This window comes from Pelophylax lessonae, assembly GCF_965119305.1.
Source record: "Pelophylax lessonae genome assembly, chromosome: 7".
NCBI classification, from domain to species: Eukaryota; Metazoa; Chordata; class Amphibia; order Anura; family Ranidae; genus Pelophylax; species Pelophylax lessonae.
Genome location: NC_138774.1, coordinates 288,212,665 through 288,356,843, shown reverse-complemented (window position 1 = coordinate 288,356,843; position 144,179 = coordinate 288,212,665). Strand labels below are relative to the sequence as shown.

General features: G+C 47.4%; 1 protein-coding gene and 1 long non-coding RNA gene across 2 annotated transcripts; one reads left to right on the top strand and one right to left on the bottom strand.

Annotated features, from left to right (window-relative positions):
* The first annotated feature begins 33,027 nt into the window (after nt 1-33,027).
* On the top strand, nt 33,028-33,516 carry LOC309560258. The gene is made up of 3 exons (XR_014225502.1): nt 33,028-33,084; nt 33,143-33,370; nt 33,474-33,516. It is a non-coding gene; the product is annotated as an uncharacterized lncRNA (long non-coding RNA).
* A 766-nt stretch (nt 33,517-34,282) lies between these two features.
* On the bottom strand, nt 34,283-140,893 carry GTF3C3 (general transcription factor IIIC subunit 3). The gene is made up of 18 exons (XM_082263797.1): nt 140,761-140,893; nt 138,012-138,126; nt 131,372-131,553; nt 128,381-128,504; nt 125,002-125,193; nt 93,643-93,808; nt 86,137-86,284; nt 79,067-79,133; nt 77,145-77,242; nt 75,036-75,207; nt 70,501-70,703; nt 59,196-59,297; nt 55,235-55,370; nt 52,667-52,904; nt 48,191-48,381; nt 46,405-46,529; nt 42,864-43,016; nt 34,283-34,472 (listed from the first exon to the last, which is right to left on the bottom strand). The coding sequence occupies exons 1-18, from the start codon at nt 140,860-140,862 to the stop codon at nt 34,350-34,352; spliced, it is 2,637 nt and encodes an 878-aa protein (XP_082119923.1). The 5' UTR covers nt 140,863-140,893; the 3' UTR covers nt 34,283-34,349.
* Between the last annotated feature and the right edge of the window lie 3,286 nt (nt 140,894-144,179).

The following is a 144,179-nucleotide window of genomic DNA, read 5'->3' as shown; positions in this document are numbered from 1 at the left end:
ATGTATATAAATAATAACAAAAGTAATCCAATGTATATAATAAAATATATAATATTATAATTATGTATAAAATTAACATATAAAAATTATCAAATTGGTCATCAAGAACGTAATCCCCAAATTATTATTTTATTGATAACCTATATGAAATATGAATAATAAGCAATATAAATGTAGGGGCATTAACCATCTATAGCTGTCATGAATAGTGAAATAGGATCAATAATAACAAAAATAATGTATATAATGATGATTAAAATGAACATATAGAAAAATGATAAAATTAGTCATCGAGAATGTGATCCTCAAATTTGATTGATAACCTGTATTAAAAATTGATCATAAAATGGTAAAAAAATAAATAAAAATTATATCACATGATCAATTTTTTATACAGGTTATCAATCAAATTTGAGGATCACATTCTTGAGGACAAATTTTATAATTTTTCTATATGTTCATTTTAATCATTAATATTATATACATTATTTTTGTTATAATTGATCATATTTCACTATTCATGACAACTATAGATGGCTAAAAACACCTAAATTTATATTGCTTATTATTCATATTTCATATAGGTTATCAATAAAATAATAATTTGGGGATTACGTTCTTGATGACCAATTTGATCATTTTTATATGTTAATTTTATACATTATTATAATATTATATATTTTATTATATACATTGGCGTACTTTTGTTATTATTGAAAATGTTTCACTATTCATGACAACTTAAAATGGTAAAAAAAAAATGATATCACTTAAGTTGTCATGAATAGTGAAATATTTTCAATAATAACAAAAGTAATTCAATGTATATAATAAAATATATAATATTATAATAATGTATAAAATTAACATATAAAAATGATCAAATTGGTCATCAAGAATGTAATCCCCAAATTATTATTTTATTGATAACCTGTATGAAATATGAATAATAAGCAATATAAATTTAGGGGTTTTTAGCCATCTATAGTTGTCATGAATAGTGAAATATGATCAATAATAACAAAAATAATGTATATCAATAATAACAAAAGTAATCCAATGTATATAATAAAATATATAATATTATAATAATGTATAAAATTAACATCTAAAAATGATCAAATTGGTCATCAAGAACGTAATCCCCAAATTATTATTTTATTGATAACCTATATGAAATATGAATAATAAGCAATATAAATTTAGGTGTTTTCAGCCATCTATAGTCATGAATAGTGAAATATTTTCAATAATAACGGTAATCCAATGTATATAATAAAATATATAATATAATAACCTATACAATAAAAGTATTAAAAAAAATGATAAAACTGGGTCATCAAGACTGTAATCACCAATTTATAATTTATTGATAACCTGTATGAAATATGGATCATAATCAACCTAAATTTAAGGGTTTTTACCAATTATAGTTGTCATGAATAGTGAAAAATTATTAATAATAGTAATATTATGTATATTATAAAATATACTGTATATAATAGTATAACGTAAAAAAATGAACATATAATGTATATAATAGTATAATAATGTAAAAAAATTAACATATAAAAATGATAAATGAGCTGCCTCAATAGAATCAACTTTAGGTTGACATGAGGGTTCATTTTTTATTAATAAAGATAATAAAAAAAAAAATTAGCAAAGCTCGTAAAACTTAAGCAGGTTCTCAGGAACAGCGTCCCACCCCAAGCCATTTTGGAGGAGAGCTACTTATCTAGAATCTCTAACTGAAAAAGTTTTGATAAAATTGACTTAAGCTTATCAGCGATGAAAAGATATCCAAGTTCTTTTTAATTGATTGTAATTCTTAGAGTGCCTCTAACATACACATTGCATATCCTGCAAATACATTTAGCTACTTTTCTATCTTTTTTAAATTTTTTTTTTTAATTTTCAATTGGGATAAACTGGAACGAGCGAAATGCATCATATTAAGGACTCGGTAGTTGGTGCGGATTATAATGCTGCCTTGCTTTGGCATCCTGTTCGCACTCCTTAAAAAATATCTTTAATCTTGTATTTATTTTTTATTGGAGTTGCTTGGAAACCTCGTCTACGTCAGAATATTTTGGATGTCATTAAAAACATCCAATTTCGTACTGCTGCCAATTCTTTTAATGCTTTTGTTTTATTTAAGGTTCCAATTGCAGTTCCCAAAGAAGGTGTTGGCTTCTGTTTAAATTAGAGTAAAACAAGTTTTTAGTGCACTACAGCCATTGGGTTTTATTTTTTTTAAATTTAAGTTCTGTTTTAGGCAACAAAATTGCAGGATTTAAAGGAAATTAAAGTTTACATATGCCTTAATTTGTTTACATTTTTATGTTTTTTTAGCACAGCAAAGCCTTCTTGGAATAGAAGGTATCCACATGTCTCATTTCATCACATATCCCAAAAATAAGGATTATTCCTCATTTCAGGACAGTGGGTGGAGCCACACAAATTGTTTCTTTATCATGATTATTATTTCTTTCTTTTTTTATTATTTATTTTCTTTCCTCATCAGCCCAATGGACATCTAGAACGGCTGGCGTCTAATGGCACTTTTCCACTGCAAGTACCGGCTCGTACCGGCTCGGCTCTACTCGGCCCTGCTTGGCCCGGTTTGCTTTTCCACTGCTGGTACCGCATATAGTGTCGGAACGGTTCGGTACGGTATAGGTTTGCTTTTCCACTAAAGTAGTACTAAAGTTAAGTGGGTGGGATAACAACGGGGTGGGTGTGATTCTCTGACCAATCAGTGGCTAGTAGTGACTGCATGCAAAGGATTGTGGGATATGGTACCAGTTTGGTACCTGTTGGAACCACAATCGAGTAGGTACTGTTTTTTCAGAGCCGTACCGTACCGTTCGGTTCCATGCAGTGGAAAAGCAAACCTATACCGTAACATACCGAACCGTTCCGACCCTATACCATGCGGTACCAGCAGTGGAAAAGCACAAAAGCGTGCCGAGCCGGTACGGTTCTATGCAGTGGAAAAGCGCCATAATATTATAGAACCAAATATTGCAAAGTGCTTCAGGTTTTTGTAGCCAACATCAGTGCAGAGTATCCACTTGCTGACCAGGCCTTTTCTGGAACTTTTTGTTTAAAAGTTTATATTAGAATTTTTTGCTAGAAAATTACTTAGAACCCCCAAACATTATATACATACAACCGCACAATTGTCAGTTAAAGTAACGCAGTGCCGAATTCGCAAAAAAATGGCCCGGTCATTAAGGGGGAAAATCTTCTGGTCCAGAAGTAGTTGAAGTTCTGGTTATCTTATTCTTCCAGTGCCGGTATGTTCCAACAGGTGCCGTTGTGCTCCCCTCCTTGTGCGCCCTTTACTCACCGACTAGTGATAGGTTAAATGCCTGTGTTTCAAAAATAATCCTCCCGTGGCAAAAACTGTTTTTTTTCTTTCTTTTGTGACTCCGGCAGGTAGGTCCAAGAACCTCACATGAGTTTAGAGAGATAGAATCAGGATAAATCTGTTGTGTAATTCAGTTTTTATTGTTAAAAAAATAAAAAATAAAATATAAAAGCCAATTGCGCACTTACAAAACTCTCCTCTTGCATGTGAGCATGTAATGACGCCGGTCTGGAATTCAAAAGTCGCGGATTGGGTTCCAAAGAGCGGATGTGACATAACCAGAAGTATCCACCTGCTTAACCACTTACCGACCGCTCACATGGAGCGTACTGTGGCAAAGTGGCTCGATTCCGTCCAGCGACGTAAACCTACGTCGCTGGACTCCTCCCCTTGTGGGCGGCCACGCGCGCCGCTGGAGGCTCGCACCCGCTGTATTCAGAAACAGCGGGAGTCGGGCCAGGGGAGGAGAGGCGGTGATCACCACCGCTCTTCCCCGATCGTCGGGGATCGAGTGAGGAAATCCGCCCGCTTTGTTTACACAAGCGGGCGGATTTCCTCACCCAATCCCCGACGATCTGGGAAGAGCGGCGGTGATCACCGCCTCTTCTCCCCTGGCCGACTCCCGCTGATCTCCTATGTGACAGACAGTCACAGATTACAGGATTCAGCATAGCTGAACCTGCGATCTGTCCCTGTGTCACACAGTCCCCTCCCCCCACACACGTCAGTAAGCACCAGGCATACAATTAACCCCTTGATCACCAATAAAGTTAACCCCTTCCCTGCCAGTGTCATTATTACAGTAACAGTGCATATTTATAGCACTGATTACTGTAGTAATGTCACTGGTACCCCCAAAATTGTCAAAAATGTTAGTCAAGGGTCCGATCTGTCCGCCACAATGTCGCAGTCCCGCAAAACAAAATCGCAGATCGCTGCCATTACTCGTTAAAAAAAAAAAAAAACAATAAAAATGACATACATTTCCTGTAGATAGTAGCTGCGATAACTTTTGCGCAAACCAATCAAAATACACTTATTGTGATTTTTTTTTACCAAACATATGTAGCAGAAAACAAATTGGCCTAAATTGTTAAAAAATTTAGATTTTTACATTTTTTGGGGGGAATTTCATATAAAAAAATTTGAAAAATAATGTTATTTTTTCAAAATTGTCGCTCTTTTTTTGTTTATAGTGCAAAAAGTAAAAATCGCACAGGTGATCAAATACCACCAAAAGAAAGCTCTGTTTGTGGGGAAAAAAGGACGTAAATTTTGTTTGGGTATGACGTTGCATGGCTGCGCAATTGTCAGTTAAATTCGCACAGTACTGAATCACAAAAAGTGGCCTGGACGTAAGACAGCAAAATCCTCCGGTGGTAAAGTGGTTAAGTTTTGAAAAACAAAGATCAGGCGAGAAAAACTGTCGTAGGACGGCTGGCACCAAGATGAGAAAGCTCTATTTGTGGGGAAAAAAAGGACATAAATTGAATTCGGGTACAGCGTTGCACGACCGCGCAATTGTCAGTTAAAGTAACGATTGCCCGAATCGCAAAATATGGCCTGGTCAGGAATGGGGTAAAATCTTCCGGTCTTAAAGCAGTTAAAAATACGCTGATTGAGAATTTTTTTTGGTCAAAGACATGTAGCTAAATACATTTTGGCCTAAATATATGACAAAAATTGAATATATTGGATATTTTTTAACTGTCAAAGTAGAAAAATATTATTATTTTTTCAAAATTGTCGCATTTTTTTATTAATATCGCAAAAAATGAAAAGCGCAGAGGTGATCAAATACCACCAAAAGATAGCTCTGTTTGTGGGGAAAAAAAAGGACGTAAATTTCATTTGGGTACGGAGTTGCATGACCGCGCAATTGTCAGTTAAAGTCGCACAGTGCCAAGTTGCAAAAAGTGGCCTGGACGTAAAGCAGGAAAATCCTCCGGTCCTAAAGTGGTTAATGTATTTCGCTCCACCCAGGAAGCATCTTCAGAAGCTGGGAGGTTCTCTCTCTCGGACCAGGCTGTCTGTGCTGGGGGAGTTCTGGGCACTCAGTCCAGGGGGGAGAGAGGAGAACTTAGGGTCATAGTCAGCATTTTTCTTCCTCCAAACACGGCGAGTTGAGTTAATGCCAAAGGGCTCAATTTTGGTCTCATCTGACCACAGCACTTTCTCCCAATCCTTCTCTGAATCATTTAGGACAGAGGTCTTCAAACTATGGCCCTCCAGTTGTTCAGGATCTGCAATTCCCACCATGCCTAGTCATGTCTGTGAATGTCAGATTTTTACAATGTCTCATGGGACATGTAGTTCCGCAACAGCTGGAGGGCCATAGTTTGGAGATCCCTGATTTAGATGTTCACTGGCAAACTTCAGACGGGCCTGTACATCTGCCTTCCTGAGGAGGGGGACCTTGTGGGCGCTGCAGGATTTCAATCCATGGCGGCGTATTGTGTTACCAATGGTTTGTTTGGTGACTGTGGTCCCAACTGCCTTGAGACCACTCAAGCTCCTCCCGTGTAGTTCTGGGCTGATCCCTCACTTTTCTCATGATCATCCTTACCCCATGAGGTGAAATCATACATGGAGCTCCAGACCGAGGGCAGTTGAGGTTTATTTTGTATTTCTTCCACTTGCGAATAATCGCTCCAACAGTTGTCTCCTTCTCACCAAGCTTCTTGCTGATGGTCTTGTAGCCCATTCCAGCCTTGTGCAGATCTACAATCTTCTCCCTGACGTCCTTTGACAGCTCTTTGGTCTTGCCCATGATGGTGAGGTTTGAATAGAAGACAGAGATTCTGTGGACATTTTTATTTTATACACATAACGAGTTGTCGTTAGGAGCACCTTCTTACATGGACAGGACTAATCTGTGTACCACATGAGCCCCTACTGTAGCCAGTCTGTGGGAGTCAGAATTATTGTAGGTTGGTAGGGGATCCAGTACTTATTTTACCCACTGAACTGAAACTCAATTTATAACATTTGAATCGTGTTTTTTGTGGATTTTTGGTTGATATTCTGTCTCTATCTTTTAAAATTCACCTAAGATAAAAAACTATAGACCCTTCATGTCTATGGAAAATTTATGGAGGGAGCATAAACATAAAGTTGTCAAGCGACAGCCAAGAAACCTTCAGGAGTTAGAGAAGATCTGTAAAGAAGAGTGGACCAAAATCCCTCCTGAGATGTGTGAAAGCCATGTATTGTAAAATCTTGGATGAGAACCTTCTTCCCTCAGCCAGAACACTGAAGATGGGTCATGGATGGGTCTTCCAGTATGACAATAACCCAAAACATACCGCCAAGGCAACAAAGGAGGTGGCTCAAGAAGAAGCATGTTAAGGTCATGGAGTGGCCTAATAAGTCTCCAGACCTTAATCCTATAGAAAAGTTTTGGAGGGAGCAGAAACTTCGGGTTGCCAAGCAACAGCCAAGAAACCTTAAGGAGTTAGAGAAGATCTGTAAAGAAGAGTTGACCAAAATCCCTCCTGAGATGTGTGCAAACCTGGTCACCAACTACAAGAAACGTCTTACCTCTGATTGCCAACAAGGGTTTCTCCACCAACTACCAAGTCATTTTTATGTTTGGTGATCAGATACTTATTTTACTCACTGAACTGCAACTCAATTTAGAACATTTGTATCATGTGTTTGTTTTTCCTGGATTTTTGGTTGATATTCTGTCTCTATCATTTAAAATTATATTATTAATATAATTTAATAAATATAATATTAAATATTATAATATAATATTAATTTATATTAATTACATAATTATATAAATTATAGACCCTTCATTTCTTTGTAAGTGGGAAACTTACAAAATCTGCAGGGGATCAAATAATTATTATCCCCACTATATATATTTATATATATATATATATATATATATATATATATATATATATATATATATATATATATATATAATATTTTTTTATTAATATAAATTATTTACGAAATTCAACTTAATTTATAATATTTGTATCGTGTTTTTTTCCAGATTTTTGGTTGATATTCTGTCTCTATCATTTAAAATTATATTATTAATATAATTTAATAAATATAATATTAAATATTATAATATAATATTAATATATATTATTTACATAATTATATAAATTATAGACCCTTCATTTCTTTGTAAGTGGGAAACTTACAAAATCTGCAGGGGATCAAATAATTATTATCCCCACTATATATATTTATATATATATATATATATATATATATATATATATATATATATATATATATATATATATATATATCTATATATATATATAATATTTTTTTATTAATATAAATTATTTATGAACTTCAACTTAATTTATAATATTTGTATCGCGTTTTTTTCTGGATTTTTGGTTGATATTCAGTCTTTATCATTTAAAACTATATTATTAATATAATTTAATAAATATAATATTAATATAATATATATTAATTACATAATTATATAAATTATAGACCCTTCATTTCTTTGTAAGTGGGAAACGTACAAAATCTGCATGGGATCAAATAATTATTATCCCCACTATATATAAATATTTTTTTATTAATATAAATTATTTATGAACTTCAACTTAATTTATAATATTTGTATCGCGTTTTTTTCTGGATTTTTGGTTGATATTCGGTCTCTATCATTTAAAACTATATTATTAATATAATTTAATAAATATAATATTAAATATTATAATATTATAATATAATATTAATATAATATATATTAATTACATAATTATATAAATTATAGACCCTTCATTTCTTTGTAAGTGGGAAACTTGCAAAAATCTGCAGGGGATCAAATAATTATTATCCCCACTATATATATATATATATATATATATATATATATATATATATATATAAATATTTTTTTATTAATATAAATTATTTATGAAATTCAACTTAATTTATAATATTTGTATCGTGTTTTTTTCTGGATTTTTGGTTGATATTCTGTCTCTATCATTTAAAATTATATTATTAATATAATTTAATAAATATAATATTAAATATTATAATATTATAATATAATATAATATATATTAATTACATAATTATATAAATTATAGACCCTTCATTTCTTTGTAAGTGGGAAACTTGCAAAATCTGCAGGGGATCAAATAATTATTATCCCCACTATATATATATATAAATATATATATATATATATAAATATATTTTTATATATATAATATTTTTTTATTAATATAAATTATTTATGAACTGCAACTTAATTTGTATCATGTGTTTTTTTCTGGATTTTTGGTTGATATTCAGTCTCTATCATTTAAAATTATATTATTAATATAATTTAATAAATATAATGTTAAATATTATAATATAATATTGATATAATATATATTAATTACATAATTATATAAATTATAGTCCCTTCATGTCTTTGTAATTGGGAAACATACAAAATCTACAGGGGATCAAATAATTATTATCCCCACTATATATATATATATATATATATATATATACATATACATTTATATATATAATATTTTTTTATTAATATAAATTATTTATGAACTGCAACTTAATTTATAACATTTGTATCATGTGTTTTTTTCTGGATTTTTGGTTGATATTCTGTCTCTATCATTTAAAATTATATTATTAATATAATTGAATAAATATAATATTAAATATTATAATATAATATGAATATAATATATATTAATTACATAATTATATAAATTATAGACCCTTCATTTCTTTGTAAGTGAGAAACTTACAAAATCTGCAGGGGATCAAATAATTATTATCCCCACTATATATATTTATATATATAATATATTTTTATTAATATAAATTATTTATGAACTTCAACTTAATTTATAATATTTGTATCGTGTTTTTTTCTGGATTTTTGGTTGATATCCGGTCTCTATCATTTAAAATACACCTATGATAAAAATTATAGACCCTTCATTTCTTTGTAAGCGGGAAAACCTAGAAAATCTGCAGGGGATCATTATTTTCCCCCCACTGTATCATCACGACTACTTTGTGCATCCAGGTGGATCATACCTTGTTTTTCAGGATAAATTGGGCTTACATTTGGTGGTAAATGGTAATGGATATCTCCTGATTATTTTTTATCATCAAAGGAAAACTGGACAAAAAAAAAATAAAAATAAAAAATAAATATATATTGTTTTAAATTAGCTGTATATTTCTTACTACCATAACCTTCCACCAAAGAATCCGAAATAAATTCTCTTGCTCCTGATGGTGTTAAGAGCCCATTCAGACTAGCGCGACTTGTCAGCCTGACAAGTCGCGGTCGGTTGCGCTCCATTGAGTAATACAGGAGCCGTTCTAATAGGAGCGATATGAGTCGCTCCGACTTAGAAAAAGGGTCCTTTTGGGGCGACCTGGGAGCGACTTGCATAGACTTCCATTATGTGAAGTCCCTGCAAGTCGCGCCGAAGTCGCGGTGCACAGCGGCGCACGCGACTTCATAGGTCGCCCCCCAAAGTAGTGTCGCGCTAGTCTGAATGGGCTCTAAAACGTTCGGCTTTTTAATAAAAACTAAAAAAAAAAAAAAAAAAACAAACAAACATGTTATACTTACCTTGATAGAAGAGAGCCGGAGGATGGAGAAATATTCCAAAAAACGAGGAAGTCACGTGTTGCGTGACTAAACGCATGGGGGCAAGACTTTGGTGACGTCACGGAACACGGAAGTGTGGTAATTGAGTGATTTCTCAAGATATTTGCACAGAGTTACTAAGCCTAACTAATAACGCTGGATATACGAACACTGCTGGATATATTTGGTGCGATTGAGCAGTCTAACATGTTTCGAGGATCAACCCTCTTCTTCAGAGCCAATTTGGCTCTGAAGAAGAGGGTTGACCCTAGAAACGCATTAGTCATTTTTTGATCCCGGATGGGGTCTATTTGGCTTTGGAATGCTCTGGGTCAATCCTACTACAGTGCTGTTTACTTTCACGGTCTGTGAGTAAATGTTATATAGTTTAATAATAAAGTATCGGTGGGATAATGCGCTTGGCCGGTGCGCCCTCTTTTTTTTTTCCTCTTAGAGTTGCCACCAGAACAGTGGAAGTAGGGAAATCTTCCAATAGAGACACTTGTTCTGGAGACAACAGTCTTAGAAGAGATTTCCCTCACAGTAAGCTGGCAGGGGACAAGTAAGCTAGAGCTTACCAATTAACAGGGAGGCAGATGGCAGAGCTCTAGTTCTGACTCAGCAGGGGGCAAGTTGGACTGCTGTAGAGAGACTACTGCTTCCACACACACACACACACACACACACAAAGGAAGGGTCCTTCTCTGCAGCTTGTTGGCACGGGACTCAAGTTTGGACTTCCCAGTGGGAAGCAGTGGTCTCTCTGCAGAGGTATGACAGCCCCCCAGCTAAATAACTGCTAGAGCTTACCAATCAGCAGGGAGATCGAGTTTTGATGATTATAGAGCTAAAGGTCTGACACGGTACTGGGAGTGTTGGACCTCTGTAGAGAGGCAGCTGCTTCCACAAAGAGCAAGAGGCCTTCTTTACAGCAAGCCAGCGAGGGACTGGCTTTTCTATTCATGTTGTGGCTACCTTAACCACTTAAGCCCCGGAAGATTTTACCCCCTTCCTGACCAGGCCCTAATTTGCGATTCGGCATTGCGTGACTTTAAAGGACAATTGCACGGTCGTGCGACACTGTACCCAAAAGAAGTTGACGTCCTTTTTTCCCCACAAACAGAGCTTTCTTTTGGTGGTATATGTTCACCTGTGCGATTTTTACTTTTTGCGCTATAAACAAAAAAGGAGCGACAATTTTGAAAAAATAATATTTTTCACATTTTTTTATATGAAATTCCCAAAAAAATGTAAAAATCAAAATTTTTTTACATTTTTGGCCAATTTGTTTTCTGCTATATACGTTTGGTAAAAAAAAAAATCACAATAAGCGTATTTTGATTGGTTTGCGCAAAAGTTATTGCGTTTACTAACTAAGAGAAAGATTTCTGTCATTTTTGGTGTTTTTTTTTTAACGAGTAATGGAGGCGATCTGCGATTTTTTTTGCAGGACTGCGACATTGCGGCGGACAGATCGGACCCTTGACTGACATTTTTGACACTTTTGGGGTTACCAGTGACATTACTGCAGTAATCAGTGCTGTAAATGTGTCCCTAGGGGCGTGTTGCTAACTGTAAAGGGGCGTGGCTTTTCGTGTAACCACAGAGATATACGATCCTACATAGCAGGACCGTATGATCTCTGCAGTTACACAAGGGAGAATGACAGGCGGCTTTGTTTACATTAGCTGCCTGCCTTTCTCCCTCTGCACCGGACGAAAGCGAGTGACCGGCGGACATCGGGTCCGCTGGTCAAACTCGCGGACTTGTTAGGGAACGAGCGGGGGCGGGAGCGCACCTACGGCGGCGCGCGCTCACCCCCTAGAGGCTCACAGGCAAGCGATGTAGCTCTATGTCACTTTGCCTGTACGGGGCTGACCGCCGCAGTAAATAGTCGTGCGGCGGTCGGCAACCGGTGAATTAAAAACAAAAAAAAAAAAGAAGACCTAGCTCATCATTTTTCCTGCACCTACGATGTGTTGACAACATTTTGGCTCTAAAGGTTTAACAAAGGAAATCCAGTCTGTTCTCTCAAATATTTTCTCAGCATCGACTAACAGAAACATAAGCTCCTTGCTGAGGATATTGGCCAACGGAATTAAAATATTTGCTAAGAGAGCGTTTTCCTAATCTTCCCCCGTCTCTCACAAAACTGGATTATTTTGGACCAATTAAAGGGGAACTTTCTCAATCGACATGAACTATTTGTAATCCTTAAGCCGCTACCGTTAGTAAATACAAGTTCATCTCATAAAATTAGAATCTCATTTAACCACTTGCCGACCGCGGCAAGTACATATACTGCGGCGGTCAGCCCCTCACAGGCAAAGTGACGTATATATATATACACGTCACTAGCCTGTGAGGCTCTGGGGAGCGAGCGCGCGCCGCCGGAGGCGCGTTCCCGCGCGGTCACGGACCCCCCCGCGCGTGTAGCAAAAGACAAGCGGAGCGCCTCTAAGTGCAATACGTTTGTTGGATTAAAGCATACAGTAAATGGTAACTCACTAGAGATAAGATGAATGTAGGCTCAAATGCGAAGTCATGAGGTCAAACTGTCCGTGATGCCGCTGCCGAGAGGAAGGATGTGATGGTAATCCTATCCGGTAGATGAATAGCGGGGAGATGTCGGCTCTCTCTTCCGAGACCGAACTCTCGAGGCAGGCTGGGACTCAGCGTCGACCGCGTGACGTAGGCAGGGTCAAAGTGCACACGATGCGTTTCAGAGCGTGCGCCAAGCTCATGGGAAGCATGCGCGCTCTTTTGTCAAGTGTAAACTCGGCGATCGTCGGTGCAGAGGGAGACAGGCAGGCGGCTGATGTAAACAAGCCGGCTGTCATTCTCCCCTGTGTAGAAACAGTGATCATACGGTTCTACTATGTAGGACCGTTGATCATTGTTCCTACACCTCAAGCCACAGCCAATCACAGTTAGAATCACGCCCCTAGGGACACACATAACCCCTCCCTCTCAAAAAAAGTTAACCCCTTCACTGCCAGTGTAATTTTACAGTAACAGTGCATATGTATAGCACTGATTACTGTAGAAATGTCACTGGTAACCCCAAAAGTGTCAAAAATGTCAGTCAAGGGTCCAATCTGTCCGCCGCAATGTCGCAGTACCGCAAAAAAAATTGCAGATCGCAGCCATTACGCGTTAAAAAAAAAAAACAACAAAAATGACAAAAATCTTTCCCTTTGTTAGTAAACGCGATAACTTTTGCGCAAACCAATCAAAATACACTTTTTGCGATTTTGTTTACCAAACATATGTAGCATAAAACAAATTGGCCGAAAATGTTAAAAAAATTAGATTTTTACATTTTTTTGGGGGGGGGAATTTCATATAAAAAAATGTGAAAAATATTGTTATTTTTGCAAAATTGACGCTCTTTTTTTTGTTTATAGCGCATGATCAAAAAAAATCGCACAGGTGATCAAATACCACCAAAAGAAAGCTCTGTTTGTGGGGAAAAAAAGGACGTCAAATTGGTTTAGGTACAGCGTCGCACAACCGCGCAATTGTCCGTTAAAGTCACGCAGTGCCGAATCGCAAAATAGGCCCTGGTCAGGAAGCGGGGTAAAATCTTCCGGGGCTTAAGTGGTTAAAAGTTAATTTATTTTCGAAAATTTGTTTAGAAAAATGGTATTGGAAATAACTAGAGGGAAATCTTTTCTATTTTTAGTCATTTATTAAAAAAAAAAAAATATCATCGAACATACAATCAAATGATGGGTAAAATTGCCCAAAATTTTGGTAACATTTTAGCTGATATTTAATAAGGGTTTAGACATTTGGGAAAGCAAGTTTTTTTTTTTTTTTTTTAATCAGGGTAAAGCAGGGTTTAAAGAGAAGCACTTTGTTTTGTAGGTTAGGAAGGTGAACTCTTCAATAAAAAAAAAAAAATGAATTCAAATCGGGAAACCCTTCTAGGTGGGTGCTAGATAAAAGCATTGTTTGCTCCACCTGCTTATCAGGGGAGCCTGATCAGTAGTTTTGCCTGTTACATTTGTCCATGTGTGATTCACTTGGTCTGAGGGAGTGTCCCCACTGTATCCAATAGGGGAGCCTGTTGGACAGTGGAGGAAACCCAGCCAGTGACACACAGGCTTTTGTGGCTGTCCCAGTGGGAGGACACAACAGTGGTGTATCCTGGGATAGCTCGTAAAACCCGAGGGCACATGTGACAAGATGTCTTTGGGCGGGAAGCCAGGTCCCAGGATGAGGGTGACGGTTGTCTCTCCTCCTGTCAGCAAGGAAGGTGGTCACAGGCGGTCGGCCTAGTGGACCAAGTGTGTGATGCTGAGCCAGGAGGTCCAGGATACTGACGAGTGGAGCTGAAGGCAGAGCAACCCAGGGAAAAAACTGTGTCCGTGAGTACCAGGAAGCTTGCCAGGGGTCTGCCCAGGAAGGGAACCACTCCAGTGCAGAGTCAGTGGACAAGGACTCGCATGCAAGGAAAGTGAGAAAGTGGGTGCCAGATTAGGACCCTGAAGAGGAATTCATTCAGGAACATATCTTTTACTTCACTTCAGTGGCAAGGTGAACCAGCGGCCTTGCCGCACACACTACAGTCAGTAGTCCTCAGAAATTGTGCATAGTTCAAGTTGGAGTATCCCACTCATCCCTAAGAGCCCATTCAGACTAGCGCGACACGACTTTGGGGGGGCGACCTGTGAAGTTGCGGTGCACCGCGACTTCGGCGCGACTTGCAGAGACTTCACATAATGGAAGTCTATGCAAGTTGCCTCCAGGTCGCCCCAAAGTAGTACAGGACCCTTTTTCTAAGTCAGAGCGACTTGTGTCGCTCCTATTAGAGCGGGTCCAGTGCTAATCAATGGACCGCGACGCGATGTGAACGGGCTCTTATCCCACCCAAGTTCTAAAATAAAACACAAAAACCAAATCCCCTGGACTGTTCATGGTCTGAGCCAAGTCTTAAAGTGATAAGTTTTACAGACTGTTGCTATGGGTAACACAGGGGAATCCACACTCAGCAGCTCCCTAGGGGGCAGTGCTACACAAAAAAAATCAGGTGGACAATTAAAAAATGATCCAATGTGTTTCGGAGGTCCATGGGCTACGAACTAGAAGTAAACTGGACCTTTAATGTTAATGATTCCAGTGTCATTGCAAGCACAGGCCTTGATAAAGGGGGGGGCGCTCTTGGACCCCAAAAACTCGTTGGCTGGGTTTTGGATTGTCCCCCTGACTTGTATTGGAATAAAGTTCTATCTAATCCTCTTCACAGTGTGTGGTGCTTCAATTTCGGCTACATTCAACTAATTTTTGGCGTGTGTTCTTACTCGTCGAGTGCAATGCACAGCAGCCTATGTCTGCTCATCATCTTCTTTACTTTTCTTTTTGGACACATTAATTAAACTACCCGCCATCTTGTCAGATTGACATTCCAAGATCCCAAGTAGTATGGCCTGGCACTCACCAGGGTGCTCTCATCCACTTTAGATCATGCTTCTTTAGCCTCGTACACACGCGTCGAAAATTGGCAGGGAATTTTCGCCCGAGGACCGATCTGCCGATTTTCGGCTTGTTAGTATGATGCTTCCGACAACCGACTCCGACTTTTCGGCCGAAAAAAATCTGGTGTGCAGGCTATAAAATTTTTGTCCGCCGTCAAAACACGGCCGATTTTCGTGCAGTCAGTACAGATTTCGACAGGGAAAAATCTGATGAGCAAGACTGGGCATGGTCAGAGAAGAAAGAACACAAAGAAAGCAACCCAACACATGACATCACTTCTGAAGTAGAATTTTGTCAGGCGAGAAAATTCGTGTGCAGTCTAGGCACATTCCAACCAACAAAACACCACTCTGGACAAAAGACGGACGATCGGTCGGCCGATAATCATTGCGTATGTACTAGGCTTACGTAATGGGGGCTTTCAGAACGTGCGGCTCATGCACTAGAACATACTCATATACAGAGGCGGGGACACAGAGGATAGCACAATAGTGTAATATGCTTTAAAAAAATGCTGCTTACATGAATAAAAATAATACAAGCATATCAGGGTTACCGTTCTTCCTGGTATGACGTCATTTCTGGTCCATGCACCTACAGGCTCGGCCCTACACGTTACGTCACTCACCACGTGATTTCGTTTAATTTAGTGAAATACAATCTAGTGGTTTTCTAGGGTTCCCTGTGCTCAAATATCTTAAAATAATTTGTGTTTGTGTTGTGGTGGTCCTCATGGGTCAAATGTGGTAAAACTGAGGGAGCAGCTCCTATTCCTGTGTGGTCTTGAAACGTCATGGTGTTTGTCAAGAGGCTAGCCTTGGATGGTCGTACCTCAAATTTGTTGGTTCCAGTCTTTGGCTTGTGCCGTAAAAACCAGGTTAGTGTTTATTTTTATAGGTTATATTGGCTTCTCCCTGGTAGACCGTGGACTTTTCATGGCGATTTAGGATATTTGTTTTACTTTTCTTAGCGATGTACTATTTATTGCCTCATTTGTTAGTCTAGCCTTCAGTGTCCCATCCCGTGTTTTATGAAGATGGGTTAACATTTCACAGATAATAAATTGTTAGTCTTGCACAGAACCAACACATCACGGAAAGATAGCAGGTTTGTGGTTTCTGTTTAAATTGTACATGTTATTCTGTCTTTTTTGTATATATTTGTCTTGATGTATTAGAGTCGTTCAAAGATATCAACACCAAATCACTTAAACTGCAGGCAGCAACCCAGACGCACTACTACGAGCTCCAGTGACTAATAAACAAGGTCCTGTGTTGGGTCTTCTCCTGATGTTCTGCAGATGGTTCCAATATCTGTGGTTAATGTCTGGCTCTGAGTTATTTGCTATGTTTTGTTGTGGCTAAGCAACATCCATTTAAAAAAGTTTTATTACCATATATTACCCTTACTTTTCCTGAATACGGTTTTTCTTTTTTAAGTCAGTTGCTCTCTCTAAGTTTTGAATGGAAATCATCTTAAAAACGGTCAATAGAAGAACATTTCCACTATTCACAGCTCTTAGTGCAATATAAAACAAAATAGCGCTACCAAGAATATACATATTTTCATTTAATAAGAAGTGTATCACCATTAATATATTATATTTTCAAAAGTATTGGGACGCCTACCTTTACACACATGGACTTTAATGACATCCCAGTCTTAGTCCGTAGGGTTCAATATTGAGTTGGCTCCACCCTTTGCAGCTATAACAGCTTCAACTCTTCTGGGAAGGCTGTCCACAAGGTTTAGGAGTGTGTGACCATTCTTCCAGAAGCACATTTGTGAGGTCAGGCACTGATGTTGGACGAAAAGGCAGTCTACGCTCCAATTCGATCCCAATGGTGTTCTATCGAGTTGAGGTCCGGACTATATTCCCAAAGTTTTTGGGACGCCTGCCTTTACATGCATCCCAGCCTTAGTCTGTAGGGTTCAATTTTGAGTTGACCCACCCTTTGCAGCTATAACAGCTTCAACTCTTCTGGGAAGGCTGTCCACAAGGTTTAGGAGTGTGTCTATGGGAATGTTTAACCATTCTTCCAGAAGCGCATTTGTTAGGTCAGGCACTGATGTTGGACGAAAAGACAGTCTCCACACCAATTCATCCCAAAGGTGTATTATCTGGTTGAGGTCAGGACCCTGTGCAGGCCAGTCAAGTTCCTCCACCCCAAACTCGCTCATCCATGTTTTTATGGACCTTGCTTTGTGCACTGGTGCGCAGTCATGTTGGAACAGGAAGAGGCCATCCCCAAACTGTTCCCACAAAGTTGGGAGCATGAAATTGTCCAAAATGTCTTTGTATGCTGATGCCTTAAGAATTACCTTCACTGGAACTAAGGGGCCAAGCCCAACCCCTGTAAAAAACAATCCCACACCATAATCCCCCTCCACCAAATGACTTGGACCAGTGCACAAAGCAAGGTCCATAAAGACATGGATGAGCGAATTTGGGGTGTTGGAACTTGACTGGCCAGCACAGAGTCCTGACCTCAACCCAACAGAACACTTTTGGGATGAATTAGCAGAGACTATGAGCCAGGCCTTCACGTCCAAGATCAGTGCCTGACCTCACAAATGTGCTTCTGGAATAATGGTCAAACATTCCCATAGACACAGTCCTAAACCTTGTGGGCAGCCTTCCCAGAAGAGTTGAAGCTGTTATAGCTGCAAAGGTGGGCCAACTCAATATTGAACCCTACGGACTAAGACTGGGATGCCATTAAAGTTCATGTGTGTAAAGAGGGTGGTCCCAATACTTTTGAGAATACAGTGAGAGTACCAAAAATGGTATTCAAACAATGATAAATAGTCCAATAATAAAACAATGTAACTACAGTTCATAAATGTGAAATATATGTGACTTCCACTTAAAAACATCTTCAAGCCTCTTCCCAATCACCACAGTGCTCTCACCTTAATGGTGTAGTATACACGCATGTATAGTAATATCCAGCAAGCTTCTTCTCTCTCGTCAGATTGGCATTCCAAGATCCCAAGTAGTATGGCATGGCACTCACCAGGGCGCTCTCGTCCACTTTAGATCATGCTTCTTAGTAATGGGGGCTTTAGGAACGTGCGGCTCATGCACTAGAACATACTCATATACAGAGGCAGGGACAGAGAGGATAGTACAATAGTGTAATATGCTTTAAAAAAATGCTGCTTACATGAATAAAAATTATACAAGCATATCAGGGTTACCGTTCTTCCTGGTATGACGTCACTTCTGGTCCACGCTCCTACAGGCTCGGCCCTACGCGTTACGTCACACGCCACGTGATTTCATCAGGGGAAAATTTGTGTGCAATACAATCTAGTGGTTTTCTAAGGTCCCCTGTGCTCAAACATCTTAAAAAAAGTTTTTGTGTGGTGGTGGTCATCAGGGGTCAAATGGGGTATAACTGAGGGAGAAAGTTAGGGAACCAAGGAATGACCTGGGGTGCATGAAAAATAGGAGGAGAGGCAGGAGAGTCTTTATGGTGTAGACTTGGAGAAAAGAATATTATCATTAAAAACATAACAAGGTAAAAGCATATGTAGTCTTAACATGTGTCTTGTCTTGTTCTTAATTCCATAGCGGTATCACGGTATCAACTCCCAGCATGTATCGCCTTTTGCCCGTTTCAGAACAACAAGACACATGTTAAGACTACATATGCGATTATCTTGATAGTTTAACATTTTTGATTAATAAATTATGAATTTTGAATGAAATTCACAGAAATGGAAGGACCCATGGTTTCCCAGCAGAACATTGTCCAAAGCATCACACTGCCTCCGCCAGCTTGCCTTATTACCTTACTGCATTGTGGGGCCATCTCTTCTACAGGTAACTTACTCCCACACCCGACCAACCCCATGATGCAAAAGAAAACAGGATTCATCAGACCAGGCTACCTTCTACCAATGCTCCAGTTCTGATGTTCACCTGCCCACTGTAGGCACTTTTTGCTGTGGACACGGGTCAGCATGAGCATTATGACCAGTCTGTGACTTTACAGCCCCATACACAAGAAACTGTGATGCTCTGTGTGTTCTGACACCTTTCTAGCGGAACCAGTATTCACTTTTTTTTTTACAACTTGAGCTACAGTAGCTTTTCTATTGGATTGGACTACACAGGCCAGCCTTTGCTCTTCATGTGCATCAATGGAAGAGAAAATTGGCCCGTGGGACTTTATGTGAGGTGGGTACATGTGACTGGAAATAACAAAAAAATATATGAGTAATTGAAAAAATATATATTGATCTTTAAATCGAACAAAGGTGTCTGAGGATATTGAATGGTCAATAAAATATATTCAAACACTAGCAGCGCTATAAAACGAACTTTGGTGAATTAACACAAGTCCTTCATCATACAGATGGGTATTCCGGTCCTAGAGCAAGTGGGTTATACACAGTCCTTTAGGTGAGGTAAGGGTGTGAGAGATCCTGACTGCAACACCAGATTACCACCACCGCTTTGTGCTCCCCCCCCCTATACTCAAAACTCACCAGACCACGGTGAATAAAGATCCTTCAAAAATCTCCACCACTCGGCTGTCAAGCTGGACACTGGACCCTCTTTCCTCTTATATTCCCAAATTTTCTCCGTTCAGAAGCGCCTAGCTGATCCTTATCCTTGTGTTAAATCTTTTGGAATGGATCTGCATGTCTTCAGAGGAAGGTCACAAATACACTGGTTTCTTGGAGGGATCTATGTTGGCTGGCTTGGTGGATGCCTGTGCCCCAGGAGCTGCGATGTAGAAAGAGGGAGGAGCCTCCTCCCTTGCTGCACCCGCCCTTCTTTTCAGTCGGACGGGTCCACCCCTACATCGGCGTCATGCCGCACACCCGACGTCACGCCGGCGCCCATGCGCGCCGTCATTACGTCCACGTGCTATACATCTACGGGTTATAGATGGGGGAGGTCCGCATCGTTGCGTCCTCTCCCCCACGAGGCTGCAGATGCTTGTCTCTGCTCCACCCGGTGTATGACGTTAGGGCCCCACAGACGACATCGGCAGACTATGCCCATGGATAGGATGACTTTTGGTACTCTTTCCTTTCTTATCCCACACACGTCACTTGTTTTTCATTTACTCCACTTGGTAAGTACTTTCCTCATAATCGCACTATTCTCTCTCATCCCCTATCTTGTGGGTCTCCGGCACTCTTCACATACTATCCCACATCCTCACTTTATATAATCACTGTAGTTGCTCCATTGCTGGATGTCAGCTCTGCCTTTTCTTTTGGTATTTCCCTTTGCACCACCCCCATCTCTCACACTTTCTTTCACTCATTGTCACTTTCTTTTCTCTACACCCTATTCACTCACCTCTTTCACAGCTTTCACTCACTGACACATTCCTCATCACTTCACTGTACCAATCATACTAGTCCTTCCTGCACTGTGCATAATATCTGATTATTTCTTTACGCAGTTTTCGTTCTACATACATGATATACTATATACTATATACATTATTTATACCCGTAATTTTTAGGACAGACATGGAAGGCCTATGGTTTACTCCACACATTTGTCACTTACCTCCCATGGGCCACTCCGTTGCATTGTCGTCTGCTGGGACCCTTCAGCTCCCGGGCCAGACCTACACCACTGCTACCACACGGAAATCCATTCCTTGATTCCAGCTTACTGAAGTGTGAGTATTGGGTACTCCCATTGAGTTTCCCATCACTTACAAAAATTTTTTCCAAACAATACGTGTTTGAGTCATATTACAATTATTTTTTTTTTCGTTTTTTCAGATTTATCATTTTTTTCAATGCATTCTCTCTTGAAGAAGCGAGCAGTGACTCGCGAAACACGTCAGAATAGATGCATGATACTTATACGCTACGTTAACATTATACAATATGTTTTTTATCTCTGCAATCAAGATGTTCTGTACTCCCATGAATATTTATATGTATTATATGTGATACATGTATTTCAAGATTCCTAATGAAGTGTATTATCTTATGATTGTCCCTGGCATTTTTTGCAATAAAGATCAATATATATTTTTTCAATTACTCATATATTTTTTTGTTATTTCCAATCACATGTACCCACCTAATATAAAGTCCCACGGGCCAATTTTCTCTTCCCTTGTTGTTTCGGGATGGAGGTGGTGTACAGATGGCTCCAGACCAATTCCTCCTTTTTTCATGTGCATCAATGAGCCTTCCCTCCCCACCTCCGTCAATGAGCCTTGGCTGCCCATGACCCTTTCGCCAATTTGCCTTCCTGGGACAACTTTTGGTTGGTCCTGACCACTGCAGACTGGGAACATCCCACAAGAGCTGCAGTTTTGGAGTTGCTATGACCCAGTCATCTAGACATTATAATTTGGCCTTTGTCCCTCAAATCCTTACGTTAAAGGAATAAAAAATGGCAAGCGTATCAACTACAGGGAAATAGAGTTGATAGAGTTAGTCGCTGCTAATGCCTTGGAGGTCACGGTCCTCAAAGGAGCCATCATGGGGATAATATGCTTGTTATTTGAGAACCTGTAAAAACCCATTGATGGTTGGATGGGCTGCCGATGACGTCAAGACAATCGCAGTAAGTCATGACTGGGAGCCCCTCTTACAGGCCTTGGGTTTAATGGCCCATTTAAAGCACCATCTCTCATAGAGAAAGGGGATAGGTGAATATATTTTGATGGATATTACTGGTGAAAGTTTCTTGAACCACATTCACATTTATTGAATAATTTCCTTTCATCGTTTTGGCTGCTCCGTGTTCAGTTTCCCAAAATGAATACAATTTTCTTTCATTCACAAAAAGTTCTGAATTTTTGTCTTCTACAGATAAAATAAGTCAATTGCGTTCGGGAAACCTAAAATAAGCTTCTCTGGGACAATGATTGAAAACGCTTTATCAGCCCAAACAATGTGTGTTTTCTGCCCTTACAGGAAGCTTTGGAAAGCGGTGATAAAGTCAGTAGACTTCAGACATCCCGTTTGACGCGCCCTTATGAACTACTGAAAAGAAATATTGGATACATGCTTTGTGAGACAATAGTCTTTGTTTTATAGTTTAAAAGGTGAAAGATATAAAAGGTGAAAAAATCATAGGTGATTCATGTGCGAATATACTTCATTTAGATATCCTGTGGGCCCCTTTAAATCCACATCGTTGAAATTCGGTTACAAATTTCTAGTTAGATGGTACTACAAGGCCCCCAAAGAGGCTGTCAAAAGACTATCCCTCGGTTTCAGCTGACTGTTGGAGAGGTTGTGGACAGAGGGGCACTTTTTTGCACCGATAGTGGTGTCCAGGGCCGGCCTTAGGTGTTCAGGCGCCCTGTGTGAGCTAATCCTGTGGCTCCCCCCCCCACCGCGCGCGAGCGAGACCACCCCCCCGCACATTTTCTTGCACTTTGACTTTTCTTTTTTATGTTCACTAATAACGTAGCCCCCCTTACATCAGAGACCCCCCAGAGAGCCCCCTTACATCAGAGACCCTCACAGAGGCCCACCTTTTTTATGATCACTAATAACTTAGCCCCCCTTACATCAGAGACCCCACCAGAGAGCCCCCTTACATCAGAGACCCTCACAGAGGCCCCCCTTACATCAGAGACCCTCACAGAGCTCCCCTTACATCAGAGCCCCCCTTACATCAGATACCCCCCTTACATCAGAGACCCTCGCAGAGGCTTCCCTTACATCAGAGGCCCCCCTTACATCAGAGACCCCTCACAGAGGCCCACCTTACATCAGAGACCCCTCACAGAGGCCCACCTTACATCAGAGACCCTCACAGAGCCCCCCCCTTACATCAGAGATACACAGCTCAGCCCTGCAGCTAGGAGACCGAGGCACAGCCGCACATCGGGAAGTAAGCGGCAGCCGCGACCTGTGTTAACCTTCTCCAGGCCGCGGTCGCCGCTTACCTCCCGCTGTGCGGCCTGATCATCTGCGAGCTGTGATGGCTGCACAGCGCCCCTGTTGCCCATGGCGCCCGGTGCGGACGCACAGCTCGCACACCCCACAAAGGCCGGCCCTGGTAGTGTCCATATATAAAACCATTCTAGACTGATATCCGATGCGCAGATTATACAACACTATTTCATGGAATAGGAGAAAGGTCCCCTTTGTGATGAACTTGAACCCATTGTGGTGGACCTAACTGGGTATCTCCACCAAAAAGCTGCTCCCCAAGCTCTGGAACACGAGGCAAGTGACTATAGTTTGCAGCTACCTTAAAGAACTAAACAACACCAGTTTTTGGAGTAAACAAGAAGAACTCCTTTACTAGATGAACACACTTAATTTATACAGAAAACCATCAGATAAGCGCAGATCACATTATCACAGACAATGCCCACCTCACACAGTGTGGCGCGTACATAGGAATACATTATATATAGGAAGCCATATGTTACAATGATAGTTCTTTTTGGGGTGATCCCAAGGAAGTGGTGGCAATCCAGGGATACCATTTGATAGCCCTGGACCCCCAAATGATATGATCCAAAAAGCGACATGTTCTGTGGACGGGGCTGGAGTGACAGTTGGTTAAAGTTACACAGATGCCAACAGTTCCATATCTGCGTTTACCAAACCACGGTGAGATGTTCCCTCTCGGTAACCCCCCAGCCCATGTCCCACCAAAAGGAGAACATAGTCCCAAAAGGGTATGAATGGGGGGTGACCAGCGCTATGGAGTGATGGAGACAAATGTATATAGGTGTAGAAGCTGCCACCAACCAGCCCCTAAAAAATTAGTAGCCAACAATGTTTGGGAAAAAAAGGAGAGGTTGGAAACGGCGCTACCTGGTATTATAGATGTGCCAAGATGCTACAAAGTGATCTTATTATAAAACATATAAATGGTGAGACATTATATAATAATAACGTGCAGAGTGCAAAAACGCAGAAACAAAATCGCAGAGACAAAAAATGGGCTAAATGTGGTACGCCCCAGAAATGCTTGAAGTGCTGTGAGAAAATAAAGCTAATATCACTAAGTGCAAAAAAATATACATTTTTTTTTGGGAAGTGTAACAGAATGTATCAAAACAAGGATGTGCACCAGAATCTTGAATGATAAAAAATGAAAAAAAGTGCCAATAAATGGTATAGTGAGGAAAAAGGGGGAGAGAGGGGCCCCCTATACAAAAAATATAAAAAAAATATTTGTGCTGGACTAATGTCCTTGATAAAGTGTGGAGGTGAGTATCAAGGAACATAGGTGCCTGTTACTAAGGTGTCCACTAGATGTAGCACTCACCCTTAATTTCCACCCTAAATGGCAGTAAATGATACGAGAGTGGATGTAATTCCACACAGGGGTGGATGGGGTCCAAGCCGTGATTACTGAGCCGGGGTTCCTGGAATCCTCGCGGATCGACAAGTCCCATCTAGGTGCTCAAACACAGAGAGAAGATCCCCATAGTGTAGTAAGTACAATCAAACAAGTAGGCAAGTAGTAAAAACTCACGGTTCAGGTTGATTGATTCAGCAGTATGTTGCAGGGCCTTCCGCACTCCAATGGAATGGCAGAATGCAGACCAGAAGTGACACGTAGAGTACCGCCCTACGTACGTTTCGTCATTGGACTTCTACTGGAGCAGTCCCAAAAGAGCAACGTGGCAAGAAAATGGGCCCTCAAAGCTATTCCTAGTAAAGTCAGTAGGTATTCCTACTGGAAAATCATATAAAATTATTACGCTAATGTCGTGTAAAGACAGCTGCTAGCACTACAATTTAACAGAACATTGTATAGAGATCAAAGGATAAAAACGTGCAGCGCTAAATGTGAAATAAATTGCAATGACATAAGTAAATACTGTAGATTTATAAAATGAAAATATCAGAAATCAAATAAAGTGCAATGTGCAAGAAAGTACAATCTGTGCAAGAAGTCCAAAAATAGAAAAATCCATGAATGGGGAACGGTAAAAATGAAACAATAACTGTGTGGTAAAACAGTCCAGACATAGCAAGTTAGGAACAGGATCTGTTCCAGCAGTGGTCATCGAAGACAACCAGTGTCCACTTAAGGAGTCCCCATGACACGTGCATCCACCAGCCAGGAGAGAGAGCGTGAACACGCTTACTGGAATATATGGACTTAAATGCCAGCAGCAATGAGTCAAACACTCAAAAATACAGAAATTCCAGAATGATGGTCAAAAGGAGAAATCTCTAAGGAACAGACACCATAACTCCACAACGACCAGCCTTTCTGGTTTGATCATGGACTCCAATACAGGCATATCAATAGGACATTCTTCCTCCAAACACGACAAGTTAAGTTAATGCCAAAGAGCAAAATTTTGGTCTCAACTGACCACAGCACTTTCTCCTAATCCTTCTCTGAATCATTTAGATGTTCATTGACATGACTCTACATGTGCCTTCTTGAGGAGGGTGACTCGCCGTGTTTAGAGGAAGAAAAATGCTGACTATGACCCTAAGAGCACCATCCCTACAGTCTAGCATGGAGCTGTAAACAATATGCTTTAGGGTTTCTCTGATAAAGGTACAGACCAACTCTGCCATATTGAGGGACCAATGGACAGGGCCATGTATTGTAAAATCTTGGATGAGAACCTTCTTCCCTCAACCAGAACACTGAAGATGGGTTGTGGATGGGTCTTCCAGCATGACAATAACCCAAAACATACCACCAAGGCAACAAAGGAGTGGGCTCAAGAAGACGCAATTTAGGGTCTCCAGACCATAATCCTATAGAAAATTTATGGAGGGAGCTGAAACTTCAAGTTGCCAAGCGACAGCCAAGAAACCTTAAGGATTTAGAGAAGATCTGTAAAGAAGAGTGGACCAAAATCCCTCCTGAGATGTGTGCAAACCTGGTCACCAACTACAAGAAACGTCTGACCTCTGTGCTTTCCAACAAGGGTTTCTCCACCAACTACTAAGTCATGGTTTGCTTGGGCATCAAATACATGCAACTCAATTTATAACATATGTATCGTGTTTTTTCAGGATTTTTGGTTGATATTCTGACTTTATCATTTAACCACTTTACCGCTGCTCACTAGAGCTCTACTGCGGCAAAGTGGCTCTTGTAGGTCTGACGATGTAGACCTACGTCGGCAGACACTCTCCCTTCTCGGTGGCCCGCGCGTGCCGCCGGAGGCTCGCTCCCGCTGTATTCAGTCACAGCGGGAGTCGGGCCAGGGGAAGAGCAGCGGCGATCGCCGCTGCTCTTCCCCGATCGTCGGGGAATCGAGTCTGGAGATCCGCCCGCTTGTGTAAACAAAGCGGGCGGATCTCCTAAGTGACAGGCAGTGTCAGATTGCAGGGTTCAGCATAGCTGAACCTGCGATCTGTCCTTGTGTCACTCAGTCACCTCCCCCCACACATGTCAGTAAGCACCAGGCATACATTAACCCCTCCCTCTCCAATAAAATTAACCCCTTCCCTGCCAGTGTAATTTTTACAGTAACAGTGCATATTTATAGCACTGATTACTGTAGTAATGTCACTGGTACCCCCAAAAGTGTCAAAAATGTCAGTCAAGGGTCCGATCTGTCCACCGCAATGTCGCAGTCCTGCAAAAAAAAAAAAATCGCAGATCGCCGCCATTACTCGTTAAAAAAAAAAACACCAAAAACGACAGAAATCTTTCCCTTAGTTAGTAAACGCAATAACTTTTGCGCAAACCAATCAAAATACGTTTATTGCGATTTTTTTTTACCAAAAATATGTAGCAGAAAACAAATTGGCCTAAAATGATAAAAAATTTTGATTTTTACATTTTTTTGGGGGGGAATTTCATATAACAAAATGTGAAAAATATTGTTATTTTTTCAAAATTGTCGCTATTTTTTTGTTTATAGCGCAAAAGTAAAAATCGCACAGGTGATCAAATACCACCAAAAGAAAGCTCTATTTGTGGGAAAAAAAGGACGTAAATTTAGTTTGGGTAAGGCGTTGCATGACAGCGCAATTGTCAGTTAAAGTTGCACAGTGCCGAATCGCAAAAAGTGGCCCAGACGTAAGACAGCAAAATCCTCCGGTGGTAAAGTGGTTAAAATACACCAATGATAAAAATGATAGACCCTTCATTTCTTTTGTAAGTGGGCAAACCTACAAAATCTGCAGGGTATTAAATATTTAATTTTCCCCACTGTATATACATATTGCTGTAAATTGCCTAAATGTGAAATGGAAACGAGAAATTTTAGTTGGTAAAGTTTGTTAACCTATAGGAGCCAACCAAAACATTTCTTCCATTGACCGGCTTGGCTGCCATGATTTATGGCACTTTGCATGCAAGCATGGCTCTGTCTACTGCTTTATTAATGAAATAAAATAGTGGTTTTCATCATTTACAATGAAGGATGACAATGATGAGAAATCCCCAACCGTATCTCGGAAACTTGAACTAGTAACAGAAGATGCATCCTGTCATTAGCTGATAGACTGTGCATGTGCTGATAATGACGTTATCGTTCTTTACGATGTTTTTTTGGATTGACTGCTGCTATATCTCGATAGCCCACACTCCCGGCTGTTCTTTGTTTCTCGTCGTTTGATACACAAAACTAGTTAAAAAAGAAGACAGTTACTTTGGAACATATTTATTGTTCCCAAAACAAGACACTTCATATTTAGAAAGGGTTTCACACAATTGGCGCTTGCAAAGAGCTTGCAGAGGGTCATCTTAAAGTGTCACTAAAACCACATCATAAAAAACATTTAATAAATGGTGTATTCCATGCTGTTCATACTAACCTAGTCACTGAGATTCATTTTCTGCAAACAAAAACCTGGTTGATCCTGCTGCTCTCTATTTCCCCCTTCTGTCCCATGTCCCCACTGCAGCTGGGGATTTTGCAGAGCAGTGTTGGCAGCTACTGCACATGCTCAGTTTTCAGAGAGTTTCTATGCTGAGAATTTCCTCCCTATCACATCTGAGCAGCCCATGTGAATATAGAGTTAAGGGAAAAAAGTATTTGATCCCCTGCTGATTTTGTACGTTTGCCTACTGACAAAGCAATGACCAGTCAAGAATTTTAATGGTGTTTATTTTACCAGTGAAAGACAAAACTGTCCAGAAAAAAACGCATTTCAAAAAAGTTGACGTCAGGGCATGCTCCTAATGAGATCACCTGTCATGGGGTATTTCCTCAAAGATCTGGACTAGGGCATCACTGAGCGCCTGAACAGACTGAGGTGCAACCTGGTGGTGTCGGATGGACCGAAACCATGTCTCAGAGGTGTTCTATTTGATTTAGGTCAGGCGAGCATGGGGGCCATTCAATGGTATCAATTCCTTCATCCTCCAGGAACTGGCTGCATACTCTCACCACATGAGGCCGGGCATTGTCATGCACCAGGAGGAACCCAGGACCCACTGCACCAGCGTAGGGTCTGACAATGGGTCCAAGGATTTCATCCCGATACGTAATGGCAGTCAGGGTGCCATTGTCTATCCTGTAGAGGTCTGTGTGTCCCTCCATGGATATGCCTCTGCAGACCACCATTGACCCACCGACAAATCGGTCATGCTGAATGATGTTACAGGCAGCATAACATTCTCTATATCTTATCCAGATCCTTTAACGTCTGCCACATGTGCTCAGGGTGAACCTGCTCTCATCTGTGAAAAGCACAGGGTGCCAGTGGCAGACCTGCCAATTCTGGTGTTTAATGGCAAATGCCAATCGACCTCCACAGTGCTGGGCAGTGAGAACAAGGCACACTAGAGGACGTCGGGCCCTCAGGCCACCCTCGTGAAGTCGGTTTCTGATTGTTTGGTCAGAGACATTCACACTATTGGCCTGCTGGAGGTCATTTTGTAGGGCTCTGGCAGTGCTCACCCTGTTCCTCCTTGCACAAAGGAGCAGATACCGGTCCTGCTGATGGGTTAAGGACCTTCTATGGCCCTGTCCAGCTCTCCTGGAGTTACTGCCTGTCTCCTGGAATCTCCTCTGTGCTCTTGAGACCTTCTGGCAATGGCACATTTTGATGTGCCATCCTGGAGGAGTTGGACTGACTGTGCAACCTCTATAGTGTCCAGGTATGGCCTCATACTACCAGTAGTGACACTGACCCCATCCAAATGCAAAACTATTTTAAAACCGTCAGAAAAGATGAGTAGGGAAGAAAAGGTCAGTGGCCTTCTCCTGTAAAACCATTCCTGTTTTGAAGGTCATCTCATTGTTTCCCATCTAGTGCACCTGTTGTTAATTTAATTAACACCAAAGCAGCAGAAAATTATTAACAACCCCCTCTGCTACTTAACAGACCAGATTAATATCCCAGGAATTTAACTGACTTGATGCTATACCGTGATTAAATGTGTTCCTTTAATTTTTTGGCGCAGTGTATTAATTAATGTATTGTTGGGAACTGAACTGGACAGGTTAGTCACCCAGTAGCCAGAAAAGCGCCCAGAAGTTTTTCGGCTCCCCAAAGTACCTAACCCAATGGTACTGCATATAGCATGAGGATGTAAAAAACATGCATGCATTATTTTGTGCAAGTAACCATAGTGTATAATACTTATGTAGAACATTGTAAGGAAATGACAGTTTTGCCTTTTGGCATAGAGCCCAGAGCACATAGCTTTACTGTCCTCTTGTGCGGCACAGAGGAAGAGCTATCAAATGACAAGGCAGATATGGTCCAGGCTCATAGGCCTTCTCTGTAGTTGAATTCTGAGTACTTTGAGCTGATAAGCCTCTTGCAAAAAAGGACAAAGTAAACTGGCATAAGGGACAATTGCACAGTGAAGCAAATCCCTCTGGCACTTTGAGAACTGGGGCAACTGTTGATTTTATGGTCTATTTTCCAGTAGCATTTGTGAGCTCCCTCTCACTGGACACCTAGCGATGTATAAAAACCAATGACCAGATCTTTTATTGGCCCTATGTACGTAAAGATGCTTCCAACTACATCCGCTCTTGTATCATCTGTCTGCTGTAGGTAAAACAGTGGATAATATCAAAGCCCCATTGGTTCTACTACATGTTCCTTTAAGAGGGCTATTGTAGATAGGAATCCTAGCTATGATTAGGAATTTGGGCAAAAAGTATATCTTCTTTATAGTATATAATATCCCCAGGAGGTGATGAGTTGTCTATGCATGCAAGCTGTGCCGGGACAAAATAATCTAGAGCCCAGGGAGAAAATGCCAAATGGCGCCCTCCTCAGTCCCAAAATGTATGAGAATTGTGTGTCTGCAAACCCACCCCCCCCCCCCCAAAAAAAGAAACTAACAAAACGGAGCACTAATCTTCACACTTACCCCCTAAGCTAAATTCCCTTTTCAAGCCAAAATTCTACCCAAGGAAAAATTCCCCCTCTTCCAGTACATATCCCCCTCCCAGCTCAAGTCCTCGGTTTCTCCAAATCCCTCCTCCTAACACAAATCCTCTACCTCCAAAATTTTCCCTCTGAGCATGAATCCTCTACCCTCAAAATCCCCTCTCCTAGCACTAATCCTCCCTCCAAAATTTCCCCTCCTAGCACATATTACCCTAATCATCCCTACTATCACAAATCCCCTTCCCTTACCCCTTACTAACACAAGCCCACCCTCCTAGTTCAAATCCCCCCCTTCAAAGCACTCCTTCCAGCGCAAATCCCCACTGCACCCAGGGCAGCCACCCCTCCTGCCCACAAGACTAGCGATACTTCTATCTACGGCCTGGGTGTGACCAAAAAGGCAGGAATTTCTTGATTTTATTTGATCAGAAAACCATTGCCCAGAGAAGTTGCCTACACATCCATACAAAAAAGAGTGACTCCTGATTGTGTGGGACTTGCTCTCTGATATCTGCAGATTGAGCCCAATAGCAAGGAACAACAGGAATGTGCTGGGATGGGGGTCTAGTGGTCCAACAATACAATCTCACCATACAAAATAGCAAGGAAAGTACACATGGCAATGCAGATGGTTTGTCTCCTCAAGGTGAGCCAGCAGAAAAGTGGAGAGACCCCAAGACCAAAATTGTTTCCATGATGTCAACCCACTGTCTAAGCTTCCTCCACTAGTCAACACAACTTAGAAAGGTAAATATTCTCCAGCCGGAAGGATGCAAGGCTGGATGGGTAAGTTGGGGGGTTGGGCTATGTGCAAACGATGTCAATTTGGCCTTAAAGGGTAAATGGACAGGGTCTCTTTAAATTCCAGGAAGAGAGGTTGTGTACCTGGTTAGAGGCTGAAGTGAAAAAAGGGCTTCCCTTGTGGCTCTGTGGATCATAAAAACTCTGGATATGGTGACAGGGCATGGAAGGCACAAAGAGGCATGGGTGCCTAAGGTCCAGATTGCTGATGGCTGCTCCTGGAGGTAGTCAGTAGGGTTGGAACCTGGCTGGCACATCGGAGTCTCAGAAAAGTCACACAGAGGCACAGCAGCTAGAAAACTGTTAATACCTGAAGTAGTACAATGCAGGATAGGACCGGTAGGGAAGGTCTAGAAGCTAGCGGTGTTGAGGTCAAAAGCCAAGCAGAGGCCATACACAGGTGAGCAATAGGATGCAAATAAGAGAGACATTGTCTTGAGCCAAGGGGAGGTCATGCACGGGTGAGCAATAGGATGTGGACAAGGGAGAAATTGTCTGGAGCCAAGGCAAGGCCATACACAGGTGAGCAATAGGATGCAGATAAGAGAGACGACGTCTGGAGCCAAGTCTAGGTCATGCACACTAAGCAATCGGATGTGGATAAGAGAGAGACGTTGTCTAGAGCTGCAAATAAGAGAGATGTTGTCTTGAGCCAAGGGGAGGTCATGAACAGGTGAGCAATAGGATGTGGACAAGGGAGAAATTGTCTGGAGCCAAGGAAAGGCCATACACAGGATGCAGATAAGAGAGACGTTGTCTGGAGCCAAGTCTAGGTCATGCACACTAAGCAATAGGATGTGGATAAGAGAGAGACATTGTCTAGAGCTGCAAATAAGAGCGATGTTGTCTTGAGCCAAGGGGAGGTCATGCACAGGTGAGCAATAGGATGTGGACAAGGGAGAAATTGTCTGGAGCCAAGGCAAGGCCATATAAAGGATGCAGATAAGAGAGACGTTGTCTGGAGCCAAGTCTAGGTCATGCACACTAAGCAATAGGATGTGAATAAGAGAGACGCTGTCTGGAGCAAAGCCGAGGTTATCCACAGGTAAGCAATAGGATATCGATAAGAAAGAGGTTGTATGGAGCCAAGGCAAGGCCATACACAGGTGAGCAATAGGATGCGGATAAGAGAGATGTTGTCTGGAGCCAAGCTGAGGTCATGCACAGGAAGCAATAGGATGCGGATAAGAGAGACATTGTCTGGAGCAAAGCTGGGGTCATGCACAGGTGAGCAACAGGATGTGGATAAGAGAGACGTTGTCTGGAGCCAAACCAAGGTCAAATAAAGGTAAGCAACTAGACGCGGATAAGAGAGACGTTGTCTGGAGCCAAGCCAAGGTCATGCACAGGTGATCAATAGGATACAAATAAGAGACATTGTCTGGAGCCAAGGCCAGGTTATGCACAGGTAAGCAATAGGATATGGATTAGAAGGAGGTTGTCTGGAGCCATGCTGAGGTCATGCACATGTCAGCAATAGGATGCGAATAAGAGACACTGTCTGGAGCCAAGGCAAGGCCATACAAAGGTGAGCAATAGGATTCAGATAAGAGACGTTGTCTGGAGCCAAGCTGAGGTCATGCACAGGAAGCAATAGGATGCGGATAAGAGAGACATTGTCTGGAGCCAAGCTGGGGTCATGCACAGGTGAGCAATAGGATGCGGATAAGAGAGACATTATCTGGAGCCAAGCCGAGGTCATGCACAGGTGAGCAATAGGATGCGGATAAGAGAGACGTTATCTGGAGCCAAGCCGAGGTCATGCACAGGTGATCAATAGGATACGAATAAGAGAGACATTGTCTGGAGCCAAGCCGAGGTCATGCACAGGTGAGCAATAGGTTGTGGATAAGAGAGAGGTCTGCAGCCAAACCGAGGAACAGGATGTGCATAAGAGAGACGTTGTCTGGAGCCAAGCTGGGGTCATGCACAGGTGAGCAATAGGATGCTGATAAGAGAGACGTTGTCTGGAGCCAAGCCGAGGTCATGCACAGGTGATCAATAGGATACGAATAAGAGAGACATTGTCTGGAGCCAAGGCCAGGTCATGCACAGATAAGCAATAGGATGCGGATAAGTAAGACGTTGTCTGGAGCCAAGGCAAGGTCATGCACAGGTGGCCAGTATAGTTGGAGATGATGGAGAAGTCAGAAGCCAAGCCAGAGCCATAAATGGTGGAAACAAGGGCCTTCAACAAGCGGAAGTCACAACCAGGAGTCAAGCAAAGGGAAGTCCAGGGGCAAGCCAAGTAGGTAAGTCAGAGTAAATGCAGGATCAGGATACACGGGAACAAGGATCATGGTCTAGCTTAAGATCATCCTTCAACTACCCAATACTACTCCTTCCTTGGGTGTCTGGCTACCTGCCTGGAGTTTGCATGTTCTCCCCAGGCCTGCGTTGGTTTCTTCTGGTTACTCCGGCTTTCTCCCACACTCCAAAGACATGCTGGTAGGTTAATTGTCCTCTGTCCAAATTGACCCTAGTATGTGTAGGTATAAATGTGTGTTAGGGACCTGAGATTGTAAGCTCCTTGAGGGCAGCAGGGACTGATGTGAATGTATAATAAAAATATGTAAAGCGCTCTGTAAAGTGACAGCACTATAGAAGTACCTCTAATAAATAAATCAAATTATATTGCGGTTCTTCATCAGTCGCAATTTAGGACTAGTTAGTGTCTAATTGACCCTAATGTAGAAGCAAGCTTGCTAGCGACTTTAGCATATCTATCACTCAACAAACACACATGCACACAATTTACATTTTTATATACAAAAAGATTTATTTCCATACCATAAATAAAAAAATAAAAAAAAAGACACACTATATGGTACAATGAGTATACAAAAGCCTTCGAGCCATTTCTGTGTTGCCACTGCTCTGGTAAATGAGAGAAAGATTAAAGGCAATATCTCTCCTGAGGTCCACTTGATCATCATTAATCCCCTAAAAAAGGTAGAATATAAAATATAATAATATATAATTGACTGGGATAATTTTAGACAACAATGCATAGTTCTGCCTCAATGGCTGCCACTTACACAGGAAGGAAACATCTGGCTGAGCTCCAAGCTGTAGGAACATCTGGCCTCATTGGCTAAGAGCTAGCTGGAAAGCCGAAGCTTGGAATAGACTTCCAGCAGAGGTAGAGGAGTCAATCAATAGTAAGTGGATTCACACATGCTTGGGACAAACATTGACTTGTACTCTTTGACTTTGTTTAAAAATATAAAGAATATAAAAAAAAAAAGGTAGACTTGATGGACCACTTGGAATTTTTTTTTACCGTCCCCCCTTCTATGCTCATCCACATAAGTGTTAGTTTTCATTAACAGAAAAGAAAAAAAAGAAAACAAAAAATCTTACCGTAAAATTCCTTTCTCGGAGCCTCCGACAGTCGCCGCCAACTCATACAGTCTTCACTAATGGGGTATTGACTTCATCTCCACAGGAGTAACTAGGCACAAGACTTGTTAAAAAACAAAGCATTTACATAGACACACCTATGGGGGCTGTCCCACTGGTCCAATACCCCCCATGCATCAGCAATCCCAACTCAGTGTGGTAGCAAGCAGTTAAGTCTATAAGAACCCCAATAGAGGGGCTGGGGCGGCGACTGTCGGAGGACTCAGAGAAAGGAATTTTATGGTAAGATTTTACAAAAATTCCGTTTTCTCTTACGTCCTCCAACAGTCGCCGCCCACTCATACAGTCTTCACTAATGGGGACATCCCAAAGCAGTGTAGACATGAGGGGTGGGAGCGCAACCGTCAGAAAGGCAACGCAGTACCCACATCAGAGAAAGGAACCTTACATGACTAGAAAGGTAACCCTCTGGGTAACAAAAAAAAGGCTCAACAAGAGCAACAACCCAGGAAAGCAAATAACCAAGGGGATAAACAACCCCAACAGCCAGGGACCCGCAAGAAAACCAGGGTCCCCTCACGGTACTACTGCACAGAGAACTTTGCGGCCAAAGGAGGCATCAGCTGATGCCAGAACATCAATTTTGTAGAATTTGGAAAAGGTGTGCACAGACGACCAAGTTGCAGCCTTGCACACCTGAGCCACCGAAGCCTGATGCCGGAGGGCCCAGGACGTACTCACCGCTCTGGTAGAGTGCGCCCTGACAGGGAAGGGCGGAACCCGTTCCTTTAATAAATAGGCCTGTGCAATTGTCTGTCTGATCCATTTCAAAATGGTCGCCGCAGGAGCAGCCATACACTTCTGAGGTCCCTCAGGAAGGACAAAAAGAGAATCCGATTTCCGAAAGGATTCAGTTGACGACAGGTAAACCCTGATCGCCCTGACAACATCCAAGGTATGCAAAGTAACCTCCTTAGGATGCTTAGGATTCGCACAGTGCGAAGGCAAAACAATGTCCTCATTAATGTGAAAATCAGAGACCACCTTTGGAAGAAAGGACTGGCTAGGTCACAAAACCACCTTATCCCTATGAACCACCAGGTAAGGGGAGCGGCAAGACAAAGCCGCCAATTCCGACACTCTGCGAGCAGAAGTGATCGCCACAATAAAGGCAACCTTTTTAGACAGCAACGAGGCAACGAGATTTTCCTGATGTTTTCAAATGGGGAACGTTGTAACACGGACAGAACCAAGTTCAAGTCCCATGGAGGTAAGGGCACCCTTCGAGGAGGGGCCAAATGACGCACACCTTGAATGAAGGTGCGAATCAAAGAATTAGACGCCAAGGGGCGCTGGAAAAGGACAGCCAGAGCAGATACCTGGCCCTTAATCGTGGTCATCGCAAGGTGCTGGTCCACGCCAGACTGAAGGAAAGCCAACACCCTCGCCAACGAGTATGAACGAGGAGAGAAGCCCCTGGACTCACACCAGGCAAAATAAGCTTTCCATGTTCGGTAATAAATCTTACCAGATGAGGCTTTTCTAGCCTTGAGTAAGGTAGGAATGACCTCTGAGGAAAGACTCCTGTCTCTCAGGACCTGGCTTTCAACAGCCATGCCGTTAAAGCCAGCGACTGTAAAGCAGGATGGAAAATCGGCCCATGGAGGTTCGACGGCCAGGTGAACGATGTCCGCGTACCAGGACCGGCGTGGCCAGTCCGGCGCCACCAGAATCACCAATGTTGGTTCCGAGGCCAACCTGCGAAGGAACCTGGACAACAACTGAATCGGAGGAAAGGCGTATATCAGATGATACTGATGCCAAGGCACCACCAGCGCATCCGAGGCGTCTGCCCGAGGATCGCGCGTTCTTGCCACGAACCTTTCCACCTTGTTGTTTAGCCGAGACACGAACAGATCCACATCCGGGGATCCCCATTTCGCACACAGCATTCAAAATACCTCCGGGTGCAGGGACCATTTCCCCTGGTCCAAGGTCTGGCGGCTCAGATAATCGGCCTGCCAATTCTCCACACCCGGGATGTGAACTGCCGATATTGCCGGGACATGAATCTCGGCCCCAGACAGAATTCTGGTCACTTCCTGGGCCGCCCGGGCACTCCTGGACCCCCTTGGTGATTGATGTAAGCCACCGCAGTGGCATTGTCTGTCTGCACCTGAATAGGACGGCCCTGGAGACGATCCGACCAATGGAGAAGGCACAGCCTGATCGCTCTCAATTCCAATATGTTTATGGGGAGTGAGGATTCCTCAACCGACCAAGTGCCCTGGGCAGACAGGTTGCCCATTATTCCACCCCAGCCCAACAGGCTGGCATCCGTGGTAAGCACTGTCCACAACAACGGCCGGAAGGATTTCCCTTCCGCCACGGCCGGAGACTGGAGCCACCACAAAAGATCCAATCTGGTCTGTTGACTCAGAGACACCCTCAGGTCCAAGGACTGAGGAAGCCTGTCCCATCTGGCCAATATCTCCGCTTGGAGAGACCGCGTGTGAAACTGTGCAAATGGTATCGCCTCGAAGGCTGACACCATCAACCCCAGGGACCACATACAGGTCCTAAACGACGAGGACTCGTTGTCCCTGAGGGCCCTGACCTCATCCACGAGGGTGCGTCTTAGCACCTTAGTCCAATCCGCCACAGCCTGAGTTGCCATGACAGAGGCGAAAATAGGCTTTAGCAGGGAACCCGCCACCATGTAGGCATGGCGGGCAAGGGATTCCATCCTACTATCCGTAGGATCCCTAAACACTGGAGAATCTTCGGTGGGTACCAGAGTGGCCTTGTTTAATCTGGCCACAGTGTGATCCACAGTAGGAGCCACACACCAGCGCGAATCCGTAGGAGACGCAAAGGGATAAAGGAGTTGAAACTTCTTAGGCACCACGAAGGTGCGTTTCAAATGACGCCATTGCTCATTCCCAGTAGTTTGAAACTCCGCGGGGCAAGGGAACACCTGCACCGCCTTGCGGGTCCTGTGTGTACCAAAAGAGGACACAATTCCCGAAGGATTGGGCTCATCCTCCAAATGTAGTGTTTCCTTAATGGCAAGAATCAGCGCATCCATAGCTACGCGGTCCTCGGCCGTCCCAGGGGGGGAATCATCCACCCCTGAAACCTCCGCCTCCCCTTCAAGGGACACGCCACCTACGGCAACCATGTCAGATTCAGAATCAGAAGACAAGGAAAAACTAGGCCTTTTTCTGTCAGCACGTTCAGTCATCAGAATATCCACTTTGGACACCAAAGTCGCCACTGCAGCAGACAATGCAGTCAGAGCCGAGGATTCAGAGGAACCCGAATCCCCCACTAAGGCTGAGGGAAATTTGCTGTCCTGAGATTCCATGGTAAAAAATATTTCTCTTTATTGTTTTTTTTTTTTTTATTTAAAAAGGTACTGGCCCTTTAAATGCGCCGCGGACCCCCGCAGCCCACCGCTACAAGACTGTGACAAACAGACCCCTGAGCAGGATAAACTGATAGCCAGAAGGATTTCTACACACAAAAAGGACAGCAGACAGACCCCCACAAAGTGTTACCACCGCAGCCGATCTCCTCTGAGCAGAAGGAGGAAGTGATGTCACCGCAAGAGACTGAAACTGAGACTGCAGGCCAAGGAAAAATAGTTGCCCATAGAAAGTAATGGGAGGCTTCGGTAAAATGGCCGCCGACATGTGCTCGGAACTAACGTTTTGCCAGACACAAGATGGCGCCGCAAGGCGCCAAAAACACACTACATTCATGCTGATAAGCGCCCACAGTGAAGCCAGACATGCTGCCCACACCTAAAATGGCGGACCGGCGGTGTTTAACCCCGCAGTGGTCGCCACACGTGTCTGTTCCTCCAAACAGCACCCTAAAGTGATACAGGAGAGGGAACCCCACAGACCCACACAGCGCACTTGCTGTGAGAAAAAAACCCCCGCAGGGACCGGGATCAAGGAGCCCAAAAATGCACAGACATGAGGGGATAGCACAGACACACAGGACTGCGAGCCCCAGACAGAGGCCCGACACAGAATGTACTTACCTGTACTCAATGGCGTGGGGTGCCTCTCATGGACGGGAAACCGCCCACCCTCAGATGGCGCGGGTGCCGTCAGCCACAAACGCAGGACGCTAACAGTGCGCGGAGAACCGTGGGTGAGACGTCCAGGCGAGGTAGCCACATCCCTGAGGACAGGGATGGGTCGTTTGCGAGGCCAGGGCGAACACATAGCCTGCTAAACGCTCGATGGCGGGCTGGGATTACATCAGGCCCTCTGTCCTGGAAAACCAGGATGACCAGTCCGACTCCGAGCTCCGCAAAACGCTGTCTTCATCCGAAGATCCGACTAACTAACGCTGACAAAATAAACAGCTAGTAGTGCAAAGAAAACATACATTTGCAGCAAATAAAATCATAAAAAAGGCTGAGACTGAAGCCCCAGCACAGGGAAGCCTATCTTACTCCTTAACTAGGCAGAAGACAAACTGAGTTGGGATGGCTGATGCAGGGGGTATTGGACCAGTGGGACAGCCCCCATGGGTGTGTCTATGTAAATGATTTGTTTTTAACAAGTCTTGTGCCTAGTTACTCCTGTGGAGATGAAGTCAATACCCCATTGGTGAAGACTGTATGAGTGGGCGGCGACTGTCGGAGGACGCAAGAGAAAAAAGTTTTTATTTATTGTTACACGTTTGCATTTGCTTATAGCGTACAGATATCATAAATATATACACTCATCGGCCACTTTTTTAGGTACACCTGCTCAATTGTTTGGTAACCCAAATTGCTTATCAGCCAATCACACGGCAGCAGCTCAATGCATTTGGGCATCTAGGCGTGGTGAAGACGACTTGCTGAAGGTCGAACCGAGCATCAGAATGGGGAAGAAAGAGGATTTAAGTGACTTTGAATGCGGCATGGTTGTTGGTGCCAGACGGGCTGGTCTGAGTATTTCTGGGATTTTCAGGCACAACCATCTCTCGGGTTTACAGAGAATGAGGCGCAATTGTGTGGAGGAAAATGCCTTGATGTCAGAGAAGAATGGGCAGACTGGTTCCAGATGATAGAAAGGCAACAGTAACTCAAAAACCAATCATAACATCCACGGTATGCAGAATACCATCTCTGATCGCACAACACATCCAACCTTGAAGCAGATAGCCTACAGCAGCAGAAGACCACACCGGGAGCCACTCCTGTCAGCTAAGAACAGGAAACCGAGGCTACAATTGCCACAGGCTCCCCAAAATTGGACAAGAGAAGATTGGAAAAACATTGCCTGGTCTGGTGAGTCTCGATTTCAGCTGCGACATTCAGATGGTAGGGTCAGAATTTGGTGTAAACATGACAGCATGGATCCATTCTGCCTTCTATCAATGGTTCAGGCTAGTGGTGTAACATTTAAATAATGTTTAAGGGGAGTGCTTCTCTGTAGGATTCCATAGAGAAGGGTTACCAGGCAAGGTAATGGTGCCGAGGAAATTTTCTTGACACACTTTGGGCCCCTTAATACCAGTTGTATCGTTTAAACGCCACGGCCTACCTGAGTATTGTTGCTGACCATGTCCATCTCTTTAGGACTACAGTGTCCCCATCTTCTGATGGCTTCTTCCAGCAGGATAATGCACCATGTCACAAAGCTCCAATTATCTCACCACTGTTTTCTTCAACATGACAATGAGGTCACTGTACTCCAATGGCCTCTACACTCACCAGATCCGGTCACTGTACTCCAATGGCCTCCACACTCACCAGATCCGGTCACTGTACTCCAATGGCCTCCACACTCACCAGATCAGGTCACTGTACTCCACTGGCCTCCACACTCACCAGATCAGGTCACTGTACTCCAATGGCCTCCACACTCACCAGATCCGGTCACTGTACTCCAATGGCCTCCACACTCACCAGATCAGGTCACTGTACTTCAATGGCCTCCACACTCACCAGATCCGGTCACTGTACTCCAATGTCCTCCACACTTAACAGATCCGGTCACTGTACTCCAATAGTCTCCACACTCACCAGATCAGGTCACTGTACTCCACTGGCCTCCACACTCACCAGATCAGGTCACTGTACTCCAATGGCCTCTACACTCACCAGATCCGGTCACTGTACTCCAATGGCCTCCACACTCACCAGATCCGGTCACTGTACTCCAATGGCCTCCACACTCACCAGATCAGGTCACTGTACTCCAATGTCCTCCACGCTCACCAGATCAGGTCACTGTACTCCACTGGCCTCCACACTCACCAGATCAGGTCACTGTACTCCAATGGCCTCCACACTCACCAGATCAGGTCACTGTACTTCAATGGCCTCCACACTCACCAGATCCGGTCACTGTACTCCAATGGCCTCCACACTCACCAGATCCAGTCACTGTACTCCAATGGCCTCCACACTTACCACATCTCATCTAATAGAACATCATTGGGATGTGGTAGATTGGCATTAGGGATGTGCAGTCGATAAATCTGCAGCAACTGCATGATGCCATCATGTCAATATGGACCAAACTTTCTGAGGAATGTTTCTAACACCTTGGTAAATCTATGCCACAAAGAATGAAGGCAGTTCTGAAGGCAAAAGGAGATCCAACCCGGTACTAGAAAGGTGTACCTAATAAAGTGTCCGGTGAGTGTATATCTTATAACAGGTGGAGCTTATTTATTCCCAAACTCTAAGAAACTTTTTGGAGAACCCTCAGTGCTGTCATGTTTCTTGCTAACTCTGGACAATGCCGACTACCCATTTAGGCATGTTACCCAAAAGTATAGTTGTTGCATTAAAGAGTAAAGCTCTGGAAGCCGAAACCCGTTACGTGTTAGATTGAAGAGAGCTATGAGTAAAGCTCTGGAAGCCGAAACCCGTTACGTGTTCGATTGAAGAGAGCTACGAGTAAAGCTCTGGAAGCCGAAACCCGTTACGTGTTAGATTGAAGAGAGCTATGAGTAAAGCTCTGGAAGCCGAAACCCGTTACGTGTTCGATTGAAGAGAGCTATGAGTAAAGCTCTGGAAGCCGAAACCCGTTACGTGTTCGAATGAAGAGAGCTATGAGTAAAGCTCTGGAAGCCGAAACCCAGTACGTGTTAGATTGAAGAGAGCTATGAGTAAAGCTCTGGAAGCCGAAACCCATTACGTGTTAGATTGAAGAGAGCTATGAGTAAAGCTCTGGAAGCTTTTAAAGCCTAAACCCATTACGTTTTAGATTGAAGAGAGCTATGAGTAAAGCTCTGGAAGCTTTGGAAGCCGAACCAAATTACGTGTTAGATTGAAGAGAGCTATGAGTAAAGCTCTGGAAGCTCTGGAAGCCGAAACCCGTTACGTGTTAGATTGAAGAGAGCTATGAGTAAAGCTCTGGAAGCTCTGGAAGCCGAAACCCATTACGTGTTAGATTGAAGAGAGCTATGAGTAAAGCTCTGGAAGCCGAAACCTGTTACGTGTTAGATTGAAGAGAGCTATGAGTAAAGCTCTGGAAGCCGAAACCCATTACGTTTTAGACTGAAGAGAGCTATGAGTAAAGCTCTGGAAGCCGAAACCCGTTACGTGTTAGATTGAAGAGAGCTAAGAGTAAAGCTCTGGAAGCTTTGGAAGCCGAAACCCATTACGTGTTAGATTGAAGAGAGCTATGAGTAAAGCTCTGGAAGCCGAAACCCGTTATGTGTTAGATTGAAGAGAGCTACGAGTAAAGCTCTGGAAGCTTTGGAAGCCGAAACCCGTTACGTGTTCGCTTTGGAAGCCAAAATACCTGTTTGCTGTGTACTGTCCCAATTTATTTTTTTAAAAACTGTGGATTAGGTATGACCTCCAAGGGTTGACTTTTTCGAGCACTGAGAAATCATCTAAAATATAGTGGTGGCACTCAATGGTCCACTGTGGTATTGTACGGGCAAAGGCCAATACATGATGATAATATGTTTATGGGATTACACCGCATACATTTATTATTGTACCTCTAGCTGAAGTGGTGGAAGCTCCAGTGCTTGCTGGTAGTAATGAATAGCAAGGTACGTCAGGCCCATCTGGTGCAGGGCACGGCCAATATTATAATAGGTTTCCTGGCAAGGGCCACGCAAGTCCAGATAATGATTCAGAAAGGAGAATCCCTAAAAAGCCAGATAAACCAAGAAAACAATATCATTTTTCAAGTTCAAAAACTAATTTTCACACTATCATTGACCTCATTTTATGACAATAGTTATTATTCTATAATAGGGGTCTCAAAACCATGGCCCCACTACTGAATTTTTTTCGGCTTGCAGCTAGGGTCATTGGCATGTCCTAATGTACACAGAGTAAGGAATTGGGGGGGGGGGGGGTCGGGGGGGACCCTCTGATGGAGTCACTAAGGTAAGGGCAGGCTCTGATGGGGACACTTATATAAGCAAGGACTCAGATGGGAACCCTGATGTAAGGGGGAGGAGTGCTCAGATTCTCTCTAAAAAAAGACTGTAATGTAAGGAGGAACTCTGAGGGAGCCCCTGATGTAAGGAGGGAATCTAAGATAAGGGGGACTCTGAAGGGAATCCTGATGTAAAATAGGACTTTGATAGGGACCCTGATGTAAGGGGGGGCCCCAATGTAAGGAGGAAATCTGATGGGCACCCTGATGTAAAAGAGGACTTTCATGGGGATCCTGATGTAAGGGGGGACTCGGAGGGAGATCCTGATGTAAGGAGGGACAATGATGAAGGGGGGACCTTTATGTAAGAATGTAAGAAGGGAGTCTGATGTAAGAGGAACTCAGATGGGCACCCTGATGTAGGGAGGACCCCGATGTAAGAAGGAAATCTGATGGGCACCCTTATGTAAAAGAGGACTCTAATGAGGATCCTGATGTAAGGGGGAACTCTGATGAATATCCTGATGTAAGGGGGAACTCTGATGGGCACCCTTATGTAAAAGAGGACTCTAATGAGGATCCTGATGTAAGGGGGAACTCTGATGAAGATCCTGATGTAAGGGGGAACTCTGATGGGCACCCTTATGTAAAAGAGGACTCTAATGAGGATCCTGATGTAAGGGGGAACTCTGACAGAGAACCTGATGTAAGGGGGAACTCTGACAGAGATCCTGATGTAAGGGGGAACTCTGATGGAGATCCTGATGTAAGGGGGAACTCTGACGGAGATCCTGATGTAAGGGGGAACTCTGACGGAGATCCTGATGTAAGGGGGAACTCTGACGGAGATCCTGATGCAAGGGGGAACTCTGACGGAGATCCTGATGCAAGGGGGAACTCTGATGGAGATCCTGATGTAAGGAGGAATTCTGATGGAGATCCTGATGTAAGAGAGAACTCTGATGAAGATCCTAAAGTAAGGGGGAACTCTGATGGAGATCCTGATGTAAGGAGGCAGGGCCGGTGCTACCACTAGGCAAACTAGGCGGCCGCCTAGGGCGCACTGCCACCTGGGGTGCAGCCATGGAGGTGACACATTCTTCTCCTGTCACCTCCTCATCCCCAGTGGATGTCACCTCTAGAGAGAGGGGCACTTTGTATATGAAGGGGTGTGCAGGGTTAAAGGGGGGACAGTGTGTATATGAAGGGGGTTTAGGGTTAAAGGGGGGACAGTGTGTATATGAAGGGGGTTTAGGGTTAAAGGGGGGCAGTGTGTATAGGAATGGGGGTGTAGGGTTAAAGAGGGGCAGTGTGTGCAGGAAGGGGGTGTAGCATTAAAGAAGGGCAGTGTGTGCAGGAAGGGTGGGAGGGGCAGTGTACAAGAAGGGGTGTGTAGGGTTAAAGGGGGGCACCTTGTTTATGAAGGGATGTGTAGGGTTAAAGGGGGGGTAGGGTGCATATGAAGGGGAGTGTAGGGTTAACCACTTACAGTCCGCCCACTGGCTTTTTACTGCGGCAGAGTGGTTCAGCTGCGTCCAGTCATGTAGTACTATGTGACTGGAGTGCATGTGGTGTCGGTGGCACGCTCCCGCCCCCTCTAGGCAGCAGGGACTCCAATGCACGGAGCAGGCGGCTCCGATTGCCGTCTGACACCCGCGATCGCTCCCCGCTAAGGGAGAAGAATGGTCGGCTGTTGTAATCACATCTGACCGTTCTTCTCCCTGGAATGGTCACAGAGCGCCTGTGATCCTTCTATATAGGAACACAGGTCTCTATGGTCATTTCACAAGTCAATCCCCCATGCAGTTAGAAAACACCCTCTAGGCTCACATTTAACCCTTTGATCACCCCTAGGTTAACCCCTTCCCTGCCAGTGTCGTTAGTACAGTGACAGAGCATATTTTTAGCACTGATTACTGTAGTAATGTCACTGGTCCCCCAAAAGTGTCAAAAATGTCAGTTAGGGGTCCGATCTGTCCGCCGCAATGTCGCAGTCCCGCTTAAAATCGCAGATCGCCGCCATTACTAGTAAAAAAAAATTAAATAAAAATGACATAAATCTTTCCCGTAGTTTGTAGACACGATAACTTTTACGCAAAACAATCAAAATACGCTTAATGCCATTTTTTTATTTACCAAAAATATGTAGCAGAAAACAAATTGGCCTAAAATGTTAAAAAATTTTGATTTTTACATATTTTTTTTTGGGAATGTTATATAGCAGAATGTGAAAAATTATTTTATTTTTTTTTCAGAATCGTCACTATTTTTTTGTTTATAGCGCAAAAAATAAAAATTGCATCAAATACCACCAAAAGGAAGCTCTATTTGTGGGGAAAAAAGGACATCAATTTTATTTGGGTACAGCGTCGCGCGACCGCGCAATTGTCAGTTAAAATAACGCAGTGCCGAGTCGCAAAAAATGGCCTGGTCATTAAGGGGGGGGGGGGAATCCTTCCGGTCCAGAACTGGTTATGTTTGGTTATCCCAATGTCAGCCAACAAATGTGTTAGTACACAAAATAATGCACTAGGAGGCGCTGCTTTGGTTTTGGTCACCCTGTATAAACTTTGTCATAGACTTTTTTCTTTATGGGCGTGTAGATTCCTCCTAAATGTTCATTTATGGGAGGTTGCCAAGAAGGAAACCATTGTTGACCCTTTCACGCCGTGGGGCCCCATATTTTCTTACCTCCCTTTGTGCTGGGAACCTAATGGGTCGTTCCCAGCATAGAGACTGGGGGTCTCACCGAGAGCCCCCGGGCCCCGTTCTAATGATCGGGACCCGGGAATGGCTGGTTAACAATAGTTAAAAATAAATAAAATAAAAATAAAATAAATAAAAATAAAATACAATAGTTAAAAATAAATAAAATAAAATAAATAAAATAAATAAAAAAATCATATGTATGTAAAAGAGTACAATTCAACATTTACACTGGCCTGGACCTCTCCTAGGAGACTTCACAGCACAGAGAAAGAAAAGGCAAAGTTAAAAAAAAAAAAAAAAAAGATCTGCAGAGTCGTTCAGTATCCCAGAAGATGAGTTAAAAAAAAAAAAAAAATGATGTGTTTTTGAAATTACAGTTTCTCCTAAGATTCCATGCCTGCTTCTGCCAAGTGTTTTATTGGAAAAAAGAAAAGAAAAAATACCTGAACAAGGAGGGCGTGTCTTTTCAACACAAACTTTTGCGATGCCATATGTACAAAAGTTAACCCGATACAGAGACTGTGCATTGGATCGTCTGATTTCATTCGGAAGGCTTGAACGTACTGAGCTGCATCAGGGATAAAAAATAAAATTATAAAATTAAAAAATAAACAACTGCATGCTGAATGTTTTATTTAAAACCATTTCCTTGAAATAAATAAATAAATAAATAAATAAAATAAAAAATTATAAAATGATGAATCCTACCTCTGATAGGGACCCTGACATAAGGTAGGAATCTGATGAGGACTTTGTTGGGGGGGGTCTCTGACAGGGGGGCTTGATGTAAGCGGGGGGAACTATGATGGGGACCCTGATGTAAGCTAGGAATCTGATGAGGACTGAGGACTTTGATGTTGGGGGAGTCTCTGACAAGGGGGCTTGCTGTAAAGAGGGGAGGGGGGGACTCTGATGGGGACCCTGATGTAAGGTAGGAATCTGATGAGGACTTTGCTGTTAGGGGGGGTCTCTGATGGGGGGGCTTGATGTAAGCGGGAGTTGGGGGGCCAGTGGTTTATTTTGGTTTTGTGCTGCCCTAGGCAAAACTAATATTGGGCACCCCCCTCCCCCTCCTATATAAATTTGCCCCACTCCTTTTCTAACGGATGTGGCTCCCTCCAAAATTGAAGGACTACAAGTCCCAGCATTAACTCCTGAGATCTCACAAGGGGGGGGGGTGAGTGAGGGAGAGAGAGAGGGGGGGATGAGCGAGGGGGGTGAGTGAGAGAGGGGGGGGGGGGTGAGAGAGCGAGATGGGGGGATGAGAGAGCGAGGGGGGATGAGAGAGTGAGAGGGGGGATGAGAGAGCAAGATGGGGGGATGAGAGAGCGAGGGGGGATGAGAGAGCGAGAGGGGGGATGAGAGAGAGAGGGGGTGAGAGAGAGAGAGAGAGAGAAGAGGGGTGAGAGAGAGAGAGAGGGGGGTGAGAAATAGGGGGGATGAGGGCGAAAGAGAGGGGGGTGAGAGAGAGGGGGCAATGAGAGAGGCGGCTCTAGCAACCAGTGGCCAGAGAGAGAGAGGGGGTGAGAAAGAGAGGAGGATGAAAGAGAGAGAGGAGGGGTGAGAGAGTGAGGGGGGTTTGAGAGAGAGGGGGGATGAGAGTGAGGGGGGTTTGAGAGAGAGGGGGGATGAGAGTGAGCGAGAGGGGAGGTGAGAGAGAGGGGGGAATGAGAGAGGCGGCTCTAGCAACCAGTGGCCAATAGAGTCTCAGGTGGAAGGGGGGCAGCATTTTTGCTGCGCTACTGCAAAGTGCCGCCCTAGGCCTGGGCCTTGTTGGCCTAGGCCAAAATACAGCACTGGGGGGGGGGGGGGGCTATGATGAGGACCCTGATGTAAGGTAGGAATCTGATGAGGACTGAGGACTTCGATGTTAGGGGTGGTCTGATGTAAGCGCGGGGGGGGGGGGACTATGATGGGAACCCTTATGTAAGGTAGGACTCTGACGGGGACCTTGATGTAAGGAGGGGGGGGGGGACTCATGGGGACCCTAATGTTAGGTAGGACTCTGATGGGGACTTTGATGTAGTGGGGGAGGGAGAACTATGATGGAGACCCTGATGTAAGGTAGGACTCCGACAATGACCTTGATGTGGGGGGGGGGGGAACTATGATGTAATATAAAGCCCTCCTACTGAAAAGTTTGGAGACCCCCAACTTGGAAATCCGTCTCCTTCCATGAACGGCGCTATACACCCACAATCCATAGAGATATAAAAGGTATACGCGTACCGAGCGCATGTTTGAAGCTTCCAGACACGAACGCGTTGTGTCCGCTCAGGACGCACAGCGCCAGGTTTTCGGGATTTTTAAGCATGAGCCTAAGGCAGAAGCGATGGTGCCGCACGTCCTGGGAATGCATGGTCACCTGATTGAAGACGTTCCACAGCTGAGGTCTGTTCACATTCTCCATCAACATCAGCCTGGAAAAGAAGACGTTAAAATAGAGGGGGGGGGGGAGCCCAAAAGAAGAAAATGAATGAAGCAATGTGTAAACAAAAAAATCCTGATCACTTCCCCAGTAGTATAATATAACTATGGTAACATTGTATTGCTCTGGTCACAGTGTGTTAAAGAAAATAAAATAAAATAAAATAAAATAAAATAAATAATTTTAAAAAATAAATAAATAAAAATAAAATAAATCATTAAAAAAAAGAAAGGTCCAGAAGAAGAAAACTAATGCAGCAATGTGTACACAAAAAATCCTGATCACTTTCCCAGAGTAGTACAATATAACTATGGTAACACTGTATTGCTCTGGTCACAGTGTGTTAAAAAAAATAAATAAATAAAAATAAAAGAAATCATTTAAAAACATAAATAAATACAAATAAAAGAAATCATTTAAAAAAAAGCCCAAAAGAAGAAACTAATGCAGCAATGTGTAAACAAAAAAATCCTGATCACTTCCCCAGAGTAGTATAATATAACTATGGTAACACTGCATTGCTCTGGTCACAGTGTGTTAAAGAAAAGAAAATAAAAATAAAATAAATCATTTTAAAAAAAGCCCAAAAGAAGAAAACGAAAGCAGCAATGTGTAACCAAAAAAAATCCCGATCACTTCCCCAGAGTAGTATAATATAACTATGGTAACACTGTATTACTCTGGTCACAGTGTGTTAAAGAAAAGAAAATAAATAAATAAATAATTAAAAAAAAATAAATAAAAGAAATCATTTAAAAAAAAGAAAAGCCCAAAATAAGAAAACGAATGCAGCAATGTGTACACAAAAAAATTCCGATCACTTCCCCAGAGTAGTACAATATAATTATGGTAAAACTGTATTGCTCTGGTCACAGTGTGTTAAAACAAATAAATAAATAAATAAATCATTTATAAAAAAAAAAAAAGCCGAAAAGAAGAAAACTAATGCAGCAATGTATAAACAAACAAATCCTGATCACTTCCCCAGAGTAGTATAATATAACTATGGTAACACTGCATTGCTCTGGTCTCAGTGTGTTAAAGAAAAGAAAAGAAAAAAAAGAAAAGAAATCATTTTAAAAAAAGCCCAAAAGAAAAAAATGAAAGAAGCAATGTGTAAACAAAAAAATCCCGATCACTTCCCCAGAGTAGTATAATATAACTATGGTAACACTGTATTGCTCTGGTCACAGTGTGTTAAAGAAAATAAAATAAAATAAATAATTTTTAAAAAATAAATAAAAGAAATCATTTAAAAAAAAGAAAAGCCCAAAATAAGAAAACTAATGCAGCAATGTGTACACAAAAAAATTCTGATCACTTTCCCAGAGTAGTACAATATAATTATGGTAAAACTGTATTGCTCTGGTCACAGTGTGTTAAAACAAATAAATAAATAAATAAATAAAATCATTTATAAAAAAAAAATAAAAAGCCGAAAAGAAGAAAACGAATGCAGCAATGTATAAACAAACAAATCCTGATCACTTCCCCAGAGTAGTATAATATAACTATGGTAACACTGCATTGCTCTGGTCTCAGTGTGTTAAAGAAAAGAAAAGAAAAAAAAGAAAAGAAATCATTTTAAAAAAAGCCCAAAAGAAGAAAATGAAAGAAGCAATGTGTAAACAAAAAAATCCCGATCACTTCCCCAGAGTAGTATAATATAACTATGGTAACACTGCATTGCTCTGGTCACAGTGTGTTAAAGAAAAGAAAATAAAAATAAAAGAAATCATTTTAAAAAAAGCCCAAAAGAAGAAAACGAAAGCAGCAATGTGTAACCAAAAAAATCCCGATCACTTCCCCAGAGTAGTATAATATAACTATGGTAACACTGTATTGCTCTGGTCACAGTGTGTTAAAGAAAATAAAATAAATAAATAAATCATTTAAAAAAAAGAAAAGCCCCAAATAAGAAAACGAATGCAGCAATGTGTACACAAAAAAATTCCGATCACTTCCCCGGAGTAGTACAATATAATTATGGTAAAACTGTATTGCTCTGGTCACAGTGTGTTAAAACAAATAAATAAATAAATAAATAAATCATTTATAAAAAAAAAAAAGCCAAAAAGAAGAAAACGAATGCAGCAATGTATAAACAAACAAATCCTGATCACTTCCCCAGAGTAGTATAATATAACTATGGTAACACTGCATTGCTCTGGTCTCAGTGTGTTAAAGAAAAGAAAAGAAAAAAAATAAAAGAAATCATTTTAAAAAAAGCCCAAAAGAAGAAAATGAAAGAAGCAATGTGTAAACAAAAAAATCCCGATCACTTCCCCAGAGTAGTATAATATAACTATGGTAACACTGTATTGCTCTGGTCACAGTGTGTTAAAGAAAATAAAATAAAAGAAATAATTTTTAAAAAATAAATAAAAGAAATCATTTAAAAAAAAAGAAAAGCCCAAAATAAGAAAACTAATGCAGCAATGTGTACACAAAAAAATTCCGATCACTTTCCCAGAGTAGTACAATATAATTATGGTAAAACTGTATTGCTCTGGTCACAGTGTGTTAAAACAAATAAATAAATCATCAAAAAAAAAAAAAAAAAAAAAGCCGAAAAGAAGAAAATGAATACAGCAATGTGTAACCAAAAAAATCCCGATCACTTCCCCAGAGTAGTATAATATAACTATGGTAACACTGTATTGCTCTGGTCACAGTGTGTTAAAGAAAATAAATAAATAAATAATTTTAAAAAAATAAATAAAAGAAATCATTTAAAAAAAAAGAAAAGCCCAAAATAAGAAAACAAATGCAGCAATGTGTACACAAAAAAATTCCGATCACTTCCCCAGAGTAGTACAATATAATTATGGTAAAACTGTATTGCTCTGGTCACAGTGTGTTAAAACAAATAAATAAATCATTTATAAAAAAAAGCCGAAAAGAAGAAAACGAATGCAGCAATGTATAAACAAACAAATCCTGATCACTTCCCCAGAGTAGTATAATATAACTATGGTAACACTGTATTGCTCTGGTCACAGTGTGTTAAAAAAATAAATAAAAAATAAAAGAAATTATTTAAAAAATAAAAAAAGCTCAAAAGAAGAAAACGAATGCAGCAATGCATAAAACAAAAAAATTCTGATCACTTCCCCAGAGTAGTATAAAATAAATATGGTAACACTGTATTGCTCTGGTCACAGTGTATTAAAGAAAATAAAAGAAAAGAAAAGAAATAATTAAAAAAATTAATAAAAATAAAAGAAATCATTTAAAAAAAAAAGAAAAGCCCAAAAGAAGAAAACAAATGCAGCAGTGTACAAACAAAAAAATCCTGATCTCTTTCCCAGAGTAGTACAATAAAACTATGGTAACACGGTAGATTGGTTTGCGCGAAAATTATCACGTGTACTAACTACGGGAAAGATTTATGTCATTTTTATTGTTTTTTATTTTACTAGTAATGGCGGCGATCTGCGATTTTTATTTATTTATATATATATATATATATATAAAAAATTAAAAAAACAAAATAAATAAATAAATAATATATATATATATAAAATTAAAAAGAAAAAAAAAAATATATATATATATATATACACACACACACACACACACACACACACACACACACACACACACACATATTAAAATATATATATATATTTTTCACATTCTGCTATATAACATTCCCAATTTGCTTTCTGCTACATATTTTTGGTAAAAAAAAAAATCGCAATAAGCGATTGTGCAAAAATGATCGCGTCTACTAACTACGGGAAAGATTTACGTCTTACACACACACACACTAAAAAAAAAACATTATATACATAAGTATACATCTATATAAATATATATATATATACACACACACATTTTTTTTAATTATTTTTTTTTTCTACACGCTTTTTTTTTTGTTGCAAGGACAGAGAAAGGTACAATGTATCTCTGTATCTCTCTCCTCCATTCACAGAGAGAGAAAAAATGGGGGCAGGCTTCACATTCACTGATCACTGTAATAGCCAATCAGAGGCTATCACAGTGGTCAGGTGACCAGGAATCGGACATTCTGGGTCCCGATTGTTAGGGCTCTCGGTGAGACCTCGTGTGGTGCTCTCCCAGCACAAAGGGAGATACATAAATATGCGGCCCCATGGAAAAAAAAAGCCAAATCCAGAGGGGCCGCATATTTGGGTTACGTCGGCGCCAAGGGGTGGTTTACGCTTAAATCGAGGCTAATTATAGATTGTACTAACATTTATCATTTTAATAAGAACAGATTTATTACTAATATAATCGGATTTATTAAGTACCTTATATAGTTGTACGCCTTTCGAAAATTCCTGTCAAGAATAGCGGTGGAGAGGCCAAAATATTCCAGCTCTTTCCTTTTCGGTCGGTCATCATAAAAGGAATAATATTCCAGGGAGGAATCGACAAGCAGTTCCCCTTCTTTATACCGGCTGAGGTCACAGAGGGCGTAAATGGCTTTTAGAAGGAGATTCCACCAGTCTTCCTTGTTGAGCACAGTGGTCAGTACGGTGAAGATCGCTATGGGGAAACGGCAGACAGAAGACGTTATTTTGGGATTCCTCCATGTGCAACTGCCACTTAGAAACATTTTTTATAAGGCAAAGAAGTAAATACTTACCTCTCCTGCTACCCAAGTGGCTGAAAGCTGCTCTATTGAAAAGAGGTCACCTCCTCCACCCCACATCGTGTCAAAGTGTTTGATCTCCTGGTCCTCCTCTGCACTCAATGGTTCCTCCTGCTAACCTTCATTTCACCACAGGACACAACAGATACATAAGGGTCGGTGGGAGGAACCTTTGATCTGCATATGATACTGGGAGGAACCACTGAGGGAGCTTTGATCTGCATATCATGGTGGGAGGAACTACTGAGGGACCTTTTATCTGCATATAATGCTTGGAAGAACCACTGAGGGACCTTTGATCTACATATGATGGTGGGAGGAACCGCTGAGGGACCTTTTATCTACATATGATGCTTGGAAGAACCACTGAGGAACCTTTGATCTGCATCTGATAGTGGGAAGAACCACTGAGGGACCTTTGATCTGCATATGATGGTGGAAGGAACCAATGAAGGACCTTTGATCTGCATATAACGGTGGGAGGAACCGCTGAGGAACCTTTGATCTGCATCGGATGGTGAGAGGAAGCGCAGAGGGACCTTCTGCATATGATAGTGGGAGGAACCTTTGAGGGACCTTTGATCTGCATCTGATGGTGGCAGGAACTGCTGAGGAACCTTTGATTTGCATATAATGCTTGGAATAACCACTGAGGGACCTTTGATCTGCATATGATGCTTGGAAGAACCACTGAAGGACCTTTGATCTTCATATGGTGATGGGAGGAACCGCTGAGGAACCTTCGATCTGCATCTGATGGTGGGAGGAACCGCTGAGGGACCTTTGATCTGCATCTGATGGTGGGAGGAACCGCTGAGGGACCTTTGCTCTGCATCTGATGGTGGAAGGAACCAATGAAGGACCTTTGATCTGCATATAATGGTGGGAGGAACCGCTGAGGAACCTTTGATCTGCATCTGATGGTGGGAGGAAACGCTGAGGGACCTTCTGCATCTGATGGTGGGAGGAATCGCCAAGGGACCTTTGATCTGCATCTGATGGTGGCAGGAACTGCTGAGGGACCTTTGATTTGCATGTGATGCTTGGAAGAACCACTGAGGGACCTTTAATCTGCATCTGATGGTGGCAGGAACCGCTTAGGGACCTTCGATCTGCATTTGATGGTGGGAGGAACCACTGAGGGACCTTTGATCTGCATCTGATGGTGGCAGGAATCACTGAGGGACCTTTGATCTGCATCTGATGGTGGCAGGAACCATTAAGTTACCTTTGATCTGCATCCGATGGTGGAAGGAACCACTGAGGGACCTTTGATCTGCATGTGATGCTTGGAAGAACCACTGAGAGACCTTTGATATGCATCTGATGGTGGGAGGAACCACTGAGGGACCTTTGATCTGCATCTGATGGTGGCAGCAGGAACCACTGAGCGACCTTTGATCTGTATCTGATGGTGGGAGGAACCACTGAGGGACCTTTTATCTGCATATGATGCTTGGAAGAACCACTGAGAGACCTTTGATCTGCTTATGATGGTGGGAGGAACCACTGAGGGACCTTTGATTTGCATCGGATGATGGGAGGAGCCACTGAGGGACCTTTGATCTGGATCTAAAGATGGGAGGAACCACTGAGGGAACTTTTATCTCCATATGATGCTTGGAAGAACCACTGAGGGAACTTTGATCTGCTTATGATGGTGAGAGGAACAACTGAGGGACCTTTGATCTGCATATGGAGCTCGGAGGAACCACTGAGGGACCTTTAATCTGCTTATGAGGATGGGAGGAACCACTACTGAGAGACATTTGATCTGCATTTGATGGCAATCAAAGCTTACAATGTGCATTAGAATCTGCAGCAAGCCATATACAGGTCACCTATTTTCCTGGCTGGAGGACATCCAGCATCATTTAGCTGTTTCCTCCCAAGTCTGACTGTCCCCAGTCCAGACTTATCAATTATTTGATTTCAGTTCTTTCAATTATGGAGGCTCAACGTCACATGTGGGTGTTACCGAAGGCGGTTAGACAGAGGTGGGCTCTATCTGACTTGCTACAGACTCTGATGCCCATTACGAGAAGCTCACAGTGTGCGGTGAAATCCGAGGAAGCCATTCCAGTCCAGGAGAGGAGCCACTACAACAAGGCTTAGATTCTGCTCCAATCAATAGGCTCATTGCGGAAATATAAAAATTGCTTCGGTCCATGAGCAACATGAGAGATGAAATAGTCAAACACCAAAATTAGGACAACCTCCTTACCTTTTGTTTCAGAATTTGCTGTCTCCTGTTCATCACTTGCAGAAATTTTATCCCTTGACACTTTTATCAGATACAAATGTCTTTCTCCGGACTTTGAACTTGAAATCAGACATACCTGGGCTCGGTTCATTGCCATCTGAAAAAAAAAAAATTATCATTAGAGGACGTTAAGATGCAAATTTTACCCTATTTTATACTCCAGTTTGCAGCAAATCTGTTGGAAATCCAGCTTGCATTCAAACTGATACCAGATGTTGGAGAGAACCAAGGATGCTCACCACAAGTACTACACAACGTGGGCCCCCTGGGTACACTTTACAACACTTCCTGACTTTCTTGCTCTTACCGCTATATCCTAAATGCTGTATAAGGCTGACCGGACTCTGAGTGTTTCTGATATCTTCCCCCTTACACCAGATATTGAGATTTCATCCGAGTACCTCACACCAACACAGTAGACCTCAAACCCCCTTTTGGCGCTTCCCCACCCCCTTCCTTCTCCGCCTTTTTCTCTTCTGTTTGTTTCTCATCCCTAGCCTCCTCCCTCCTGTTTTTCCCCTCAACTTCCCCCCCCCCTTCTCCCCTTCACCCTCCCCTTCCCATCCCGACGTTCCTCCGATCATTCCCTGGATACGGACCCGACCCCCCCCCCACGGGCTTACACGATTGCCTCCATTGCTTCCCTCCTGTGGGTTTCCTTGGAATTCCACACCCCGAGACGGATCACACACATTTGGTGGTGGCCCCCTGTGTCCGGATACAGTGAGTTCCCCCTTGGGGGTGTCCGACCATGGGAGGCACCATCTATGCCCCTAATTGTGCCTTTTCCGTAACACATCCCGCGCCTCTGGAGGTCCACACGGCCTCTGACTGTATGTTCTCCCTGTGGCCCCACATCAGAGTATGGGAAGCAGGACTGTTCCCGCACTACTTAAGGTATATACTACATGCTCAGTTTCAGTCTTGCACTCCCATGTGCTCCAATGTACGATTGTGTCGTGGTTTGTTCCTCCACCCTTATATTGTATTTTGGATGTTACTGTTGATATTTCTGTAACGCTTTGTACCATTCAAACTGCTGTTCAATGGTTATTTCATTCTACTGTATTTTATTTCAATAAAATGTTTTGGGAAAAAAAAAAAAATAAAACAGATGTTGGAGAGAAAAGTGGGCAGTTTGGGGTGGGTGAGCTGGACGGGTTGCGGTAGGTGGGCTGAGTGGGTTTAATGGGTGGTGGTAGGTGGGCTGGATGGGTTGTGGTAGGTGGCTTGGATGGGTTGTGGAAGGGGAGTTGAACAAGTTGCATTGTGTAGGTTAGACGGGTTGCGATAGGTGGGTTGGATGGGTTGTGGTAGGTGGATGGGACGGGTTGCGATGGGTGGGTTGGATCGGTTGCGATAGGTGGGTTGGATGGGTTGCGGTAGGTGGGTTGAACAAGTTGCATTGTGTAGGTTAGACGGGTTGCGATAGGTGGGTTGGATGGGATGGGTTGCAGTGGGTGGGTTGGATGGGTTGCGATAGGTGGGTGGGATGGGTTGCGATAGGTGGGTGGGATGGATTGCGGTAGGTGGGTGGGATGGGTTGCGGTAGGTGGGTGGGACGGGTTGCAGTGGGTGGGTTGGACGGGTTGTGGTAGGTGGGTTGGGTGGGTCGTTGTTTGTTGGTTTGGATGGGTTGTGATCCATGGTTTTGACAGGTTGTGGTACGTGGGTTGGACAGGTTGTGGTACGTGGGTTGGACAGGTTGTGGTATGTGGGTTTGATGGGTTGCAAAAGGTGGGTGGGATGGGTTGTGGAAGGTGGGACAGGTTGTTTGTTGGTTTGGATGGATTGTGGTATGTTGGTTTGGATGGGTTGTGGTATGTGGGTTGGAAGGGTTGAGTTAGGTGGGTTGGACAGGTTGTGGTAGGTGGGTTGGATGGGTTGCGGTAGGTGGGTTGAATGGGTTGCAGTGTGTGGGTTAAAGGGGTTATGGTAGGTGGATTGAACGGGTTGTGGTGGGTGGATTGGCCATCCCACCCATCTACCACAACCCATCAAAACCACCCACCATAGCCTGTCCAACCCACCTACCATAACCCGCGGGACGGGTTGCAGTGGGTGGGTTGGACGGGTTGTGGTAGGTGGGTTGGGCGGGTTGTGGTTTGTTAGTTTGGATGGGTTGTGATCCGTGGGTTTGACAGGTTGTGGTGCGTGGGTTCGACAGGTTGTGGTACGTGGGTTGGACAGGTTGTGGTACGTGGGTTGGACAGGTTGTGGTACGTGGGTTGGACAGGTTATGGTACATGGGTTGGACAGTTTGCAGGGGGTGGGTTGTATGGGTTGTGGTAGGTGGGTTGGATGGGTTGCAAAAGGTGAGTTGAACAGGTTTCATTATGTGGGTTTGATGGGTTGCAAAAGGTGGGTGGGATGGGTTGTGGAAGGTGGGTGGGAGAGGTTGTTTGTTGGTTTGGATGGATTGTGGTATGTTGGTTTGGATGGGTTGTGGTATGTGGATTGGACGGGTTGAGTTAGGTGGGTTGGACAGGTTGTAGTAGGTGGGTTGGACAGATTGTGGTAGGTGGGTTGGATGGATTGCGGTAGGTGGGTTGAATGGGTTGCAGTGTGTGGCTTAAAGGGGTTATGGTAGGTGGATTGAACGGGTTGTGGTGGGTGGGTTGGACATCCCACCCATCTACCACAACCCATCAGAACCACCCAACAAAGCCTGTCCAACCCACCTACCATAACCCGCGGGACGGGTTGCAGTGGGTGGGTTGGATGGGTTGTGGTAGGTGGGTTGGGCGGGTCATTGTTTGTTGGTTTGGATGGGTTGTGATCCGTGGGTTTGACAGGTTGTGGTACGTGGGTTGGACAGGTTGTGGTAGGTGGGTTGGATGGGTTGCAGTGTGTGGGTTAAAGGGGTTATGGTAGGTGGATTGAACGGGTTGTGGTGGGTGGGTTGGACATCCCACCCATCCACCACAACCCATCAAAACCACCCACCATAGCCTGTCGAACCCACCTACCATAACCCGCCCAATCATGAATTAGGGGCCCTAGAACAAGCCCCCATGACAGCTTTGGGCAAGTAACAGGTACTCTTTATGGAGACATCAGGAGTCTAATAGACACTGATGTTTTCCCTTGCCCTCCAAAGCAGCTAACCAAGCACAGATCGTGCTTGGTTAGCTGCTTCTCTGGCTCTAACAGGAGAGCATTTCCTCTGTGTTCACAGATACCGATGCAGTCCCGGGCTCCCCAGAGAAATGGGAGAGCCTGGGAACCACCATGGGCAGTGGTGGAGGGGGGGTCCTTCCGAGCACAAAAACACTTTTCACTTTTACAAGACAGCCAATCGCCAGTTGCCAAAAAATGGTAGCAACTGCAGCCATGATCCTGGTAGACATTTTAATATGCAAGTCAGTCAGCAAGTGGTTAATTACCATGAACTTGTTCAAAGCACAATGCTTCATGACAGTGGACATTTGTGTAATATAATACTTTGTAATTTTTACATTTTATTTTTTTTTTTTATTATTTTTGTAAAATTACAAGGCATATATTTTAGACAGTTTGGATTAAAACAAACAGCTTTCTGTTTTAATTTACATGAATATGTTCAATGACCAATGTTTCATGACCATGGACATTTGTGTAATGGCCTACTTGGTTATTTTATTATTATATTTTTTAATTTAAGCAATTGGTGAGTTTGCTTATACAGTCAATGTGTAAAATGATGACATCATAAACAAAAACATGCAAGGAGCATTTGGGTTCAACCTCCCGTGATCACCAAATTTAAAAAAAATCTATAAAAATTGAATTCTGGTTACTAATTTAAAATAAAAATAAATAAATATAAAAATAAATAAATAATAAATAATAAATAAATACATAAATAAAAAATCACAATACTTTCAGTGTTCTTGTTAAAAAAAATGATTATATAAGAGCTTCTTCTCCAATAAATGCTCACCTTCAGTAGCATGGCAAGCATGGTGAGTAAAGTATCCACATAGTCATACATCTTTCCCTGAGAGAAGAGAAGGGTTGACCGGTGTAGAAGCAGCTTAAGTTCCTGAAGGAAAAAAATTAATTTGTATATTAATTGACCAACTCAGTAAAATGGTTAAAAGTAAAACAGAACAAAATAAAGAAATTGTAGTAACAACAAAAGTGTAACTGCAGCCTAAACTTTGTTCATATTGTGGACAATGTAGAATAATTAGAACCTCTGTTGGGTTTTTATCTGGTTGATTGGACTAGTCGGGAGTGGCACTGGATCTAAGGATATTTTAAAAGAAAGAAGGCAACTCAACCACAGTTACTCTCTACACCACAAGGGACCTTCGGTAAGACATTTAATGCAAAAATAGTTTGAAAGCCAGAAGGCTATTCAACAACTGTTACCTTCTACGCACCAAGGGATCTTGGGTGAGACTTCTAATGTAAAAGGTAATTTGAAAGCCATAAGACTACTCAACCACAGTTACCTTATATGCACCAAGGGACCTTGGGTAAGACTTCTAATGTAAAGGTCATTTGAAAAACAGAAGGCTACTTAAATATAGTTACCCTTTGCATATCAAGGAACCTTGGGTGAGATGTCTAATGTAAAGGTCGTTTGAAAGCCAGAAGGCTACTCAACCATAGCTCCCATCTACAACACTAAAGGACCTTGGGTAAGACTTCTAATGTAAAGGTCATTTGAAAACCATAAGGCTACTCAACCACAGTTACATTCTATGCACCAATGGACCTTAGGTAAGACTTATAATGTAAAGGTAGATTGAAAGCCAGAAAACTATTCAACCACAGTTCCCATCTACAGACTTAAGGACCTCGAGAAAGACTTTGAAAGTAAAGGTTGTTTGAAAGCCAGAAGGCTACTCAACCATAGTTACACTCTACGCACCAAGGGACCTTGGGTGAGACTTATAATGTAAAGGTTGTTTGAAAGCCAGAAGGCTATTCAACCACAGTTCCCATCTATGCCTTAAAGGACCTTGGGTAAGACTTCTAAGTAAGGGTCATTTGAAAGCCATAAGGCTACTCAGCCAAGGGACCTTGGGTGAGATTTATAATGTAAAGGTAGTTTGAAAGCCAGAAGACTATTCAACCACAGTTCCCATCTACAGACTTAAGGACCTTGAGAAAGACTTTTAACGTAAAGGTTGTTTGAAAGCCAGAAGGCTACTCAACCATGGTTACGCACCAAGGGACCATGGGTAAGACTTCTAATGAAGAGATCATTTGAAAACCAGAAGGCTACTCAAATATAGTTACCCTTTGCATACCAAGGGACCTTGGGTGAGATGTCTAATGTAAAGGTCGTTTGAAAGCCAGAAGGCTACTCAACCTTAGCTCCCATCTACGCGCTAAAGGACCTTGGGTAAGACTTTTAATGTAAAGGTCATTTGAAAGGCAGAAGGCTACTGAACCACAGTTACCTTCTACGAGCTAAATAACCTTGAGCCAGACTACTAACGTAAAGTTAATTTGAAAGGCAGAAGGCTACTCAACCACAGTTACCTTCTATGCACCAAGGGACCTCGTGAGATGTCTAATGTAAAGGTCGTTTGAAAGCCAGAAGGCTACTTAACCATAGCTCCCATCTACGCACTAAAGGACCTTGGGTAAGACTTCTAATGTAAAGGTCATATGAAAGCCAGAAGACTACCCAACGACAGTTACCTTCTACGAGCTAGATAACCTTGAGCCAGACTTCTAACGTAAAGTTCATTTGAAAGGCAGAAGGCTACTCAACCACAGTTACCTTCTATGCACCAAGGGACCTTGGGTGAGACTTATAATGTAAAGGGCTTTTGAAAGCCAGAAGGTTACTCAACCACAGTTTCCATCTACGCACTGAAGGACCTTGGCTGAGACTTCTAACGTAAAAATCATTTGAAAACCAGAAGGCTACTGAACCACAGTTACCTTCTACGAGCTAAATAACCTTGAGCCAGACTACTAACGTAATGTTAATTTGAAAGGCAGAAGGCTACTCAACCACAGTTACCTTCTATGCATCAAGGGACCTCGTGAGATGTCTAATGTAAAGGTCGTTTGAAAGCCAGAAGGCTACTCAACCATAGCTCCCATCTACGCACTAAAGGACCTTGGGTAAGACTTCTAATGTAAAGGTCATATGAAAGCCAGAAGACTACCCAACGACAGTTACCTTCTACGAGCTAGATAACCTTGAGCCAGACTTCTAACGTAAAGTTCATTTGAAAGGCAGAAGGCTTATCAACCACAGTTACCTTCTATGCACCAAGGGACCTCAGATGAGACTTATAATGTAAAGGGCTTTTGAAAGCCAGAAGGTTACTCAACCACAGTTTCCATCTACGCACTGAAGGACCTTGGCTGAGACTTTAAATGTAAAAATCATTTGAAAACCAGAAGGCTATCCAACCACTGTTACCGTCTATGCACCAAGGGACCTTGGGTGAGACTTCTAATGTGAAGGTCATTTGAAAACCAGAAAGCTACTCAACCATAGTTACCCTCTACACATTATGGGACCTTGGGTGAGACATAATGTACAAAGAAATGGAGCTGAAGGAGCTTGGGTTTGGGTCTACAACATTTAGTATGTTCCAAGTAAACCAATAGTGTATTTAAATTTAATAAACTGCCCCCAACAAGTGGACAGCACACTCCTTCTGTTCATTTAAAAAAATAAATGAACCCTGGAACCTGTGCCCCAACAAAAAGCAGACAGAGGTCATAGTACTAGGACTGGTCCCCAGTATTGCCTGTGGTCTACTTGCAGCTGATCTTTTCCCCATTACTGACCTAACGGGCCTTGATCTGCACTGTAACCCGAAGAGAGATGGAGTGAGGTGCTGCACACAGATCCTTAACCTGTAACAAGAAACCATCGGCTAATGCCTAATGGCTTGGCTTTCGCAGTTCTCCCACCTCCCACCAAGAGATTTGGTCACCAAAATTGAGAAGTCCACGTGAAAACGAAAAGAGAGTGTGTCGAACAATCATCTAAAGTGTTTAAGGTCCTTCCACACATAACAGGAAGGCAAAAGATAGCCAACGCATCTTGGGGGGGCAAAGCCCCCTGGGGGGGGGGGGCAAAGTCCCCTTTCATCAGGGCTTGAACAATGTAGCAAAAATGTGTCTATTTGACTAAACGCAAAAGCTCCTAGATATGAAGGATCTTGGACTCTTGTTCTGTACGTGTCTCTGTAATGGAGGTGGCTATCTTGGTAGAGGCAGGGCTTTGTTATCTCCTGTCAAAGCTTCCAGTAGGGAAAACCATAAAACTAGCAGCCAGAGGCAGCAGTGCCTTAGATCTCACACCACAGATATACAGCTATGAGGCTCAAGGCACAGAAGTCCCTAGGCACAGGAACTGCACTGCTATTTTTCAGGAGCAATTCCAGGAGGTAGATTTTTCCAGAGTGGTGCTTAGGCACAATTAACATTTACAGATAAAGAAAAGCTTAAATTTTTAAGCTCGGGTCCACCTCAGGAGTAGTGTTGGCATATGCAAAAAAAAACAGCCCTTCCTGCAGGTTCACCAAGCCAAACACAAGGTAGCACTCTGATGCCGTTCCTCATGAAACATTATATTCTACCACAGAAAAACAAAGGAGGCCCCACCAGCAGACCTCCCACTCTAATGCGTTTTGCCCAAATGCAGGCCTAATCATTGATACCCTTACTCCAAACTCGCCAAGTCCCTATCTATTCCTGGGGGTGGTAAATAAATTTGAATACACCACAGGTACACTTTAAAGTAAAACCGAATGCATTTTTTATTTTAGTTTTGGATAGCGTAAGGGATTATTATAACCTTGGTCAGGTTGTTTTTTACCATCCGTGTCCCATTGGGGAGATTTCCCTTCACTTCCTGTCCTATAGCCACTATGGAAAGTGAGAGGAAATTCCTTCAAAGGGAGGGAGTCCCTGGTTGTTATCAGAACTAATGTCCCCATTGAAAGATTTCCCCTCTATTCCTGTTTTGGTGGCCACCCAAAACTTAGGAATTTCTTTAACTTTTAGTGATAACACTGGACCAATGGAGAGGGTGAATTTCCTCAACAGGGACACAGACAGCCTTAGTTTTGCTTTCAGTTAGGCTCCATTCACATCAATGCATGTGCTAAGGTGCACGTGTGTTTTTGCATGTTGCATTCTATGTAGGTGCCATGATGCATGTGTTTTTGAACGTTGCATTCTATGCCGGTGCTACGGTGCACATGTGTGTTTGCATGCTGCGTTCTATGCAGGTGCTACGATGCATGTGTGTTCCTGCATGTTGCATTTTCTGCAGGTGCTACAGTGCACGTGATTTTGCAGGTTGCGTTCTATGCAGGTGATACGGTACACATGTGTTTCTGCATGTTCCGTTCTATGCAGGTGCTATGGTGCACGTGTTTTCGCATGTTGCATTTTATTCAGGTGCTACGGTGCATGTGTGTTTTTGCATTCTGCGTTCTATGCAGGCGCTACGGTGCACGTGTGTTTTTGCATGTTGTGTTCTATGCAAGCACCACGGTGAACGCGTGTTTTAGCATGTTGCCTTCTATGAAGGTACTACGGTGCACATGTGTTTTTGCATACTGCATTCAATGCAGGTGCTACGTGCACATGTGTTTTTGCATGTTGCGTTCTATGCAGGTTATGGTGCATGCGATTTTGCAGGTTGCGTTTTATGCAGGTGCTACGGTGCATATGTGTTTTTGCATGTTCCGTTCTATGCAGGTGCTATGGTGCACATGTGTTTTTGCATGTTGCATTCTATTTAGGTGCTACAGTACATGTGTGTTTTTGCATGCTGCGTTCTATGTAGGTGCTAGGGTGCACATGTATTTTTGTACGTTGTATCCTATGCAGGTGCTATGGTGCATGTCTGTTGTGTTCTATGCCGGTGCTACGGTGAACGTGTGTTTTAGCATGTTGCCTTCTATGCAGGTGCTACGGTGCACATGTGTTTTTGAACGTTGCGTTCTATGCAGGTGCTACAGTGCACATGTGTTTTTGCAAGTTGCGTTTTATGCAGGTGCTATGGTGCACGTGTTTTTGCAGGATGCATTCTATGCAGGTGCTACAGTGCACGTGTTTTTTTCATGTTGAGTTCTATTTGGGTGCTACGGTGCACATGTGTTTTTGTATATTGCATTTCATGCAGGTGCTACAGTGCACGTGTGTTTTCGCATGTTGCGTTCTATGCAGGTGCACGTGATTTTGCAGGTTGCGTTCTATGCAGGTGCACGTGATTTTGCAGGTTGCGTTCTATGCAGGTGCTATGGTGCACATGTGTTTTCGCATGTTGCATTTTATTCAAGTGCTACGGTGCACATTTGTTTTTGCATATTGCGTTCTATGCAGGTGCACGTGTTTTTGAATGTTGCATTTTATTCAGGTGCTACAGTGCACGTGTGTTTTTGCATGCTGTGTTCTATGCAGGTGCTATGGTTTACATGTATTTTTGTACGTTGCGTTCTATGCAGGTGCTACGGCGCACATGCGTCTTTGCAGGATGCATTCTATGCAGGTGCTACAGTGCATGTGTTTTTGCATGTTACGTTTTATGCAGGTGCTACGGTGCACGTGTGTTTTTGCACGTTGTGTTCTATGCAGGTGCTATGGGTCATGTGATTTTGCAGGTTGTGTTCTATGCAGGTGTTGCGGTGCACGTGTGTTTTCGCATGTTGCATGTTATTCAGGTGCTACGGTGCACGTGTGTTTTTGTACGTTGCGTTCTATGCAGGTACTATGGTGCATGTGATTTTGCAGGTTGTGTTCTATGCAGGTGCTACGGTGTACGTGTGTTTTCACATGTTGCATTTTATGCAGATGCTATTGTGCACGTGTGTTTTTGCATGCTGCGTTCTATGCAGGTGCTACAGTGCACATATGAACGTTGAGTGTTTTTGCACATTGTGTTTAGGGCCCAATATTCAAATATCGTACCAAAAAGTGCATGACCCCCTTTCTTTTCCAACCGCGTCGCACCAAAATCTATGGCGCTTTGTTCCCATACGTTATGGTGTGTGCATTCATATGCACATTAGCAAGGTAATATGGGGTGCCATTAAAAATAATGGCACCATCATGCGCCTGCAAAAGGAATGCACATTTTGAGCATTGCAGGAACTTTTGCGATTTTGCGTGCATTCCCGCATCGCACAGATGATAGCCTAGCCTTCAACTTTTAATGCACACCTGGCATCTAAAAGTATTTTTCACCCCAAAGGGTTCAATGTAAGTTTGAGTTTCAGCAAACCCTTGTGCAGACAATCCCATTACTTCTGGAGAGTGAGTCACACAACAAGCAGTTCCCATAATTCTTTCATCTATTCTTTGATGCTTATAAGCGTGATTCAAACACGCAAACATAGCGCACATGTTTTCAGATAGAAATTATTACAGATGTCCTGGTGATGTAATGGGGGTGCCAGCACATTGCACAAGGACATTGCAAAAAGTTCTGAAAATAGGAAAGCTGGAAGAGAGGAAAATACACAACAAGTGTTATGAAAGAGCTGACGACAGACCGTCCGGGAAATTCACTGCAGGAAAAATGAACCTCAGAGGTGATATAATTGCCATGTACAAATATATACACTGACCATCCAAAAACAAATATAAAAACCAAAAAGTCCAATCTGCAGCACCTTGTACATTTATTAAGAGAGTCAAAAACTGATTATATATTGAAACTTGATGAGTTTTTAAGCAATAAATCTACAAGGTGGTGCAGATTGGACTTTTTGGTTTTTCTACATATTGGAGCTTGGGTGAGATATATATATATATATATATATATATATATATATATATATACACACAGTGGGGATCGAAAGTTTGGGCACCCCAGGTAAAAATTTGTATTAATGTGCATAAAGAAGCCAAAGAAAGATGGAAAAATCTCCAAAAGGCATCAAATTACAGATTAGACATTCTTATAATATGTCAACAAAAGTTAGATTTTATTAGATTTTATTTCCATCATTGACACTTTCAAAATTACAGAAAACAAAAAAATATATGTGTGTGTGTATACACTGCTCAAAAAAATTACACTTTGAAAACACATCAGATCTCAATAGGAAAAAATCTCATGCTGGATATCTATACTGGTATGGACTGGGTAATGTGTTAGGATCTATACTGGTATGGACTGGGTAATGTGTTAGGATCTATACTGGTATGGACTGGGTAATATGTTAGGATCTATACTGGTATGGACTGAGTAATGTGTTAGGATCTATACTGGTATGGACTGGGTAATGTGTTAGGATCTATACTGGTATGGACTGGGTAATGTGTTAGGATCTATACTGGTATGGACTGGGTAATGTGTTAGCATCTATACTGGTATGGACTGGGTAATGTGTTAGGATCTATACTGGTATGGACTGAGTAATGTGTTAGGATCTATACTGGTATGGACTGGGTAATGTGTTAGGATCTATACTGGTATGGACTAGGTAATGTGTTAGGATCTATACTGGTATGGGCTGGGTAATGTTTTAGGATCTATAATTGGATATGGACTGGGTAATGTGTTAGGATCTATACTGGTATAGACTGGGTAATGTGTTAGGATCTATACTGGTATGGACTGGGTAATGTGTTATGGTCTATACTGGTATGGACTGGGTAATATGTTAGGATCTATACTGGTATGGACTGGGTAATGTGTTATGGTCTATACTGGTATGGACTGGGTAATGTGTTAGGAACTATACTGGTATGGACTGGGTAATGTGTTAGGACATATACTGGTATGGACTGGATAATGTGTTAGGATCTATACTGGTATGGACTGGGTAATGTGTTAGGATCTATACTGGTATGGACTGGGTAATGTGTTAGGATCTATACTGATATGGACTGGGTAATGTGTTAGGATCTATACTGATATGGACTGGGTAATGTGTTAGGATCTATACTGGTATGGACTGGGTAATGTGTTATGGTCTATACTGGTATAGACTGGGTAATGTGTTAGGATCTATACTGGTATGGACTGGGTAATGTGTTAGGATCTATACTGGTATGGACTGGGTAATGTGTTAGGATCTATACTGGTATGGACTGGGTAATGTGTTAGGATCTATACTGGTATGGACTGGGTAATGTGTTATGGTCTATACTGGTATGGACTGGGTAATATGTTAGGATCTATACTGGTATGGACTGGGTAATGTGTTATGGTCTATACTGGTATGGACTGGGTAATGTGTTAGGAACTATACTGGTATGGACTGGGTAATGTGTTAGGACATATACTGGTATGGACTGGATAATGTGTTAGGATCTATACTGGTATGGACTGGGTAATGTGTTAGGATCTATACTGGTATGGACTGGGTAATGTGTTAGGATCTATACTGGTATGGACTGGGTAATATGTTAGGATCTATACTGGTATGGACTGAGTAATGTGTTAGGATCTATACTGGTATGGACTGGGTAATGTGTTAGGATCTATACTGGTATGGACTGGGTAATGTGTTAGGATCTATACTGGTATGGACTGGGTAATGTGTTAGCATCTATACTGGTATGGACTGGGTAATGTGTTAGGATCTATACTGGTATGGACTGAGTAATGTGTTAGGATCTATACTGGTATGGACTGGGTAATGTGTTAGGATCTATACTGGTATGGACTAGGTAATGTGTTAGGATCTATACTGGTATGGGCTGGGTAATGTTTTAGGATCTATAATTGGATATGGACTGGGTAATGTGTTAGGATCTATACTGGTATAGACTGGGTAATGTGTTAGGATCTATACTGGTATGGACTGGGTAATGTGTTATGGTCTATACTGGTATGGACTGGGTAATATGTTAGGATCTATACTGGTATGGACTGGGTAATGTGTTATGGTCTATACTGGTATGGACTGGGTAATGTGTTAGGAACTATACTGGTATGGACTGGGTAATGTGTTAGGACATATACTGGTATGGACTGGATAATGTGTTAGGATCTATACTGGTATGGACTGGGTAATGTGTTAGGATCTATACTGGTATGGACTGGGTAATGTGTTAGGATCTATACTGATATGGACTGGGTAATGTGTTAGGATCTATACTGATATGGACTGGGTAATGTGTTAGGATCTATACTGGTATGGACTGGGTAATGTGTTATGGTCTATACTGGTATAGACTGGGTAATGTGTTAGGATCTATACTGGTATGGACTGGGTAATGTGTTAGGATCTATACTGGTATGGACTGGGTAATGTGTTAGGATCTATACTGGTATGGACTGGGTAATGTGTTAGGATCTATACTGGTATGGACTGGGTAATGTGTTATGGTCTATACTGGTATGGACTGGGTAATATGTTAGGATCTATACTGGTATGGACTGGGTAATGTGTTATGGTCTATACTGGTATGGACTGGGTAATGTGTTAGGAACTATACTGGTATGGACTGGGTAATGTGTTAGGACATATACTGGTATGGACTGGATAATGTGTTAGGATCTATACTGGTATGGACTGGGTAATGTGTTAGGATCTATACTGGTATGGACTGGGTAATGTGTTAGGATCTATACTGATATGGACTGGGTAATGTGTTAGGATCTATACTGATATGGACTGGGTAATGTGTTAGGATCTATACTGGTATGGACTGGGTAATGTGTTATGGTCTATACTGGTATAGACTGGGTAATGTGTTAGGATCTATACTGGTATGGACTGGGTAATGTGTTAGGATCTATACTGGTATGGACTGGGTAATGTGTTAGGATCTATACTGGTATGGACTGGGTAATGTGTTAGGATCTATACTGGTATGGACTGGGTAATGTGTAAGGGTCTTTACTGGTATAGACTGGGTAATGTGTTAGGCTCTATACTGGTATGGACTGGGTAATGTGTTAGGATCTATACTTGTATGGACTGGGTAACGTGTTAGGATCTATACTTGTATGGACTGGGTAACATGTTAGGATCTATACTGGTATGGACTGGGTAATATGTTAGGATCTATACTGGTATGGACTGGGTAATGTGTTAGGATCTATACTGATATGGACTGGGTAATATGTTAGGATCTATACTGGTATGGACTGGGTAATGTGTTAGGATCTATACTGGTATGGACTGGGTAATGTGTTAGGGTCTATACTGGTATGGACTGGGTAATGTGTTAGGATCTATACTGGCATGGACTGGGTAATGTGTTAGGATCTATACTGATATGGACTGGGTAATGTTTTAGGATCTACAGAGTCTGGGTTCCATAGGGATGAACCACAGTCCTGTACCTGGGATGTTTTAACGTGTGGCACAAAGTACCGAGGTGACTGCCCTTGCAGAATGCAGTGCTTGAAGCAATATTACAGGCTGACCCCACATCATGGGGTCTGTGTATGGCAACCAAGGTTAGACCGAGGCTGCACTGATCCAGATGCATTGCTACTATTGGGGTACTAGAAGATAGTGAGGAGATAACCAAAGAGTTGATTGACGAATCTAAAGGAGTGGTCTCAAAACTGAGGCCCTTTGCTTGCTTTTATCTGGTCCTTGGGGGCACTATTTAATCCTCCGACACCAAAAATGAGGCATAACCCCCCCCCCCAACACAAACTAAGAGGCACAATTCCTCCCAATAACAGGGTGTAATTCTTCCTAGTGATACCAACAATAGGGCATGATTCTTCCCACCCAACGACACCAACAATAGGGCATGATTCTTCCCACCCAACGACACCAACAATGGGGCATGATTCTTCCCATCCAACGATACCAACGATGGGGCATGATTCTTCCCACCCAACGACACCAACGATGGGGCATGATTCTTCCCACCCAACGACACCAACGATGGGGCACATTTCCTCTCACTGACACCCAAAATGGGGCATTATTTACTCCCACTGATGGCAGGACATGATCTCCCAATGGCCACAGTCCAGCCCCAAAGCTAGTTGGCCAAGAACGATATGAAGGAAAAGAGTTCCATCACCTTAATACACTAGCAAAAAAACTGGGAATTCACAGAGTGGGGTAGAGTTATATAGGGGGATGCCCAGGGGACATGTCCTTTAAAGCTTTGCCAGAGTCCAATCATCTGAAGGCACGGGCCTATAACCCAGGGTCTATGAATACCAAGGCTGAGTCCTATACTGTACAATGAAGACATACGCTCTGCTCTACAACCCTATCAATGTTAATCCACCATTTGCTGGGCCCCCCTTTGGTATCACATTCCAATAATAACATGCCAAGAGAAGATAACCTTTAGTGAAGCCACTAGGTTCCTCCTACCTGCTGGGCAGCATTTGCATCTTGTGCCAACGTATCCGGGTCATACATCGGTTCCAAAGCTTCCAGAGCTTTCTCGGGATGTCCCAACTGTTGTTCAAGAGTAGAAAGGGAAATCCTGGCATCCAAGTGTAATGGTGCCATTTCCACCACCTTACTGTAACTCTCCGCAGCCTTTTCCATATGACCCAGAGCCTTCAAACAGTCTGTGAGAGAAGACGAATAAGAACAAAATATAGGAAATGGGCGGGGCTTTCCTGGTGCCATCCAACCAGAAACACAGGTTATTCAATAAAATTTATATTTATCATAAATCCATATTATTAAAATTCCATACACCAACATAGATACAGCGTTCAAAATGAAGGACCTATTGCATGTAATAAAAGCCTCTGATGACTTGTCCTTCTAAATTGAAGAGACTCAACGCGTTCCATCAAAAAGCTTCATCAGGAGAATGGAGGCATACCGTATATACTTGAGTATAAGCCGACTTTTTCAGCATGTTTTTTTTATACTAAAAAAGCCCCCCTTGGCTTATACTCGAGTCACAGTCTCACTTGCGCCACCGCTCAGGAAAGCCCATACACGTACAGCTATTCCCGGGCATACGGCGCATGCGCGGTGACGTGTTGGCGCCAAGTGGCTCAATTTTTAAATGTAAGGCGGAAAGGTAAGTGAGACTCCTCCGCACGCAGCCTCTGCATCTCCTCAGGAGATGCAGTGCTGCAGGCATGGTACAGGAGATTCTTATGAGCTCTAAAAGGCAGGGGGCGAGGATCTGACGTCACACACTGCACAGCATAGAGGGAGCCGAGTGTAATCTGAGACTTGAATGTAGAGAAAGGACACACCCCCCTTCTTCACAGTCTCATTTGGGAAACATGCACAGCTGAGGCTGCTAATCACAGTCTGTGTGCTGCACTTCCCTACCTCCCATGGAGTCAGCATCGCCTCTCAGACGTGACTCTGCAAATAGCAATGGAATCAGAGAGGAGACAGAAATCACACTGGGGTGCTTTGGATCGAGGCAAGGACACACTATAGAATCATACGCTTTGTTCATTTTTCATTTCAGAGGCAGTGGAGGCTGGTGCTCCATGGGCCAGGGGGGTGGGCGGCAGACGGGTCGCACCATACACCCCCCCCGGACCACACCAGACCACACACCCCCGGACCACAGCATAACAGTACAGGACCCCCCGGACCACACCCCCCCGGACCACAGCATGACAGTACAGGACCCCCCCCCTCCAGCATGACAGTACAGGACCCCCGGCTCACTCACCCATCTGCAGCTGCAGGAGGCGGCGGCGGCTTCTTCTCTGTCTTCTGCGTCTCCTCCCTCCTCCTCCATGCCCAATGGCATGGCTTCTCCTTTCGGCCAATCAGGAAACAGGTCTCAGGACCCGCTTCCTGATTGCCCAGGAGGAGGATCCATGTGACAATAGCGAATTTACATTCACTATTGTCACACAACTAGGTGGGATCAGGGCGCAGTGCTCTGCGCCCCGAGCCCACCCCCTTTTTTTATTGAGTCTCTGGCTCTAATCACATGGCTAAAAAAAAAAAAAAAAAAAAACCCCCATTGAGGTCCATGCGTCCCGTACCCCGCATGTAGATTAGGGGGCCGGACGCATGGATAGGCGCCCCCGATGCACCAGCCGCCACTGTTCAGAGCTTTAAAACCACTTCCCGACTGCCTACTGCTTTGTCCGTCAATGAACAAAGAGAAAATAGCTTGGTCATGAAGGGGGGGGGGGGGGGTAAATCTTCCGGGGCTGAAGTGGGTAAATACGAGATCTCAGACAGGTTTGTGGCCTCCGGATCTCTCATGGGTTTGTTCATACATGTCTCTCTCTCTCTTTCCTGTAACCTTCTCACCTCTCTGTTGATGTAACCCAACCGTCAATCATTTTTCCTCTCTCTCTATGATGTTTCTCATGGAATGCGGTAATCCGGCTGTACCTGGCACCGCACACGCCTGACATGGAAAAAGAGATTCTTCACGTCTTACAGCGAAACCAGATATTCCATGCTAAAGCCAAAAAACCTGCGCTGGATAGGACAAATCCTCGACCCTAAGGAAGAACTGCTGGCAAACCTGCCAAAAGAGTTTGATTTCTGTCCATCCACTCCCGAGATTCACACAGCTCTGCCACACAGCACAGGTCTATTCTAACCCCTTTCCGCCTGCCCTGGCATCCCTTTAAAAACGTTCAAATGCCCAGGAAGGATCAGTGATCATGTGGCCACTGTGATTGGCTGTCCAAGTGGTCACATGATCAAGAGCTAGCCCTGTTGGCTGCTAAAGATTAGTCCGGATGCAGAGACCATAGACACACACAGAGCAGCTCAGCCACGCCCACTCTCCCCCCCCCCCCCTGGCTGCCGATGGATAGTCCGGGTGCAGAGTCCATAGACACACACAGTGCAGCTCGGCCACTCCCACTCTCCCCCACCCTCCTCCATTGGCTCCTGATGGATAGTCCGGGTGCAGAGTCCATAGGCACACACACAGAGCAGCTCAGTCATGCCCACTCTCTCCCCCCCCCCCATTGGCTCCTGATGGATAGTCTGGGTGCAGAGTCCATAGACACACACAGAGCAGCTCAGCCACGCCCACTCTCCCCCCCCCCCCCCATTGGCTCCTGATGGATAGTCTGGGTGCAGAGTCCATAGACACACACAGAGCAGCTCAGCCACGCTCACTCCCCCCCCCCCCCATTGGCTCCTGATGGATAGTCTGGGTGCAGAGTCCATAGACACACACAGAGCAGCTCAGCCACGCCCACTCTCCCCCCCCCCCATTGGCTCCTGATGGATAGTCTGGGTGCAGAGTCCATAGACACACACAGAGCAGCTCAGCCACGCCCACTCTCCCCCCCCCCATTGGCTCCTGATGGATAGTCTGGGTGCAGAGTCCATAGACACACACAGAGCAGCTCAGCCACGCCCACTCCCCCCCCCCATTGGCTCCTGATGGATAGTCTGGGTGCAGAGTCCATAGACACACACACAGAGCAGCTCAGTCATGCCCACTCTCTCCCCCCCCCCCATTGGCTCCTGATGGATAGTCTGGGTGCAGAGTCCATAGACACACACAGAGCAGCTCAGCCACGCCCACTCTCCCCCCCCCCCCCCATTGGCTCCTGATGGATAGTCTGGGTGCAGAGTCCATAGACACACACAGAGCAGCTCAGCCACGCTCACTCCCCCCCCCCCCCCATTGGCTCCTGATGGATAGTCTGGGTGCAGAGTCCATAGACACACACAGAGCAGCTCAGCCACGCCCACTCTCCCCCCCCCCCCATTGGCTCCTGATGGATAGTCTGGGTGCAGAGTCCATAGACACACACAGAGCAGCTCAGCCACGCCCACTCTCCCCCCCCCCCCATTGGCTCCTGATGGATAGTCTGGGTGCAGAGTCCATAGACACACACAGAGCAGCTCAGCCACGCCCACTCCCCCCCCCCCATTGGCTCCTGATGGATAGTCTGGGTGCAGAGTCCATAGACACACACAGAGCAGCTCAGCCACGCCCACTCTCTCCCCCCCCCCCATTGGCTCCTGATGGATAGTCCGGGTGCAGAGTCCATAGACACACACAGAGCAGCTCAGCCACGCCCACTCTCTCCCCCCCCCCCCATTGGCTCCTGATGGATAGTCCGGGTGCAGAGTCTATAGACACACACAGAGCAGCTCAGCCACGCCCACTCTCACCCCCGTTGGCTGTCGATGGATAGTCCAGATGCAGAGACCATAGACACACACAGAGCAGCTCAGCCACGCCCACTCTCACCCCCGTTGGCTGTCGATGGATAGTCCAGATGCAGAGACCATAGACACACACAGAGCAGCTCAGCCGCGCCCACTCCCCCCACCCCCACCCCCCCTTACCAGGGTGTCTCCTGTACAGAGTCTCCTATAAGACCAGGAAGAAAGACCTGAGCTGCAGCAGATGATACAGCACTCGATTGAGAGAGAACTCATGGCTCCTTGCCGTTGACTCCTTGTGCTGCTGCTCCCTTCTCCAGTCTGAGCTCTGCTGTACAGGCCATCGTAAGAAATGGATTCCACAATCCAAAAAACCCATGTGTGATTTATTTATGGAGACATCAGGGGTTTAAAAGATGCCTCAGCAGCCTTCCATAAAAAGCTAATGGAGCACAGATGGCGTTCCATTAGCTTCCTCCCCGGGCATACTGACGGACCAAGAAGGGGCGCTTCCGTTCCATTAGCAGGAAGCGGAGATGTTTGCTGATCTCCCTCCCCTCTACCCGGCGGCACCACGCCATGCCGGTCCCGGGTCCATTGATGGGCGAGTGGAGCAGGAGAAACATGGTGAGGTTGCGCGGTGGGGTTGCGCAGTGGGGTTGCGCCCAAGGGAGGGAAAAAAACTTATGGGGGTGAGTGGAAGTTATCCGGCAGCTGTCACTTCCGTATGACAGACCCCTTGCCGCCACCGCTGCGTGCCGTAGAGGGCAGAGCGCCTTGTGTTTGCCGTCACTGCTGGTAGTAGAATCCCGACCACTTACCTGCATGGCGCAGCCACACCACAGCCATGTTATATTTTTCGGAGCACACCAAAGCGCTCAGGAGAGGCAAAGCAGAATTATATTCTCCGATGTCAATATACCCCTCGGCGACATCCAGATACAAATCCCCAACTTCCTCCGGATTCTGCTCCATTAGGGATGTAAGCATCGGCTAAGAAAAAAGAAAAATCACAATAAATATAGATAAATAATTTACCGCCATTCATTTCCCAATAATTATATCAGGCAGCAGCACGTTACATACAGTATCTCACAAAAGTAAGTACACCCCTCCCATTTTTGTCAATATTTTATTCTATCTTTTCATGTGACAACACTGAAGAAATGACACTTTGCTACAATGTAAAGTAGTGAGTGTACAGCTTGTATAACAGTGTAAATTTGCTGTCCCCTCAAAATAACTCAACACACAGCCATTAATGTCTAAACCGCTGGCAACAATAGTGAGTACACCCCTATGTGAAAATGTCCAAATTGGGCCCAAAGTGTCAATATTTTGTGTGGCCGCCATTATTTTCCAGCACTGCCTTAACCCTCTTGGGCATGGAGTTCACCAGAGCTTCACAGGTTGCCACTGGAGTCCTCTTCCCCTCCTCCATGACGACATCACAGAGCTGGTGGATGTTAGAGACCTTGCGCTCCTCCACTTTCTGTTTGAGGATGCCCCACAGATGCTCAATAGGGTTTGGGTCTGGAGACATGCTTGGCCAGTCCATCACCTTTACCCTCAGCTTCTTTAGCAAGGCAGTGGTCATCTTGGAGGTGTGTTTGGGGTCGTTATGTTGGAATACTGCCCTGCTGCCCAGTCTCTGAAGGGAGGGGATCATGCTCTGCTTCAGTATGTCACAGTACATGTTGGCATTCATGGTTCCCTCAATGAACTGTAGCTCCCCAGTCCCGGCAGCACTCGTGCAGCCCCAGACCATGACACTCCCACCACCATGCCTGACTGTAGGGAAGACACACTTGTCTTTGTACTCCTCACCTGGTTGCCGCCACACACGCCTGACACCATCTGAACCAAATAAGTTTATCTTGGTCTCATCAGAGCACAGGAGATGGTTCCAGTAATCCATGTCCTTAGTCTGCTTGTCTCCAGGAAACTGTTTGCGGACTTTCTTGTGCATCATCTTTAGAAGAGGCTTCCTTCTGTGATGACAGCCATGCAGACCAATTTGATGCAGTGTGCGGCGTATGGTCTGAGCACTGACAGGCTGACCCCCACCCCTTAGACCTCTGCAGCAATGCTGGCAGCACTCATATGTCTATTTCCCAAAGACAACTTCTGGATATGACGCTGAGCACGTGCACTCAACTTCTTTGGTGGACCATGGTGAGGCCTGTTCTGAGTGGAATCTGTCCTGTTAAACCACTGTATGGTCTTGGCCACCGTGCTGCAGCTCAGTTTCAGGGTCTTGGCAATCTTCTTATAGCCTAGGCCATCTTTATGTAAAGCAAAAGTTATTTTTTTCAGATCCTCAGAGAGCTCTTTGCCATGAGGTGCCATGTTGAACTTCCAGTGACCAGTATGAGAGAGTGAGAGCGATAACACCAAATTTAACACACCTGCTCCCCATTCACACCTGAGACCTTGTAACACTAACGAGTCACATGACACTGGGGAGGGAAAATTTGGCCCAATTTGGACATTGTCACTTAGGGGTGTACTCACTTTTGTTGCCAGCGGTTTAGACATTAATGGCTGTGTGTTGAGTTATTCTGAGGAGACAGCAAATTTACACTGTTATACAAGCTGTACACTCACTACTTTACATTGTAGCAAAGTGTCATTTCTTCAGTGTTGTCACATGAAAAGATAGAATAAAATATTTACAGAAATGTGAGGGGTGTACTCACTTTTGTGAGATACTCTGTGTGTGTGTGTGTGTGTGTGTATATATATAAATATATATATATATATATATATATATATATATATATATATATATATATATATATATATACATATACACATTATATATATATATATATACACACACACACATATATATATATATATATATACTGTATATATATATATATATATTTTTTTTTATACTGTAAATGATATTTAGTCGTATGACTTACACCGACGGGTTCTAGGATATTCAGGTGAATCAAACAAAGCATCATCTTCACTGTGATATCAATTGGGACGCCTTCCGGAACATTACAGATAACAATTTCTAAAAAAATAAAGAAAATACATAATACGAGATTATCCGGGTGGAAAAACAGACATTTATCGAATCCAATAAATACATTTTATTAGAAGAAGGTAAAGAGGAAGTTTATTGTCACCTTCTAGTCCAGGTAATGTAGTGCATGCGCCCTTCCAACTAATATTCTGTAAAACTTGAGGAACGAAGTTCTTGCCCAAAAGGAAGATGGTGGCTTCTGGGAATCCACCCGAAAGGGAAAGTTCCGCTTGTTTGTATCCTCCTCCCCTCCACTGCCACATTTGGCACTTTTCAGTTTGGGGATCTAAAATCCCTGCGACTTACAGTATACTGTATATACTTGACTATAAGCTGACTTTTTCAGCATGTTTTTTTTGTGCTGAAAAAGCCCCCTCGGCTTATACTCGAGTCACAGTCTCACTTACCTTTTAAAAATGGCACCGCCCGGTGCCAACACGTCACCGTGCATGCGCCGTCTACCCGGGAATAGCCAAACGTGTACGGGCTTTCCTGAGCATCGGCGGTGCATGCGCGGTGACGTGTTGGCGCCATTTTTAAATGTAAGGTGCCTCACCGACAGATTAGTGAGACTCCTCCACAGCCCCTGCATTTCCTCATGCAGCACTGCATCTCCTGTACCATGCCTGTACCATCTCCTGTACCATGCCTGAACCATCTCCTGTGCCATGCCAGAACCATCTCCTGTGCCATGCCAGAACCATCTCCTGTGCCATGCCTGTACCATCTCCTGTGCCATGCCAGAACCATCTCCTGTCCCATGCCTGAACCATCTCCTGTGCTATGCCAGAACCATCTCCTGTGCCATGCCAGAACCATATCCTGTGCCATGCCTGAACCATCTCCTGTCCCATGCCTGAACCATCTCCTGTCCCATGCCTGAACCATCTCCTGTCCCATGCCTGAACCATCTCCTGTACCATGCCTGAACCATCTCCTGTACCATGCCTGTACCATCTCCTGTACCATGCCTGTACCATCTCCTGTACCATGCCTGAACCATCTCCTGTACCATGCCTGAACCATCTCCTGTGCCATGCCAGAACCATCTCCTGTACCATGCCTGAACCATCTCCTGTGCCATGCCAGAACCATCTCCTGTGCCATGCCAGAACCATATCCTGTGCCATGCCTGAACCATCTCCTGTGCCATGCCAGAACCATATCCTGTGCCATGCCTGAACCATCTCCTGTCCCATGCCTGAACCATCTCCTGTGCCATGCCTGAACCATCTCCTGTGCCATGCCTGAACCATCTCCTGTACCATGCCTGTACCATCTCCTGTGCCATGCCAGAACCATCTCATGTGCCATGCCTGGACCATCTCCTGTACCATGCCCACAGCCCTGCATCTCCTGCTCTATGCCCACAGCCCCTGTTTTGGGTCTCGTGGTGGTCCAGTTGGGTCCAGTAGCTGCTACATTCCCCCCCCCCCCCCCGGCTTATACTCGAGTTAATACGTTTTTCCAGTTTTTTGTGGTAAAATTAGGGGCCTCGGCTTATATTTGGGTCGGCTTATACCCGAGTATATAAGGTATATGGCAGTAAAGCTTGGGTGAGGTTTGTATATATGTGGGGGCCTATGCAGATGGACCACTGCTTCCACATAGAGAGCAGGGATCCTTTGCTGGCAAGGGTCAGGCTTATTTATCCAGGGTGTGGCTGCTTTCTAAACAAAAAAAATGAACTGGAAGACCCTTTTTATTTTGATGCCCCTGGATGTATTTAGCGGAATTTGGAAAGTTCAAATAGAATTTAGAAACATAAAAAAAAACACATAGTTTCCTATGAACAATGCATCAAATAAGTACCTGAGCTCTCCTCGGGGCTTGCGGTCTCCTTCTTGTTCAGAGTTATTCCGGAAAACTGCGTTATGACCTTTGGGAGAAATGAATGCATGATATAAAACCACAGAGCCTGGTGAAGGATGAACGCAGCACAATAGCTTTGGAAATGAAACGCTATAAATACGCACACAGACGGCCCCATGCCTTTCTCCAGCACAATTTAATTACTAGGCTTCTTCTATGACAATTCAAGAGAACCACGCTGGATCTCCGAAGGACTGAGAGGTCCTCTCATTGTAGAGTCATACGGAACAGCGATCCTGGAACGCCTTAACAGATTAGGGGTTACTAGCACTTAACCACTTACCCATCGCCTGCTGTTGATTTACGACAGTACTTTGACGCTAAATACTGGGGTTATGGAAGCCCCGGTATTTTTCGAAACGGCGGGTGGTTCTCTTTCAGATAAGGGTGGTCCCAGCGGTGGATCCGCCGCAGGATTACTCCCCTGAGCTCTGCAATCGCTACACAGTGCACCACTGAACCCTGCGCTCGGTACACAGTGCACCGGTGAGCTCTTCACTCTGTATGTAGTGCGCCTCTGAACCCTGCACTCAGTACACAGTGCACCTCTGAACCCTGCACTCAGTACACAGTGCACCGGTGAGCTCTTCACTCTGTATGTAGTGCGCCTCTGAACCCTGCACTGGGTACACAGTGCACCTCTGAAACCTGCACTGGGTACACAGTGCACCTCTGAAACCTGCACTCGGTACACAGTGCACCTCTGAAACCTACACTCGGTACACAGTGCACCTCTGAAACCTGCACTCGGTACACAGTGCACCTCTGAAACCTGCACTCGGTACACAGTGCACCTCTGGACCCTGCACTCGGTACACAATGCACCTCTGAACCCTGCACTCGGTACACAGTGCCCGTTGGAACTCCGCACTCGGTACACAGTGCACCTCTGGACCCCGCACTCGGTACACAGTGCACCTCTGGACCCCGCACTCGGTACACAGTGCACTTCTGAACCCTGCACTTGGTACACTGTGCACCCGTGAGCTTTTCACTCTGTATGTAGTGCGCCTATGAACCCTGCACCCGGTACACAGTGCACCTGTGAGCTCTTCACTCTGTGCGTAGTGCGCCTCTGAACCCTGCATTCAGTACACAGTGCACCTCTGAACCCTGCACTAAGTACACCTCTGAACCCTGTACTCGGTACACAGTGCACCCATGAACCCTGCACTCGGTACACAGTGCACCTCTGAACCCTACACTCGCTACACAGTGCCCCCCTGAGCTCTGCACTCTGTTCAAAATCCCAATAGGTGTATATTAATTGATTTGTGTGAAAGTTATAGTGTCTACAAACTATAGGGGTCAGCAACCTTTTTCCACTTAAGGGCCGGATTCAATGTATGTGAATGCATGGAGGGCCACATTCACCTGCTAATAAATGGAGATAACATTACACAGCCCCCGCACCTCTGCCCCCTTTACAATACACAGCCCCGCACCTCTGCCCCCTTTACATTACACAGCCCCGCACCTCTGTCCCCTTTACATTACGTAGCCCCCGTATCTCTGGCCCTCTTTACATTACACAGCCCCTGTATCTCTGGCTCCCTTTACATTACACAGCCCCCGTACCTCTGCCCCCTTTACATTACACAGGCCACACTCCTCTGGCCCCCTTTACATTACACAGCCCCCTGCAATTATGGACCCCCGTACCTCTGGCCCCCTTTACATTAAACAGCCCCCGTACCTCTGGCCCCCTTTACATTAAACAGCCCCCGTACCTCTGACCCCCTTTACATTAAACAGCCCCTGTACCTCTGGCCCCCTTTACATTAAAGAGGAAGTAAACCCTCCTCTGCAAGTTGTACCTATAGGTAAGCCTATGATAAGGCTCACCTATAGGTACTGTAAATATCTCATGTACCGTTTAGGAGATATTTACCTTCGATGCATCCAGTGACATCACTGGCGCATGCGCTCTGAAGGAACAGCCGATCGTGCCGTTCCTTCAGAGCCCCGTGCCGTGACTGTCGGCTCCCGCGCGCGTGCGCGGGAGTGACGTCACCGCGGCTCCGGCCAATCAGATGGCCGGATGCCGCGATCCCGGAAGACGGGCGACTAGACATCTCGCCCGTCATAGAGGTGAGCGGACGGCACGGCGGGGGCTCGTTCTAAGGTAAGTATTTCATGCGATGCATACTAGCTCATTATGTATTTCTCTTTCAGGTTGTAAAAAAAAAAAAATAAATAAATTTACCGAGTTTACAACCTCTTTAAACAGCCCCCGTACCTCTGGATCCCTTTACATTACACAGCCCCCCTTGTATATTACACAGCCCCCCTTACACACACCCCTGCATATTACGAAGCCCCCTCCCCCCTCTACAAACAACCCCTGCATATTACACAGCCCCCCCCCCCCCCGCAGCTAATTAAGCTACCACTACGTTCACATGTGGGCGTAGTGGATCACGGGCAGAATCGCCGCAATTCTGCCCGCGATCCCGAATCATTGCAAATCGCGGGACGCCTGTGAGATGCCCATGATTTGCAATGGCACCCCAATGGGCAATGGGCGCACGTGAATTTATCACGTGCACTGACGGGCCGAGCATTTAGTGGCAGTAATGGAGGTGATCAGCAAACTTTAGTGGGACGGTAACAGTGCGGCAGGCAATCTGGCACTAACAGACACTGGCTGGGAGGGTCACTGAATGACACTGAGGTCGCCAGTGACACTAATAACAGTGACCATTGGCAATAATACTATACACTGTCACTGTACTAATGACACTGGCTGGGAAAGGGGTTAACATCAGGGGTGATTAAGGGATTAAATGTGCGCCTAACAAGTGTTAATTTGTGTAAAGTGTGCTGATTGTTACTAAATATCTCTTAGTTTCTCTGATTGTTCACACTGTACAGAGCCCTGTGTTGACTGGACTCAACCAATCAGCAGGTCCCAGCCATGAATCATTGGCTGGGACCTGCTGACAAACTTCTGCTATGTACAGTCACAGTGGACAGTGGGAGTCGTCAGGGGCAGGGGGGGGTGCGCCCCAAATGCAAGTCTAATGACCGCTCACCTGTCCACAGTACATTGCATGTGGATGGTCCGGAAGCGGTTAACCACTTCCCGCCCACCCTATAGGCAAATGACGGCGGGAAAGTGGTTGCATTATCCTGACCGGGGGCGCGCAGAGCGGTGTGTCACACTGACACACCGCATCTCGGATCTCGGTAAAGATCTCTTTACCATGTGACCAGCCGTGTCCAATCACAGCTGGTCACATAGTACACAGGAAGAGCCGTTGATCGGCTTTCCTCAGTATGTGCCTGACCGGCACGAGTAAAGGAGAGACAATCTGCGGCTCTCCTGACAGGGGGGGGGTCTGCACTGGTAATCAGATCATTGATTACCAGTGTAGACCCTTGGGGGGGGGGTGCCAATAGAACCACCAGGGATGCCCACCCATGACCCCAGGGATGCCCACCCATGACCCCAGGGATGCCCACCCATGACCCCAGGGATGCCCACTATGGCCACCAGGGATGGCAATCAGGGCTCAGGGAGCCCACCAGTGCCCTCCCCATCAGTGCTGCCCACCAGTGCTCTCCCCATCAGTGCTGCCCGCCAGTGCTCTCCCCATCAGTGCTGCCCACCAGTGCCCATTATTGCCCACCAGTGCCGCCTATCAGTGCCCATTAGTGCCGATCAGTGCCGCCTGTCAGTGCCAATCAGTGCCGCCTATCAGTGCCCAATAGTGCCCACCAGTGCCGCCTATCAGTGCCCATTAGTGCCCATCAGTGCCACCTATCAGTGCCCATCAATGCCGCCTATCAGTGCCCAGCAGTGCCGCCTATCAGTGCCCAGCAGTGCCCACCAGTGCCGCCTATCAGTGCCCATCAGTGCCACCTATCAGTGCCCATCAATGCCGCCTATCAGTGCCCACCAACGCTGCATATCAGTGCTACCTATCAGTGCCACATATCAGTGCCGCCTATCAGTGCCACCCATCAGTGCCACCCCATCAGTGCAGCCCCATCAGTGCAGCCCCATCAGTGCAGCCTCATCAGTGCTCATCAGTGCAGGAAAAAACGTATTTATTACAAAATTACAAAATTGTATAACATAAACAATAAAACTTTTTTTTTTTTTCAAACTTATCGGTCTTTTTTTTTTTTTATTTGTTTAGCAAAAAAAGAAAAAACCTTGCGGTGATCAAATACCACCAAAAGAAAGCTTTATTTGTGGGGGAAAATGACATAAATTTGGTTTAGGTACAGTGTCGCATGACCGCGCAATTGTCATTCAAAATGCAACAGCGCTAAAAGCTGAAAATTGGCCTGGGCAGGAAATGGGGTGAAAGTGCCCGGTATTGAAGTGGTTAAACACGTGCAAAAAAAAATAAATAATAAAAAATAAAAAAAACAAAGCAAAAACGGCTCTGACAGCGAAAGGGTTTTGGACTATTCAGATATACATGTGACAATACCAGTCCACTTCTTGGAATAGAGGCTTGAACTGGGAAATGGGTCGTTGACCTGTAATGAATTTCCAATGAACCTCCATGTCACAGAGGGCTCCGGATTAGACATTCGCTGAATCTTATCTCTTATTTCAGTTCTCCTGATCATGTTGCCGTGGGGCGTAACGCGTAAGGGCGGAATTTTTCCTTTTATCTGCATTCAAATCAGCAGCAAAAATAAACCGCACGTGTCGTGGAACTTAATCCAATATGAAAATAATATGGAAAGTAGGAGCCTGATGTATTTTATCATCACTGAAGGCAAATTCCAGCCCAGCTGACCTTCGAAAAATAAATTATCTAATAAAGGAGAACTAAAAGAACCGAATAAAACCAGCCATCCAAAATGAAAAGCCCAGCCAAAAGCTTTTTTTTATTTTATTTTTTTCCTTTACCTTGTCTATGGTTTATAATCAGCCTGGTATACAAGGGGTTAAACCAAGCTTTTTTTTTTTTTTTTTTTTCTCAACTACTCCCACACCGGGCCTATCATTTTTTAGGCCAGAAAATTACTCAGAGCCCCCCAAACATTATATCTGCTTTTTTTTTTTTTTTTTTTAGCAGAGACCCTAGGGCAGGGGTGTCCAAACTATGACCCTCTAGGAACTACAATTCCTGGTTATGTCTGTGAATGTCAGAGTTTTACAATGCCTCATGGGACGTGTAGTAGTTCCGCAACAGCTGGAGGGCCATAGTTTGGACACCCCTGCCCTAGGAAATAAAATGGCGGTCGCTGCAACTTTTTATGTCACACGGTATTTGCGCAGCAGTTTTTCTAACCACACATGTGAGGTATCGCCGCGATCGTTAGAGCGAGAGCAATAATTCTAGCCCTAGACCTCCAATGTACCTCTAATATGGTAACCTGCAAAAAAATTTAAAGCGTCGCCTATAGAGATTTTTAAGTACCGAAGTTTTGGCGCCATTTCACGAATGTGTTTAAATCGTGACATGTTAGATATCAATTTAGTCATCTTTCACATTTTACAAAAAATTGGTCTAACTTTACTGTTTTTTTTTTTTAATTCATCAAACCCTTTTTTTTCCCCCCCAAAAAAATTACTGTTTTTTTTTTTTATTATTTAATTCATCAAACCATTTTCCCCCCCCCCCAAAAAAAAAAGATTTGCTGTGAAAATACCGTGTGACATAAAAAGTTGCAATGACTGCTATTTTATTCTCTAGGGTCTCTACAAAAAAAAATATATATATAAGGTTGGGGGGGTTCAGAGTCATTTTCTAGCAAAAAAAAAAAATTATGATTTTTACATGTAGGTGAGAAGTGGCAGAATGGGCCCGGTATGAAAGGGTATGGAAGGTCCCCGGTATGGAAGGTCCCGGTATGGAAGGGTATGAAAGGTCCCGGTATGAAAGGGTATGGAAGGTCCCCGGTATGGAAGGTCCCGGTATGGAAGGGTATGAAAGGTCCCCGGTATGGAAGGGTATGGAAGTTCCCGGTATGAAAGGTCCCGGTATGGAAGGGTATGGAAGTTCCCGGTATGAAAGGTCCCGGTATGGAAGAGTATGGAAGTTCCCGGTATGAAAGGTCCTGGTATGGAAGAGTATGGAAGTTCCCGGTATGAAAGGTCCTGGTATGGAAGAGTATGGAAGTTCCCGCTATGGAAGAGTATGGAAGGTCCGGGTATGGAAGGTCCCAGTATGGAAGGGTATGGAAGTTCCCGCTATGGAAGAGTATGGAAGGTCCGGGTATGGAAGGTCCCAGTATGAAAGGGTATGGAAGTTCCCGCTATGTAAGAGTATGGAAGGTCTGGGTATGGAAGGTCCCAGTATGGAAGGGTATGGAAGTTCCCGGTATGGTAGGTCCCGGTATGGAAGAGTATGAAAGGTCCGGGTATGGAAGGTCCCCGGTATGAAAGGTCCCAGTATGGAAGGTCCTGGTATGGAAGGGTATGGAAGTTCCCGGTATGGAAGGCCCCGGTATGGAAGGGTATGGAAGTTCCCGGTATGGAAGTTCCCGGTATGGAAGAGTATGGAAGTTCCCGGTATGGAAGGGTATGGAAGGTCCCGGTATGGAAGGGTATGGAAGGTCCCGGTATGGAAGGGTATGGAAGGTCCAGGTATGGAAGGGTATGGAAGGTCCAGGTATGGAAGGGTATGGAAGGTCCAGGTATGGAAGGGTATGGAAGGTCCAGGTATGGAAGGTCCAGGTATGGAAGGGTATGGAAGGTCCAGGTATGGAAGGTCCCGGTATGGAATGTCCCGGTATGGAACGTTCTGGTACAGAAGAGTATGGAAGGTCCCGGTATGGAAGGTCCCGGTATGGAAGAGTATGGAAGTTCCCGGTATGGAAGGGTATGGAAGGTCCCGGTATGGAAGGGTATGGAAGGTCCCGGTATGGAAGGGTATGGAAGAGTATGGAAGGTCCTGGTATGGAAGGGTATGGAAGGTCCATGGTATGGAAGGTCCCGGTATGGAAGGTCCCCGATATGGAAGGTCCCCGGTATGGAAGTGCTTAAAAGGTCCATTTAAAGGGAGGCAGGGCAGGGAGAGGTAAAGACGTAACAGACTTACCTCCAGAGCTTTGTCATACTGGTTGTTGGAGATGTACAGCTCCGCAGCGATATTCACATCTTCTATTGCAACCAGATTCTGGTGCTTGGAAAAAGCTTCTTCAATGATGACGATGGCGGAGGCGACGTCATTTGTTTCGTAATAACTCCTGTGGAAAAAATGATGCGCCAAACTGATCAAACCCAATCTAATCCGATCAATACATACATATCATTTATTAAAGTCCAAGTACTTGTTCTGCCCTGTGCAATTTTTATGTCTTGTATTGAACTGGTTATCATTTTTCTGGAATATGCTGACATCTAGTGGCAGTTTTGGGTCCCTGTAACTTGTTTACTTATGTGATTTGGTATCTCCCTCTGTCCTCCCCCCCCCACCATGTTCCTTCAGTCAACGTTAGTTATTCCACAGAAAGGGCTTAGGAAAGCGATTCGGGTTGATTTACCAAAACCGGAGCATGCAACATCTGGTGCAGCTTCCAGGTTTATTTTTGCCAAAGGCTTAATTGAACAAGCTGAGGTTAGAAATTTGTTTACTTGTGTCATTTGGTATCTCCCTCTGTCCCCCCTCCCCCCCCCCGTGGCTTTTTTTTTTGCCAAAGCTTAACCACTTCTGGACCGGAAGATTTTTCCCCCTTAATGACCAGGCCATTTTTTGCGATTCGGCACTGCGTTACTTTAACGGACAATTGCGAGGTCGTGGGACGCTGTACCCAAATAAAATTGATGTCCTTTTTTCCCCACAAACAGCTTTCTTTTGGTGGTATTTGATCACCTCTGCGATTTTTATTTTTGCGCTATAAACAAAAAAAGAGCGACAATTCTGAAAAAAAATATATATATTTTTTTCACATTCTGCTATATCTCATTCCCAAAAAAAAATGTAACATTCAAATTTTTTAACATTTTAGGCCAATTTGTATTCTGCTACATATTTTTGTTAGAAAAAAAAAAAAAAAATCACAATAAGCGTATTTTGATTGGTTTGCGCAAAAGTTATCGCGTTTACTAACTAGGGGAAAGATTTTTGTCATTTTTGTTGGTTTTTTTTTTTAACGCGTAATGGCGGTGATCTGCGATTTTTAGCGGGACTGCGACATTGCGGTGGACAGATCGGACCCCTGACTGACATTTTTGACACTTTTGGGGGGACCAGTGACATTACTACAGTAATCAGTGCTATAAATATGCACTGTAACTGTACTAATGACACTGGCAGGGAAGGGGTTAACACGGTGGGTGATCAGGGTGTTAAATGTGTACCTAGGGGAGTGTTTCTAACTGTGGGGGGGGCGTGGCTTGTGAAATGATCACAGAGACCTGTGATCCTATATAGAAGGATCACAGGAGTTCTGTGATCATTCCAGGGAGAAGAACGGTCAGCTGTGTTTACAACAGCTGACCGTTCTTCTCTCTCAGTGGGGAGCGATCGTGGGTGTCAGGCTGCGATCTGAGCCACCTGCCCTGTGCATCGGAGTCTCCGCTGCCGAGTGGGGCCGGGGGCGTGCCGCCAGTGGCACGCGCTCGCCCTCTAGCTGCAGACGCGCGACCATTGCAAAAAAGGGCCTGGTCATGATGGAGGGGGGGGGGGGTAAATCTTCCAGAGCTGAAGTGGTTGGACACCACTGGAGGAACTCGGCTGGGAATGGCTGTATTACTAATTAGAAGAGTGGAAGGCTGCTGAGTCACTGCTGCAATGATAAGCTGCTGAGTTACTGCTAGGAGAGAGAGGGAGAATTGAGCTTCTCAGATAATGAACCACTAATGACTTTAGTTTTTCTCATGTGCATTTTAAGGATTATTTGCTCCATGGTGCTTGCAGCTACAGAGAGCAATGAAGGCTTGTTTTTAAAATTCATTAACGGTCTGTAAAGGATTTGCAGATGCTTCAATGTTCATAGCCTGACAAAATTCAAAGCACTCTATAAATTGGATGAGGTGGTGATCGTGACATCAATACGCCTCCTCTCCACCTTGTCCAATCAGAAGACCCTTTGTAATTACTGAGAATAATGCAAAGCTTTCTCTGACTGCAAAAAGGGCAGTTGGACTGCATGACCAAGACCATGGCTATCACTACAGTAGCTCGGGCCTACAACTTCCACAGAGGGCGATCAGGTATCTCATATACAGTATCATAGAAAAGTGAGTACACCCCTCACATTTGTGCCATTGAACACCAGAATTGGCAGGTCCTCCACTGGCGGGTTCACCCTGGGCACATGTGACAGACGTGAAAGGATCTGAAGAAAACGTGGTGAACGTTAAGCTGCCTGTAACATCCTTCAGCATGATCGGTTTGGTGGTGGGTCAGTGATGGTCTGGGGAGGTATGGCTGTGTGTTGAGTTATTTTGAGGGTGTGACAAGACCAATCTCGCCACTGGGCGTTGGAGAAGCCTGGTTGCTTGCCTCCTGCAATATGACTATGGACCTAGGGGCTTTTACCCCTTTAAGACTGTATTTGGGCATGAAAACGTGCCTGCGGTCGGTCAGAAAAGGACTTCCGTCTAACTTTTTAACCCCTGGAGGGATTTCTATGATTTTTGGTTATGTTTGCATTTGAAGTATGCTGATTCTGAAAATGTAAGTTTTATTTGAATGTGATGCATATTTTAGAAGTTATGAAAATGTTGCTTTTGGTCTGAGGTGGCTTTGCATTCACCTATTGTCGGGTGTGCTAAGTATTCCTGTTCCATTCTTACAGGCTAATGACCTTGTATTGTTCTGGCCAGGTGGTTAGATAAATGGATTTTTGTAAAATCTTACCGTAAAATCCTTTTCTCTTAGCTCATTGACAGACGTAGTCCTCGGTGATACACCACCTTCGGGTTATGTTGCCTCCACAGGAGCAGGACTAGACAGGAAATTAAAAAGCTCTGGCCACACCCTAGGGGCAGTCCCAGAGGGTATATCCTCTCTCTCTCTGCCTCAGCAAATCAGTTATGTGAAAAAGCAGTCTTTAGAGATTTTAACCCAACCCAACTCAAAAACAGAGGGGCGGGGACTACGTCTGTCAATGAGCTAAGAGAAAAGGATTTTACGGTAAGATTTTACAAAAATCCATTTTTCTCTAGCGCTCATTGACAGACGTAGTCCTCGGTGATACACCACCTTCGGGACGTCCCAGAGCAGTATCACAACTGAGGGGTGGGAAAATGGAAATCAAATCCCAATCTAGAAGGCCCAACCGGTGCCAACTAGAAGTTTACAATGCTCATCCTAAATGATGAGACTCAACAAAAAAGAGAAAAAATTTTTTTTTTTTTTTTCAAACAGAAAAAAACCCTTGAGGTAGACCACCGGTCTCCTCAAATTGCGGCCTGCAAAACCTTGCGGCCAAATGAGGCATCCGCCGATGCCGTCACATCAATTTTATAGAATTTTGTAAAGGTATGTACCGACGACCAGGTGGCCGCCTTACATACCTGGACCACTGACGCCTGATGGCGAAAGGCCCAGGAAGTACTGAGCGCTCGAGTGGAGTGCGCCCTAACAGGGAACGGAGGACTCTGACCCTTAATAGAATAAGCCTGTACCACCGTTTGTCTAATCCATTTGGCAATGGTCGTGGCAGATGCAGGCAAACCCTTTCTGGGGCCATCCGTGATCACAAAAAGTGAATCCGTCTTACGGAATGATTCCGTAGCTTTCAGGTATACCCTGATTGCCCGAACCACATCTAAGGAATGCAACGCATGTTCCCGATGATGCTTGGGCTGAGGACACAAGGAAGGTAGTACAATATCTTCATGCAGATGAAAATCTGAAACCACCTTAGGAAGAAAAGATGGCTTAGGATGAAGTACTACCTTATCCCTATGAATCACTAGGTATGGGGACTGGCATGATAATGCAGCCAGTTCTGACACCCTGCGAGCAGAAGTAATAGCCACCAAGAAGGCCCATATTCGAGTCACCGAATAGGTACGTGGAGGAAATCCTAAAGATTCGCACAACGCAATATAAGTCTTCCATGTGTGATAATAGACCTTGCTGGAAGTCACTTTCCTTGCTTTAATAAGGGTAGGAATGACTGAAGTAGACAAACCTCTGTCCTTCAGTACTTGGGTCTCAATGGCCAGGCCATTAAACCCAGCGACTGTAAAGCATGATGGTAAATTGGTCCTTGAGACCACAGACACTCCCTGAGACGAAGTTCCCACGGAACGTCTGCGACTAGTATGTCCAAGTCGGCCAGGCCGGCTTGAGGAGGCCAGCCTAGAATTTCTAGGACCACTGGCGCTGATAGAATCTGAACCAGGCGTCCCTAGATGTATCTGGCCCCGACCATCCGAGAAAGTCTGGTCGTTTTCTGTTCCCACACATTTATCAGATACCTGATTGTTATCAGGAAGGGTGATCTTTTCTGGTTGAACCTCAGGGACCGAAGTCACCCGACTAGAGGCTACTTGGCCTATCTGGTCAACCAGATCCGATTCCTGTGAGGTATAGGGACTAATCTTAGGAAAAGGTAAAGATCTATTCAGGGAACGGTAACTACCGCTTCCTGTAGTACTTAAATGTTGGAAGGGAAGAATCGCACCGGTAGTAGTGGTTGATGCTCGATCTAATGTCCTGAATACCGGTGAAAACGTCCCCCCACCCTGAAACCGGGTGGGGGCGCACCTTCAGGCTGTGTACTCCTCTAAAAAATCCTTTAAGAAAAAAATCTTGCCAGGACCTAAGATCCCAGCAAGGTATCTAGGTCCTTACTCCTAACTAGACAGAAAATAACTGATTTGCTGAGGCAGAGAGAGAGAGGATATACCCTCTGGGACTGCCCCTAGGGTGTGGCCAGAGCTTTTTAATTTCCTGTCTAGTCCTGCTCCTGTGGAGGCAACATAACCCGAAGGTGGTGTATCACCGAGGACTACGTCTGTCAATGAGCGCTAGAGAAATTTAGTTTAGTGTTATTTTGTGCCTGTTAACAAATCTATCTGCATATGCTAATGCAATGAGACTCACATTACCTGATAGTGTATATAATGTGTTTGTGTGGATTTAATAAACAGTTCTAAGTCAGACCACTGCTTGAACCTTACACGGAGCCTTGTCTCGTTCTTGGGGGGGATTCACTGTATGCTGTTGGAGACTGATTGCTAGGAGTGTAAGCTGATGTATGCTTTTCCTGTTCGTCTGCTAGCAGCTATTCGTGAGGTTCCAGGTTGGAGTGCTATTTTGTATCCAGTTCGGGAGTTTGGAGTTCTGCAGTAGCTGTGCCTGTCTCTCAGAAAGGGGCATATCGCCTAAACGGATTTTAACCCCTTGTCTGCTGAAACGGTCCGTTACATTTGGTGGCAAGCGGTGGGATCATTCTCACAGCCAGAAGGACAGCTACAGGAGGCACCATTCCGTGGATTTACAAGTTGGGGGCAACGCATGTCTCAGTACAGCGACCCTTAAAGCAACAGGATGAAACCAGCAGTGGAGTACAGATACTCTCTGAGAGAATATGACCGTATGGTGTGGTTACGGCTGAACTTCTTCGGACCCAATCCACTGGAGAGATCCAAGCGGTTCTTGAAGAACTTAGTGTTCGGGACTCTGCTAGACAGGGCAGAGAGAGAGGGCCAGCTGGCACATTGGGAGGAACTCCAGCGGCAGGTACAGTTAAGGGAAGAGGAGAACCCAGTCTCCATTCCCCAGCGGCAGCCTGATTTATTGGGAATTGGGAGCCCAGTCTCCATTCTCCAGCGGCAGGCTGAGTTACAGGGGGCAGAGACAGTTGGTCCTGTCGCCCAGCAGCAGATTGATTTGTTGGGAATTGGGAGCTCAGTCTCCATCCCACAGCAGCAGAGTGTCCTGCAGGAAACAGAGAGCCCAGTCTCCTTTCCCCAGCAACAGGACACTGTATTGGGAGCAGAGACAGTCGGTCTCCCTCCCCAGGGGCTGGAAGTATATTTGGGAGAGGAGCTTGTTACCCCCTCTCCCCATTGGCAGAGTGATATCCAGGGAATTGGGAGCGCAGTCTCCATCCCTCAGCGGCAGATTGAGTTACAGGGGGCAGACACAGTTGGTCCTGTCCCCCAGCGGCAGATTGAGCTATTGGGAATTGGGAGCCCAGTCTCCATCCCACAGCAGCAGCTTAACATACCAGGGGGAGACAGTAAGCCCCCCAACAGTGCACATGGGACCGTGGTCTCTGCACTCACAGCACAGGGGGTAGGGACAGTCGGTCCTGACCCCCAGCAACAGGGCTGTTTAGCCAAAGGGGAGACAGTCGGTCTCCCCCTCCAACAACCCGTCTCCAACCAGGCTACTTCTGTGGTAGCGCTGGCACCAGGGCAGAGTACCGCTGGTCTCTGCCCACTCAGCAACCCACCTGGACATGGACAAATTTCTCTTCTACCCAGGTGTAGCAACCAGTTATTTTGGGTGGGCTGTACTGCTGTCTCTGTTTTGTGGGTGGGCTGCTGGACTAACAAGGGCACTGACCGGCAGAAGGTCAGATACCCTGTTAGTCTGTTTGGAAAAGGGGAGAAATGTGACGAGACCAATCTCGCCACTGGGCGTTGGAGAAGCCTGGTTGCTTGCCTCCTGCTATATGACTATGGACCTAGGGGCTTTTACCCCTTTAGGACTGTATTTGGGCATGAAAACGTGCCTGCGGTCGGTCAGAAAAGGACTTCCGTCTAACTTTTTAACCCCTAGAGGGATTTCTATGATTTTTGGTTATGTTTGCATTTGAAGTATGCTGATTCTGAAAATGTAAGTTTTATTTGAATGTGATGCATATTTTAGAAGTTATGAAAATGTTGCTTTTGGTCTGAGGTGGCTTTGCATTCACCTATTGTCGGGTGTGCTAAGTATTCCTGTTCCATTCTTACAGGCTAATGACCTTGTATTGTTCTGGCCAGGTGGCTAGATAATTAGTTTAGTGTTATTTTGTGCCTGTTTACAAATCTATCTGCATATGCTAATGCAATGAGACTCACATTACCTGATAGTGTATATAATGTGTTTGTGTGGATTTAATAAACAATTCTAAGTCAGACCACTGCTTGAACCTCACACGGAGCCTTGTCTCGTTCTTGGGGGGATTCACTGTATGCTGTTGGAGACTGATTGCTAGGAGTGTAAGCTGATGTATGCTTTTCCTGTTCGTCTGCTAGCAGCTATTCGTGAGGTTCCAGGTTGGAGTGCTATTTTGTATCCAGTTCGGGAGTTTGGAGTTCTGCAGTAGCTGTGCCTATCTCTCAGAAAGGGGCATATCACCTAAACGGATTTTAACCCCTTGTCTGCTGAAACGGTCCGTTACAGAGGGGACAGCAAATTTACACTGTTATACAAGCTGTACACTCACTACTTTACATTGTAGCAAAGTGTCATTTCTTCAGTGTTGTCACATGAAAAGATAGAATAAAATATTTACAAAAATGTGAGGGGTGTACTCACTTTTGTGAGATAATGTATATGCTTACCGCGTGCCAAGCTGGCCAAATTTAATGATGCAAAATATAGAATTCCTGAAGTTCTGCTTTTAAAAGAAAGGTTTCAATGACGTACTTGGCCATATCTCTTGCCAGCTGCATGAAGCGTTCTCCATCGGACGGAGACAACAGATTCAAGATCCGACGGTATCCATCCATGGCCAGTTTGTGTTCTCCCACCTGCTCATAAAGGCTCGATCGTTCCCACAAGTAACGGACGTTTGTAGAGTTATACTTTAGCGCTGTAAAACACAACATCAATTATTCTACATTACAATGTCTAGGTAACAAAATTACCTCATGTGCTTGTCTATAGATAGTATGGATACAACGTAACAACATGTATAGATACATACATATGTACATACATACACACACAAACACATACATACATATATATATATATATATATATAAAAATCCAAAAGAGATTGCGGCACTCATGGGTCTAAAAAGGTGCACACACAGTGAATAATTTTTTTTCAAGAGGCACAAGCTCGTCTTCCTCAGGACAGAAGTCCTGAGGAAGACGAGCTTGTGCCTTGTCGAAATCAAATCACTGTGCATTCACCTTTCATTCAAAATCTGGTCAGGGGTCTGGTCTGGTCTGGGGTCTGGTCTGGGATCTGGTCTGGTCTGGGGTCTGGTCTGGGGTCTGGTCTTGGGTCAGGTCTGGTCTGGGGTCTGGTCTGGTCTGGGGTCTGGTCTGGGGTCTGGTCTGGTCTGGGGGCTGGTCTGGGGTCTGGTCTGGGGTCTGGTCTGGGATCTGGTCTGGGGTCTGGTCTGGGGTCTGGTCTGGGATCTGGTCTGGTCTGGTCTCTGGTCTGGTCTGGGGTCTGGTGTCTGGTCTGGGGTCTGGTCTAAGGTCTGGTCTGGGGTCTGGTCTGGTCTGGGGTCTGGTCTGGGGTCTGGTCTGAGGTCTGGTCTGGGGTCTGGTCGGGTCTGGTCTGGGGTCTGGTCTGGGGTCTGGTCTAGGGTCTGGTCTGGGGGCTGGTCTGGGGGCTGGTCTGGGGGCTGGTCTGGGGGCTGGTCTGGGGGCTGGTCTGGTCTGGGGTCTGGTTTTGGGTCTGGTCTGGGGTCTGGTCTGGGGTCTGGTCTGGGGTCTGGTATGGGGTCTGGTCTGGGGTCTGGTCTGGGGTCTGGTCTGGGGTCTGGTCTGGTCTGGGGTCTGGTCTGGGGTCTGGTCTGGTCGGGTCTGGTCTGGGGTGTGGAGGGGTCTGGTCTGGGGTCTGGTCTGGTTTGGGGTCTGGTCTGGGGTCTGCTCTGGTCTGGGGTCTGGTCTGGGGTCTGGTCTGGGGTCTAATCTGGTCTGGGGTCTGGTCTGGGGTCTGGTCTGGGGTCTGGTCTTTGGTCTGGTGTCTGGTCTGGGGTCTGGCCTGGGGTCTGGTCTGGGGTCTGGTCTGGTCTGGGGTCTGGTCTGGTCGGGTCTGGTCTGGGGTCTGGTCTGGTTGGGTCTGGTCTGGGGTCTGGTCTGGGGTCTGGTCTGGGATCTGGTCTTTGGTCTGGTCTGGGGTCTGGTCTGGGGTCTGGTCTGGGCTGGGGTCTGGTCTGGGGTCTGGTCTGGGGTCTGGTCTGGTCTGGAGTCTGGTCTGGGGTCTGGTCTGGTCTGGGGTCGGGTATGGTCTGGGGTCTGGTCTGGGGTCTGGTCTGGGGTCTGGTCTGGGGTCTGGTCTGGGGTCTAGTCTGGGGTCTGGTCTGGGGTCTGGTCTGGTCTGGGGTCTGGTATCTGGTCTGGTCTGGGGTCTGGTCTGATCTGGGGTCTGGTCTGGGGTCTGGTCTGGGGTCTGGTCTGGGGTCTGGTCTGGGGTCTGGTCCGGGGGCTGGTCTGGGGTCTGGTCTGGGGTCTGGTCTGGTCTGGGGTCTGGTCTGGGATCTGGTCTGGGGTCTGGTATAGGGTCTGGTCTGGGGTCTGGTCTGGGGTCTGGTCTGGTCTGGGGTCTGGTCTGGGGTCTGGTCTGGGGTCTGGTATGGGGTCTGGTCTGGGGTCTGGTCTTGTCTGGGGTCTGGTCTGGGGTCTGGTCTGGGGTCTGGTCTGGGGTCTGGTCTGGTCTGGGGTCTGGTATGGGGTCTGGTCTGGCCTGGGGTCTGGTCTGGTCTGGGGTCTGGTCTGGGGTCTGGTCTGGTCTGGGGTCTGGTCTGGGGTCTGGTCTGGTCGGGTCTGGTCTGTGGTCTGGTGGGGTATGGTCTGGTCTGGGGTCTGGTCTGGTCTGGTCTGGGGTCTGGTCTGGTCTGGGGTCTGGTCTGGGATCTGGTCTGGGGTCTGGTCTGGGATCTGGTCTGGGATCTGGTCTGGGGTCTGGTCTGGTCTGGGGTCTGGTCTGGTCTGGGGTCAGGTCTGGGGTCTGGTCTAGTATGGTCTGGTCTGGGGTCAGGTCTGGGGTCTGGTCTGGGGTCTGGTCTGGGGTCTGGTCTGGTCTGGGGTCTGGTCTGGGGTCTGGTCTGGTCTGGGGTCTGGTCTGGGGTCAGGTCTGGTCTGGGGTCTGGTCTGGGGTCTGGTCTGGGGTCTGGTCTGGGGTCTGGTCTGGGGTCTGGTCTGGTCTGGGGTCTGGTCTGGTTTGGGGTCTGGTCTGGGGTCTGGTCTGGTCTGGGATCTGGTCTGGGGTCTGGTCTGGGGTCTGGTCTGGTCTGGGGTCTGGTCTGGGGTCTGGTCTGGGGTCTGGTCTTGTCTGGTCTGGGGTCTGGTCTGGGGTCTGGTCTGGGGTCTGGTCTGGGGTCTGGTCTGGGGTCTGGTCTGGGGTCTGGTGTCTGGTCTGGGGTCTGGTCTGGGGTCTGGGGTCTGGTCTGGGATCTGGTCTGGGGTCTGGTCTGGGGTCGGGTCTGGTCTGGGGTGTGGTCTGGGGTCTGGTCTGGTCTGGGGTCTGGTCTGAGGTCTGGTCTGGGGTCTGGTCTGGGGTCTGGTGTCTGGTCTGGGGTCTGGTCTGGTCTGGGGTCTGGTCTGGGGTCTGGTCTGGTGTCTGGTCTGGGGTCAGGTCTGGTCTGGGGTCTGGTGTCTGGTCTGGGGTCTGGTCTGGTCTGGGGTCTGGTCTGGTCTGGGGTCTGGTCTGGTTTGGGGTCTGGTCTGTGGTCTGGTCTGGGGTCTGGTCTGGGGTCTGGTCTGGGATCCGTTCTGGGGTCTGGTCTGGGGTCTGGTCTGGTCTGGGGTCTGGTCTGGGGTCTGGTCTGGTATGGGGTCTGGTCTGGGGTCTGGTCTGGTCTGGGGTCTGGTCTGGTCCGGTCTGGTGTCTGGTCTGGTGTCTGGTCTGGTCTGGGGTCTGGTCTGGGGTCTGGTCTGGTGTCTGGTCTGGGGTCAGGTCTGGTCTGGGGTCTGGTGTCTGGTCTGGGGTCTGGTCTGGTCTGGGGTCTGGTCTGGTCTGGGGTCTGGTCTGGTCTGGGGTCTGGTCTGGTTTGGGGTCTGGCCTGTGGTCTGGGGTCTGGTCTGGGGTCTGGTCTGGGATCCGTTCTGGGGTCTGGTCTGGGGTCTGGTCTGGTCTGGGGTCTGGTCTGGGGTCTGGTCTGGTATGGGGTCTGGTCTGGGGTCTGGTCTGGTCTGGGGTCTGGTCTGGTCCGGGGGCTGGTCTGGGGTCTGGTCTGGGGTCTGGTCTGGTGTCTGGTCTGGTCTGGGGTCTGGTCTGGGGTCTGGTCTGGGATCTGGTCTGGGGTCTGGTCTGGTCTGGGGTCTGGTCTGGGGTCTGGTCTTGTCTGGGGTCTTGTCTGGGGTCTGGTCTGAGGTCTGGTCTGGTCTGGGGTTTGGTCTGGGGTCTGGTCTGGGGTCTGGTCTGGGGTCTGGTTTGGGGTCTGGTCTGGTCTGGGGTCTGGTCTGGAGTCTGGTCTGGTCTGGGGTCTGGTCTGGGGTCTGGTCTGGTCTGGGGTCTGGTGTCTGGTCTGGGGTCTGGTCTGGGGTCTGGTCTGGGGACTGGTCTGGTCTGGGGTCTGGTCTGGGGTCTGGTCGGGTCTGGGGTCTGGTCTGGGGTCTGGTCTGGTCTGGGGTCTGGTCTGGGGTCTGGTCAGGTCTGGTCTGGGGTCTGGTCTGGGGTCTGGTCTGGGGTCAGGTCTGGTCTGGGGTCTGGTCTGGGGTCTGGTATGGTCTGGGGTCTGGTCTGGTCTGGGGTCTGGTCTGGGGGCTGGTCTGGGGTCTGGACTGGTCTGGGGTCTGGTCTGGGGTCTGGTCTGGGGTCTGGTCTGGGATCTGGTCTGGGATCTGGTCTGGGGTCTGGTCTGGTCTGGGGTCTGGTCTGGGGTCTGGTCTGGGGTCTGGTCTGGTCTGGGGTCTGGTGTCTGGTCTGGTCTGGGGTCTGGTCTGGTCTAGGGTCTGGTCTGGGGTCTGGTCTGAGGTCTGGTCTGGGGTCTGGGGTCTGGTCTGAGGTCTGGGGTCTGGTCTGAGGTCTGGTCTGGGGTCTGGTCTGGGGTCTGGTCTGGTGTGGGATCTGGTCTGGTCTGGGGTCTGGTCTGGTCTGGGGTCTGGTCTGGTCTGGGGTCTGGTCTGGTCTGGGGTTTGGTCTGGTCTGGGGTCTGGTCTGGTCTGGTCTGGGATCTGGTTTTGGGTCTGGTCTGGGGTCTGGTCTGGTCTGGGGTCTGGTCTGGGGTCTGGTCTGGGGTCTGGTCTGGGGTCTGGTCTGGGGTCTGGTGGGGTCTGGTCTGGGGTCTGGTGGGGTCTGGTCTGGTCTGGGGTCTGGTTTGGGGTCTGGTCTGGGGTCTGGTCTGGTCTGGGGTCTGGTGTCTGGTCTGGGGTCTGGTCTGGGATCTGGTCTGGGGTCTGGTCTGGGGTCTGGGATCTGGTCTGGGGCTGGTCTGGTCTGGGGTCTGGTCTGGGGTCTGATCTGGGGTCTGGTCTGGTATGGGGTCAGGTCTGGGGTATGGTCTAGTCTGGTCTGGTCTGGGGTCTGGTGTGGGGTCTGGTCTGGTCTGGTCTGGGGTCTGGTCTGGTCTGGTCTGGGGTCTGGTCTGGTCTGGGGTCTGGTCTGGTCTGGGGTCTGGTCTGGGGTCAGGTCTGGTCTGGGGTCTGGTCTAGGGTCTGGTCTGGTCTGGGGTCTGGTCTGGTCTGGGGTCTGGTCTGTGGTCTGGTCTGGGGTCTGGTCTGGTCTGGGATCTGGTCTGGGGTCTGGTCTGGGGTCTGGTCTGGTATGGGGTCTGGTCTTGTCTGGTCTGGGGTCTGGTCTGGGGTCTGGTCTGGGGTCAGGTCTGGTCTGGGGTCTGGTCTGGGGTCTGGTCTGGTCTGGGGTCTGGTCTGGGGTCTGGTCTGGTTTGGGGTCTGGTCTGTGGTCTGGTCTGGGGTCTGGTCTGGGGTCTGGTCTGGTCTGGGATCTGGTCTGGGGTCTGGTCTGGGGTCTGGTCTGGGGTCTGGTCTGGGGTCGGGTCTGATCTGGGGTGTGGTCTGGGGTCTGGTCTGGTCTGGGGTCTGGTCTGGGGTCTGGTCTGGGGTCGGGTCTGCTCTGGGGTCTGGTCTGGGGTCTGGTCTGGGGTCTGGTCTGGGGTCTGGTCTGGGGTCTGGTATGGTCTGGGGTCTGGGATCTGGTCTGGGGTCTGGTCTGGTCTTTGGTCTGGTCTGGTCTGGGATCTGGTCTGGGGTCTGGTCTGGGGTGTGGTCTGGGGTTTGGTCTGGGGCCTGGTCTGGGGCCTGGTCTGGGGTCTGGTCTGGTCGGGTCTGGGGTCTGGTCTGGGGTCTGGTCTGGGGTCTGGTCTGGGGTCTGGTCTGGGGTCGGGTCTGGGGTCTGGTCTGAGGTCTGGTCTGGGGTCTGGGGTCTGGTCTGGGGTCTAGTCTGGGGTCTAGTCTGGGGTCTGGTCTGGGGTCTGGTCTGGTATGGGGTCTGGTCTGGGGTCTGGTCGGGTCTGGGGTCTGGTCTGGGGTCTGGTCTGGGGTCTGGTCTGGTCTGGGGTCTGGTCTGATCTGGGGTCTGGTCTGGGGTCTGGTCTGGTCCGGGGGCTGGTCTGGGGTCTGGTCTGGGGTCTGGTCTGGTCCGGGGGCTGGTCTGGTCTGGGGTCTGGTCTGGGGTCTGGTCTGGTCTGGGGTCTGGTCTGGGGTCTGGTCTGGGGTCTGGGGTCTGGTCTGGGGTCTGGTCTGGGGTCTGGTTTGGGGTCTGGTCTGGTCTGGGGTCTGGTCTGGAGTCTGGTCTGGTCTGGGGTCTGGTCTGGGGTCTGGTGTCTGGTCTGGGGTCTGGTCTGGGGTCTGGTCTGGGGTCTGGTCTGGGGACTGGTCTGGTCTGGGGTCTGGTCTGGGGTCTGGTCGGGTCTGGTCTGGGGTCTGGTCTGGGGTCTGGTCTGGTCTGGGGTTTGGTCTGGTCTGGTCTGGGGTCTGGTCTGGGGTCTGGTCTGGGGTCTGGTCTGGGGTCTGGTCTGGGGTCTGGTATGGTCTGGGGTCTGGTCTGGTCTGGGGTCTGGTCTGGGGTCTGGTCTGGGGTCTGGACTGGTCTGGGGTCTGGTCTGGGGTCTGGTCTGGGGTCTGGTCTGGGGTCTGGTCTGGGATCTGGTCTGGGGTCTGGTCTGGTCTGGGGTCTGGTCTGGGGTCTGGTCTGGGGTCTGGTCTGGTCTGGGGTCTGGTGTCTGGTCTGGTCTGGGGTCTGGTCTGGGGTCTGGTCTGGGGTCTGGTCTGAGGTCTGGTCTGGGGTCTGGTCTGAGGTCTGGTCTGGGGTCTGGTCTGGTCTGGGGTCTGGTCTGGGGTTTGGTCTGGGGTCTGGTCTGGTCTGGGATCTGGTTTTGGGTCTGGTCTGGGGTCTGGTCTGGTCTGGGGTCTTGTCTGGGGTCTGGTCTGGGGTCTGGTCTGGTCTGGGGTCTGGTCTGGGGTCTGGTCTGGGGTCTGGTGGGGTCTGGTCTGGGGTCTGGTGGGGTCTGGTCTGGTCTGGGGTCTGGTTTGGGGTCTGGTCTGGGGTCTGGTCTGGTCTGGGGTCTGGTGTCTGGTCTGGGGTCTGGTCTGGGATCTGGTCTGGGGTCTGGTCTGGGATCTGGTCTGGGGCTGGTCTGGTCTGGGTTCTGGTCTGGGGTCTAATCTGGGGTCTGGTCTGGGGTCAGGTCTGGGGTCTGGTCTAGTCTGGTCTGGTCTGGGGTCTGGTGTGGGGTCTGGTCTGGTCTGGTCTGGTCTGGTCTGGTCTGGTCTGGGGTCTGGTCTGGTCTGGGGTCTGGTCTGGGGTCTGGTCTGGTCTGGGGTCTGGTCTGGGGTCAGGTCTGGTCTGGGGTCTGGTCTGGTCTGGGGTCTGGTCTGGGGTCTGGTTTGGGGTCTGGTCTGTGGTCTGGTCTGGGGTCTGGTCTGGTCTGGGATCTGGTCTGGGGTCTGGTCTGGTCTGGGGTTTGGTCTGGTATGGGGTCTGGTCTTGTCTGGTCTGGGGTCTGGTCTGGGGTCAGGTCTGGTCTGGGGTCTGGTCTGGTCTGGGGTCTGGTCTGGTCTGGGGTCTGGTCTGGTCTGGGGTCTGGTCTGGTTTGGGGTCTGGTCTGTGGTCTGGTCTGGGGTCTGGTCTGGGGTCTGGTCTGGGGTCTGGTCTGGTATGGGGTCTGGTCTGGGGTCTGGTCTGGGGTCTGGTCTGGGGTCTGGTCTGGTCTGGGGTCTGGTCTGGGGTCTGGTCTGGGGTCGGGTCTGGGGTCTGGTCTGATCTGGGGTGTGGTCTGGGGTGTGGTCTGGGGTCTGGTCTGGTCTGGGGTCTGGTCTGAGGTCTGGTCTGCTCTGGGGTCTGGTCTGGGGTCTGGTCTGGGGTCTGGTCTGGTCTGGGGTCTGGTCTGGTCTGGGGTCTGGTCTGGGGTCAGGTCTGGTCTGGGGTCAGGTCTGGTCTGGGGTCTGGTCTGGTCTAGGGTCTGGTCTGGGGTCTGGTCTGGGGTCTGGTCTGGGGTCTGGTCTGGTCTGGGGTCTGGTCTGGGGTCTGGTCTGGGGTCTGGTCTGGTCTGGGGTCTGGTCTGGGGTCTGGTCTGGGGTCTGGTCTGCTCTGGGGTCTGGTCTGGTCTGGGGTCTGGTCTGGGGTCTGGTCTGGGGTCTGGTCTGGGGTCTGGTCTGGTCTGGGGTCTGGTCTGGGGTCTGGTCTGGGGTCTGGTCTGGGGTCTGGTCGGGTCTGGTCTGGGGTCTGGTCTGGGGTCTGGTCTGGGGTGTGGTCTGGTCTGGTCTGGGGTCTGGTCTGGGGTCTGGTCTGGGGTCTGGTCTGGGGTCTGGTCTGGTCTGGGGTCGGGTCTGGTCTGGGGACGGGTCTGGTCTGATCTGGGGTGTGGTCTGGGGTCTGGTCTGGTCTGGGGTCTGGTCTGAGGTCTGGTCTGGGGTCTGGTCTGGGGTCTGGTCTGGGGTCTGGTCTGAGGTCTGGTCTGGGGTCTGGTCTGGGATCTGGTCTGGGGTCTAGTCTGGGGTCTGGTCTGGGGTCTGGTCTGGGGTCTGGTCTGGTCTGGTGTCTGGTCTGGAGTCTGGTCTGGGGTTTGGTCTGGTCTGGGGTCTGGTCTGGGGTCTGGTCTGGTCTGGGGTTTGATCTGGTCTGGGGTCTGGTCTGGTCTGGGGTCTGGTCTGGGGTCTGGTCTGAGGTCTGGTCTGGGGTCTGGTCTGATCTGGGGTCTGGTCTGAGGTCTGGTCTGGGGTCTGGTTTGGGGTCTGGTCTGGGGTCTGTTCTGGGGTCTGCTCTGGGGTCTGGTCTGGGGTCTGGTCTGGTCTGGGGTCTGGTCTGGTCTGGGGTCTGGTCTGGGGTCTGGTCTGAGGTCTGGTCTGGTCTGGGGTCTGGTCTGGGGTCTGGTCTGGTCTGGGGTCTGGTCTGGGGTCTGGTCTGGTCTGGGGTCTGGTCTGGGGTCTGGTCTGAGGTCTGGTCTGGGGTCTGGTCTGGGGTCTGGTCTGGGATCTGGTCTGGGGTCTGGTCTGGGATCTGGTCTGGTCTGGGGTCTAGTCTGGGGTCTTTTCTGGGGTCTGGTCTGGTCTGGGGTCTGGTCTGGGGTCTGGTCTGGGGTCTGGTCTGGGGTCTGGTCTGGTGTCTGGTCTGGGGTCTGGTCTGGGGTCTGGTCTGGTCTGGGGTCTGGGGTCTGGTTTGGGGTCTGGTCTGGGGTCTGTTCTGGGGTCTGGTCTGGTCTGGGGTCTGGGGTCTGGTCTGGGGTCTGGTCTGGGGTCTGGTCTGGTCTGGGGTCTGGGGTCTGGTCTGGGGTCTGGTCTGGTGTCTGGTCTGGTCTGGTGTCTGGTCTGGTCTGGTGTCTGGTCTGGTCTGGTGTCTGGTCTGGGGTCTGGTCTGGTCTTGGGACTGGTCTGGTCTGGGGTCTGGTCTGGGGTCTGGTCTTGGGTCTGGTCTGGGGTCTGGTCTGGGGTCTGGTCTGGGGTCTGGACTGGGGTCTGGACTGGTCTGGGGTCTGGTCTGGTCTGGTCTGGGGTCTGGTCTTGGGTCTGGTCTGGGGTCTGGTCTTGGGTCTGGTCTGGGGTGTGGTCTGGGGTGTGGTCTGGGGTCTGGTCTGGGGTCTGGTCTGGGGTCTGGTCTGGTCTCTGGTCTGGGGTCTGTTCTGGGGTTTGGTCTGGTGTCTGGTCTGGTGTCTGGTCTGGTCTGGGGTCTGGTCTGGGGTCTGGTCTGAGGTCTGGTCGGGGGTCTGGTCTGGGGTCTGGTCTGGGGTCTGGTCTGGGGTCTGGGGTTTGGTCTGGTGTCTGGTCTGGTCTGGGATCTGGTCTGGGGTCTGGTCTGGGGTCTGGTCTGGGGTCTGGTCTGGGGTCGGGTCTGGTCTCTGGTCTGGTCTGGGGTCTGGTGTCTGGTCTGGGGTCTGGTCTGGGGTCTGGTCTGGGGTCTGGTCTGGTCTGGGGTCTGGTCTGGGGTCTGGTCTGAGGTCTGGGGTCTGGTCTGGTCGGGTCTGGTCTGGTCTGGGGTCTGGTCTGGGGTCTGGTCTGGGGGCTGGTCTGGGGGCTGGTCTGGTCTGGGGGCTGGTCTGTGATCTGGTCTGGTCTGGGGTCTGGTCTGGGGTTTGGTCTGGTGTCTGGTCTGGGGTCTGGTCTGGTCTGGGGTCTGGTCTGGGGTCTGGTCTGGGGTCTGGTCTGGGGTCTGGTCTGGGGTCTGGTATGGTCTGGCCTGGGGTCCGGTCTGGGGTCTGGTCTGGGGTCTGGTCTGGTCTGGGGTCTGGTCTGGGGTCTGGTCTGGTCGGGTCTGGTCTGGGGTCTGGTGGTGTATGGTCTGGTCTGGGGTCTGGTCTGGTTTGGGGTCTGGTCTGGGGTCTGGTCTGGGGTCTGGTCTGGTCTGGGGTCTGGTGTCTGGTCTGGGGTCTGGTCTGGGATCTGGTCTGGGGTCTGGTCTGGGGTCTGGTCTGGGATCTGGTCTGGGATCTGGTCTGGGATCTGGTCTGGTCTGGTCTGGGGTCTGGTCTGGGGTCTGGTCTGGTCTGGGGTCAGGTCTGGGGTCTGGTCTAGTATGGTCTGGGGTCTGGTCTGGGGTCTGGTCTGGTCTGGTCTGGGGTCTGGTCTGGGGTCTGGTCTGGGGTCTGGTCTGGTCTGGGGTCTGGTCTGGGGTCTGGTCTGGGGTCTGGTCTGGGGTCTGGTCTGGTATGGGGTCTGGTCTGGGGTCTGGTCTTGTCTGGTCTGGGGTCTGGTCTGGGGTCTGGTCTGGTCTGGGGTCTGGTCTGGGGTCTGGTCTGGTCTGGGGTCTGGTCTGGGGTCTGGACTGGGGTCTGGTCTGGTCTGGGGTCTGGTCTGGGGTCTGGGGTCTGGTCTGGTGTGGGGTCTGGTGTGGGGTCTGGTGTGGGGTCTGGTCTGGGGTCTGGTCTGGGGTCTGGTCTGGTCTGGGGTCTGGTCTGGGGTCTGGTCTGGTCTGGGGTCTGGTCTGGGGTCTGGTCTGGGGTCGGGTCTGGTCTGGGGTCTGGTCTGGTCTGGGGGCTGGTCTGAGGTCTGGTCTGGGGTCTGGTCTGGTCTGGGGTCTGGTCTGGGGTCTGGTCTGGGATCTGGTCTGGTCTGGGGTCTGGTCTGGTCTGGGGTCTGGTATGGGGTCAGGTCTGGTCTGGGGTCTGGTCTGGGGTCTGGTCTGGTCTGGGGTCTGGTCTGGTTTGGGGTCTGGTCTGTGGTCTGGTCTGGGGTCTGGTCTGGTCTGGGTTCTGGTCTGGGGTCTGGGGTCTGGTCTGGGGTCTGGTCTGGTATGGGGTCTGGTCTTGTCTGGGGTCTGGTCTGGGGTCTGGTCTGGGGTCTGGTCTGGGGTCTGGTCTGGTGTCTGGTCTGGGGTCTGGTCTGGTCTGGGGTCTGGTCTGGGGTCTGGACTGGGGTCTGGTCTGGTCTGGGGTCTGGTCTGGGGTCTGGTCTGGTCTGGGGTCTGGTCTTGGGTCTGGTCTGGGGTCTGGTCTGGGGTCTGGTCTGGGGTCTCGTCTGGTGTCTGGTCTGGTGTCTGGTCTGGGGTCTGGTCGGGTCTGGTCTGGGGTCTGGTCTGGGGTGTGGTCTGGGGTGTGGTCTGGGGTCTGGTCTGGTTTGGGGTCTGGTCTGAGGTCTGGTCTGGGGTCTGGTCTGGTCTGGGGTCTGGTCTGGTTTGGGGTCTGGTCTGGGGTCTGGTCTGGTGTCTGGTCTGGGGTCTGGTCTGAGGTTTGGTCTAGGGTCTGGTCTGGGGTCTGGTCTGGGGTCTGGTCTGGGGTCTAGTCTGGGGTCTGGTCTGGTCTGGGGTCTGGTCTGGTGTCTGGTCTGCTCTGGGGTCTGGTCTGGGGTCTGGTCTGGGGTCTGGTCTGGGGTCTGGGGTCTGGTCTGGGGTCTGGTCTGGTCTGGGGTCTGGTCTGGGGTCTGGTCTGGGGTCTGGGATCTGGTCTGCTCTGGGGTCTGGTCTGGGGTCTGGTCTGGTCTGGGGTCTGGTCTGGGGTCTGGTCTGGCCTGGGGTCTGGTCTGGTCTGGGGTCTGGTCTGGTCTGGGGTCTGGTCTGGTCGGGTCTGGTCTGGGGTCTGGTCTGGTCTGGGGTCTGGTTGGGTCTGGTCTGGGGTCTGGTCTGGGGTCTGGTATGGTCTGGGGTCTGGTCTGGGATCTGGTCTGGGGTCTGGTCTGGGGTCTGGTCTGGTCTTTGGTCTGGTCTGGTCTGGGATCTGATCTGGGGTCTGGTCTGGGGTGTGGTCTGGGGTTTGGTCTGGGCTGGGGTCTGGTCTGGGGTCTGGTCTGGTCTGGGGTCTGGTCTGGGGTCTGGTCTGGTCTAAGATCTGGTCTGGTCGGGTCTGGGGTCTGGTCTGGTCTGGGGTCTGGTCTGGGGTCTGGTCTGGGGTCTGGTCTGGGGTCGGGTCTGGGGTCTGGTCTGGGGTCTGGTCTGGGGTCTGGTCTGAGGTCTGGTCTGGGGTCTGGTCTGGGGTCTGGTCTGGTCTGGGGTCTGGTCTGGGGTCTGGTCTGGGGTCTGGTCTGGTCTGGGGTCTGGTCTGGGGTCTGGTCTGGGGTCTGGTCTGGGGTCTGGTCTGGGGTTTGGTCTGGGGTCTGGTCTGGTGTCTGGTCTGGTGTCTGGTCTGGTGTCTGGGGTCTGGTCTGGTCTGGGGTCTGGTCGGGGGTCTGGTCGGGGGTCGGGTCGGGGGTCTGGTCTGGGGTCTGGGGTTTGGTCTGGTCTGGGGTCTGATCTGGGGTCTGGTCTGGGGTCTGGTCTGGTCTGGGATCTGGTCTGGGGTCTGGTCTGGGGTCTGGTCTGGGGTCTGGTCTGGGGTCTGGTCTGGTCTGGGGTCTGGTGTCTGGTCTGGTCTGGGGTCTGGTCTGGGGTCTGGTCTGGTCTGGGGTCTGGTCTGGGGTCTGGTCTGAGGTCTGGTCGGGTCTGGTCTGGTCTGGGGTCTGGTCTGGGGTCTGGTCTGGGGGCTGGTCTGGGGGCTGGTCTGGGGTCTGGTCTGGGGTCTGGTCTGGTCTGGGGTCTGGTCTGGGGTCTGGTCTGTGATCTGGCCTGGTCTGGGGTCTGGTCTGGTCTGGGGTTTGGTCCGGTCTGGGGTTTGGTCTGGTCTGGGGTCTGGTCTGGGGTCTGGTCTGGGGTCTGGTTTTGAGTCTGGTTTTGGGTCTGGTCTGGGGTCTGGTCTGGGGTCTGGTATGGGGTCTGGTCTGGTCTGGTATGGGGTCTGGTCTGGTCTGGCCTGGGGTCTGGTCTGGGGTCTGGGGTCTGGTCTGGTCTGGGGTCTGGTCTGGGGTCTGGTCTGGTCGGGTCTGGTCTGGGGTCTAGTGGGGTATGGTCTGGGGTCTGGTCTGGGGTCTGGTCTGGTTTGGGGTCTGGTCTGGGGTCTGGTCTGGTCTGGTCTGGGGTCTGGTCTGGGGTCTGGTGTCTGGTCTGGGATCTGGTCTGGGGTCTGGTCTGGGGTCTGGTCTGGGATCTGGTCTGGGGTCTGGTCTGATCTGGGGTCTGGTTTGGGGTCTGGTCTGGGGTCTGGTCTGGTCTGGGGTCAGGTCTAGTATGGTCTGGTCTGGGGTCTGGTCTGGGGTCTGGTCTGGTCTGGGGTCTGGTCTGGGGTCTGGTCTGGGGTCTGGTCTGGGGTCTGGTCTGGTCTGGGGTCTGGTCTGGGGTCTGGTCTGGGGTCTGGTCTGGGATCTGGTCTGGGGTCTGGTCTGGGGTCTGGTCTGGGGTCTGGTCTGGGGTCTGGTCTGGGGTCTGGTCTGTGGTCTGGTCTGTGGTCTGGTCTGGGGTCTGGTCTGGGGTCTGGTCTGGTCTGGGATCTGGTCTGGGGTCTGGTCTGGGGTCTGGTCTGGTCTGGGGTCTGGTCTGGGGTCTGGTCTGGGGTCTGGTCTGGTATGGGGTCTGGTCTGGGGTCTGGTCTTGTCTGGTCTGGGTTCTGGTCTGGGGTCTGGTCTGGTGTCTTAGTCTGGGGTCTGGTCTGGGGTCTGGACTGGGGTCTGGTCTGGGGTCTGGTCTGGGGTCTGGTCTGGGGTCTGAGGTCTGGTCCGGTCTGGGGTCTGGTCTGGTCTGGGGTCTGGTCTGGGGTCTGGTCTGGTGTCTGGTCTGGGGTCTGATCTGGGGTCTGGTCTGGGGTCTGGTCTGGGGTCTGGTCTGGGGTCTGGTCTGGGGTCTGGTCTGGTGTCTGGTCTGGTGTCTGGTCTGGGGTCTGGTCTGGGGTCTGGTCTGGTCTGGGGTCTGGGGTCTGGTTTGGGGTCTTGTCTGGGGTCTGTTCTGGGGTCTGGTCTGGTCTGGGGTCTGGGGTCTGGTCTGGGGTCTGGTCTGGGGTCTGGTCTGGTCTGGGGTCTGGGGTCTGGTCTGGGGTCTGGTCTGGTGTCTGGTCTGGTCTGGTCTGGTGTCTGGTCTGGTCTGGTGTCTGGTCTGGTCTGGTGTCTGGTCTGGGGTCTGGTCTGGTCTTGGGACTGGTCTGGTCTGGGGTCTGGTCTGGGGTCTGGTCTTGGGTCTGGTCTGGGGTCTGGTCTGGGGTCTGGACTGGGGTCTGGACTGGTCTGGGGTCTGGTCTGGTCTGGGGTCTGGTCTTGGGTCTGGTCTGGGGTGTGGTCTGGGGTGTGGTCTGGGGTGTGGTCTGGGGTCTGGTCTGGGGTCTGGTCTGGGGTCTGGTCTGGTCTCTGGTCTGGGGTCTGTTCTGGGGTTTGGTCTGGTGTCTGGTCTGGTGTCTGGTCTGGTCTGGGGTCTGGTCTGGGGTCTGGTCTGAGGTCTGGTCGGGGGTCTGGTCTGGGGTCTGGTCTGGGGTCTGGTCTGGGGTCTGGGGTTTGGTCTGGTGTCTGGTCTGGTCTGGGATCTGGTCTGGGGTCTGGTCTGGGGTCTGGTCTGGGGTCGGGTCTGGTCTCTGGTCTGGTCTGGGGTCTGGTGTCTGGTCTGGTCTGGGGTCTGGTCTGGGGTCTGGTCTGGGGTCTGGTCTGGTCTGGGGTCTGGTCTGGGGTCTGGTCTGAGGTCTGGGGTCTGGTCTGGTCGGGTCTGGTCTGGGGTCTGGTCTGGGGTCTGGTCTGGGGTCTGGTCTGGGGGCTGGTCTGGGGGCTGGTCTGGTCTGGGGTCTGGTCTGTGATCTGGTCTGGTCTGGGGTCTGGTCTGGGGTTTGGTCTGGTGTCTGGTCTGGGGTCTGGTCTGGTCTGGGGTCTGGTCTGGGGTCTGGTCTGGGGTCTGGTCTGGGGTCTGGTCTGGGGTCTGGTATGGTCTGGCCTGGGGTCCGGTCTGGGGTCTGGTCTGGGGTCTGGTCTGGTCTGGGGTCTGGTCTGGGGTCTGGTCTGGTCGGGTCTGGTCTGGGGTCTGGTGGTGTATGGTCTGGTCTGGGGTCTGGTCTGGTTTGGGGTCTGGTCTGGGGTCTGGTCTGGGGTCTGGTCTGGTCTGGGGTCTGGTGTCTGGTCTGGGGTCTGGTCTGGGATCTGGTCTGGGGTCTGGTCTGGGGTCTGGTCTGGGATCTGGTCTGGGATCTGGTCTGGGATCTGGTCTGGTCTGGTCTGGGGTCTGGTCTGGGGTCTGGTCTGGTCTGGGGTCAGGTCTGGGGTCTGGTCTAGTATGGTCTGGGGTCTGGTCTGGGGTCTGGTCTGGTCTGGTCTGGGGTCTGGTCTGGGGTCTGGTCTGGGGTCTGGTCTGGTCTGGGGTCTGATCTGGGGTCTGGTCTGGGGTCTGGTCTGGGATCTGGTCTGGGGTCTGGTCTGGGGTCTGGTCTGGGGTCTGGTCTGGGGTCTGGTCTGGGGTCTGGTCTGGTATGGGGTCTGGTCTGGGGTCTGGTCTTGTCTGGTCTGGGGTCTGGTCTGGGGTCTGGTCTGGTCTGGGGTCTGGTCTGGGGTCTGGTCTGGTCTGGGGTCTGGTCTGGGGTCTGGACTGGGGTCTGGTCTGGTCTGGGGTCTGGTCTGGGGTCTGGGGTCTGGTCTGGTGTGGGGTCTGGTGTGGGGTCTGGTGTGGGGTCTGGTGTGGGGTGTGGTCTGGGGTCTGGTCTGGGGTCTGGTCTGGGGTCTGGTCTGGGGTCTGGTCTGGTCTGGGGTCTGGTCTGGGGTCTGGTCTGGGGTCGGGTCTGGTCTGGGGTCTGGTCTGGTCTGGGGGCTGGTCTGAGGTCTGGTCTGGGGTCTGGTCTGGTCTGGGGTCTGGTCTGGGGTCTGGTCTGGGATCTGGTCTGGTCTGGGGTCTGGTCTGGTCCGGGGTCTGGTCTGGGGTCTGGTCTGGGGTCTGGTCTGGTCTGGGGTCTGGTCTGGTTTGGGGTCTGGTCTGTGGTCTGGTCTGGGGTCTGGTCTGGTCTGGGTTCTGGTCTGGGGTCTGGTCTGGGGTCTGGTCTGGGGTCTGGTCTGGGGTCTGGTCTGGTATGGGGTCTGGTCTTGTCTGGGGTCTGGTCTGGGGTCTGGTCTGGGGTCTGGTCTGGGGTCTGGTCTGGGGTCTGGTCTGGTGTCTGGTCTGGGGTCTGGTCTGGTCTGGGGTCTGGTCTGGGGTCTGGACTGGGGTCTGGTCTGGTCTGGGGTCTGGTCTGGTCTGGGGTCTGGTCTTGGGTCTGGTCTGGTCTGGGGTCTGGTCTGGGGTCTCGTCTGGTGTCTGGTCTGGTGTCTGGTCTGGGGTCTGGTCGGGTCTGGTCTGGGGTCTGGTCTGGGGTGTGGTCTGGGGTGTGGTCTGGGGTCTGGTCTGGTTTGGGGTCTGGTCTGAGGTCTGGTCTGGGGTCTGGTCTGGTCTGGTCTGGGGTCTGGTCTGGTTTGGGGTCTGGTCTGGGGTCTGGTCTGGTGTCTGGTCTGGGGTCTGGTCTGAGGTTTGGTCTGGGGTCTAGTCTGGGGTCTGGTCTGGTCTGGGGTCTGGTCTGGTGTCTGGTCTGCTCTGGGGTCTGGTCTGGGGTCTGGTCTGGTCTGGGGTCTGGTCTGGGGTCTGGGGTCTGGTCTGGGGTCTGGTCTGGTCTGGGGTCTGGTCTGGTCTGGGGTCTGGTCTGGGGTCTGGTCTGGGGTCTGGGATCTGGTCTGCTCTGGGGTCTGGTCTGGGGTCTGGTCTGGTCTGGGGTCTGGTCTGGGGTCTGGTCTGGCCTGGGGTCTGGTCTGGTCTGGGGTCTGGTCTGGTCTGGTCTGGGGTCTGGTCTGGTCGGGTCTGGTCTGGGGTCTGGTCTGGTCTGGGGTCTGGTTGGGTCTGGTCTGGGGTCTGGTCTGGGGTCTGGTATGGTCTGGGGTCTGGTCTGGGATCTGGTCTGGGGTCTGGTCTGGGGTCTGGTCTGGTCTTTGGTCTGGTCTGGTCTGGGATCTGATCTGGGGTCTGGTCTGGGGTGTGGTCTGGGGTTTGGTCTGGGCTGGGGTCTGGTCTGGGGTCTGGTCTGGTCTGGGGTCTGGTCTGGGGTCTGGTCTGGTCTGGGATCTGGTCTGGTCGGGTCTGGGGTCTGGTCTGGTCTGGGGTCTGGTCTGGGGTCTGGTCTGGGGTCTGGTCTGGGGTCGGGTCTGGGGTCTGGTCTGGGGTCTGGTCTGGGGTCTGGTCTGAGGTCTGGTCTGGGGTCTGGTCTGGGGTCTGGTCTGGTCTGGGGTCTGGTCTGGGGTCTGGTCTGGGGTCTGGTCTGGTCTGGGGTCTGGTCTGGGGTCTGGTCTGGTCTGGTGTCTGGTCTGGTGTCTGGTCTGGTGTCTGGGGTCTGGTCTGGTCTGGGGTCTGGTCGGGGGTCTGGTCGGGGGTCGGGTCGGGGGTCTGGTCTGGGGTCTGGGGTTTGGTCTGGTCTGGGGTCTGGTCTGGTCTGGGGTCTGGTCTGGGGTCTGGTCTGGTCTGGGATCTGGTCTGGGGTCTGGTCTGGGGTCTGGTCTGGGGTCTGGTCTGGTCTGGGGTCTGGTGTCTGGTCTGGTCTGGGGTCTGGTCTGAGGTCTGGTCGGGTCTGGTCTGGTCTGGGGTCTGGTCTGGGGTCTGGTCTGGGGGCTGGTCTGGGGGCTGGTCTGGGGTCTGGTCTGGGGTCTGGTCTGGGGTCTGGTCTGGTCTGGGGTCTGGTCTGGGGTCTGGTCTGTGATCTGGCCTGGTCTGGGGTCTGGTCTGGTCTGGGGTTTGGTCCGGTCTGGGGTTTGGTCTGGTCTGGGGTCTGGTCTGGGGTCTGGTCTGGTCTGGGGTCTGGTTTTGAGTCTGGTTTTGGGTCTGGTCTGGGGTCTGGTCTGGGGTCTGGTATGGGGTCTGGTCTGGTCTGGTATGGGGTCTGGTCTGGTCTGGCCTGGGGTCTGGTCTGGGGTCTGGTCTGGTCTGGGGTCTGGTCTGGGGTCTGGTCTGGTCGGGTCTGGTCTGGGGTCTAGTGGGGTATGGTCTGGGGTCTGGTCTGGGGTCTGGTCTGGTTTGGGGTCTGGTCTGGGGTCTGGTCTGGTCTGGTCTGGGGTCTGGTCTGGGGTCTGGTGTCTGGTCTGGGATCTGGTCTGGGGTCTGGTCTGGGGTCTGGTCTGGGATCTGGTCTGGGATCTGGTCTGGGGTCTGGTCTGATCTGGGGTCTGGTTTGGGGTCTGGTCTGGGGTCTGGTCTGGTCTGGGGTCAGGTCTAGTATGGTCTGGTCTGGGGTCTGGTCTGGTCTGGGGTCTGGTCTGGGGTCTGGTCTGGGGTCTGGTCTGGGGTCTGGTCTGGTCTGGGGTCTGGTCTGGGGTCTGGTCTGGGGTCTGGTCTGGGATCTGGTCTGGGGTCTGGTCTGGGGTCTGGTCTGGGGTCTGGTCTGGGGTCTGGTCTGTGGTCTGGTCTGTGGTCTGGTCTGGGGTCTGGTCTGGGGTCTGGTCTGGTCTGGGATCTGGTCTGGGGTCTGGTCTGGGGTCTGGTCTGGTCTGGGGTCTGGTCTGGGGTCTGGTCTGGGGTCTGGTCTGGTATGGGGTCTGGTCTGGGGTCTGGTCTTGTCTGGTCTGGGTTCTGGTCTGGGGTCTGGTCTGGTGTCTTAGTCTGGGGTCTGGTCTGGGGTCTGGACTGGGGTCTGGTCTGGGGTCTGGTCTGGGGTCTGAGGTCTGGTCCGGTCTGGGGTCTGGTCTGGTCTGGGGTCTGGTCTGGGGTCTGGTCTGGTGTCTGGTCTGGGGTCTGATCTGGGGTCTGGTCTGGGGTCTGGTCTGGGGTCTGGTCTGCTCTGGGGTCTGCTCTGGGGTCTGCTCTGGGGTCTGGTCTGGTGTCTGGTCTGGGGTCTGGTCGGGTCTGGTCTGGGGTCTGGTCTGGGGTCTGGTCTGGGGTCGGGTCTGGTCTGGGGTGTGGTCTGGGGTCTGGTCTGGTCTGGGGTCTGGTCTGAGGTCTGGTCTGGGGTCTGGTCTGGGGTCTGGTCTGGGGTCTGGTCTGGGGTCTGGTCTGGTCTGGGGTCTGGTCTGGGGTCAGGTCTGGTCTGGGGTCTGGTCTGGGGTCTGGTCTGGTCTGGGGTCTGGTCTGGTATGGGGTCTGGTATGGTTTGGGGTCTGGTCTGTGGTCTGGTCTGGGGTCTGGTCTGGGGTCTGGTCTGGTCTGGGTTCTGGTCTGGGGTCTGGTCTGGTCTGGGGTCTGGTCTGGGGTCTGGTCTGGTATGGGGTCTGGTCTGGGGTCTGGTCGGGTCTGGTCTGGGGTCTGGTCTGGGGTCTGGGGTCTGGTCTGGGGTCTGGTCTGGGGTCTGGTCTGGTCTGGGGTCTGGTCTGGTGTCTGGTCTGGGGTCTGATCTGGGGTCTGGTCTGGTGTCTGGTCTGGTGTCTGGTCTGGTGTCTGGACTGGGGTCTGGACTGGGGTCTGGTCTGGGGTCTGGTCTGGGGTCTGGTCTGGTCTGGTCTGGGGTCTGGTCTGGTGTCTGGTCTGGGGTCTGATCTGGGGTCTGATCTGGTCTGGTGTCTGGTCTGGTGTCTGGTCTGGTGTCTGGTCTGGGGTCTGGTCGGGTCTGGTCTGGGGTCTGGTCTGGGGTCTGGTCTGGGGTCTGGTCTGGGGTCTGGTCTGGGGTGTGGTCTGGGGTCTGGTCTGGTCTGGGGTCTGGTCTGAGGTCTGGTCTGGGGTCTGGTCTGGTCTGGTCTGGGGTCTGGTCTGGGGTCTGGTCTGGTTTGGGGTCTGGTCTGGGGTCTGGTCTGGTGTCTGGTCTGGGATCTGGTCTGGGGTCTGGTCTGGGGTCTGGTCTGGGATCTGGTCTGGGGTCTGGTCTGGGGTCTGGTCTGGTCTGGGGTCTGGTCTGGTCTGGGGTCTGGTCTGGGGTCTGGTCTGGTCTGGGGTCTGGTCTGGGGTCTGGTCTGGTCTGGGGTCTGGTCTGGGGTCAGGTCTGGTCTGGGGTCTGGTCTGGGGTCTGGGATCTGGCCTGGTCTGGGGTCTGGTCTGGGGTCTGGTCTGGGGTCTGGTCTGGGGTCTGGTCTGGTCGGGTCTGGTCTGGGGTCTGGTCTGGTCTGGGGTCTGGTTGGGTCTGGTCTGGGATCTGGTATGGTCTGGGGTCTGGTTGGGTCTGGTCTGGGGTCTGGTCTGATCTGGGGTCTGGTCTGGTCTTTGGTCTGGTCTGGGATCTGGTCTGGGGTCTGATCTGGGGTGTGGTCTGGGGTTTGGTCTGGTCTGGGGTCTGGTCTGGGGTGTGGTCTGGGGTGTGGTCTGGGGTTTGGTCTGGTCTGGGGTCTGGTCTGGGGTCTGGTCTGGGGTCTGGTCTGGTCTGGGATCTGGTCTGGTCGGGTCTGGGGTCTGGTCTGGTCTGGGGTCTGGTCTGGAGTCGGGTCTGGGGTCGGGTCTGAGGTCTGGGGTCTGGTCTGAGGTCTGGTCTGAGGTCTGGTCTGGGGTCTGGTCTGGGGTCTAGTCTGGGGTCTGGTCTGGGGTCTGGTCTGGTATGGGGTCTGGTCTGGGGTCTGGTCGGGTCTGGGGTCTGGTCTGGGGTCTGGGATCTGGTGCCTGGTCTGGTCTGGGGTCTGGTCTGGTCTGGTCTGATCTGGGGTCTGGTCTGGGGTCTGGTCTGGGGTCTGGTCTGGTCTGGGGTCTGGTCTGGGGTCTGGTCTGGTCCGGGAGCTGGTCTGGGGTCTGGTCTGGTGTCTGGTCTGGTCTGGGGTCTGGTCTGGGGTCTGGTTTGGGGTCTGGTCTGGTCTGGGGTCTGGTCTGGTCTGGGGTCTGGTGGGGTCTGGTCTGGGGTCTGGTGGGGTCTGGTCTGGTCTGGGGTCTGGTCTGGTTTGGGGTCTGGTCTGGGGTCTGGTCTGGTCTGGGGTCTGGTGTCTTGTCTGGGGTCTGGTCTGGGGTCTGGTCTGGGGTCTGGTCTGGTCTGGGGTCTGGTCTGGGGTCTGATCTGGGGTCTGGTCTGGGGTCAGGTCTGGGGTCTGGTCTGGGGTCAGGTCTGGGGTCTGGTCTAGTCTGGTCTGGTCTGGGGTCTGGTGTGGGGTCTGGTCTGGGGTCTGGTGTGGGGTCTGGTCTGGTCTGGGGTCTGGTCTGGGGTCTGGTCTGGGGTCTGGTCTGGTCTGGGGTCTGGTCTGGGGTCTGGTCTGGGGTCTGGTCTGGTCTGGGGTCTGGTCTGGGGTCTGGTCTGGGGTCTGGTCTGGGGTCTGGGGTCTAATCTGGTCTGGGGTCTGGTCTGGGGTCTGGTCTGGTCTGGGGTCTGGGGTCTAATCTGGTCTGGGGTCTGGTCTGGTCTGGGGTCTGGTCTGGTCTGGGGTCTGGTCTGGTCTGGGGTCTGGTCTGGGGTCTGGTCTGGGGTCTGGTCTGGGGTCTGGTCTGGTCTGGGGTCTGGTGTCTTGTCTGGGGTCTGGTCTGGGGTCTGGTCTGGGGTCTGGCCTGGTCTGGGGTCTGGTCTGGGGTCTGATCTGGGGTCTGGTCTGGGGTCAGGTCTGGGGTCTGGTCTGGGGTCAGGTCTGGGGTCTGGTCTAGTCTGGTCTGGTCTGGGGTCTGGTGTGGGGTCTGGTCTGGGGTCTGGTGTGGGGTCTGGTCTGGTCTGGTCTGGGGTCTGGTCTGGGGTCTGGTCTGGGGTCTGGTCTGGGGTCTGGTCTGGTCTGGGGTCTGGTCTGGGGTCTGGTCTGGGGTCTGGTCTGGGGTCTGGTCTGGGGTCTGGTCTGGGGTCTGGGGTCTAATCTGGTCTGGGGTCTGGTCTGGGGTCTGGTCTGGTCTGGGGTCTGGGGTCTAATCTGGTCTGGGGTCTGGTCTGGTCTGGGGTCTGGTCTGGTCTGGGGTCTGGTCTGGGGTCTGGTCTGGGGTCTGGTCTGGGGTCTGGTCTGGGGTCTGGGGTCTGGTCTGGTCTGGGGTCTGGTCTGGTCTGGGGTCTGGTCTGGGGTCTGGTCTGGGGTCTGGTCTGGGGTCTAGTCTGGTCTGGGGTCTGGTCTGGGGTCTGGTTTGGAGTCTGGTCTGGGGTCTGGTCTGGGGTCTGTTCTGGGGTCTGGTCTGGGGTCTGGTCTGGTCTGGGGTCTGGTCTGGGGTCTGGTCTGGGGTCTGGGGTCTGATCTGGTCTGGGGTCTGGTCTGGGGTCTGGTCTGTGGTCTGGGGTCTGGTCTGGGGTCTGGTCTGGGGTCTGGTCTGGGGTCTGGTCTGGTCTGGGGTCTGGTCTGGGGTCTGGTCTGTGGTCTTGTCTGGGGTCTGGTCTGGGGTCTGATCTGGTCTGGGGTCTGGTCTGGGGTCTGGTCTGTGGTCTGGTCTGGTCTGGGGTCTGGTCTGGGGTCTGGTCTGGGGTCTGGGGTCTGATCTGGTCTGGGGTCTGGGGTCTGGTATAGGGTTTGGTCTGGGGTTTGGTCTGGTGTCCTGTCTGGTCTGGGGTCTGGTCTGGGGTCTGGTCTGGGGTCTGGTCTGGTGTGGGGTCTGGTGTGGGGTCTGGTCTGGGGTCTGGTCTGGGGTCTGGTCTGGGGTCTGGTCTGGTGTGGGGTCTGGTGTGGGGTCTGGTCTGGGGTCTGGTCTGGGGTCTGGTCTGGGGTCTGGTCTGGTCTGGAGTCTGGTCCGGAGTCTGGTCTGGGGTCTGGTCTGGGGTCTGGTCTGAGGTCTGGTCTGGTCTGGGGTCTGGTCTGAGGTCTGGTCTGGGGTCTGGTCTGGGGTCTGGTCTGGGGTCTGGTCTGGTCTGGGGTCTGGTCTAGGGTCTGGTCTGGGGTCTGGTCTGGGGTCTGGTCTGGTCTGGGGTCTGGTCTGGTCTGGGGTCTGGTCTGGGGTCTGGTCTGGGGTCTGGTCTGGGGTCTGGTCTGGTCTGGGGTCTGGTCTGGTCTGGTCTGGGGTCTGGTCTGGGGTCTGGTTTGGGGTCTGGTCTGGTCTGGGGTCTGGTCTGGGGTCTAGTCTGGTCTGGTGTCTGGTCTGGTCTGGGGTCTGGTCTGGGGTCTGGTTTGGAGTCTGGTCTGGGGTCTGGTCTGGGGTCTGGTCTGGGGTCTGGTCTGGTCTGGGGTCTGGGGTCTGATCTGGTCTGGGGTCTGGTCTGGGGTCTGGTCTGTGGTCTGGGGTCTGGTCTGTGGTCTGGGGTCTGGTCTGGGGTCTGGTCTGGTCTGGGGTCTGGTCTGGGGTCTGGTCTGGGGTCTGGTCTGGTCTGGGGTCTGGTCTGGGGTCTGGTCTGGGGTCTGGTCTGGTCTGGGGTCTGGTCTGGTCTGGGGTCTGGTCTGGGGTCTGGTCTGGTCTGGGGTCTGGTCTAGGGTCTGGTCTGGGGTCTGGTCTAGGGTCTGGTCTGGGGTCTGGTCTGGGGTCTGGTCTGGGGTCTGGTCTGGTCTGGGGTCTGGTCTGGTCTGGTCTGGGGTCTGGTCTGGGGTCTGGTCTGGGGTCTGGTCTAAGGTCTGGTCTGGGGTCTAGTCTGGTCTGGTGTCTGGTCTGGTCTGGGGTCTGGTCTGGGGTCTGGTTTGGAGTCTGGTCTGGGGTCTGGTCTGGGGTCTGGTCTGGGGTCTGGTCTGGGGTCTGGTCTGGTCTGGGGTCTGGGGTCTGATCTGGTCTGGGGTCTGGTCTGGTCTGGGGTCTGGTCTGTGGTCTGGGGTCTGGTCTGTGGTCTGGGGTCTGGTCTGGGGTCTGGTCTGGTCTGGGGTCTGGTCTGGGGTCTGGTCTGGTCTGGGGTCTGGTCTGGGGTCTGGTCTGGTCTGGGGTCTGGTCTGGTCTGGGGTCTGGTCTGGGGTCTGGGGTCTGGTCTGGGGTCTGGTCTGGTCTGGGGTCTGGTCTAGGGTCTGGTCTGGGGTCTGGTCTAGGGTCTGGTCTGGGGTCTGGTCTGGGGTCTGGTCTGGGGTCTGGTCTAGGGTCTGGTCTGGTCTGGGGTCTGGTCTAGGGTCTGGTCTGGTCTGGGGTCTGGTCTAGGGTCTGGTCTGGTCTGGGGTCTGGTCTAGGGTCTGGTCTGGTCTGGGGTCTGGTCTGGTCTGGGGTCTGGTCTAGGGTCTGGTCTGGGGTCTGGTCTGGGGTCTGGTCTGGGGTCTGGTCTGTGGTCTGGTCTGTGGTCTGGTCTGGGGTCTGGTCTGGGGTCTGGTCTGGTCTGGGATCTGGTCTGGGGTCTGGTCTGGGGTCTGGTCTGGTCTGGGGTCTGGTCTGGGGTCTGGTCTGGGGTCTGGTCTGGTATGGGGTCTGGTCTGGGGTCTGGTCTTGTCTGGTCTGGGTTCTGGTCTGGGGTCTGGTCTGGTGTCTTAGTCTGGGGTCTGGTCTGGGGTCTGGACTGGGGTCTGGTCTGGGGTCTGGTCTGGGGTCTGGTCTGGGGTCTGAGGTCTGGTCCGGTCTGGGGTCTGGTCTGGTCTGGGGTCTGGTCTGGGGTCTGGTCTGGTGTCTGGTCTGGGGTCTGATCTGGGGTCTGGTCTGGGGTCTGGTCTGGGGTCTGGTCTGCTCTGGGGTCTGCTCTGGGGTCTGCTCTGGGGTCTGGTCTGGTGTCTGGTCTGGGGTCTGGTCGGGTCTGGTCTGGGGTCTGGTCTGGGGTCTGGTCTGGGGTCTGGTCTGGGGTCTGGTCTGGGGTCGGGTCTGGTCTGGGGTGTGGTCTGGGGTCTGGTCTGGTCTGGGGTCTGGTCTGAGGTCTGGTCTGGGGTCTGGTCTGGGGTCTGGTCTGGGGTCTGGTCTGGTCTGGGGTCTGGTCTGGGGTCAGGTCTGGTCTGGGGTCTGGTCTGGGGTCTGGTCTGGTCTGGGGTCTGGTCTGGTATGGGGTCTGGTATGGTTTGGGGTCTGGTCTGTGGTCTGGTCTGGGGTCTGGTCTGGGGTCTGGTCTGGGGTCTGGTCTGGGGTCTGGTCTGGGGTCTGGTCTGGTCTGGGTTCTGGTCTGGGGTCTGGTCTGGTCTGGGGTCTGGTCTGGGGTCTGGTCTGGTATGGGGTCTGGTCTGGGGTCTGGTCGGGTCTGGTCTGGGGTCTGGTCTGGGGTCTGGGGTCTGGTCTGGGGTCTGGTCTGGGGTCTGGTCTGGTCTGGGGTCTGGTCTGGTGTCTGGTCTGGGGTCTGATCTGGGGTCTGGTCTGGTGTCTGGTCTGGTGTCTGGTCTGGTGTCTGGACTGGGGTCTGGACTGGGGTCTGGTCTGGTCTGGGGTCTGGTCTGGGGTCTGGTCTGGTCTGGGGTCTGGTCTGGGGTCTGGTCTGGTCTGGTCTGGGGTCTGGTCTGGTGTCTGGTCTGGGGTCTGGTCTGGTCTGGTGTCTGGTCTGGTGTCTGGTCTGGTGTCTGGTCTGGGGTCTGGTCGGGTCTGGTCTGGGGTCTGGTCTGGGGTCTGGTCTGGGGTCGGGTCTGGTCTGGGGTGTGGTCTGGGGTCTGGTCTGGTCTGGGGTCTGGTCTGAGGTCTGGTCTGGGGTCTGGTCTGGTCTGGTCTGGGGTCTGGTCTGGGGTCTGGTCTGGTTTGGGGTCTGGTCTGGGGTCTGGTCTGGGGTCTGGTCTGGTTTGGGGTCTGGTCTGGGGTCTGGTCTGGTGTCTGGTCTGGGATCTGGTCTGGGGTCTGGTCTGGGGTCTGGTCTGGGGTCTGGTCTGGGATCTGGTCTGGGGTCTGGTCTGGGGTCTGGTCTGGTCTGGGGTCTGGTCTGGTCTGGGGTCTGGTCTGGGGTCTGGTCTGGTCTGGGGTCTGGTCTGGGGTCAGGTCTGGTCTGGGGTCTGGTCTGGGGTCTGGGATCTGGCCTGGTCTGGGGTCTGGTCTGGGGTCTGGTCTGGGGTCTGGTCTGGGGTCTGGTCTGGTCTGGGGTCTGGTTGGGTCTGGTCTGGGATCTGGTATGGTCTGGGGTCTGGTTGGGTCTGGGGTGGGGTCTGGTCTGATCTGGGGTCTGGTCTGGTCTTTGGTCTGGTCTGGGATCTGGTCTGGGGTCTGATCTGGGGTGTGGTCTGGGGTTTGGTCTGGTCTGGGGTCTGGTCTGGGGTGTGGTCTGGGGTGTGGTCTGGGGTTTGGTCTGGTCTGGGGTCTGGTCTGGGGTCTGGTCTGGTCTGGGATCTGGTCTGGTCGGGTCTGGGGTCTGGTCTGGAGTCGGGTCTGGGGTCGGGTCTGAGGTCTGGGGTCTGGTCTGAGGTCTGGTCTGAGGTCTGGTCTGGGGTCTGGTCTGGGGTCTAGTCTGGGGTCTGGTCTGGGGTCTGGTCTGGTATGGGGTCTGGTCTGGGGTCTGGGATCTGGTGCCTGGTCTGGTCTGGGGTCTGGTCTGGTCTGGTCTGATCTGGGGTCTGGTCTGGGGTCTGGTCTGGGGTCTGGTCTGGGGTCTGGTCTGGGGTCTGGTCTGGGGTCTGGTCTGGGGTCTGGTCTGGTCCGGGAGCTGGTCTGGGGTCTGGTCTGGTGTCTGGTCTGGTCTGGGGTCTGGTCTGGGGTCTGGTTTGGGGTCTGGTCTGGTCTGGGGTCTGGTGGGGTCTGGTCTGGGGTCTGGTGGGGTCTGGTCTGGTCTGGGGTCTGGTCTGGTTTGGGGTCTGGTCTGGGGTCTGGTCTGGTCTGGGGTCTGGTGTCTTGTCTGGGGTCTGGTCTGGGGTCTGGTCTGGGGTCTGGTCTGGTCTGGGGTCTGGTCTGGGGTCTGATCTGGGGTCTGGTCTGGGGTCAGGTCTGGGGTCTGGTCTGGGGTCAGGTCTGGGGTCTGGTCTAGTCTGGTCTGGTCTGGGGTCTGGTGTGGGGTCTGGTCTGGGGTCTGGTGTGGGGTCTGGTCTGGTCTGGTCTGGGGTCTGGTCTGGGGTCTGGTCTGGTCTGGGGTCTGGTCTGGTCTGGGGTCTGGTCTGGGGTCTGGTCTGGTCTGGGGTCTGGTCTGGGGTCTGGTCTGGGGTCTGGTCTGGGGTCTGGGGTCTAATCTGGTCTGGGGTCTGGTCTGGGGTCTGGTCTGGTCTGGGGTCTGGGGTCTAATCTGGTCTGGGGTCTGGTCTGGTCTGGGGTCTGGTCTGGTCTGGGGTCTGGTCTGGGGTCTGGTCTGGGGTCTGGTCTGGGGTCTGGTCTGGTCTGGGGTCTGGTGTCTTGTCTGGGGTCTGGTCTGGGGTCTGGTCTGGGGTCTGGCCTGGTCTGGGGTCTGGTCTGGGGTCTGATCTGGGGTCTGGTCTGGGGTCAGGTCTGGGGTCTGGTCTGGGGTCAGGTCTGGGGTCTGGTCTAGTCTGGTCTGGTCTGGGGTCTGGTGTGGGGTCTGGTCTGGGGTCTGGTGTGGGGTCTGGTCTGGTCTGGTCTGGGGTCTGGTCTGGGGTCTGGTCTGGGGTCTGGTCTGGGGTCTGGTCTGGGGTCTGGTCTGGTCTGGTCTGGGGTCTGGTCTGGTCTGGGGTCTGGTCTGGGGTCTGGTCTGGGGTCTGGTCTGGGGTCTGGTCTGGGGTCTGGGGTCTAATCTGGTCTGGGGTCTGGTCTGGGGTCTGGTCTGGTCTGGGGTCTGGGGTCTAATCTGGTCTGGGGTCTGGTCTGGTCTGGGGTCTGGTCTGGTGTCTGGTCTGGGGTCTGGTCTGGGGTCTGGTCTGGGGTCTGGTCTGGGGTCTGGTCTGGGGTCTGGTCTGGTCTGGGGTCTGGTCTGGGGTCTGGTCTGTGGTCTGGTCTGGGGTCTGGTCTGGGGTCTGGTCTGGGGTCTGGTCTGGGGTCTGGTCTGGGGTCTAGTCTGGTCTGGGGTCTGGTCTGGGGTCTGGTTTGGAGTCTGGTCTGGGGTCTGGTCTGGGGTCTGTTCTGGGGTCTGGTCTGGGGTCTGGTCTGGTCTGGGGTCTGGTCTGGGGTCTGGGGTCTGATCTGGTCTGGGGTCTGGTCTGGGGTCTGGTCTGGTCTGGGGTCTGGTCTGGTCTGGGGTCTGGTCTGGGGTCTGGTCTGGGGTCTGGTCTGTGGTCTTGTCTGGGGTCTGGTCTGGGGTCTGATCTGGTCTGGGGTCTGGTCTGGGGTCTGGTCTGGTCTGGGGTCTGGTCTGGGGTCTGGTCTGTGGTCTGGTCTGGTCTGGGGTCTGGTCTGGGGTCTGGTCTGGGGTCTGGTCTGGGGTCTGATCTGGTCTGGGGTCTGGGGTCTGGTATGGGGTTTGGTCTGGGGTTTGGTCTGGTGTCCTGTCTGGTCTGGGGTCTGGTCTGGGGTCTGGTCTGGGGTCTGGTCTGGGGTCTGGTCTGGGGTCTGGTCTGGTGTGGGGTCTGGTCTGGGGTCTGGTCTGGGGTCTGGTCTGGGGTCTGGTCTGGGGTCTGGTCTGGGGTCTGGTCTGGGGTCTGGTCTGGTGTGGGGTCTGGTGTGGGGTCTGGTGTGGGGTCTGGTCTGGGGTCTGGTCTGGGGTCTGGTCTGGGGTCTGGTCTGGTCTGGAGTCTGGTCCGGAGTCTGGTCTGGGGTCTGGTCTGGGGTCTGGTCTGGGGTCTGGTCTGGGGTCTGGTCTGGTCTGGGGTCTGGTCTAGGGTCTGGTCTGGGGTCTGGTCTGGGGTCTGGTCTGGGGTCTGGTCTGGTCTGGTCTGGGGTCTGGTCTGGTCTGGGGTCTGGTCTGGGGTCTGGTCTGGGGTCTGGTCTGGTCTGGGGTCTGGTCTGGTCTGGTCTGGGGTCTGGTCTGGGGTCTGGTTTGGGGTCTGGTCTGGTCTGGGGTCTGGTCTGGGGTCTAGTCTGGTCTGGTGTCTGGTCTGGTCTGGGGTCTGGTCTGGGGTCTGGTTTGGAGTCTGGTCTGGGGTCTGGTCTGGGGTCTGGTCTGGTCTGGGGTCTGGGGTCTGATCTGGTCTGGGGTCTGGTCTGGGGTCTGGTCTGTGGTCTGGGGTCTGGTCTGTGGTCTGGGGTCTGGTCTGGGGTCTGGTCTGGTCTGGGGTCTGGTCTGGTCTGGGGTCTGGTCTGGGGTCTGGTCTGGGGTCTGGTCTGGGGTCTGGTCTGGGGTCTGGTCAGGGGTCTGGTCTGGGGTCTGGTCTGGTCTGGGGTCTGGTCTGGTCTGGGGTCTGGTCTGAGGTCTGGTCTGGGGTCTGGTCTGGTCTGGGGTCTGGTCTGGGGTCTGGTCTGGTCTGGGGTCTGGTCTGGGGTCTGGTCTGGGGTCTGGTCTGGGGTCTGGTCTGGGGTCTGGTCTGGTCTGGGGTCTGGTCTAGGGTCTGGTCTGGGGTCTGGTCTAGGGTCTGGTCTGGGGTCTGGTCTGGGGTCTGGTCTGGGGTCTGGTCTGGTCTGGTCTGGGGTCTGGTCTGGGGTCTGGTCTGGTCTGGGGTCTGGTCTGGGGTCTGGTTTGGAGTCTGGTCTGGGGTCTGGTCTGGGGTCTGGTCTGGGGTCTGGGGTCTGATCTGGTCTGGGGTCTGGTCTGGTCTAGGGTCTGGTCTGTGGTCTGGGGTCTGGTCTGGGGTCTGGTCTGGTCTGGTCTGGGGTCTGGTCTGGGGTCTGGTCTGGTCTGGGGTCTGGTCTGGGGTCTGGTCTGGTCTGGGGTCTGGTCTGGTCTGGGGTCTGGTCTGGTCTGGGGTCTGGTCTGGTCTGGGGTCTGGTCTGGGGTCTGGTCTGGGGTCTGGTCTGGTCTGGGGTCTGGTCTGGGGTCTGGTCTGGGGTCTGGTCTGGGGTCTGGTCTGGGGTCTGGTCTGGGGTCTGGTCTGGGGTCTGGTCTAGGGTCTGGTCTGGGGTCTGGTCTGGGGTCTGGTCTGGGGTCTGGTCTAGGGTCTGGTCTGGTCTGGGGTCTGGTCTAGGGTCTGGTCTGGTCTGGGGTCTGGTCTGGGGTCTGGTCTGGTCTGGGGTCTGGTCTAGGGTCTGGTCTGGTCTGGGGTCTGGTCTGGGGTCTGGTCTGGGGTCTGGTCTAGGGTCTGGTCTGGGGTCTGGTCTGGTCTGTCTATCTATCTATCTTCCAATGGTTGACACTGTACACATATCAGAGATAAAAAGGGGGCCCGGGTGCACAGCAAACACAGTAGTACATATAATACAAAAGAGATTGCGGCACTCACAGATTTTGGAAGGTGAACGCACAGTGATTTTATTTCGACAAAGCACAGAAGTCCTGAGGAAGACAAGCTTTTGCCTTCTCAAAAAAAAAACAAATATTTACTGTGCGTTAACCTTTTAAGACCCGTGAGTGCCGCAATCTGTTTTGGATTATATATGATATATTATACATATATTTATTTATATTAGATAACGCAAATGATCTAAATCATCATAATAATATATATATATAAATAAATATGGAAAGGTGCAGCGCTTATATATATAATAAAACATGTGAATCAATATATATATATATATATATATATATTATATATATATAAAATAAAATATATGTAATAAATAAATATTAATAAGAAGATAATAAAGCAATGAAGATGAGAAAAGTACCCCTACTCTTAAAAGTCAGTGTAAACTGCTCTTGCTAGCAGCATTATTTAGGAAGAATAAGTTTCCATTCCATTCATTTTCAATTGAGGGCTTCTATTTATTTGAACAGTTCTCTGATACGTTCTTTGTAAGCCTAGCTACAAGGTTGGACGGGGCACCCCGCCTCCCCACCCTCTACGGCTGTCTGAAAACGTAGCTCTAGCAAAGAGATGGCTGCTTTTCTTGGCTCCAATCACTTGCCTGAGACCAGCATTGGCATAAGGAATGCTGCTCCCCGCATTCCTCCTGCTGCCGCTTGTCTTGGCACGGACTATTAATGCAGCCGTGTCCCCTTGCTACCTACGTGGTTGGATGGTTGGGGTTGGCAGTGCCATCCTCCACAGCCATTCGAAAATGTAGCAAGATGGCTGCTCGTCTCAGCTCCAAGCACTTGCCTGAGACAAGCATAAGTCAAGGAAATTACATAGTTACATAGAAATGCTGACATGACCCCCGGGGGGCCCCTTGTATTCCTCTTGACAACCCTTGTCTTGGGCACTGGTTATTGATGCAGCTGTCCCCATGCAAGCTATCTTGTTGGATGGCCGGGGTGGGGATGGCTGGGGTTGGGTATGCTCCCCCCCCCCCCACCATCCATGGGCATCCAAAAATGCAGTTAGGAATGAGATGGCTGTTTGTCTTGGCATCAGCATGAGAAATGCTGATATGCATTCGCTGACACCCCCCCCCCCCCTCTTGCCACCACTTATCTTGGGCACCGACTCTTAATGCAGTCAATCCCTTACTACAAATGTGGTCAGACGGCCCAGGGATGAGGGATTGGGGGGGTTGGGGTGTTTTCGTTGGTTGGGGTTGGGCATGTTGCCCTTCACTCTTCACAGCCATACGAAAATGTAGTTAGAAAGGAGATGGTAGCTTGTCCCGGCTCCAAGCCGTTGCCTGAGACGAGCGGTAGCATAAGGAATGCTGGCATGCATGTTCAGACATGCCCCCCCTCTGCATTCCTCTTGCCACCACTTGACTTGGGCAGTGGCCCCCTTGCTTCCCTATAAGCAGCATGGAGAGGGGGCGTTAGGGTTGGGTGCTATTTGGGTGTCCAAGTTCATAACTAGCCTTACGAAGAACGAAGGAACATGGAATGAAGTACTACATGAAGTGTTCTACCCAGGAGGAAAGAACACTGAAAAAAATGGAAGAATTCTTCTTTAACGTCAAACATAAAATAACAAGGACAAGACGGAATCAATGCCGCCATTATTATTTTACCTTTGGAGTAGCAAAATATGGCTTGCTTGATGTTATCCTGTTCCAAGGACATCTCAGCCAGTCTCACCCACTCTTCCGTATCACTGGGGTTCAGATGGGCAGCGATCAGCTCAAACTGCAGAGACTTCTCCATGTCCCCCTGGTCTTCATAGATCATGGCCAGAGTAGAGAAAGGCTCATAGGCCAGAGGAGCTGGAATGAAAAGCAGAAATGTTGACACGCAAGACCAAAAAAACACATCATTGACAATTTATTGGGTCTTCAAGAGTGGGCACTGTCTAGCCAGTTCCATGGTTCAGGTGTCACAGTCATTTAACGTATGCCTGGAAGGAACCTGCTCATAGAGATAGGTCGTAGGGTACAATGACAGATTTATTCATAAAAATTGGATTGTCCAACAAGAGTGCTGTGACGTTCTCCTCTCCTGCATTCCAGCACTGGGTCTCCTCTCCGGCGTGTGGCCTCTTTCAAGTATCACTTGGAGCACCATTGTAGACATTTATGGGGGCAGAACTTCTAATTGGTGCCGGCTATAAAATGTGAAACAGTGTGTGCCTTGATGTTCGAGTAATGCAACACTACACCTAAGCTGGGCCCCCTGCAGCAGTATCTCCAGTGTCGCCTTGTGACTGCAGACCACCTGGATTATCCAGTGTCACCCCATTACCTCTGTGACTTCAGAGCACCCTGATCATCCAGTGTCACCCCATTACCTCTGTGACTCCAGAGCACCCTGATCATCCAGTGTCACCCCATTACCTCTGTGACTCCAGAGCACCCTGATAATCCAGTGTCACCCCCATTACCTCTGTGACTCTAGAGCACCCCGAGAATCCAGTGCCACCTGTGACTCCAGAGCACCCTAGGCATCCAGTGTCACCCCATTACCTCTGTGACTCCAGAGCACCCTGAGAATCCAGTGTCACCCCATTACCTCTGTGACTCCAGAGCACCCTGAGAATCCAGTGTCACCCCATTACCTCTGTGACTCCAAAGCACCCTGATCATCCAGTGTCACCCCATTACCTCTGTGACTCCAGAGCACCCTGATCATCCAGTGTCATCCCATTACCCCTGTAAATCTAGGAGCACCCTGATCATCCAGTGTCACCCCATTACCTCTGTGACTCCAGAGCACCCTGAGAATCCAGTGACTCCAGAGCACCTTAATCATCCAGTGTCACCCCATTACCCCTGAGACTCAAGAGCACCCTGATCATCCAGTGCCACCTGTAACTCCAGAGCACCCTGAGCATCCAGTGTCACCTCTAAATCCAGAGCACCCTGAGCATCCAGTGTCACCCCATTACCCCTGTGAATCTAGAGCACCCTGAGCATCCAGTGTCACCTCTAACTCCAGAGCACCCTGAGCATCCAGTGTCACCCCATTACCCCTGTGAATCTAGAGCACCCTGAGCATCCAGTGTCACCCCATTACCCCTGTGAATCTAGAGCACCCTGAGCATCCAGTGTCACCCCATTACCCCTGTGAATCTAGAGCACCCTGAGCATCCAGTGTCACCTCTAACTCCAGAGCACCCTGAGCATCCAGTGTCACCCCATTACCCCTGTGAATCTAGAGCACCCTGAGCATCCAGTGTCACCCCATTACCCCTGTGAATCTAGAGCACCCTGATCATCCAGTGTCACCCCATTACCTCTGTGAAACTAGAGCACCCTGAGAATCCAGTGCCACCTGTAACTCCAGAGCACCCTGAGCATCCAGTGTCACCCCATTACCCCTGTGAATCTAGAGCACCCTGATCATCAAGTGTCACCCCATTACCCCTGTGAAACTAGAGCACCCTGAGAATCCAGTGCCACCTCTAACTCCAGAGCACCCTGAGCATCCAGTGTCACCCCATTACCCCTGTGAATCTAGAGCACCCTGATCATCAAGTGTCACCCCATTACCCCTGTGAATCTAGAGCACCCTGATCATCCAGTGTCACCCCATTACCCCTGTGAATCTAGGAGCACCCTGATCATCCAGTGTCACCTGTAACTCCAGAGCACTCCAAAGAATCCAGTGTCACCACATGACCCCTGTGACTCCAGAGCACCCTGATCATCCAGTGTTACCCCATTACCCCAGGGGACTCCAGTGCTCCCTGATTATCCAGTGTCACCTGTGATTCCAGAGCACCCAGAGCATATAATGTCACCCCATTACCCCTGCGACTCCAAAGCACCCTGTGCATTCTGTGTCACTCTGTGACTCCAGTGCACCCTGAGCATGCAATGACCCCTGGCATTCCAACACACCCTGAACATTTTGTGTCACTCTGTGAATCCTGTGACTTAGAGCACCCTGAGCATCAAGTGTCACCCCATTACCCCTGTGAATCTAGGAGCACCCTGATCATCCAGTGTCACCTGTAACTCCAGAGCACTCCAAAGAATCCAGTGTCACCACATGACCCCTGTGACTCCAGAGCACCCTGATCATCCAGTGTTACCCCATTACCCCAGGGGACTCCAGTGCTCCCTGATTATCCAGTGTCACCTGTGATTCCAGAGCACCCAGAGCATATAATGTCACCCCATTACCCCTGCGACTCCAAAGCACCCTGTGCATTCTGTGTCACTCTGTGACTCCAGTGCACCCTGAGCATGCAATGACCCCTGGCATTCCAACACACCCTGAACATTTTGTGTCACTCTGTGAATCCTGTGACTTAGAGCACCCTGAGCATCTAGTGTTCCCCATGACCCCTTAGCATCTTGTGTCACTTAGTGACCCATGTGACTCTAGTGTGCCCGTGTCCCCTTAGTGCGCTCTGTGTTATACTGTTATAGAGCAGTAGATGTACAAAGATGTAGTAACTATAAGGTTGTGCAAAGTAACAACCTATACACGTGTACAAAAACGAGTTCTTGTAGCTCCTTATATCAGAACGTGTAGGATGATGTACAGGTATGTGACGTGGGATGGACTGTCAATAGCCACCAGAAGGCACCATCCTGGGGTGTCACGGATTTTTATTTTCAGTATATATGAGTGTTGTGGTGGTATGGGTGGTCAGCAAAGTGTGTTGCTTGTGCAATCAGAAGGGACAGTAAAGAAAGGGTCTGTCATATTTGCATCCATTGGATTCAGTTTTTAGTAGATCTTTGTATCTGGTGGACCCCATGAAGGCTCTCCTAGGCATGCCGGTTGTTTTTTTTTTTTCCTCTGACAACATAATGCACTTTCTATAAAAAAAACATTTCAACATTTGATCCTCGATGCAATCAGTACAACCTCAAAAAAACACACCACAAAAAGTTCCTTAAGCTCTTTTACACAATTATGTGGTTTATCCGTCTTTCCTCCTTACAGCTACCGAAACAAAGATTTACATTGAAGCTGTTAGACCTAAATACCGAGAGTGCATACCTTGTCTAATGATTTCCATACACATCATAATGGCTTCTTCCCGCTCTCCCCGAGCAAAGCGGATGTTGGCCTCTCCCATGAGGCCCCTGAGGGCTCTCGGCAGTTTGCTACGTGGCCTCTTAGCCTAAAGCAAAAGAAGTAAAAAGGTAAAATGCCGTTAAAATGAACAAATGCATCGATGTTTCACGCAGACATCATCAGCAGCCAGATTAAAGCCCAACTTTGAGATTTTTGTAAAAAAATATTCTTGCAGTTGGGGCTCCCCTGCACTATAAGAAATACACCTTATGTATCCAACCAATGGCGACTAAATCAGAATGAGATATTCAAAAAGGGAGAACCACACAGAGGATGTAGTCCAGGCACAATTTAATATTAGCAGTAGCCATAAAACAGCCAATACATTTAATGGGTTTAACGAGGCACCTTCATCAGGGCTTTAGGGCTTGGCTCTACAGGGCTTTGGGGCTTGGCTCTACAGGGCTTTGGCTCTACAGGGCTTTGGGGCTTTGGCTCTACAGGGCTTTGGGGCTTTGGCTCTACAGGGCTTTGGCTCTACAGGGCTTTGGGGCTTTGGCTCTACAGGGCTTTGGCTCTACAGGGCTTTGGGGCTTTGGCTCTACAGGGCTTTGGGGCTTTGGCTCTACAGGGCTTTGGGGCTTTGGCTCTACAGGGCTTTGGGGCTTTGGCTCTACAGGGCTTTGGGGCTTTGGCTCTACAGGGCTTTGGGACTTGGCTCCACAGGCCTTTGGGACTTGGCTCCACAGGCCTTTGGGGCTTGGCTCCACAGGCCTTTGGGGCTTGGCTCCACAGGCCTTTGGGGCTTGGCTCCACAGGCCTTTGGGGCTTGGCTCCACAGGGCTTTGGGGCTTGGCTCCACAGGGCTTTGGGGCTTGGCTCCACAGGGCTTTGGGGCTTGGCTCCACAGGGCTTTGGGGCTTGGCTCCACAGGGCTTTGGGGCTTGGCTCCACAGGGCTTTGGCTCCACAGGGCTTTGGGGCTTGGCTCCACAGGGCTTTGGGGCTTGGCTCCACAGGGCTTTGGGGCTTGGCTCCACAGGGCTTTGGGGCTTGGCTCCACAGGGCTTTGGGGCTTGGCTCCACAGGACTTTGGGACTTGGCTCTACAGGGCTTTGGGACTTGGCTCTACAGGGCTTTGGGGCTTGGCTCTACAGGGCTTTGGGGCTTGGCTCTACAGGGCTTTGGGGCTTGGCTCTACAGGGCTTTGGGGCTTGGCTCTACAGGGCTTTGGGGCTTGGCTCTACAGGGCTTTGGGGCTTGGCTCTACAGGGATTTAGGACTTGGCTCTACAGGGCTTTGGGACTTGGCTCTACAGGGCTTTGGGACTTGGCTCTACAGGGCTTTGGGACTTGGCTCTACAGGGCTTTGGGACTTGGCTCTACAGGGCTTTGGGACTTGGCTCTACAGGGCTTTGGGACTTGGCTCTACAGGGCTTTGGGACTTGGCTCTACAGGGCTTTGGGACTTGGCTCTACAGGGCTTTGGGACTTGGCTCTACAGGGCTTTGGGACTTGGCTCTACAGGGCTTTGGGACTTGGCTCTACAGGGCTTTGGGACTTGGCTCTACAGGGCTTTAGGACTTGCAATGAGGAGGGATGGTAAAGAAAGTCGTATTTGCGTCCATCGGATTTAGTTATCAGTAGATCTTTGCATCTGGCGGACCCAATGAAGGCTCTCCTAGGTTGATAACGCCCTTTTGAGATGCTTCGGAGATCCTTCAGAATTCAGGCAGATGTATTTGACCTGCAGATGACCTCCTTCTGACCTGCTTTATACATAGATTTGTACCCATCTGACGTGATTAAAAGCCCATTGACACAGGCCCTTATAAGGTTGAACCCAACTTAACAGCAGTAGCCATAAAATTGTCAATACATTTCATGGGTTCTAAGAGGCCCCTTTAGGCTTTAGGACTTGTGTTGACGGGCTTTTAGGACTTGCAATGAGGAGGGATGGTAAAGAAAGTTGTATTTGCGTCCATCAGATTCAGTTATCAGTAGATCTTTGCATCTGGCGGACCCAAGGAAGGCTCTCCTAGGCATGCCGGTTTGTTTTTTTTTTCCTCTGACAATATAATGAACTTTCTATTAAAACATTTCAGCATTTGATCCTCGATGCAATCAGTAAAACCTCAAAAACACACCACAAAATGTTCCTTAAGCTCTTTTACACAATTATGTGGTTTATCCATCTTTCCTCCTTACAGCTACCGAAACTAAGACTTACACTGAAGTTGTCAGACCTAAATAACGAGAGTGCATATTTGTGTTGAAGGGCTTTAGGCAGGGAATACACATCTGACATGTATGTGTGTGTTGGACCGGCAAAAAGGGGAGGATGGAGGCTAGTATTTTTTTCAGGTGTATGTTGGCCCGGCGACAAGGGGAGGATTGAGGCCGGTATTTTTTCCAGGTGTGTGTAAAAAAAAAAAAAGCCCATTGACAAAGGTTTAACCCAATTTAATAATTTTTGAAGGGCTTTAGAACCAAAATTGATGGCATTTGACGTGCACATGACCTCCTTCTGACCTGCTTCATTCCTACAGACTTGTGTAGGAATATAATACTTATCTGACATAATTAAAAGCCCATTGACACAGGACCTTACAAAGTTGAACCTGAAGGTCTGGACAATAGACATTTTGTATCTTGAGCAAGCAACTTGGGCAGAAGTCTAAAATGTATTCCAGTCCCATTTTAAACACCTCCTTACAGGCCGTTACAGTAAGACTACGGATAGGTCGAATGGTATTCTAAGTGGTCATTCTGACCTTCAGCATACTATATGTTAAAATCTGTCTGTGCAATTGACTTTAGATTTACCAAAACTATGTAATATGAGGACCTATCTCATAGAACCAATCAATTTCCATAAATAGGCACTTGCACTACATCTTTTTGGTAGATTTAGGCCAGGTTCACATAGGTGTGGCCGTGGTTCCCCATCACTGATCTATTGGATGCACAGATTACCTTCATCATCTTCTTGTTTTCTCTGTCCAGTTGCATTTCCAGAGCAAAGACATCGCCAGGCGAGAGTTGCTCAGAATGATCTTCTCCTTCATCCTCGTCATCCTCCTCCTCTCTGTCATCTTCTCCCAGCATTGACGCGAACGCACGCTGAACAGACTTGCTGACGCCATCAGAGGTTTCTTCTGCAACACAAACATGTATGTGTTTATGTTTTTTTGTTTTTTTTAATTGTTAATAATTAAATTGTAATTGCGCAATTTTTTTTTGGGTTACATTTGTTTAAATAAATACAAATATAACTAATTTAATGGAAAAAAAATCATAATTGTATTATAATAATTATCAAACAGTTATAATTTTTATTTATTATTATATAAATGTAATATAATTAAATTCATATGTAAACAAACTGTTTATTGTTTTAATTATGATTATATTCATATTATATTATTTAGAATTATTTATCGTTATCATATGAATGTATTATAAATTATTATTAAATTCATATGTAAACACACTGTTTATTGTTTTAATTATGATTATATTCATATTATATTATTTAGAATTATTTATTGTTATCATATGAATGTATTATAAATTATTATTAAATTCATATGTAAACAAACTGTTTATTGTTTTAATTATGTTTATATTCGCATTATATTATTTATTCATCATTATCATATAAATGTATTATAAATTATTATTAAATATATATGTAAGCAAATTTATTGCTATTTATGTAATCAAATTATAAATAATTTTTTATTTTTTTATCATATTCTATTCATTTTTTATATTCACATTATTTATCATTATCATATACATGTATTGTAAATGGTTATTAAATATATATGTAAGCAAATAATTTATTGCTATTTATGTAATAAAATTATACATTTTTTTCTTTTTTTATCATATTATATTCATTTATTATATTCACATTATATTATCATTATCATATAAATGTATTGTAAATTATTATTAATTATATATGTAAGCAAATTTATTGCTATTTATGTAATCAAATTATAAATATTTTTTTATCATATTATATTCCTTTTTTATATAATCGCATTATATTATTTATCATTATCATATAAATGTATTATAAATCATTATTAAATATATATGTAAGCAAATGTATTGCTATTTATGTAATCAAATTATAAATATTGTTTTATTTTTTATTGTATTATATTCATTTTTCATTTTTTATATTCGCATTATATTATTTATCATTATCATATAAATGTATTATAAATTATTATTATTAAATATATATGTAAGCAAATTGCTATTTATGTAATCAAATTATAAATATTTTTTTATCATATTATATTCATTTTTTATCTTTGCATTATATTATTTATTCATCGTTATCATATAAATGTATTATAATTTATTATTAAATATATATGTAAGCAAATTTATTGTTATTTATGTAATCAAATTATAAATATTTTTTTATTTTTTATCGTATTATATTTATTTTTTGTATTCGCATTATATTATTTATCATTATCATATAAATGTATCATAAATTATTATTAAATATATATGTAAGCAAATTTATTGCTATTTATGTAATCAAATTATAAATATTTTTTTATTTTTTATCATATTATATTCATTTTTTGTATTCGCATTATATTATTTATCATTATCATATAAATGTATCATAAATTATTATTAAATAGATATGTAAGCAAATTAATTGCTATTTATGTAATCAAATTATAAATATTTTTTTCTTTTTTTATCATATTATATTCATTTTTTATATTCGCATTATATTCATTATTTATCATTATCATATAAATGTATTATAAATTATTATTAAATATATATGTAAACAAATTTATTGCTATTTATGTAATCAAATTATAAATATTTTTTTATCATATTATATTCATTTTTTATATTTGCATTATATTAATTATTTATCATTATCATATAAATGTATTTATAAATTATTATTAAATAGATATGTAAGCAAATGTATTGCTATTTATGTAATCAAATTATAAATAATTTTTTATTTTTTTTTATCATATTATATTCATTTCTATATTCGCATTATATTATTTATTCATCATTATCATATAAATGTATTATAAATTATTATTAAATATATATGTAAGCAAATTTATTGCTATGTATGTAATCTAATTATAAATATTTTTTTCTTTTTTTATTATATTATATTCATTTTTTATATTCGCATTATATTAATTATTTATCATTATCATATAAATGTATTTATAAATTATTATTAAATAGATATGTAAGCAAATGTATTGCTATTTATGTAATCAAATTATAAATAATTTTTTATTTTTTTTATCATATTATATTCATTTCTATATTCGCATTATATTATTTATTCATCATTATCATATAAATGTATTATAAATTATTATTAAATATATATGTAAGCAAATTTATTGCTATGTATGTAATCAAATTATAAATATTTTTTTCTTTTTTTATCATATTATATTCATTTTTTATATTCGCATTATATTATTTATCATTATCATATAAATGTATTATAAATTATTATTAAATATATATGTAAACAAATTTATTGCTATTTATGTAATCAAATTATAAATATTTTTTTATCATATTATATTCATTTTTTATATTTGCATTATATTAATTATTTATCATTATCATATAAATGTATTTATAAATTATTATTAAATAGATATGTAAGCAAATGTATTGCTATTTATGTAATCAAATTATAAATAATTTTTTATTTTTTTTTATCATATTATATTCATTTCTATATTCGCATTATATTATTTATTCATCATTATCATATAAATGTATTATAAATTATTATTAAATATATATGTAAGCAAATTTATTGCTATGTATGTAATCTAATTATAAATATTTTTTTCTTTTTTTATCATATTATATTCATTTTTTATATTCGCATTATATTAATTATTTATCATTATCATATAAATGTATTTATAAATTATTATTAAATAGATATGTAAGCAAATGTATTGCTATTTATGTAATCAAATTATAAATAATTTTTTATTTTTTTTATCATATTATATTCATTTCTATATTCGCATTATATTATTTATTCATCATTATCATATAAATGTATTATAAATTATTATTAAATATATATGTAAGCAAATTTATTGCTATGTATGTAATCAAATTATAAATATTTTTTTCTTTTTTTATCATATTATATTCATTTTTTATATTCGCATTATATTATTTATCATTATCATATAAATGTATTATAAATTATTATTAAATATATATATATATATATATATATATATAAGCAAATTAATTGCTACTTATGTAATCAAATTATAAATATTTTTTTTATCATATTATATTCATTTTTTATCTTTGCATTATATTATTTGTTCATCGTTATCATATAAATGTATTATAATTTATTATTAAATATATATGTAAGCAAATTTATTGCTACTTATGTAATCAAATTATAAATATTTTTTTATTTTTTATCGTATTATATTTATTTTTTGTATTCGCATTATATTATTTATCATTATCATATAAATGTATCATAAATTATTATTAAATATATATGTAAGCAAATTTATTGCTATTTATGTAATCAAATTATAAATATTGTTTTATTTTTTATTGTATTATATTCATTTTTTATATTCGCATTATATTATTTATCATTATCATATAAATGTATTATAAATTATTATTAAATATATACGGTGTGCAAGCAAATTAATTGCTATTTATGTAATCAAATTATAAATATTTTTTTCTTTTTTTATCATATTATATTCATTTTTTATATTTGCATTATATTATTTATCATTATCATATAAATGTATCATAAATTATTATTAAATAGATATGTAAGCAAATTTATTGCTATGTATGTAATCAAATTATAAATATTTTTTTCTTTTTTTATCATATTATATTCATTTTTTATATTTGCATTATATTATTTATCATTATCATATAAATGTATGATAAATTATTATTAAATAGATATGTAAGCAAATTTATTGCTATTTATGTAATCAAATTATAAAAATTTTTTTATCATATTATATTCATTTTTTATATTCGCATTATATTATTTATCATTATCATATAAATGTATCATAAAATATTATTAAATAGATATGTAATCAAATTATAAATATTGTTTTCTTTTTTTATCATATTATATTCATTTTTTATATTTGCATTATAATAATTATTTATCATTATCATATAAATGTATCATAAATTATTATTAAATATATATGTAAGCAAATTTGTTGCTATTAATGTAATCAAATAATCAATATTTTTTTATCATATTATATTCATTTTTTATATTCGCATTATATTAATTATTTATCATTATCATATAAATGTATCATAAATTATTATTAAATATATATGTAAGCAAATTTGTTGCTATTAATGTAATCAAATAATCAATATTTTTTTATCATATTATATTCATTTTTTATATTCGCATTATATTATTTATTCATCATTATCATATAAAATGTATTATAAATTATTATTAAATATATATGTAAGCAAATTTATTGCTATTTATGTAATCAAATTATAAATAATTTTTTATTTTTTATCATATTATATTTGTTTTTTATATTCACATTATATTATTTATCATTATCATATACATGTATTATAAATTGTTTTTAAATATATATGTAAGCAAATAATTTATTGCTATTTATGTAATAAAATTATACATTTTTTTCTTTTTTATCATATTATATTCATTTTTTATATTCACATTATATTATCATTATCATATAAATGTATTATAAATTATTATTAAATATATATGTAAGCAAATTTATTGCTATTTATGTAATCAAATTATAAATATTTTTTTTATCATATTATATTCCTTTTCTATATTCGCATTATATTATTTATCATTATGATATAAATGTATTATAAATTATTATTAAATATATATGTAAGCAAATTTATTGCTATTTATGTAATCAAACAATAAATAATTTTTTATTATATTATATTTTTTCTATATTTGCATTATATTATTTATCATTATCATATAAATGTATTATAATTTATTATTAAATATATATGTAAGCAAATTTATTGATATTTATGTAATCAAATTATAAATATTTTTTTATTTTTTATCGTATTATATTCATTTTTTGTATTCGCATTATATTATTTATCATTATCATATAAATGTATCATAAATTATTATTAAATAGATATGTAAGCAAATTAATTGCTATTTATGTAATCAAATTATAAATATTTTTTTCTTTTTTTATCATATTATATAAATTTTTTATATTTGCATTATATTATTTATTCATCATTATCATATAAATGTATTATAAATTATTATTAAATATATATGTAAGCAAATTTATTGCCATTTATGTAATCAAATTATAAATAATTTATTTTTTTATCATATTATATTCATTTTCTATATTTGCATTATATTATTTATCATTATCATATAAATGTATTATAAATTATTATTAAATATATATGTAAACACATTTATTGCTATTTATGTAATCAAATTATAAATATTTTTTTATCGTATTATATTCATTTTTTATATTTGCATTATATTAATTATTCATCATTATCATACACATGTATTATAAATTATTATTAAATATATATGTAAGCAAATTTGTTGCTATTTATGTAATTAAACAATCAATATTTTTTTATCAGATTATATTCATTTTTTATATTCGCATTATATTATTTATCATTATCATATAAATGGTATCATAAATTATTATTAAATATATATGTAAGCAAATTTATTGCTATTTATGTAATCAAATTATCAATATTTTTTTTATTTTTTTATCATATTATATTTATTTTTTATATTCGCATTATATTAATTATTTATCATTATCATATAAATGTATTATAAATTATTATTAAATATATATGTAAGCAAATTTGTTGCTATTTATGTAATCAAATTATCAATATTTTTTTCTTTTTTTTATCATATTATAATCATTATATTAATTATTTATCATTATCATATAAAATGTATTATAAATTATTATTAAATATATATATATATATATATATATATATATAAGCAAATTTATTGCTATTTATATAACCAAATTATAAATATTTTTTTAATTTTTTTATCATATTATATTCATTTTTTATATTCGCATTATATTATTTATCATTATCATATAAATGTATTATAAATTATTATTAAATATATATGTAAGCAAATTAATTGCTATTTATGTAATCAAATTATAAATATTTTTTTTATTTTTTTATCATATTATATTCATTTTTTATATTCGCATTATATTAATTATTTATCATTATCATACAAATGTATTATAAATTATTAAATATATATAATAATATATATTATATACATATTATATATGTAAGCAAATTTATTGCTATTTATGTAATAAAATTATAAATATTTTTTTTTATCATATTATATTCATTTTTTATACTTGCATTATATTAATTATTTATCATTATATAAATGTATTATAAATTATGTATATTTTTTATTAATGATAAGGAAGGAAATTATTTATTATCGGCTGTAAGTGAACATTATACAGACCTGTATCCTCAGTGCCCGGCGTATTCTCTGGGCACAGCGGCTGCGATGTGGACGGCACGCTGGGATCCTCAGCCTCACATTCTCCTCGCTCTGCGTCGTCCTCCTTCGACTCGCCCTGATCCTGGCACAATGACATTCGTTTTATTATATTTAATGCTGGAGTTTAATCTGCTCATATTTCGCCTTCCCTGGTTAGCATCCCCTCCCCCCTTCATCAACATACCGATCAAATATTTAAATCAAACCTTATATTAGATTATCACTGGGTCTCTGTGCTTCTCTACGCATTGCAGGCAGATCATGGCTGGTGGGAGGGGCCTGCTTCCTGAAAACATCCCTGCACCCTGCCTCAGTCCTGATGCAAGCAGTGGGAGGAGTTATGCAAATATCAAAATGCCAGGAAGGAGTGAGTGTTCCTAGGTGGAGCTGCATTGTAATGGTGAGCCTCCATGATTGGAAGAACTCAGAGCCAATTAATGTAAGGGGTGGGGCCAGGGACAGTCAGGCTGGGGAGGGAAGCGTTAGATGATGCCGGACGTCCTCCACCCAGGAAATGAGGCGGAGTCTAGCTGACTTGCTGCAGCTTCTGATGCACATGGTGAGAAGCTCGCAGTGTGCGGTGAAATCAGAGGAAGTCGGATCAGTCCAGGAGAGGAGGCGGTACTAATGTGAGGTCTCAGGCACACGCGGTGTTTTATTCTACAGCCTTCAGCGTTTGTTTGGCAAAAAAAAACCTCCGCCAGCGCCTTCCATAGCGGCGATTCAGCAGAAAAAAACGCTGACAGCTCCTAAACTCTACTGAACTTTGTTATTTTACATTCGCATGCAGCCTGTTACCTAGGGGGGTGCAGCCTGTTACCTGGTGGGGGGGTGCAGCCTGTTATCTAGGGGGGTGCAGCTTGTTACCTGGTGGGGGTGCAGCTTGTTACCTGGTGGGGGGGGGGGTGCAGCCTGTTACCTAGGGGGGTGCAGCTTGTTACCTGGTGGGGGGGGGTGCAGCCTGTTACCTAGGGGGGTGCAGCCTGTTACCTGGTGGGGGGTGCAGCCTGTTACCTAGGGGGGTGCAGCTTGTTACCTGGTGGGGGGGGGGGGTGCAGCCTGTTACCTAGGGGAGTGCAGCTTGTTACCTGGTGGGGGGGGGGTGCAGCCTGTTACCTAGGGGGGTGCAGCTTGTTACCTGGTGGGGGGTGCAGCCTGTTACCTAGGGGGGTGCAGCCTGTTACCTGGTGGGGGGGTGCAGCCTGTTATCTAGGGGGGTGCAGCTTGTTACCTGGTGGGGGTGCAGCTTGTTACCTGGTGGGGGGGGGGGTGCAGCCTGTTACCTAGGGGGGTGCAGCTTGTTACCTGGTGGGGGGGGGTGCAGCCTGTTACCTAGGGGGGTGCAGCCTGTTACCTGGTGGGGGGTGCAGCCTGTTACCTAGGGGGGTGCAGCTTGTTACCTGGTGGGGGGGGGGGGTGCAGCCTGTTACCTAGGGGAGTGCAGCTTGTTACCTGGTGGGGGGGTGCAGCTTGTTACCTGGTGGGGAGGGTGCAGCTTGTTACCTGGTGGAGGGGTGCAGCCTGTTACCTAGGGGGGTGCAGCCTGTTACCTGGTGGGGGGGTGCAGCCTGTTACCTAGGGGGGGTACAGCCTGTTACCTGGAGGGGGTGCAGCCTGTTACCTGGGGGGGTCGCAGAGTATTACCAGGGGGGGGTCGCAGCGTGTTACCTGGGGGGTCCAGCGTGTTACCTTGTGGGCAGCCTGTTACCTGGGGGGTGCAGCTTGTTACCTGGGGGGGGTGCAGCTTGTTACCTGGGGGGTGCAGCTTGTTACCTGTGGGGGGTGCAGCTTTTTACCAGGGGGGGTGCAGCCTGTTACCTGGGGGGGTGCAGCTTGTTACCTGGGGGGTGCAGCTTGTTACCTGGGGGGGGGGGGTGCAGCTTGTTACTTGGAGGGGTCGCAGCTTGTTACCTGGAGGGGGGGTGCAGTGTGTTACCTGGGGGGGGGGTGCAGCCTGTTACCTGGGGGGGGGGGTGAAGACTTATATCTGGGGGTGGGTTGTGACAGTGTTGCCTGGAGGAGGGATCAGCCTGTCACCTCTGGGGGCTAGGGGGGGTGCAGCCTGTCAACTCTGGGGAGGGTTGTGGGATCAGCCTGTCACCTCTGGGGGGGGGGGGGGGGGTGCACACTGTCACCTTGCGGGTGGGGAGGTGCAGCCAGTCACCTCGGGGGTGGGGAGGTGCAGCCTGTCACCTCTTTGGCCTGGCCCAGCTCTCCCCCCTCCTCTTCCCTGTAGGTAAGGTGCTAGGAGAAGGGGAGCGGGCGTCCTCTGGTGGTGGGAGGGTGGCAGTGCAGGTTGTGCCACCCACCCCCAGCTGAGCAGCCCAGGCCCCCCCAACAGGCCACGGAGCGGCACCAGTCCACGTCCCCCAGAGGTTGAGGACCCCTGCAACAGGAGAGGGTCAGAGACTGTGCAGATGCCGATTTACTAAAACTGGAGAGTGCAAAATCAATCTGGTGCAGCTGTGCGTGGCAGCCAATCAGCTTCCACCTTCAGATTCTTCAGCTTAGCTTTGACAATAAAACCTGTAAGCTGATTGGCTGACATGCACAGCTGCACCAGATTTTGCACTCCCCAGTTTTAGTAAATCCCCCCCCCCCCTCTATAAATCAATGTGCTCGCTGCTTCTTGCTGCAGGCCGAGAGTCAAAGTACGAGCCCCAAAGGGCAGCAAGTTGGACGCCTGGAGGGCCGGCTGTTCTTTCTGTACCTTCCTCTCATTGGCTTGTCGCTCCTCCCGGCGTTTCTCGAATTCCTCGAATGAGATCTTCCCCTCCAGGTAATCGATGAGCTCCGGGCTGAATCCGGACATTGTCAGAGGGGAGAAGGGAACGTCCTCCGAACATCAGGATCTCTGCAAGAAAAAAAAGAGCGATCCGAATTCTAACCACACACAACCCGATCGTTTCATGTCCGGATCCGCACCACCACAGCACACAATTTATTTATTTGATTTCCTATGATAGTCAGCGCCATCTAGTGGCCATAAGATATTTTCCTGTAGTTCCTCGGGGCAATACCATATTATAACCACTAGATGGAGCCGACAATCATAGGAAACCGATGCAAAAATGGGATTTTTGACTTACCGTAAAATCCATTTCTCTGATGTTCATTGATGGACACAGCTCCTGATTCTTCTTAACCATTGGGTTATGCTGCCCCCCTACAGGAGTAGGACAATAGGCCGGAAAAAGCTAGACTACGCCTATGGGCAGTTCCAGGAGGTATACACCCCCTCTCAGCTATAGGCACTGAGTTTTGTTACAAGCAGTATCAGAAGAAAGCCAACTCCACAGAGGGGTGGGAGCTGTGTCCATCAATGAACATCAGAGAAATGGATTTTACGGGAAGACAAAAATCCCATCTTCCCCTAAGTTCATTGACGGACACAGCTCCTGATTCTTCTTAACCATCGGGACGTTCCCAAAGCAATGTCAAACATGAGGGGTGGGAACAGCGATAAAGAAATTCCCAAGGCTAACAAACATGAGGGGTGGGAACCAATGGTGTATTTTGGTTTGGTGCTGCCCTAGGCAAGAATAAAAATGGGCGCCCCCCCCCCCCCCATGTAAATCTGCCTCACTCCTTTTTTAACGGATGTGACTCCCTCCAAAATTGAAGGACTACTAGTCCCAGCATGAACCTCTGAGATCTCACGAGAGGGGGGGTGTGAGGGGGTGGGAGAGGGAGAGAGAGTGGGGATGAGAGAGAGAGGGGCGAGGGAGAGAGAGGGGGAGAGGGAGAGAGAGGTCGGGGATGAAAGAGGGAGGGGGTGAGAGAAAGAGAGAGAGAGAGGGGGGATCAGAGAGTGAGAGGATGAAAGTGGGGATGAGAGAGAGAGGGGGAGATGATGGAGAGAGGGGGGATGAGAGAGAGAGAGAGAGAGAGAGAGGGGGTGAGAGAGAGAGAGAGAGGGGGGATGAGAGAGAGAGAGAGGGGGATGAGAGAGAGAGAGGGGGGATGAGAGAGAGAGCGAGGGTGATGAGAGAGAAAGAGAGAGGGGGTAAGAGAGAGAGGAGGGGAGAGAGAGAGAGAGAGAGAAAGAGTGAGGGGGTGGGAGAGGGAGGTGGGTGAGGGAGAGAGAGAGAGGGGGGATGAGAGAGAGAGGGGGTGAGGGAGAGAGAGGGGTGTGGGTGAGGGAGGGAGGGAGAGAGAGTGGGGATGAGAGAGAGAGGGGGTGAGGGAGAGAGAGGGGGAGAGGGAGAAAGAGGTGGGGGATGACAGAGGGAGGGGGTGAGAGAAAGAGAGAGAGGGGGGGGATCAGAGAGTGAGAGGATGAAAAGGGGGAATGAGAGAGAGAGGGGGAGATGAGAGAGAGAGCGAGAGAGGGGGTGAGAGAGAGAGAGGGGGGATGAGAGAGAGAGGGGGTGAGGGAGAGAGAGGGGGAGAGGGAGAGAGAGGTGGGGGATGAAAGAGGGAGGGGGTGAGAGAAAGAGAGAGAGAGGGGGGATCAGAGAGTGAGAGGATGAAAAGGGGGAATGAGAGAGAGAGGGGGAGATGATAGAGAGAGGGGGGATGAGAGAGCGAGAGAGGGGGGTGAGAGAGAGAGGGGGGATGAGAGAGAGAGGGGGGATGAGAGAGAGAGAGAGAGAGAGAGAGAGAGAAGGGGATGAGAGAGAGAGGGGGGGATGAGGGGGGGGGGGTGAGAGGTGAGGATGAGAGAGAGAGAGAGCGAGAGAGGGGGGGTGAGAGAGGGGGATGAGAGAGAGAGAGAGAGAGAGGGAGTAAGAGAGAGAGGATGGGAGAGAGAGAGAGAGAGGGGGGTGCTGCCCTACCTAATAGTGCTGCCCTAGCCCTGGCCTTGTTGGCCTCGGCCAAATACAGCACTGGTGGGACACAGCGATAAAGAAATTCCCAAGGCTAACCATAGCCAATCAAGTAACATGGAGCTCAACCATTAACAACTGGAGCCCACCTGAAAAAAACAATACACCCTCAAAGAGGACCAGGTCCTCCAACAGCAGCCTGCAAAACCTTGACCCAGAAGAAGCATCTGCAGATGCCAACACATCCACTGTAAAAGTGTGCACCGACGACCAGGTGGCCGCCTTGCAAAGCTACGTCTTTGACGCTGGATGATGGAAAGCCCAGGAGACACTAAGCGCCCTAGTAGAGTGCGCCTTGACAGGGAAAGGAGGAAACTGGCCCTAGATGGAATAGGTCTGAACCACCTGGAAATGGTTGTAAAAGAAGTGGAAAACCCTTTGTAAGGTCCGTCCCTGAGCACAAATAGTGAGTCTGACTTCCTAAAAGACTCCGTAGCTGCCAGGTCCACCCTAATTGCCCAACCACATCCAAGGCAATTTCCGTCAGATGTTTAGGCCTGGGACACAGGGGAGGCCACACAATGTCTTCATTCAAATGACAGTCAGAGACCTCCTTAATGATGGACAGCGGCAAAGCACCACCTTATCCTTGGGAATCACCATAAGGTGAATGACAGGATAACGCCGCCAGTTCCGACACCCTGCACACAGTGCCATCTTAAGAGCCTTATAGGGCCCCGGCAATGCAGTGCACTGGGGCTCTGCCTACACAATCACCCATGAGAATAAAAATGCAAATTATCGATAAGGTGATATCCATTGGTACCTCCAACAAAATCAGTGTATAAACATTAACACAACGTTTGGACAATATAAGGATGTACAGGACTGATATAGGATGGCACACAGAGGATGTACATGGCAGGTAAAGGATGGCACACAGAGGATGTACATAGCAGGTAAAGGATGGCACACAGAGGATGTACATAGCAGGTAAAGGATGGCACACAGAGGATGTACATGGCAGGTAAAGGATGGCACACAGAGGATGGCACACAGAGGATGTACATTGCAGGTAAAGGATGGCACACAGAGGATGGCACACAGAGGATGTACATGGCAGGTAAAGGATGGCACACAGAGGATGGCACACAGAGGATGTACATAGCAGGTAAAGGATGGCACACAGAGGATGTACATAGCAGGTAAAGGATGGCACACAGAGGATGTACATAGCAGGTAAAGGATGGCACACAGAGGATGTACATGGCAGGTAAAGGATGGCACACAGAGGATGGCACACAGAGGATGTACATTGCAGGTAAAGGATGGCACACAGAGGATGGCACACAGAGGATGT

Excerpts from the sequence above, each read along its gene's own strand:
- GTF3C3 (XM_082263797.1), bottom strand. The coding sequence starts at position 140,862 with ATGTCCGGATTCAGCCCGGAGCTCATCGATTACCTGGAGGGGAAGATC. Across the intron at positions 128,505-131,371 it reads AAAACAAGAAGATGATGAAG|GCTAAGAGGCCACGTAGCAA; the intron begins GTAATCTGTGCA and ends CTTTTGCTTTAG. Across the intron at positions 55,371-59,195 it reads TGCTTGCCATGCTACTGAAG|ATGGCAATGAACCGAGCCCA; the intron begins GTGAGCATTTAT and ends TTTTTTTTTCAG.